The 113,387-nt window shown below is 42.8% G+C and overlaps 6 protein-coding genes and 2 non-coding genes across 15 annotated transcripts; 5 read left to right on the forward strand and 3 right to left on the reverse strand.

Moving 5' to 3' along the window:
• Positions 1-1,982: 1,982 nt before the first annotated feature.
• On the forward strand, positions 1,983-9,464 carry LOC118359909 (dnaJ homolog subfamily C member 5-like). Of its 2 annotated transcripts, none has more exons than XM_035738823.2 (6): positions 1,983-2,129; positions 3,556-3,623; positions 3,809-3,946; positions 5,494-5,707; positions 5,909-6,080; positions 6,273-9,464. In XM_035738823.2, exons 3-6 carry the CDS (start codon positions 3,831-3,833, stop codon positions 6,377-6,379), a joined length of 609 nt encoding a protein of 202 aa, XP_035594716.1. In that variant the 5' UTR covers positions 1,983-2,129; positions 3,556-3,623; positions 3,809-3,830; the 3' UTR covers positions 6,380-9,464. The 2 variants fall into 2 exon arrangements, with proteins under 2 accessions (XP_035594716.1, XP_035594715.1); XM_035738822.2 differs by having other exon boundaries at positions 3,556-3,612.
• A 166-nt stretch (positions 9,465-9,630) lies between these two features.
• Positions 9,631-23,474, forward strand: LOC118359911 (tumor protein D54-like). Of its 3 annotated transcripts, none has more exons than XR_004820775.2 (10): positions 9,631-10,124; positions 11,621-11,739; positions 11,964-12,112; positions 17,879-17,926; positions 18,537-18,638; positions 21,692-21,718; positions 22,514-22,567; positions 22,663-22,727; positions 22,836-22,885; positions 23,002-23,474. XR_004820775.2 is itself a non-coding variant. In XM_035738825.2 (9 exons), exons 1-8 carry the CDS (start codon positions 10,097-10,099, stop codon positions 22,861-22,863), a joined length of 555 nt encoding a protein of 184 aa, XP_035594718.1. In that variant the 5' UTR covers positions 9,631-10,096; the 3' UTR covers positions 22,864-22,885; positions 23,002-23,474. The 3 variants fall into 3 exon arrangements, 1 of the variants encoding a protein (XP_035594718.1); XR_004820774.2 differs by having other exon boundaries at positions 9,632-10,124; positions 22,663-22,731; XM_035738825.2 differs by lacking the exon at positions 22,663-22,727.
• A 200-nt stretch (positions 23,475-23,674) lies between these two features.
• Positions 23,675-23,746, reverse strand: trnae-cuc (transfer RNA glutamic acid (anticodon CUC)). Its single transcript has one exon. It is a non-coding gene; the product is annotated as a tRNA-Glu (tRNA).
• Positions 23,747-23,839: 93 nt separating this feature from the next.
• trnae-cuc (transfer RNA glutamic acid (anticodon CUC)) lies at positions 23,840-23,911 on the reverse strand. The gene has a single exon. It is a non-coding gene; the product is annotated as a tRNA-Glu (tRNA).
• A 1,053-nt stretch (positions 23,912-24,964) lies between these two features.
• On the forward strand, positions 24,965-27,500 carry LOC118359912 (pancreatic progenitor cell differentiation and proliferation factor). Its single transcript, XM_035738826.1, has 4 exons — positions 24,965-25,230; positions 26,678-26,840; positions 26,932-27,025; positions 27,180-27,500. Exons 2-4 carry the CDS (start codon positions 26,708-26,710, stop codon positions 27,316-27,318), a joined length of 366 nt encoding a protein of 121 aa, XP_035594719.1. The 5' UTR covers positions 24,965-25,230; positions 26,678-26,707; the 3' UTR covers positions 27,319-27,500.
• A 4,776-nt stretch (positions 27,501-32,276) lies between these two features.
• LOC118360319 (nucleolar protein 4-like) lies at positions 32,277-61,486 on the reverse strand. Its single transcript, XM_052482298.1, has 11 exons — positions 60,618-61,486; positions 50,108-50,263; positions 47,528-47,639; positions 46,625-46,734; positions 43,176-43,317; positions 39,906-40,201; positions 39,548-39,733; positions 38,637-38,825; positions 38,382-38,501; positions 37,368-37,581; positions 32,277-37,136 (listed from the first exon to the last, which is right to left on the reverse strand). Exons 1-11 carry the CDS (start codon positions 60,957-60,959, stop codon positions 36,913-36,915), a joined length of 2,091 nt encoding a protein of 696 aa, XP_052338258.1. The 5' UTR covers positions 60,960-61,486; the 3' UTR covers positions 32,277-36,912.
• Positions 61,487-70,732: 9,246 nt separating this feature from the next.
• LOC118359913 (DNA (cytosine-5)-methyltransferase 3A-like) lies at positions 70,733-102,224 on the forward strand. Of its 4 annotated transcripts, XM_035738827.1 has the most exons (25): positions 70,733-70,859; positions 75,425-75,565; positions 78,309-78,454; positions 78,617-78,830; positions 79,455-81,262; positions 81,415-81,580; positions 86,546-86,605; positions 87,852-87,919; positions 89,076-89,225; positions 89,867-89,944; positions 90,045-90,197; positions 90,292-90,399; positions 90,667-90,802; positions 91,050-91,169; positions 91,286-91,327; positions 91,451-91,530; positions 91,693-91,805; positions 91,911-92,179; positions 92,349-92,494; positions 92,701-92,791; positions 93,217-93,365; positions 98,529-98,614; positions 98,836-98,905; positions 99,119-99,237; positions 99,511-102,224. In XM_035738827.1, the coding sequence occupies exons 2-25, from the start codon at positions 75,436-75,438 to the stop codon at positions 99,650-99,652; spliced, it is 4,644 nt and encodes a 1,547-aa protein (XP_035594720.1). In that variant the 5' UTR covers positions 70,733-70,859; positions 75,425-75,435; the 3' UTR covers positions 99,653-102,224. The 4 variants fall into 4 exon arrangements, with proteins under 4 accessions (XP_035594720.1, XP_035594722.1, XP_035594721.1 ...); XM_035738829.1 differs by lacking the exon at positions 89,076-89,225; XM_035738828.1 differs by lacking the exon at positions 86,546-86,605.
• Positions 102,225-105,898: 3,674 nt separating this feature from the next.
• LOC118359914 (microtubule-associated protein RP/EB family member 1-like) lies at positions 105,899-112,717 on the forward strand. Of its 2 annotated transcripts, XM_035738831.2 has the most exons (8): positions 105,899-106,066; positions 106,538-106,661; positions 108,565-108,710; positions 108,820-109,012; positions 109,207-109,254; positions 111,325-111,437; positions 111,635-111,787; positions 111,947-112,717. In XM_035738831.2, the coding sequence occupies exons 2-8, from the start codon at positions 106,541-106,543 to the stop codon at positions 111,995-111,997; spliced, it is 825 nt and encodes a 274-aa protein (XP_035594724.1). In that variant the 5' UTR covers positions 105,899-106,066; positions 106,538-106,540; the 3' UTR covers positions 111,998-112,717. The 2 variants fall into 2 exon arrangements, with proteins under 2 accessions (XP_035594724.1, XP_035594725.1); XM_035738832.2 differs by lacking the exon at positions 109,207-109,254 and having other exon boundaries at positions 105,900-106,066.
• Positions 112,718-113,387: the final 670 nt, after the last annotated feature.

Raw genomic sequence — 113,387 nt, forward strand, 5'->3', positions numbered from 1 at the left:
TGGCCAATGAGCACCGATACATCTTATCAATAATTTATCTTCCTTATTTCTATTCATATGACAAGGATTAAAAAGGATTTGCCAGTAGATTGTTGACTTGATTCATGATGATGACTGCTAGTTAAGATTTTGAAGGAAGATGTTGACATGATCAGTCCAATCAAAGTTACTGTACATATACGGAGCATTTGACATCATTTTATCTGTGGCCAATGACCTTGAGCCTTCTTGGATGGGCACTTCTAATGTAACTCTATGGCAGTACCCAAGGGGCTAGAATTTTCTAGCTCTACCCTTTAGACTTGGCGGTGAAGTAGTGTCCCCATGAGTGACAGAACACTGAGCCAATCACGGTGCAATGCTCCGTATTTTCTGCTGGCTTGCCCCACCACCACAGAAAGCACTGAGCTTGGCTGAAACACCTGCATTTTGGAGCTATCTTACTCAAGAAACAAAAAAGACACCATGTTTGTATGTGGCTTTATTAACTCAATTATATATATTTTTTTTACATTGTTTGCAAACTGATATGTGACACTTACCAAAATAATATCCAAAACAGGCAAAAAATGCAGTTGCCACCTGCCCTAAATGACAGGTCGCCACTGGAACACACTGTCGTACATGTCGATCCAGAGCATCCCAACAAGCTCGATGGGTGACATGTCTGGCGAGTATGCAGGCCATGGAAGAACTGGGACATTTTCATCTTCCAGAAATTGTGTACAGATTCTTGCGACATGGGGCAGTGCATTATCATGCTATCACGATGAATGGCACGACAATCGCCTCAGGATCTCGTCACAGTATCTCTGTGTATTCAAATTGCCATTGATCAAATGCAATTGGGTTCATTGTCCGTAGTTTATGCCTGCACATACCATAACCCCATTGCCACCATGGGGAGCTTTGTCCACAACGTTGAAATCAGCAAATCTCTCACCCACACAACGCCATACACACTGTCTGTACAGTTGAAACTGGGATTAATCCGTGAAGAGCACAGTTCTCCAGTGTGCCAGTGACCATCGAAGGTGAGCATTTGCCCACTGAAGTCAGTTACAACGCCGAAATGTAGTCAAGCACACAGGTGAGCTTCCCTAAGACCGTTTCTGACCGTTTGTGCAGAAATTCTTCGGTTGTGCAAACCCACACTTTCATCAGCTGTCTGGGTGGCTGATCTCAGACGATCTCGCAGGTGAAGAAGCCAGATGTGGAGGTCCTGGGCTGTCTTGGTTACACGTGGTCTGCAGTTGTGAGGCCGGTTGGACATACTGCCAAATTCTTTAACATGATTTTGGAGGTGACATATGGTCGAGAAATTAACATTAAATTCTCTGTCAACAGCTCTGGTGGACATTCTTGCAGTCTGCATGCCAATTGCCCACTCCCTCAAACCATAAGAAATCTGTGGCATTGTGTTGTGTGACAAAACTGCACATTTTAGAAATGCCTTTTATTGTCCCCAGTACAAGATGCACCTCTGTAATGATCATGCTGTTTAATCAGATTCTTGATATGCCACACCTGACAGGTGGATTGATCATCTTGACAAATGAGAACTGCACACTAACAGGGATGTAAACAAATTTGTGCAAAAATGTAGAGAAATACGTTTTTTGTGTCTCTGGAACAATTCCGCTATATTTTATATCAGCTCATGAAACATGGGACCAATACTTTACATGTTCCATTTATATTTTAGTTTTTCTTCAAAATAACTTCAAGATCCAATTACTTTATAACGTTGTAGTTAGTTATGTTGATTTCCTATTACTGAACAGAAGGACGAGGGGCACCCAAATATGTCGTTCTGCCCCTGAACAAGGCAGTTAAACACACTGTTCCTAGGCCGTCATTGTAAATAATAATTTGTTCTTAACTGGCTTGGCTAGTTAAATAAAGGTTAAATAATAAAAAAAAATTAAAAAGACACTTCAGTCCCCATCAATGAGTGTGCGCACGTCGATTGGGGGTTTGGTCGGGGGGCGGGGACAATATACTGCAGCTGTCCATGGTTGGGTTTGGTGGGTGCGCACGGTTCTCTGGGATGCAACCATAATCACATACCGTTATTATATCTCTCTGGATCATTTCCCTATACAGTGCATCAAAACCAACTACAAGAGGTAAGCATTCTCATGGATGTGGATTGTTTATTTTTTTGTACCCATTTTCCCTTTGCCCTTGAAAATTACTGCTGATTTGAGCGAGTTCTAGCTTACATCTAGAGAAGGCCAGCAAGCAAACCAACATGGATGCTGCGCAGTCCTGCTGGTGATGCAGCTACAGAGATTAACTGCACCAAGCATCGCATTTACAGATTCAAAATAATCCTGAATATGTATTATATTATTTATTTGTCCTTATGGCAAACGGACATTCCATGAATGATGGTCATGTATTCAATTAATTTAACCAGCGTCAAAGCGTACGGGTTTTTACATTTTGAAAACGTCGATTTTTGTGAAAATGAGTCATTTGATCAGTCGTTGTGACATGGCCTATGAATGGTACCAGCTAGTTCGGCTGGAGGTTGAAGATGCAGTAGTTTATTTCGGTTGGGGGTTGAAGATTATTTTACGACTAGTCCGCCATCTCAATAAATCTAGTCTATGTTGCCGGCTGCTTCCTCAATAAATCTAGTCTATGTGGCCAGCTGCTTCCTCAAAAAACGTTGTCTATGTGGCGGCTGCTTCCTCAATAAATCTAGTGTATGTGGCCGGCTGCTTCCTCAATAAACCTAGTCTATGTGGCGGCTGCTTCCTCGATAAATTTAGTGTATGTGGCGGCTGCTTCCTCAATAAATCTCGTGTATGTGGCGGCTGCTTCCTCAATAAATCTCGTGTATGTGGCGGCTGCTTCCTCAATAAATCTAGTGTATGTGGCGGCTGCTTCCTCAATAAATCTAGTGTATGTGGCCGGTTGCTTCCTTGGATGTAAATAATGATTCTCACTCCCCAGGACCACCTACATTAAATCTCAACATTTCCGAAATGACTTTAAATTGAGCATCCGATTGAGTACATTATTTGTACTTTTTAATTCAGGGGTAGGCCTATGATGGAAAATGCTCAAGATGAAGCATTTTGGCCTTAACCTCAAGGGCCTTCTGCAGTGATGGTTTCTTAATGCTATAGGCCTTTGAGATTCTCTCTTTGAGATTCTCTATATGCCCTTGTGCTGTCTGAAGCTATTAGTATCTTCGTGTTTGAAACATCAGCAAGGAGATTTGTTAACTTCTTACTGATTTCCTATTGGAACAATTGACAATGACAGTAGCTAGTTTGAAAGAATACCACTAGAGTACACATTGCAATTAAAGATAGTGATTTGCGTGAGACCTCAGCTCCAAATTTGACAACAGAGTGGCTGAAAATGACAACAAGGGAATTTGTTATTGACTTAGCTACAGGATTCTGGCATTTGTAGACCTATTCTAAACACAAACCCTAGATCATTTAACAGTATGTGACTCAATTGTGTAATCTGTTGTTGGAGGGAGAGGGCATCTATGGTTACAGGCAGATGATTTACTCTGCTTTCCTTTTACAGGGTAGGCCTACTGGAGTCAGGGAACCCCTGCTGACAGTGCACCAATTTGGAGTGGCGGTAGGGATAAGGTGTCCAATAGATTTCTGGAGTGTGGGAGTATTTAGTGACTTTGGAGCAGAATTGCACATGCACTGTATTTGTGAGAATGAAAAAAAAAACACTGCTTTAGCAGGGTGCTATAGGCTGAATAATAGAATAGCCATGACTCATTTATAAATAAACGGGTGCATTGCTTCCTTTTCTCTGTGTTCAGATTGTGAAGGACGTGAGGCATCATGGCAGCTCATGAACAGGCGAGGCAGCGCTCACTCTCCACCTCTGGTGAATCACTCTACATTGTGCTTGGCATTGACAAGCTAGCCACTCCCGACGATATCAAGAAATCCTACAGGTCAGTCAGAGAGGCACAGACACTTACTGTAGTAGTCATACTAATACTCATAAGTAACAAAAAAAGACAAATTCAATTTAGAGTTGTGCCACGTATAAATATAGCCTTACAGTGCATTCGGAAAGTATTCAGACCCCTTGACTTTTTACAAATGTTCTTATATTACAGCCTTGTTTTAAAATAGATTAAATTGTTTCCCTCCTCATCAATCTACACCCAGTACCGCATAATGTCAGAGCAAAAGCAGGTTTTTAGAAATGTATGCAAATGTATATTTTAAAAAAATGAAATTTACATAAGTATTCAGACCCTTTACTTTGTACATTGTTGAAGCACCTTTGGCGGCGATTACAGCCTTGAGTCTTCTTGGGTATGATGCTACAAGGTTGGCACACCTGTATTTGGGGACTTTCTACCGTTCTTCGCTGCAGATCCTCTCAAGCTCTGTCAGGTTGGATGGGGAGCATCGCTGGCTGCGCAGCTATTTTCAGGTCTCTCCAGATATGTTCAATCAGGTTCAAGTCTGGGCTCTGGCTGGGCCACTCAAGGACATTCAGAGACTTGTCTTGAAGCCACTCCTGCATTGTCTTGGCTGTGTGTTTAGGGTCGTTGTCCTGTTGGAAGGTGAACCTTCACCCCAGTCTAAGGTCCTGAGCGCTCTGGAGTAGGTTTTCATCGAGGATCTCTCTGTACTTTGAATCTTGTTTCTCATGGTCAGAGTCCTTTAGGTGCCTCTTGGCAAACTCCAAGCGGGCTGTTGTGCCTTTTACCGAGGAGTGGCTTCCGTCTGGCCACTCTACCAGAATGGCCTGATTGTTGGAGTGCTCCAGAGATGGTTCCCCTTCTGGAAGGTTCCCCCATTTACACAGAGGAACTCTGGAGCTCTGTCAGAGTGACCATCGGGTTCTTGGTCACCTCCCTGACTAAGAACTATTCCATTGATTGCTCAGTTTGGCCGGGTGGTCTGCTCTAGGACGTGTCTTGGTGGTTCCATTTCTTCCATTTAAGAATGATGGAGGCGCTGTGTTCTTGGGGACCTTCAATGCAGCATACATTTTTTTGGTACCCTTCCCTAGATCTGTGCCTCGACACAATCCTGTCTCGGAGTTCTATGGACAATTCCTTCAACCTCATGGCTTGGTTTTTGCTCTGACATGCACTGTCAACTGTGGGACCATATCTAGACAGGTGTGTGCCGTTCCAAATCATGTCCAATCAATTGATTTTACCACAGTTGGACTCCAATCAAGTTGTAGAAACGATGATCAATGGAAACAGGATGCACTTGTGCTCAATTTCGAGTCTCATAACAAAGGGTCTGGATACTTATGTAAATATGTTTTTGTTTTGCAAAAATGTATAAAAACACGTTTTTGCTTTGTCATTATGGGGTATTGTGTGTAGATTGATGAGTTTTATTTAATACATTTTAGAAAGGGCTTTGACGTAGCAAAATTTGGAAAGAGTCAAGGGTCTGAATACTTTCCAAATGCACTGTATGTTGTCTTTATTGGTAGGTTTTAATTCTCACTCTTTTGTGTTCTTAGAAAACTTGCGTTGAAATTCCACCCTGATAAGAACCCAGATAACCCAGAAGCTTCTGACAAGTTTAAGGAGATCAACAATGCCCATGCCATTCTGAACGACCCCACAAAGCGGAACATCTATGACAAGTACGGCTCCCTGGGACTGTACGTGGCTGAGCAGTTTGGCGAGGAGAACGTGAACACCTACTTTGTTCTGTCCAGCTGGTGGGCTAAGGTGAGACTGTGAGGGGCCATGGGGAGGTGGGGACGTGAAGGGTCGACATGTAGAGTGGACTTAGGGTGAAATATAACACTATATTTTATAACACAACCCCTATGAAAAGAAAGCCTCTCTTACACTGTTGGCTATTGTTTTTTCTTCTTCTTGATATCTCTGTCTCTCTCTCACACACACCGCCTTGTTTTCCCTCTGCAGGCGTTGTTTGTGTTCTGTGGCCTTGCCACTGGCTGCTACTTCTGCTGTTGTCTGTGTTGTTGCTGTAACTGCTGCTGTGGGAAGTGTAAACCGCGGCCCCCAGAGGGCCAGGAGCCCGACTTCTATGTGTCCCCTGAGGACCTGGAGGCCCAAATGCAGTCTGACGAGAGAGGTGAGATCGACTGCTTATTGTGTAAGAAACATGTTTCTGCATGAACACAAATCACATAACTTTACCAGAAGTTTGCGACCCTATCAATAACACTTGACTTGGCTCAATTGCATTGTAATTTACTATGGAGTGCCATCATCACTGACCTTTTATATCTTACCCTGTGCGTGTGTAACACTCTCTCTCTGACAGAGGGTGGCGGCGAAGCCATCTTGGTGCAGCCATCAGCGACAGAGACCACCCAGCTGACATCAGATGGTCACCATTCCTCCTACCAAACCGACATGGGCTTCAACTAAACCCCATCCCTGTCCTGGCCTGCTACCCTGCCCCACCTTAAAAGGATGATAGGGGCAATCTGTTTTAACTTCACTAAGAGCGCCATGTCCTGGAGAGGAGATGGAGGAGCGAGCTTGGCCTACATACAAAACTCTTGAAGACCCCCCCCCCATTTCCACCCTCTCCAGAATGGTCCACTCTCGCCTCTTATGTAGGAAGAAAAGGAAAGAAATGGTTTGCTTCCTGTCCTTTTGTTCTTTTGTATTCTTTTGGCCTTTGACCTCACAATCCTCCATCCCCACAGTCCCCTTTCCATATTCAGTGTGATGGTGTAGCATGCACTGAGAAAAAAAATATTTGTTTTCATTTGTTGAATGTGACATTTGTTGTGTTTTCCGAATTCTGTTGGTGCATAGGTATGTGCAATACGTACAGACCAGTCAAAAGTTTGGACACACCTACTTATTCAAGGGCTTTCCTTTATTTTGTCTATTCTCTACATTGTAGAATAATTGTGAAGACATTAAAACTGAAATAACACATATGGAATCATGTAGTAACCAAAAAAGTGTTAAACAAATCAAAATCTATTTTATATTTGAAAATCTTCAAAGTAGCCACCCTATGCCTTTATGACAGCTTAGACCAGTGGAAATCTGTCCTTTGGTCTGATAAGTCCAAATTTGAGATTCTTTGTTCCAACCACCGTGTCTTTTTGAGATGCAGGGTAGGTGAACGAATGATCTCTGCATGTGTGGTTCCCACCGTGAGGCATGGAGAAGGAGGTGTGATGGTGCTTTTCTGGTAACACTGATTTATTTAGAATTCAAGACATACTTAACCAGCATGGCTACCACAGCATTTGGCAGTGATATGCCATCCCATTTGGTTTGCACTTAGTGGGACGATCATTTGTTTTTCAACAGGACAATGACCCAACACACTTCCTGGCTGTGTAAGATATATTTGACCAAGAAGGAGAGTGATGGAGTGCTGCATCAGATGACCTGGCCTCCACAATCACCCGACCTCAACCCAGTTGAGATGGTTTGGGATGAGATGTACCACAGAGTGAAGGAAAAGCAGCCAACAAGTGCTCGGCATATGTGGGAACTCCTTCAAGACTGTTGGAAAAGCATTAATCAGGAAGCTGGTTGAGAGAATGCCAAGAGTGTGCAAAGTTGTCATCAAGGCAAAGGGTGGCTACTTTGAAGAATCTCAAATATAACATATTTGGATATGTTTAACACTTTTCTGGTTACAACATGATTCCATATGCGTTATTTCATAGTTTTGATGTCTTCACTATTATTCTACACTGTAGAAAATAGTACAAATAAAGAAAACCCCTTGAATGAATAGGTGTGTCCAGACTTTTGACTAGTACTGTATTTGTGAGTGTGATTCCTTTGGGGTACAGATTACTTGATGTTTTTTGCTCACTGATAAGAGAGGCTCGGCTCAGGGAGTTCTGGATTGTGAGGTGTTTTGCTGTTCATTGTCTTTGCTTCATGCTGGAGTAATCATTACACATCCAAGGTTTGAGCTACACAATGCTCAGTTTGGAATTGCCATCAGCTGATGCCAGTTATAAACATACAGCTCCTTTCCTTCATCTCCTTTTAAACCCTTGGACTCCTGTTTACCTGTGTTTGTGCCCTTCCAAGTGCATTGTGGTTATGTTGCCCTGAGACCTGTGCATGTAGAAGGGGGGTGGGGATTTACGACGGCAAGGCAATATCATGAAATGCGGATGATGACATCATTGTTTTCTTAACATTTGGTGGATCTGGGCTTTTCCCGTTATCTGACTTGGCTTACTTTGGTCTCTTGATTTGTATAGGAAGTATTGTTTTGTCCAGCCCCTGAAACCTGAATTGAATGCTTGTAATCTTGCCTCTAACTTCCCTGCATTGAAGAACTGACTAACAGCAGAAGATAAATATGATATATATATACGTTTGTTTACACATGTGTATATTTTGTGTAGCTTACTTGCCACTGTGCCACCCACAGTCCCGTTGGATTGCTTGGACGCGTCTCTGAGCACGTTTTACCAGTGCTTTCTGTTCTTGTGGTTCCAAGTGGTACCCCACACGGTCTAAGCCAAGAACCTTGACCTGATCCATATTTAGAGTGTGATGTCCATTTTATTCCGAGCACTATTCATCTATGTTTAGATGTGACGAAAAAGATAATGTTTAGGAAAATATTGTGAGCATTTGAAGAATATTATCATCATTGTGTTTTTATAGTTGTGTTGAAGGGAATTCTAAAGAGTTTTGTAATTGTCCAATGCTGTTAATTTGTGTTTACCATCATTGAATTGTGAGTGTCGATATTGGTACTTTCTAAGTCATTTCATGAGCTGGCAAGCACTACTACAGGCAGCTCTTATCCTAGAACCAGAATATACTAATGTTTTTAATAGAAATATATAGAGCGGAATATACGTCCAGTGTAACTAATACATAACTTGCCATAAACAGCCATTATCTTCATTGTTTGTTTCTTTCATTAATGCCAATTACGTGTTTCAATGGTTTACAATGATGGGTTTCTGAGCTCCTCTTGCCTGCCCTCTGCTTTTGATGGTATGGTTATTTGACCTGTGTGATCCTTTTACAATGTTTGCTGTGCCCTCCTGAGAAAAAAATTCCATAGATATACCTACCTATTATCGCTTCTTCATTGACATGTTGGAAAATGCTAATTGTTAAATGAGTTGAATGCAATGTGTTAAAAAAAGCTAAAGACTACTGGATCAATGATCAGGAAATGGTGACATAACATTTTCTTGATACAGAGGACATATAGTGTAATGATAGTGATATAGTAATTTGATGCAATTTTATTTAAGGTATCTTATTTTATCATGGTTTTGATGATGAGCGGCTATAGTTATAAATGGTATGTTGTTTTGATGTGGCCATTAAATTTTGCAACGCATGGTTTAATGGTTAAGGTCTCTTGTACATACACTTAAATATGTAGTATAAATCTTGACCTTTATGTTGTAGCATGGTAATACTTGTGTGTCTGAAAGAAAACAAAGTGGGTCATTGATCTGATTTGCTGTTGGTAAAATAAATGTTCTTGAACATTTACCTTTGTTTTGTTTATCATTTCAATTCTCATGCTATGCTGCAATTACGATATTCAAGTATCATTACGTGTCGTGCTATTACAGTAGACTGAAAACATAATATTCTACATTCAATAGGCCTCTATGAAATACTGTAGGCCTACTACATATGAGGTAGATGGAGACAGAGCCCGTGCTGTGGAATCTTCTCTTCAGCTCTCATTCATTCTATTTGTGTTTCCCGCAGCAGCAGCAAAGTTCGTTCTGAATTAATTAGGATAGCCTATACTTGACAAAATAACATCGATGAACAATATGTACAATCTGTATAAAAATACATCGAATTTGTTTACTCGACAGGTGTACGCCGCCATCATCTCACACACTCACGTGCGGGATTAACTCCCATTCTTAAAACACTTAGGTGTTGAATAAACAACGCAACATAACGTTAATATTCCAATAAGACTACATTATGTTCTTGATTTCCTGTATATAGCTTTGGCATGTAAACCATAGCGTGATACTGAATGTGAGTATAGAGAAGCGTTTGAGACATCCATTATTGAACAGTAGGGATTGGACACCATTTAGCAAAAGCTAACGATAGCACGAACACGGAAAAGAAGTGCTGGGTGAAACGGAGTTGTTCATGCCTCTGCTGATCATGAATAGGCAAGGTAAGTTACTATGGCTAGATTGTTGAATTGTTCAATGAATGAATGAATGAATGAATGAATGACATCCTACTCTGTATCACACGGTGAGATAAAGAATACATGCCTAGATAGCCTTTCATGCTATGCGTGATTAGCCACACGCAATGTTATTGCTAGCGCTACAGGTAGGCATGGAATTCAGCACCATGGACTGCGAAATTGAGAACAACGAATGGGAGTCCTCTTGACAGCGGAGATAAAAACAAATATATATATATATATATACGTTTAGAGTTCAATTCTACACATTTTGCCATGGGTTGTAGAGAAAATGTTGCTGTTTTAAAACATGTTTGCTGCAGTTCTAAACAATTTGCCTTGGTGCTGAGAGAAACATTAGCAGTTCTAGAGCTAATTTCCTGCAATTCTACAGATTTTGCCATAGGGTCTAGAGAAATGTTTGCATTGCATGTTTAATATGATATCTGACTGAGTGTGACTAACAAAATCAATGGGTGCCCTCCGGTCTATACCCGTGATTACGACAAGTTTAGATTGCTGGCCGCTAGACTATCTTACCCATCTAAAAAAACTGAGCTGACATGGGCTAATTGAGTGACCGATATTACAAGAGAAAGACTGCTGTTCCACAACCAAATTTCGAAATTGCACCTTGTGCATTTTACTATTGTAACTCTCAGCAGTAAGTTGGTATTGGTATTTTGGTATTTTATGAGGGTCCCCATTAGCTAATGCAAAAGTACACGAATCAAAAAACATGATACAGAATGACATAATACAGAACATCAATAGACAAGGACAGAACCACATAATCAATTCATACACACAAACTATCAAGGTCAAATAGGGGAGAGGTGTGCCTCGAGGTGTTGCTTTATCTGTTTTTTGAAACCCTTTGCTGTTTATTTGTGCAATATGAGATGGAAGGAAGTTCTATGCAATAAGGGCTCTATGTAATACGGTACGCTTTCTTGAATTTGTTCTGGATTTCGGGACTGTGAAAAGACCCCTGGTGGCATGTCTGGTGGGATAAGTGTGTGTGTCAGAGCTGTGTGTAAGTTGACTATGCAAATAATTTGGTATTTTCAACACATTGTTTCTTATAAAAAGAAGAAGTGATGCAGTCAGTCTCTCCTCAACTATTAGCCAACAGAGACTGGCATGCACACTATTTATTTCAGCCCTCTGATTACAATCAAGAGCTAAATGTGCCACTCTGTTCTGGGCCAGCTGCAGCTTAACTAAGTCTTTCTTTCAGCACTGGACCACAAGACTGGACAATAATCAAGATTAGACAAAACTAGAGCCTGCAGAACTTGCTTTTGGATTGTGGTGTCAAAAAAGCAGAGCATCTCTTTAGTTGAGACTAGTTGACTAAATGAAGATGAACTGCCAGTAGAGCAGTAATTTATGTCAACAACTGAACATTTATGAAGTCACAGTTCGAGCATTGACATGGGTATGCATTATAGACAGTAACATATATCCTTTCAAAGGTTACAGTGGGGAAAATGTTTCACCAAGGAACATTTCCATTGGAATATCAGGAATTGGAAGTCCGACTAACGGTCTATCAGAGGAGGATGAGTTTGATTTAAAGATGGAGCTGGCAAAGGTATTACTCTCTCTGTGTCTGTCCAACTTTGCCCTTTTGTCCCATTCTTCATGTTGTCAAACATTGTCATATTCATTTATGTTGAATCTGTCTCTTAGCATAATAGTTCGTTCAGATTTTGATTTGCACCCAAATTAATGGAAAAAGACAAGTCATAGAAAATCCACAATTTATTATTTTTAGTCTGAACGCTGTAAACTTTTCTGTCATTTTTTTCTGCTCAGACGGAGGATGAAATACAGACTTTGCGGCAGGTACTCTTGGCCAAAGAGAAATATGCAATGGACATCAGGAGGCAGCTGGGTACTGGCCCCTTCAGTGAGATTAAACAAAACCTGTCCAAAGGCTGGCAGGAAGTCCAGACCTCCAATGCGTAAGTACTTCCACCTGTGAGATGCCCTCATGATGTCACACAACACTCCTGCTTCTTCAACCGCCTATACAACATAAGAAATGTATTAAAGTAACCCGAGGCATTATAAAGACTAAATTACCCATCTAAACAAAGTTAGCTGACATGGGCTGATTGAGTGACTGTCACTGAATTACGAAACAAGCTTGACAATAATACATCATAATTAGTATCAGAATAGTAGTAATAATAATAATAATTTGGTGGGTACTGGCAAAGACCAAAGCTGGCAGGAGTTCCGTTGAGGACATTGGTGTCTCTATCACACGTGAATGATCTTTTAAACAAACAAATAGAGACCTACAAGCAGTTGTTACAACAACAAGAAAATAGCTTAAAGTGTTTTGTCCAAATACTCGTGGATTCTACTAATAAAATAATGGACGACCTGACCAGAGAGGTCCAGGACCTGAAGAACATTTTGCAGTTCTCCCATGGTCAGCTCGATGAGTTGATGACAGCAATCTGTAAGTCATTGAGAGAGGACATCAGTTCAAGGCAGAATAACATGGTTGTGGACAGAATTGCAGAATCTCCACATGAGACCTGTACGGAGACTGAGGACAAAGTGAGGGAAATGATCTCTGAGAAATTGAAGCTGGACCACAGGAAGATTGAGGTGGAGCGCACCCACGGGACAGGAAAACCCGGCCCCGGCCCAGGTGATAGGCCCAGGCCGATAGTGGTCAAGTTCCTGAGGTTCAAGGACAAGGTAGCTGTTCTAGAATGAGTGAAGAACTTGAGAGGAACGTATATCTTAGGAAATAGGTAACTGAGATAACTGATCCCAGCCATGAAAGCTGCCAGAGCGCGTGGGGACATTGCTTACATCCGCTATGACAGGCTCATTGTCCACCCTCCCTCCCTCCCTCCCTCCCAGAAGCCTGGAAGGGATGAGAGAGTCGAGCCTATGGGTTCGTAGCTTCAACCCCACAACACACACACACACACCAAGTGATTAATGCACTGCTGAATGTATATTTTGTTCTCTTGCTTTGTTTGCTCTTTTCAGTATTATGTCTATCTCTGATAAGCTACCCAGGAAAGGGATGAAAATAGCCCATATTAATATATGTAGCCTTAGAAATAAGGTTCATGAAATCCATAACTTGCTAACATCAGATGACATTCATATATTAGCCATTTCTGAGACTCACTTAGATAATTCATTTGATGATACATCAGTAGCAATACAAGGATATAACATGTATAGAAGAGACAGAAATGTTTATGGGGGAGGTGTTGCTGTATATATTCAGAGCCATATCCCTGTAATTCTTAGAGAAGCTCTTATGTCAAGTGGTATTGAAGTGTTTTTGTTGCAGGTTCACTTGGCACATCGAAAGCCTTTTCTTTTGGGGTGTTGCTATAGGCTACCAAGTGCTAACAGTCAGTATCTAAATCATGTGTGAAATGCTTGATACTGTATGTGATATAAACAGAGAGGTCTACTTTCTTGGGCACCTGAATATTGACTGGTTTTCATCAAGTTGTCCGCTCAAGAGGAAGCTTCTTACTGTGACCAGTGTCTGTAATCTGGTTCAGGTTATTAATCAACCTACCAGGGTGTTTACAAACACTACAGGAACAAGATCATCCACATGTATTGATCACATTTTTACTAATACTGCAGAACTTTGTTCTAAAGCTGTATCCGTACCCATTGGATGCAGTGATCACAATATAGTGGCTATATCCAGGAAAGCCAAAGTTCCAACAGCTGGGCCTAAAATAGTGTGTAAGAGATCATACAACAATTTTGCTGTGACTCTTATGTGGATGATGTTAAAAATATTTGTTGGTCTGATGTGATTAATGAGGAGCATCCAGACGCTGCACTTGATGCATTTATGAAATTTCTTCTTCCAATTATTGATAAACATGCACCTATTAATTAAGAAACTGACTGTTAGAACTGTTAAGGCTCCATGGATTGATGAGGAATTGAAAATCTGTATGGTTGAAAGAGATGGGGCAAAAGGAGTGGCTAATAAGTCTGGTGTCACGATCTTGGAAATGAGCGGATCAAGGCGCAGTGTGAGTATAGTTCCACATATATATTTTTGTGAAACTAACAAAACAAAACAGCAAAACGTACAAAGACCGTGAGGACGTAGTGCCCAAACACACTAACCAACAATCAATATCCCACAAAACACAGGTGGGGAAATAGCTACCTAAATATGATCCCCAATCAGAGGTAACGATAAACAGCTGCCTCTGATTGGGAACCATATTAGCACCAACTAGTCACGCCCTGACCTACTACACCATAAAGAACTAAGGGCTCTCTATGGTCAGGGCGTGACATCTGGCTGCACATCTGACGGGCTTACTTACTGCAAATTGAGATATTATGTGACTAAACTCAATAAAAAGAAGAAGAAACTATTGTGAAGCCAAGATCAATGATATAAAAAATGTGGGGAAAAAAACTTTGGAGTACTTTAAATTAAATTATGGGCAGAAAGACAAAGCTCCATCTTTCATTGAATCAGATGGCTTATTCATCACAAAACCATTTGATGTTGCCAATTATTTTAATGATTATTTCATTGTCGAAGTGGGCAAACTTAGGCAGGAAATGCCAACATCAAACTAGTGAGAAATTGTATTCATGCATAAAAAAAAAAGATTATGAAAGAAAAGCATTGCACGTTTTAATTTTGTACAGTTAGTGTGGGAGAGGTGGGAAAATGATTGCTATCGATAAATAATGACAAACCTCCTGGCATTGACAACTTAGATGGAAAGCTACTGAGGATGGTAGCTGACTCTATAGCCACTCCTATCTGTCATATCTTTCATCTGAGCCTAGCGGAAAGTATTTGTCCTCAGGCCTGGAGGGAAGCCAAAGTAATTCCGCTACCCAAGAGTGGTAAAGCGCCTTTACTGGTTCTAACAGCAGACCTATGAGCTTGCTGTCAGCTCTTAGCAAACTGTTGGAAACAATGGTGTTTGACCAAATACAATGCTATTTCTCTGTAAACAAATTAACAACAGACTTTCAGCACGCTTATAGAGAAGGGCACTCAACATGTACTGCACTGACACAAATGACTCATGATTGGTTGAAATAAATTGATAATAATAAGATTGTGGGAGCTGTACTGTTAGATTTCAGTGCAACCTTTGATATTATTGACCCTAACCTGTTGTTGAAAAAAACACGTGTTATGGCTTTTTAACCTCAGCTCTGAATCCACAATATGGCAATCTATCTAATAGAACTCAGAGGGTTTTCTTCAATGGAAGCTTCTCTAATGTCAAACATGTAAAGTGTGGTGTACCACAGTGAAGCTCTCTAGGCCCTCTACTCTTTTATATTTTTACCAATGACCTGCCATTGGCATTAAACAAAGCATGTGTGTCCATGTATGCTGATGATTCAACCATATATGCATCACAGCTAATGAAGTCACTGAAACTCTTAAAAAAAGAGTTTAAGTCTGTGGAATCACTACTAAGAGCATTGTATTTGGTACAAATCATTCCTTGTGGCTGTTGAACAAGTTGAGGAGACTAAATTACCTTAGATTGTAAACTGTCACGGTAAATACATATAGATTCAATGGTTGTAAAGATGGGGAGAGGTCTGTCCGTAATAAAGAGATGCTCTGCTTTTTTGACACCACACTCCAAAAAGCAAGTTCTGCAGGCTCTAGTTTTGTCTAATCTTGATTATTGTCCAGTCGTATGGTCCAGTGCTGCAAGGAAATACCTAGTTAAGCTGCAGCTGGCCCAGAACGGAGCGGCACGCTTTGCTCTTGATTGTAATCAGAGGGCTGATATAAACACTATGCATGCCAGTCTCTCTTGGCTAAGAGTTGAGGAGAGACTGACTGCATCACTTCTTCTTTTATAAGAAACATTAATGTGTTGAAAATCCCAAATTGTTTGATAAGTCAACTAACACACAGCTCTAACAAACACACACTTATCCCACCAGACATGCCACCAGGGGTCTTTTCACAGTCCCAAAATCCTGAACAAATTCAAGAAAGAGTACCATATTATATAGAGTCCTTATTGCATGGAACTTCCTTCCATCTCATATTGCTCAAATAAACGGCAAACCTGGTTTCAAAAAGCAGATAAAGCAACACCTCACGGCACAACGCCTCTCCCCATATTTGACCTAGATAGTTTATGTGTATGCATTGATATGTAGGCTATGTGGGCCTTTAAAAAAAATGTAGTTCTGTCCTTGAGCCGTTCTTGTCTATTGATGTTCTGTATTATGTCATTCTGCATTATGTTTCATGTTTTGTGTGGACCCCAGGAAGAGTAGTTGCTGCTCTTGCAACAGCTAATGGGGATCCTAATCAAATACCATATACATATACTGTACACCGCAAAAAAAAGAAATCTGTCAATTTAAATACGTTCATTATGCCCTAATCTATAGATTTCATATGCCTGGGAATACAGATATGCATCTGTTGGTCACAGATACCTTTTAAACAAATTAGAGCCGTGGATCAGAAAACCAGTCAGTATCTGGTTGGACCACCATTTGCCTCATGGAGTGCAACAGACACAGCTTCTTCACATAGAGTTGATAAGTCTGTTGATTGTGGACTGTGAAATGTTGTTCCCACTCCTCTTCAATGGCTGTGCGAAGTTGCGGGATATTGGTGGGAACTGGAACACACTGTCGTACATGTCGATCCAGAGCATCCCAAACAGGCTCAATGGGTGACAAGTCTGGTGAGTGTGCAGGCCATGGAAGAACTGGGAAATTTTCAGCTCCCAGGAATTGTGTACAGATCCTTGCGACATGGGGCTGTGCATTATCGTGCTGAAACATGAGGTGGCACGACAATGGGCCTCTGGATCTCGTCACGGTATCTTTGCTCATTCAAATTGCCATTGATAAAATGCAGTTGTGTTAGTTGTCCATAGCTTATGCTTGGTCATACCATAACCACACCGCCACCATGGGGCACTCTGTTCACAATGTTGGCATCAGGAAACCGTTCGCCCACACGACGCCATACACTCTGTCTGCCATCTGCCCGGTACAGTTAAAACCGGGATTCATCCGTGAAGAGCGCACTTCTCCAGCGTGCCAGTGGCCATCGAAGGTGAGAATTTGCCCACTGAAGTCGAACTGCAGTCAGGTCAAGATCCTGGTGAGGATAACGAGCACCCAGATCAGCTTCCCTAAGACGGCTTATGGTAGAGAAATGAACATTCAACATTTATGAGAAATAAGCTTTTTGTGCATATGGAACATTTCTGGGATCTTTTATTTCAGCTCATGAAACATTGGACCAACACTTCACATGTTGCATTTCTTTTTCTGTTCAGTATATTTGTCATATTTCACACATGTACTTGTGTATAATTGTGTATAATATGCATTTGTGAATTGGAAATGTGTTTTATCCCAACTCCCCCTGAGACACTATCAGATTTGAAGGCATTCAAAAACTGTAGATAGACTTCAAACTAATAGAGAGCCTTTGCAAATGAAGCAGGGCAGATTTGACTCTGACTTAATGTGAGTAAAAGTTGGGCAAAGGTGAACCAAGCCTGCCAAAGCAGCTATTGCATCTATTATTATTTCTGGCAGAATGTTGTAGAAAAGCATACAATGTCAGCACCCTGTTTTTGCCTGGCATAATACCTACAGTACATAATCCTGAAATGTATGCTCATCTTCAGTACTTAATGCTTTCTCTAAGATGGAGCTCTGATGATAATGTACCTCTGTATTTACAGATATCTGACAGCCTCAGCTACTCTGGAAGACATCAGCCAATCTAACGTGTGAGTGGTCACTATCCATTATATATGTGAATTTAACCAAGACGGGCTTTGCTAAAAGGGTTCTTGTTCTATGTTATTCTAAGCTCTATGTTGGAACAGCTGATGGGATTTTAAGGTCAGCTGGATCAGAGGCCTGTTAATAGCCTGTCCAATAGCCTTTCTTAACATTGGCAGCAGCATTAACAACAGGCTGTGGCTGGCCTGGCCGGGGAGGGAGCACTTTACTTGGTGAAAACAGAGGGGGTGGGGGGAATCTGGCTATCTGCACTAGCACAGGGTGACCACGAAGGTGCTGATGGCTCATGTTTTGGGGTTTCACCTATCGTGCTTCAACCAGTCCATCCGTGCTCATAGCATGTGTCCTCCTGCTGATGCTGTGGTGGAACACAGCAAGCTCGTCACTGTGAAAAGGAGGATCCAAGAAAGTGGATGGGCCAATATGCAAATTAAGTCCTTGCGTAGGGTGTACTTTGAACAAACCTCGGTGACATAAGTTAAGTTTTGCCCTTTCCCCCTTGATATACTATACATGCCGAATGATTGGTAGTCAAAATATACACTTCCTGTCTTTTCTAGATCTCCGACTCTCTCTCTTGCTTTCTGTGACTAGGTATAAGAGGACCCAGGAGAGTATCTCTAATGCAGGACAGATGACCAGTGCTGCCCTGTCCACAGTGGGTGTGGCCATTACAAGGAGACTTGGGGACATGAGGTACCCTCACCTCAACAGTATATATATACAGAACCATTCAAAAGTTTGGACACCCCTACTCATTACAGGGTTTTTCCTCATTTTTACTATTTTCTACATTGTAGAATAATAGTGAATAACTATGAAATAGCACAAATGGAATAATCTATTAACCAAAAAAATGTTGTGACAAAGTATGGGTGGTATACAGAAGATAGCCCTATTTGGTAAAAGACCAAGTCTGACGTGGCAGCGTAGGCATAGTTTGTTGCATGAATTAATCACAACAATTGAGGATTGGCTGATAACTACGAAACAAACATTCTGGATAATATTGAGAATCTGGAACTATTTATTGATCCGTATTTTGATATGCTCGAAAAAGAAACGCATACATCGAAGTGAACAACAGAGTATATCTTTCCTCGAGTTCTACAAGCGAAACTGATGGGAAGCCGCCCGCCAAAAATTCAAAATGTCACATTGGGAGGGGGACGATTTTATAACTGTCTCCAGAAGATAGAGCCGTGCTTACAAGCATGAGCAAGCAGTTCAAAAAAATGATATATTGCCTGGGTTACTGGGGGAGTTTGAGGCCTTAAAAATAAGAATGGATTACAGTAATAAAATTAAATACAAGTGGAAAATAAGATATTGAAAACTGCCGTGGACTCCCTAGAAGACACTACAGAGAGGCTACGGTATGATAATAAAACAATGAAAGCCGAATTACTTGATCTAAAGTGCAGAAGTATGAAAAATAATATTGTTATAATGGGAATAAAAGGAGGATGAACACAAACTATTTGTCAACAGAGGAAAAATCAAGGTGTTCAGGAAAAGTAATCTCAATATGACGGACGAACAGGTGGAAACAATTGATTTTCAGAGGGCTCACCGTTTCGTTGGCAGAGCAGAGGGAAGGCCCCGTCCGATTGTAGCTATGCTGAGCCACCTCAAAAGGGAAATTGATTTGTTACAACAGGTTAGAGAATTGAAGAACACCTCATTCTCTATTGATGAACAATTTCCCCATAAAATAGTGGAGAGACGACGTGCCCTGTACCCCACTTTCAAACGGCTCCGAGAAGTGAAGCAGAATGTTCGTCTAGTGGTCAATAGATTATATGTAAACAACCAAATGTTCAAGGACTCTAAGATTACAACGTGGCTGTGAGTGATTAGCTACCTCCCCGATAGATATTTGCACCGCGTTAAATAGTACACAACTTTTTTTTTTGCATGAACAACTTTTTTTATTCATGCAGTATGGAACCGTGGACTTAAAATAAGGTTGGACTTATGGTAATGCAGAATGGGTATGATGAACTTATCCCTTTTCTATATGGACTTAATATCAGGTTTTGATTTAGGGGAAGGCAAAGATGGGTAAGGCTGACCTTTTTTCTTTATGATTTATTTACTTATTTAATTTGAAGATTGTACATTAGAAATACCAAGGTTGTTTTTTTAACTTGATATGATATGGCCTAATTGTAGAGGTCGTGTATATTATGACTTAAAATATGTTATTGTTCGCTGATGTGAATTAGAATGAATAGCTGTTAAGATAAAACGTAATAAATATGAATAGATTTATTATAGGGCAATGATAAAGGACAATATCATTAAAAACATGCCTAGGTTCTCTATTGGAATAGGCCTATATGATCCTAAAATAATTGGTGTCATTTGCCTTTTACATTTAAAAAAGAAATCTCATTATAAAAAATGTAAAGGATGATTATTGTTCTGTTACACACCAGCAAATGGATTAGGTATTGTCAACAGGGTTGTTGCTCTATTAGTGTGGTGGGCTGGTTAACACGGGGATAAACTGATTCAAGTTAACGGTAAAAACACTTCTCTAAGCGAGAGAGAGGTATATTATATATTTCTACATAAGCTATTTATGCTACCTTTTTATATTCTTGATCGTAATGATATAGGCCTAGGTATATAACAGCCGAGGTGCTAGAGCAACAACCCTGTAATAAAAAACAAAATGTTCTTGGCCATCGTGCCATGGCTGTGTCAGTCGATTGTAAATTAAACTTGGGTATTCATTTTTTTTGCTTTTTGAAAGAAAATAACATCAAATTGATTAGAAATACAGTGTTAGACATTGTTAATGTGGTAAATGACTATTGTAGCTGAAAGGCTGATTTTTTCAAATTGAATATCTATGTAGGCTTACAGAGGCCAATTATCAGCTACCATCACTCCTGTGTTCCAATGGCACATTGTATTAGCTAATCCAAGTTTATCTTATAAGTTTAATTGATCTTTAGAAACCCCTTTTGAAATGTTGTTAGCACAGCTGAAAATTGTTGTTCTGATTTAAAGAAGCAATACAACTGACATTCAAAATGTAACAAGTACTTTTGTGTGTCAGGGCAAATGTATTCATGCAGTAAAAAGGTTATAATTTTCTTTAGGAATGTAGTGAAGTAAAGTTGTCAAAAATAAATAGTCAAGTACAGATACCCCCAAAAATTCTTAAGTAGTACATTCCAGTATTTTTACTTAAGTAATATAATAATAATATATGCCATTTAGCAGACACTTTTATCCAAAGCGACTTACAGTCATGTGTGCATACATTCTACGTATGGGTGGTCCTGGGAATCGAACCCACTACCCTGGCGTTACAAGCGCCATGCTCTACCAACTGAGCTACAGAACCACGTACTTTACACCACTACCCTTCTCAGGACACATTGTTGAGGACAAAGGTTTCTTCTTGTACATTTGTTTACGCAATCACAGGGAGAAATTCAACAGCCTTAATCGAATCAGACCAGTCGGTCTTAAATGGCAACATTATCCCTTTATCTACTTTACTGTTCCTTCATAGCCTTTAAATTGAGCCTGCGTAAAGGATAGCTGTCGCTGTGATGCATTTTTGCTTGCCATTAATTGTTGAAGTATTTTTTTTATATATACACACACACACTTCTCACTCATACAGCGCACTGTCAATATTTACACCTCCATGTGGCCTCTTGATTACTTTATCTGACCATCTTTCTTTCCCCATCTCTTTCCTGGAATGCTGCCCATTACCCGGACAGGGCACTGCCTTTGCCAAGCCCACCTCGGTAAGGATAGTAGGAGTTCCCTGGCCTTGTGATAGTGAAAAACCTTGATTTCGATGTGATATATTCGATGTGATATATTAAGCTGCTACTGATCTTATCTGTTTTTCTTGCTCATGTGCTATATACTACTATACTACATACTGTACTACTACTGTATACTCATGTTGTACTGCTGTACTACATGTTGTACTGCTATACTACATGATGCACTTCTATACTACATGATGTACTCTTCTACTACATACTGTACTACTACTGTATACTACATGATGCACTCCTTTAATACATGATGCACTACTATACTACATACTGTACTACTACTGTATACTACATGTTGTACTGCTATACTACATGATGCACTTCTATACTACATGATGTACTCTTCTACTACATACTGTACTACTAGTGTATACTACATGATGCACTCCTTTAATACATGATGCACTACTATACTACATACTGTACTACTATACTGCATGTTGTACTGCTATACCAATTGTTGTACTGCTATAGTACATGATCTACTACTATATTACATGCTATACTACATGATGTATTGCTATATTACATGCTATACTACATGATGTACTACTATACTAGTCCTTTATACTACATGTTGTACTGCTATAGTACATGATCTACGACTATATTACATGCTATACTACATGATGTAGTGCTATATTACATGCTATACTACATGATGTACTACTATACTAGTCCTTTATACTACATGTTGTACTGCTAAACTACATGATGCTCTTACTAATCTCTCGTTGTCTCTGTTTCTGCTCTCAGACGCACCAGCCCCTCCTTGGGCCACTCCATCAGTGTCCCTGCTATGTCAATGAGGTAAAACACTGGGCACACTACTGCACTACTACTACTTTCTGCAGGAACTCTATAGGCGGTGAATGATGTTTGAATGATATTAACTTCGTCCCCAGGCTAATTGCGAACAGTGCTTGGGGAGGAAGAGTCTGGTGAACGACATTAGAATGACATTAATGCTGCAAGTAAATAAAGTTACATTTAAAGCTGAAAAACTTACTTTAACCTGAAGTGATACCTCAAAGTGATTTCCATTGTTTACAAGATGTGTCTTTCTGCCTCCTTGTAGACATTCCAATACATTCAAGTCCTTTTGAAGACATGGTGTGAAGCGTGAAGGTAAGTGTCTGTGAGAACAATCACAAACATAAAGAACAGAAAATACTGTATTTTCTCATCTTTAATATTACAACTAATTCCTCATGTCTCTACTGGCTTCTGTCTCTCCCACACAGAACAAGGTGTCCAGGATTCTAGGGATTGACAGAGATAACTCTGGGTCTGAAAGAAGCCAATCTCAGAACAGTGGTTCCCTCCAACATAATCTATTTTTCTCTCAACCATCTGTAATCTCACTACTCCCTTCATTACTTTAACCTGATGTCATGGTCCACACTACCCCTTCAAAGAGTAAACATTATGCAGGAGGTTGATAACTTGGGTATGGCTTTGACAGTGTTGGTTCCAAACGTTCATTCATTCTAAATATGAAGTAGTATTTCCAATATGTAGTTATGTATATTGTCCAACTGTTTGAAGGAAAATGTCATTGTCATATTCTACTATTGCATTATAAGAACATAACAATCACAAATGTACAGTAATGTATTTTTGTACTTTAAGAGAATTTACAATTAAAACAAAAGTGGTCTGTTCTGATTTTGGATACTATACCTTTCTGGAAAAATAAAGAGAGAAATAAAAGTGAGTATTGTTGTTACAGTTCACAGCTATAACCATGATACGGTAGTGAAGTGAGAGTGCCAAACCCTAGACCACCACGAAATGCAGAATTTTTCAGAAAATGATAAATACTGTTGAAAAAATTATATTGTTAACTTGGAATAGCGGACATCGGTAGTACAGTTGTTTAAAAAACAAACATAAAACACAAATAAAAAACGTTTGTTCCCTGACCGGGAATCGAACCCGGGCCGCGGCGGTGAGAGCGCCGAATCCTAACCACTAGACCACCAGGGAAATCTGAACTCTTCAGAAAATTATTTTCTTAACTTGGTATAACGTACTTCGGTAGTACAACTAGTTGTTTGAAAAACAAACATTAAAAGCATGTTCCCTGACCGGGAATCGAACCCGGGCCGCGGCGGTGAGAGCGCCGAATCCTAACCACTAGACCACCAGGGAAATCTGAACTGCTCAGAAAATTATATTGTTAAATTGGTATAACGGACTATGTACTCTGAACGGGAATCCAACTCGGGCCGCTGCGGTGGAAACGCCGAATCGTAAACACTAGACCACCAAACTTATATTGTTAACTTTGAAATGACTATTATCGTGTCTTTCTTCTTCATGATGACATTATTGAGGGAATGACATTTGATAATGTATAGGTTTTGTTACAATAGTCTGTGATTCCAATCATCTTATAATCATTGAAAAGAAAAAGTCAGATAACAATAATGTTGACATTATGTTCTGCTTTCACAGTTAGGATTCATTCCTAAATGCGAAATTCCACGCTGTGGAAGACCAAATTAAAACAGTGAATCAATCAGTAGGCTACTGGGTTAAAGTTCGGTTATTCGTGTTTGAGACAGCTGCGGATTCTGTATGACGTGTCTGTCAAGAGCATTGCAATTGATTGCAAATCATGTTTTGTGCTTGCCCAGTCTAGACTAAGACGTAACATGTTAAACGTACATACGAAAAAAGTTTTCGGTATGATTACATAGGTTGGTCGGGATGGACGGAAGGCGTGCGTGCATATAACGCGAAGTCTAACAACCCAAATGTTGTGTTTGACTTTCATCAAGGACAATTCTAGCTAATGAGCAACTTCTTACAACTTTTAGCTTTAAAAAAAACAACTACTTATCATGTTAGCTAACCCTACACCTAAACCCTTTAGCCTTTAACCCCTAACCTTAATAGCCCCTGAACCCTGACTTTAGCCCTAATCCTAACCATAACCTCTATCCTAGTTTACATTATCCATATAGGTAAAGTTAGCCACAACATACTGGAACTCATAACTTGTCATACATTTTGCAAATTCGTAACATATTGTACACATTGCAATTCGTAACATATCATAAGAATTGTGATATGTAACATATCATACGAAATGGATGATGGATATCCACAAATTAGTACACACAATTAGAAAAGTAATAATTCTAATTTCAATACATATTTACGTTTACTATGTTACGTCTACTCCTGAGTCCAGGTTGGCTTCCTTGGAAACGTAGGCCTAAACGTGCCCTAACCCCACCCATGAGCAGCTCGTCCAGGATGCGTCACAGCGCCCACTGTATAAAGTTACCTGCTTGTCCCTATTCATTATTCTACACTGAGCACACCAGAAATAATTTGAAGTTTTCTATTCGAGAACATACTACAAATGGGCAAGAGTAGTCGTTTAGCTTAATTCACCGAGTATTGCCAAAAGATCCACCGCCTTTAGTGTTTTTCAACATCATTCAACGCCAAATAAAAAGGTAAGATTGATTTGATTGCTTTTAGAAAATATTCGCCCAGCTTGAATGGCAATTGAATAAGCTGGGCTACTTGCCCAGATAATAATGGACAATGTGTGTCCAATCATATGTTTACCTACACTAAATATATTTGATGTATTGTCTTGGCGCAAATTATGTAAAAAAAGATTCCACATTGCCTTTAACAATGTAGGCTAATAGCCTTAAAATAGTGAAATCAGAATGGGGGGGATTCTCTTTCTACCAGCTTTGTATCCTATCTGATTCTGGTCATCAAAGAGGAACATCAAAGAATTCTCTAATTTGTTGAATAATTGTTGCCTTGACTGCTGATATTGTATAGTCTCTTTGCATCTACAATTTGTCGCAATGGTCTGTTTTATCATACACTTGCCACTGTTGGTCTCTTATTTTTATGCACATGAGGTGTGATTGGCAATGCTGGCATGAATGCAATGCACATTCACACATCCAATAGTGCCTGATGGTAGTAAGTATTTTTTCCCCACTGTGTAAAGGGGATTGGTTTATCCTTGATATTTTGCAACTGCCTATCTAGCACAGACATGCATTACCCTGACAATCCCTAGCCAGTAACCATCTGGACTGAACTTCTGCCCTGACTGGACCTGACAACTGATTTGGCATCAAATGTAATCCAGTTGCTTCTCAGTAAACCACTCGTTTTTGCTTATGGAAATGTAGGTTGTTTGGAGAGAAACTATTATGTTTAGCATGTTTCATTCCACTGCAGTGTTTGAGAAGAGTTGTGCATCCTGTATATTCCTGCTTTCTGATATCCTGCTTTCTGAGTGGCTTAGTCAGTACCTTTTTTTTTTAAAGAGGTACTGCAGTGCCTCACCAAGTGTTGAGCCCTGTGACTCACCTAGCCCTGTGCACTTTCCTGGCTAGGTGCCTGGAAGTTGGAACATTATACCTGCAGACTCTGGTCCCAGACAGCCCACTTATTTGCAGATCATGGTGTGGAAATCAGTTTGCACAGCTGTTGGTCTCTATCACACCCCTCAGACTGAGGGCTAAGCCAACAGTGATATCAGAGAGGCTCAAGGGGTCAGGAGCATGGGTGGAAGTGGAAATGCATGTTTGCCCATAATAGGCTAATGACGGGCTTCTGTGACTGGGTGACAATCCAGAATGTGTCACTCGGGCATGTTTCTAACTCACTTTGGATGAAGTTTAATATAGACCTGTTCTCTGCGGTGTCGCAAAATACTGTGAATGGGTTGCAGGCTGATTTTGAAATGGGTCTTACACTTTCCACAAAGACAAATCTGTACAAAAGCTTATGTTGAGGCTGTCATTACATGTGCCATAATGCATCTAGCAGTATCCATAGCAATATTATTTGGCTCATCCCAGTATCACTTGCCTCTGCTTGCATGGTTCCTGTCTCCACACTCCTAATATCCCCTTCTCTCTTCCCTAGGTTTTCCATCTTTGAGCAGAGTTAAAGAGAATGGCATCAATTCCGTCCACTGGCTCTCTCATCGCCACCCATGATTACTATAGAAGGCGCATAGGCTCCACTTCTAGCAACAGCTCCTGTGGCAGTTCTGAGTACGCTGGCGAAGTCATTCCACACCCCCCAGGTACAGACCAGTTTCTCGCACTCTGAGTTTTTCATAAGAACATTATCTCACACTCTGTCTCTAACGTTTCCTTTTGTTTTCTCTTCCTCAGGTCTGCAGAGACAGGACTCTGGTCACTGGTGGTCTTCTTTCTTCTTCCCAAACAAACAGAATCAGCCTGGCAGCATGATTGGATCTGAACAGAAGTGAGTTCCTTAATCCAAGAGTCACACAAATGGATTAAAACCATGTGTAGTTTAAATGTTGTGTTTCATTTGTCCTTTGTAAGATGTCTCACCTTAAGTAACCGGTTAATTGTTTTTCTGTACCTCTTTAGCTAAACAATCTTTCTTATTGCAGGAGTGGAACGTACACAGTGACCAACGGGCAGGTGGCGTGTATCGCCAGGGAGATGGTGTTGAAGAAGCAACTCAGTAGGCAACTCAGTGAAAGCAGTAACTCTGGGAAGGTGGAAGAAGGGAGCCCACCACCCTCCTAATTCCATCTCTTCTCCAACACCCCACACCTTGAGTTTAGTTGGAGATTGAGGCAGTAGATTTTACAACTTTTTAGTGATTGAGGCTGCTTTTCCTCCCTCTGTGTTTATATTTTTTTATTAAAGACAAAAGGATTTCTCTATCATGCTTTTTGCTGTTGAATAAATCAAAATTCTTGCAATGAGTACTTTGTCTTAATTGGATTCCCTATTCAAGTGACTAAGTCCCTAAATATTTGTTTATCTATAGATACTGTACCAGTCAAGTTTGGACACCTACTCAGTGCAAGAGGTGTCACTACAGTCCTTGGTTCTAATCCAGGCTGTATCACATCTGGCTGTGATTGGGAGTCCCATAGGGCGGTGCACAATTGGCCCAGGTTTGCCCTGGGTATGCTGTCATTGTAAATAAGAATTTGTTCTCAACTAACTTGCCCAGTTAAAGGTTCAAATTTTTTTTTTAATCCAGGGTTTTGAATTAACACATGGAAAGACTAAACCAAATAAGTGTTAAATTACATTTGAGATTTTTCAAAGTGGCCACCCTTTGCCTTGACAGCTTTTCATGCTCTTGGCATTCTTAACCAGCTTCATGCCTTAAGTTGTGGAATTTCTTTCCTCAATGCATTTGAGCCAATCAGTTGTGTTGACAAGGTAGGGGTGGTATACAGAAGAGAGCCCACTTGGGGGAAAGTTGGAAGAGCTCAAGCTGCACCAGTTCATTCTCTGAAAATTTCAAGAACTTTTGAAAGTTAAGTGCAGTTGCAAAAACTGTTCAGATGAGCCTGTGCGAATCAGGCCTTCATGGTCAAATTGCTGCAAAGAAACTACTAAAGGACACCAAGAAACTTGCTTGGGCCAAGAAACACGATCAATGGACATGAGACTGGTGGAAATCTGTTCTTTGGTCTGAGTCTATTTTAGATTTTTGGTTCCAACTGCCATGTCTTTGTGACGCAGAGTAGGTGAATGGATGATCACGTGTGCTGTGCCAGTGAACTTGTAAGGGATTTATTTAGAATTTGTAATTTCATGGTTTTGATTTCATTATTCTACAATGTAGAAATGGTAAAATAAACAAACCCTTGAGTAGGTGTCCAAATTTGACTGATACTGTTTATCATAACTGTGTATGTTTTACACGCACTTTAAAATGCAATCATATCAAGATTAGGGTAGAAGTTGAGTAGTTAAGTTAGTGATGAAAGTGTCATTTATGACTTTTATAAGGAGTCAATATTAACTCGGCCACTATACTGAACTTGAAAAGTGTCCATGGCTATGGTGGAGAGACAGATTTAAGAATGACCTATTCTGGTGTCCACACAATGTAACCAGATAACAGTAATGATAATCCCCAAAACTCCATTGTCAGTTTTGTTCATGACAAAACTGATGAGTATAGTGTCTGTTTTATAACATGCTGCCAGCCACTTAATGCAATTAAGCTGATTAGGCTGCAATATGATTAGCAACAGCTAATTGGTAAAGACGATGGCTTACGCTTATATAATACAGTACACCTGTTCTGAAATATAGGTCAACCAGCCGTGGAACATTCTGTGTTGCAGAGTCATTCACATAGTTTTTCACAGTCTCTTAGGGCATAAAAGGGAATGTACACTGTATAATTATACAGACTTTCTATGATCTCAACACATTGGTGGAGTCAGCACCTGAAAATATCAACAAGGACACAATAAAATACACTTTCAGGATTGTTAATTATAGCATGGAACAAATGTGAATACTTCACTAGTTTTACACTGACTGAGGTTTCCAACAAGGTTTACTCCAGTTACTGTAGCTAAGCATTTGATTGAACCTTTGTTTATATATTGTTATTGTCATTGAGATTCAATGTCTTTCACAAAAGAGACCTGTAGACATAAGCCTCATTTATACCTGGTTCTAACATGAATCCTTTGTCCTGATATTTTCCACATTCTGATTGTGCCCACATTTTCAGACAGGTGTAGATTATTACGAGACGCATTGTGATCTGCTTGTGATCATATCTTCCTGACGTCCTCAGGACCCATTGGATATCTTACAAGTGTAAATGGATCAGGATAGTGAAACCATTTAAAATCATAATTGGATCATTATCCCGCCTTTTAAACATCAATGACAGGTGGAACCATTGACTTATGGCATCAATATGTGTCTTAAAATAAATTAGAGGGACGAGGAAATCTGTTCACGATGCTGACACAGTGGACAGAAATTAGACACATTTTAACACCATGTGTAGACATATTTCTGAGAATATGGGCACAATCAGAATGTGGACAAGATCAAGACAAAATACCTATGTTAGTCAGCCTCCTGAGTGTCGCAGTGGTCTAAGGCACTGCATTGCATTGCTACCTGTGCCACCAGAGATTCTGGGTTCGAGTCCAAGCTCTGTCGCAGTGTTGTCTTGGTTAGGGGAAGGTTTGGCCGACAGGGATATCCTTGTCCCATCGCTCACTAGCGACTCCAGTGCCTGTCTGGGTTAGGGGAAGGTTTGGCCGACAGGGATATCCTTGTCCCGTCGCTCACTAGCGACTCCAGTGCCTGTCTGGGTTAGGGGAAGGTTTGGCCGACAGGGATATCCTTGTCCCGTCGCTCACTAGTGACTCCAGTGGCTGTCTGGGTTAGGGGAAGGTTTGGCCGACAGGGATATCCTTGTCCCGTCGCTTAGCGACTCCAGTGCCTGTCTGGGTTAGGGGAAGGTTTGGCCGACAGGGATATCCTTGTCCCGTCGCTCACTAGCGACTCCAGTGCCTGTCTGGGTTAGGGGAAGGTTTGGCCGACAGGGATATCCTTGTCCCGTCGCTCACTAGTGACTCCAGTGGCTGTCTGGGTTAGGGGAAGGTTTGGCCGACAGGGATATCCTTGTCCCGTCGTGCACTAGTGACTTCTGTGGTGTGCTGGGCGCAGTGCATGCTGACACGATCGCCAGGTGTACTGTGTTTCCTCTGGTGCGGTTGGGTTGTGTTTCAGAGAACTCACTGCTCTCAACCTTTGCCTCTCCTGAGTCATACGGTAGTTGCAGCGACAAGACTGTACCTACCAATTGGATACCACGAAATTGGGGAACTAAAAATGTTCCACTCTCTACAGACATGAGAATCTCTCATCCATCATGCTCTCAAATGGTTGGATGTGAACATGAAGTTGAGGGTTAGGGTTGAACTGGGATGTGGACATAAAGCTAGGGTTAGATTTAGGGTTGAGGCTAAAGACAAGGTCAGGATACCCCCCTTTAATAATAAACTAGTATAAGTATTAAGAGTGGGGAGGAACACAGTGTTTGTGGCCAGAGCCACCAGGTTCAGTAGGCCAGGGTTAACGTGTTAGTCTATTTCTGATCAGTAGCATGCAGGGAGAACGTGTACACACTGGGATCATGTTTGCAGACTGTGCGCTGTTCCAATAGTTCCAATAGCACATGTTCCAATAGGAACTTCCATGTTAACACAGTGTTCCCTGAAGTGTTCAGTAGTGCTCAGCACTGTTATGTGTCAACAACAACAGTCTCCAGGCAGTAAAGTACCGCTCAGGTGACCGCCACACGTTTCTGGTCAACACTGAATTAGAAAGATCAAAGGCATAAACTCCGGAGAATAAGATAGTGTTATAATACAAATAATACATTGAAATAATACGTTTGTTACTGTTATAGTACAGTTATAATGCAACCTCACTGAGCTTTAGAGGTGTGATAAATTGCCGCATGTGAAGCATGAGAGAGGGAAACCCAGCTTGTGCTCCTGGCACGGTACTCTCTTGGCATGTCAAGGTAGGACATAGCTCTCCCTCCAACTGGATGCGTATACATTTCCATAAATGTGCCCAGATTGTGAAATAGCTTTTGCCTTTTGTTCCCAGCCAGAAGCATGTAAACCTGCAACCAATCCTTCTTTAATGAAGCCATTGCTAAGGCCTGCATTCAAACCGAAGAGGCCACAAGGGAGATTGTCAGATTGAAATGGACTGCAATTGAAGGACAATTGCATTGGTATTATTTCTTCACATGATGCAGAACACTCTCAGTTCTTTGGAATGAGTGCACTATATATAATAACTTTACACTCACACACTCACTTAGTCACAGATATTGTCCAATATCTTCCATGTTAGGATTGAGTTCATACTCTCAAACACACATGCTATTAGCAGCTAAGTATGGGCATAAACAACACCTTTAACATACATTAAGACCATAGAAAATCCCACAGTTTTGCAGTCAGCTCTGTTACTGTCAGCTAGCCGAAGGTTCTATGCTGCTCCCCTGTGAATGTTATTGGTGGATTGCTGAAGTTTAACTGGCCGGCCTACTTGCAATCTCCATGCAGCTGCTTTCTGGCTCGTTGCTGATCTCTTGTGGACTTAGGCTGTCACTGCAGTCTTTTACATAGCGGTACACTGTCCGAAGACCCCCTAAGAAAAGAGACATTTACTCTGTTCCCTCGTTCTCAAGTGTTGTTCGATGGGCTTGCATCTTATGACATCATCATTCTACTAGCTGCTTGAGCACGATGAACTGAAAATGCATTCTTCTCTCTATGTCATCAGCACGACAGGTTGAGTACTGCACACTCTAGACATATTTGAGGACATGGGAGGAGTCTTTGTATAGCGTACACTAGCTCATTTAAAAAAAAGTGATTGGCAAGGCAAAGGTAAAAATGTGACAAGAGTATGGACATATCTTTATAACTGTGTTGGACGCTGTGGATATAGACACATTTAAGAGGTGCAGCAGCTCAGATAGTGACATTGAACATGATTATGTACTACTGCATCCGTATCCTGGTCATTCTGTGAATATATATTGGCACAAAGAGACTGAAGAGGCACCATGGCAACAGAGAAGAGCTTGTGGTGCACGTCTATCCACAAGGCTACTCCATCTCTCCCATACATTCTCTGCTCTCCACCCCCAATCAAAGAAAGCAATTCAAGTAGCCAAGTTTCGGGTTTGATAGCGCATCACACTGTTTTATTCAGTTACTGACATCTCAGAAGAGAGCCTTGCAATGCTGCTGTTGGTAACCAACATTTTTTACCGTAGCGTTGACGTTACACTGAAAAAAAAGCGCTATTTCAAAACAAACACAAGTCCCTCATCAATAGTGATATGTCAGAGGCAGAGAATATCCTGTCTGGGCGGCTTTGCATGAAACAAACGACAATTTTTCTGCCTTTTCTTTTGTCTTTTTAGTCGCTTCACATATATCAATAAATATTTATACCTATAAACACTTTTCAAAAAAATCTAAATATTCAGTCACAGGTACTGGAAAAAGCTCCACTTTTAGATCACAATGATTAATGTACAAAACAATGATACACGTTTCATATAAATGTCATGGTAATAGGTAGAGAGTCTCTGCTGTCATCAGCAAAGATCATAATGGATAAAAAATAAACTCAGAGATTCAGCGTTTCCTGAGGTTCCTGTGTTCCCCCTTGAGGACCAGGAGAGGGGGAATGGCTTTTACATCACATCACCGAGGAGCTGTTACGAAAGGTCAAAGTGTTCCTTATAACAACCAGGGAATGTGATCACAATAGAATCATCGTAAAATGATTGCCTGCCACTATGTTCCAACTACTGCACACATGTTCTATTATTCAATGTTTTGTGTTTCTCAGTAATTTCGTTAAATGCTAATGAATCAATTGCGCACCAGGTGCTATGGGCTGCTATCAGCATGTTAAAGAGGGCTATTCAGAAAGGGGAAACTGGTAGGTTATCTGCAATCCTTCAGTGGGGGATCCGTGTATCATTATGCTGCTGATAAATCTCAGACAGAGGTAGGCTGTTCATGGTGCACTTTGAACTGGCGTGACACTCCCTCTCACTCCAGAATCCCTATAGGGCTATCAGCCATCATCAGATATCAACCCCATCCTGGTTGTCTTAGTCTATCCTCACTTTGGCCATGTGAATGTCATCTGACCCTGACCACCATTCAAAGCAGTCACACCTGTCTGCATTTGATGCAATGCACTAAAGACATGTCTGAGTAAATATAAACGGGCGGGGTATTGTGAGAAAGTAACACGGACGAAAAGTAAAAGTCTTTTGAAAAATCTGTACATGTAAACATCACACTTTCACTGAGTCCAAAAACAAGAAGGAAAAAATACAAAGCGTCACGTTGGTATACAGGAAATGACACCCCCGCACAGAACTGCAGTCTCTGGCCAATGCAGGAGAAGTAACAAAGAAAGTAATATCAAGAACAATATACGTTTTTACAAAGCACCACCAACTGATAAGTTAAAACAGGCAAGGGATGAAACGGCGTAGATTGTTCTGGAACAGTGCTGTACCCCACAGAAAAACGATTTAGATTTCAAATGTTTCTTTTACAGCCCTTTGAACAGTTATACAAACATCTGACCACATCAGCAATGCACAAGCTACTAGGGCTTTTACGCTCAGTTTTTTTTTTTTTTTTTTTTAAATCAAACATCTATACATTACATTGTCCTGCCTATGCAAAGAGAAATCCCACTGGCCACTAAAATGTGTCTACAAATGGTTGTGTTTTCATTGGTCACAGTAGCTGCAGCACACATCAAATGTAGCTCGTAGTCTTAAGACAATTTAAGAGGAGAAAGTTATCTCTTCCTTTTTTTGAACACACAAAGCAAAGTGATGCATTAGTTAAACGTGGATATGAATAGAATTAAGATCAACCCGGCATCAGTAAAATAATGAAGTGTAGATAGTAGTTTCCCGATGGCTGTTGGAAATGATGGCTGGCCAAAAGTAGACAAGGGGCAAATGGAGGTGGAGGAGACACGGAAGACATTTATGAGTATTGGGACAGAGCCCCAGGTAGCGATCAAGTCGATTGATAAAGTCTATCCAAAGGAGTCTATCCAAATTAACCGAGTTCAAATGCGTGGACGCCTGAGCCTTCCTTGATTTTTCAAAATAACAGTTTGTAAAGCCTGAATAGTGTGTCTAAAATACAATTTCGGAAGTCTGATGTGTGCAAAATATAATGAGCTTTTAAAGCAGTACTTTACTTGTGTTGCTAGTAAAAATTCAGATTGAAGTAATTTAGTTTTTAAGACAATGAGATTGGATGAGTCTGGCTTGAGCCTTGCCATAAACTGTATAACCCAGTATTGTGCATTTTAAGAGTGCTTATGTGTTCCACATCAAATTATCCATACGATCAGGGGCGCAACTTTGGTTTTAGAAGTGGGTGGACATATCTTTTTTTATATATATATTTTTTTTTTATCCAGTTGGATAAACACTCCAAACAGTCTACCCGAACGCTCAGAGGCATCCTCATGGTCCTAAAGCACACCGTTGCCTCATTTTGTGTCACATTCCAATGATAAAACTGTGAGGGGGGCAAAAATGCCATTTCAGAATGTGTCCCCACCCCCCATCCCCAGTGAAAGTTGCACCCCTGCATACAATTATCAGTTGAGTGGACAAAAATATCTACATTTAAAACGATACAGACAACCAAAATGAAAAGCAAAACACACACTCATATCAGCTCTCATCATGTACCACCATCACCATCCCATTGTCAAGCACGTTTCGCTTAAATGTGTCAGTTGAATTTATGAATCAAGTATGATGTTCTGTAACAACGTCTGGTTACAAATATGTACCATGTTATTTCATCCTGAGCTGTAAAGTGCTTCCAAACTTGCAATAGATTATACATTTGAAATATAATAAAGCAGACCAATTATGTCATGGATGGTGATCATGAATAAATTACAGATTATTCTGTGCATGTCATTTTAAACATAGACTGACCGGTTCTTGGATTGATCATCCCAGCAGTTGAGTTAATATATTTGCTGCTGACTTCAATCGTTTATGTTAAATGACACTGAAATATATTCCTCTCTGGTATGAATTATATGACAAATCCATAAGGTGCTGACCAGGTTGATTGCGTGAAATAATTGTTTTCTTTGTTTTCGAATGTTACAGAGCAAACTGGTTTACAATGTCTTGTACAAAAGAGCGTTGAAACGGGCCACTCCACATCACTTCACACAACAAACAGAAATAAAAAAAACAACACACAGTAATGCTAACGTTCAACAACAATAACAAAAGTAGATAAATAGAATTCTTACAACACATTTCTTAGTGCTGAGTGCTCCACTGACTGGCCTGTCTGTGTATCTGTTAAGAGAAAGGATGTGCTCTGCTTATGGCTACGGTACTCTGTGCTGCCCCCCACGTACAGCGCACACACCATAGCAAGAGATTGTGAGGGTAAACTGTGACGCGATCACACATTTTCAAGATTGTCTTTTGCTACTTTTTTTTAAAACAGCGTTGTGTTTGATAGCGCAACGTCTGTCGATGAGAAATGCAAAGACTGGTAGGAAAGAGGAGTTGAGGCAGAGAGGATATGGTGGGATTTGGAGGGATATCTTTTTCTATAGCAGGCCAACAGCTGTTACAAGGAGCGCAATGCATTCCTCATACAATTCCATGTCACGACCACGTGACGTTCACGAGACAAAGTTCGTACGCAACCACGTGCTGTTCATATCTCACTGACCTTAAAACAACACAAACTCTTACAGAACTCTTACAATTGGACTAGGAAATATTCTCATGTTTCAGATCATTCCGTGTCCTATTCACATTTGTCTGATTGGTGCCATTCAATGAAAGGCTTCAGTTATATTAGAGACAAAGAAGAGCAACGTTCAAAACAAAGAACAATGAAGCTACAGTGCTGCCATGGGATATTATTTCTTCCATTTATACAGCAATTCCTGATTGACAACTAACGTTTCTGCTCCCAGTGGAGCCTCACAAAGTATGGGATGTTTGTTTTTCAGTTTAGCTCATCACACTGAGACTGAAAGCATGGGGAGGAGGTAGAGGTACCACGAGAAGACCTCCTTTTGCACAAAGTCTCACAAAAAGCCATCATGACTATGTGGATATTGGCTTGACTTGCCAAAATGGTATATCCACGCATGCACATTTACTGATTATCTTCCATATTGCACCTTGTTCCACACTTTTCCCAGAAGTAGTAACCTTTCACCTACGAGCCAAAGCCTATAGGCTTGGAAACATTACAGTGCTTTAACCTACAGGTTTAGCATCCCTGTTTGCATACCTACATCTTCAAACGTTAAAAACTACTGCTGAGATGAACAGATCAGTTACAGAAGGTCAACTCTGAAGCAGCAAAACATGTTTGACAATGACCTCCTCAGAGCTTAGAAAAGAGCATCCCACTGAAGGAGGTGACTTCGGGGTGTTTCTGGGGAATGGATGAAGTGGGTAGGGTGTAGGTTTGTTAAGGGAATGGCAGAAGTTTACTGGGCACTAAGATCAGTGTGAAATGATGGATTCTTCTTTTAATTGTTTCTGCCCCTATGATATAAACTGTGAACGTGTACCATATATCTACCATCTGCTGTATATGGCCCAATTGTGCAATGCAGTTTTACTCTTATTCTTTACTTTGACTCTGTATTCAGTTGAGTGTATAGATGTCTGACTGTGTGTGACTGAGGGTGATAGTGCAGACGGAGAGTCTGGTGGAGACGGCCCGGTTCGGCCCGGTTGGGCCTAGTTCTGTTTCAGTTATGCTGCAGGATTAGGTTTTCCAGCTCATCTGCGGAGCGGAGCAGGAAGGCGGCAGACTCTCGATACCCGGCGATGAGCTGCCGCACCGCTGTGACCTCAGGGGGGCTGAGCTGAGCCGAGGCTCCTCCCCCGCCTCCACCCTGACCACCATGACTGTTAGAACTGGAGGAAGAGGAGGAGGTGGGAGCCACAGACTTCATACTGAGATCAGTGGGACCTGGAGAGAAAAATTATGGTTTACTGTAAATTTGATTACCCCATACAGTAAAGAAAGCACAAGATTATTGATATACACAGGGTCTATAGAAAATGTAACATTATTGATATACATTATAGGCAATAATTAATCACACTAATATAGATACAGGCACATACAAGCACACATGGACAAACACATTCCCATTGACTCTAGGTCTAGGAATATAGGAATTGGGTTAAAGCTAATTACCATTGGTCTGTGTGGTGGCACCGGTGGTCGGCAGGTTGTTGCCGATTGCCCCGTAACTGTGGAAGCTGTAGTTGAGGCCTCCGTTGGTACCGTTGGTGTAGACTGGGTCCTGGGTTTGGGACTGGGAGTAGGCTGAGGCAGCCAGGGAGAAGCCTGAGGGGGCCCCTGAGGCTGGGTCCCTGGAGCCGTTCTTATCAACAGTAGCAAGTTCCTCCTAGGGGAGTAGTTGCAATAGTTATTACACTGTACTTACAGGAAGAAGAACATAGACATTTGAACATGTAAAGTATTAGCAAGATACACAGTAAATGAATATACTGTAGCTACTTACAGATGTACTATCTTCATTTGTTCACTCTGTTGTCGCAGAGAATGTGCAAATTGTAGTGTACTCGTGGTTTAAAAAGGCTTCTAAAGTTTGTAATGTCCACTTTAAAATGTCAGACTTTATGTATTCTAACAACAAAAAATGATCAACCCCGACAAAAATGTCCATTAAATTATAATCCAAATAATAATTCACATTTCCTGTTGCAGCAGGATTATATTCCTGCTGTGAGAAACTGGTCAAGTTAAGATAGAACATCTGTACTGCACATACTGCTAGTGATGTTACCAACTTTTCTGTCAATTGTAATTATTTGGCCCCTATGGCCTATTTATTGCCTTACCTCCCTAATCTTACTACATTTGCGCACACTGTATATAGGTTTTTCGATTGTGTTTTTGACTGTACGTTTGTCCATCCCATGTGAAACTCTGTGTTGTTTGTGTCACACTGCTTTGCTTTATCTTGGCCAGGTCGCAGTTGTAAATGAGATCTTGTTCTCAACTGGCCTACCTGGTTAAATAAATGTAAAATCTTTTTTTTATTATTAAAATAAAAACTTTTCTGTAAATATTCCAGAATAACACACTCTTTATCTACTGTCATGGATAAACAAACACACAAATGAATACACTCGAAAATCACATTAATGAACGAATACACACTTGCTGTGAACACACACTCACAGGGCCTTGATAGACATCTAGTCGCATCCTCTTGGCAGCATTGCGTGTCTCACTTTCACAAGCAGCAGCAAGAATGTTCTCTGCCATGGCAGAGGTGAGGTGGGGAGGTGTGGGCCGTGTCTGTCAGCACAGACAGAACAGAGACGGTGTTAAAGGTGTGCATTAGAACATTACAGTGCGAGTGAATTTAGTGAACAAATCCTGGCCGTCCAAGTCTCGAAAAACAATCAGAATGTGGAGGGGAACAGTGCCTACCTCAAAACCAACCTTCTTCAAACGGCGGCAGGACTTGAGGTAGGTGCGGATGCGCTTGCGGGAGCGCTCCTGGAACTCAGGGAACTGTCGGCTGCATGACTCGATGATGGCCTGGATCTTCTCCTTGGGCTGCTTGGAGATGGGCACCATGCGGTCCAGGTTCTCATCCACAAACAGACGAACAAACATCTGAGAAGGCAGAGATGGAGGGGGAAGGGAGGAGAGAGGGGGGGGGTTGGGGTGTAGAGGGGAGGAGACGGGGAAGAGAGAGTTTATAAGGGAGATGGGAGGATGGGGGGTGTAGAGGGGAGGAGAGAGAGAAGAGGGAGTTTATAAGGGAGATGGGAGGATGGGGGGTGTAGAGGGGAGGAGAGAGGGGAGGGGGGTTGGGGTGTAGAGGGGAGGAGACGGGGAAGAGAGAGTTTATAAGGGAGATGGGAGGATGGGGGTGTAGAGGGGAGGAGAGAGAGAAGAGGGAGTTTATAAGGGAGATGGGAGGATGGGGGGTGTAGACGGTACGAGAGAGGACGGGGGTGTAAAAGGGACGAGAGAGGAGAAGTGGGTGTAGAGTAGGGGGAAGCAGGAGAGGGAGGTGTAAACGGGGGGAAAAGAGCCAAAGCAGAAAGGGGGAGCAGCCAGGGCGGTGGAGCATGAAATAGGGTGGAAAGAAAAGGAGAAGGGATAAAGAGGGGGGAGAGAAGAAAGAAGATATACTGAATACCAAAGATTTGAAGCATGTCATTTCACATTTTAACTCTGACATTCATATTCTTTAGAAAAAGAGCAAACATGACTTCTTTGTTGATATTTGGGTTGCATAAAGACCAATTGCGTTGCATAAAGGCCAATTGCTAAGTAATACAACCATTGAAGTCTATATTTACAAGTGACAGTTGTGATGGGACTCATACATTGAAGGCTTTCAGCCTCTCTGGGTCCATTCCCTCTGCATCAGTGATCTTGTCACTGTCGTCATGGTCGTCGTGATCGTCATCATCATCATCAATGATCTGAGCACGCCCAGAGGTCAAGTCCTCAGCGCTCATGCTCAGTTCAGTCTTCACTGAGTCATAGCTTCCGGAGCTGTACTGAGGAGACTAAACACAAACACACACACACAAATACCAACACACATACACATACACACATAGACACACACACACACACACACACACACACACATCGCTATTAAAGAAACAGTTGAGGACACAAAGCAATGCTCAAGTACCCTATCAAAAGACCATATTCAAATACCTTCGCTATCCTTACCTTGTTGCCGTAGTCTGGATTCCCGGGGCACTTCCTGGTGGAGTCAGTTGGGTAGGGCGTCCCAACAGGGCTCCCCACAGGCAGCAATCTGTCGGTCAGATTGACTGGTTGCTGGTCCTCTGAGGAGGAAGAGGAGGAGGTGGTGGTGCTGAAGTCCAGGGGAACACTCACCCCGTTCTCAGTCACCTCCCTGTACGGAGCCAATCCATCTGGAGGGACAGCGCCCACAACCATTGCCTCCGGAGGGGTGAGGGCTGGCAGACCATGGCCGCTGCCACTCTCAGAGGAGTCATCATCTGTCATAGAGAGCAGGAGAGAGAGAAACGGTAAAGAGATGGAAACACTGATGGAAAATCCACTGATGGAAACACCACTGATGGAAACACCACTGATGGAAACACCACTGGTGTAAAATCCACTGATGGAAACACCACTGATGGAAACACCACTGATGGAAACACCACTGATGGAAACACCACTGATGGAAACACCACTGGTGGACACACCACTGATGTAAAATCCACTGATGGAAACACCACTGATGGAAAATCCACTGATGGAAACACCACTGATGGAAACACCACTGATGGAAAATCCACTGATGGAAACACCACTGATGGAAACACCACTGATGGAAACACCACTGATGGAAACACCACTGATGGAAAATCCACTGATGGAAACACCACTGATGTAAACACCACTGATGGAAACACCACTGGTGGACACACCACTGATGGAAACACCACTGGTGTAAAATCCACTGATGGAAACACCACTGATGGAAACACCACTGATGGAAACACCACTGATGGACACACCACTGGTGTAAAATCCACTGATTTAAAATCCACTGATGGAAACACCACTGATGGAAACACCACTAATGGAAACACCACTGGTGTAAAATCCACTGATTTAAAATCCACTGATGGAAACACCACTGATGTAAACACCACTAATGGAAACACCACTGATGGAAAATCCACTGATGGAAACACCACTGATGGAAACACCACTGATTTAAAATCCACTGATGGAAACACCACTGATGTAAACACCACTAATGGAAACACCACTGATGGAAACACCACTAATGGAAACACCACTGGTGTAAAATCCACTGATTTAAAATCCACTGATGGAAACACCACTGATGTAAACACCACTAATGGAAACACCACTGATGGAAAATCCACTGATGGAAACACCACTGATGGAAACACCACTGATTTAAAATCCACTGATGGAAACACCACTGATGTAAACACCACTGATGGAAACACCACTAATGGAAACACCACTGATTTAAAATCCACTGATGGAAACACCACTGATGGAAACACCACTGATGGAAACACCACTAATGGAAACACCACTGATGGAAACACCACTGATGGAAAATCCACTGATTTAAAATCCACTGATTTAAAATCCACTGATGGAAACACCACTGATGGAAAATCCACTGATGGAAACACCACTAATGGAAACACCACTGATGGAAACACCACTAATGGAAACACCACTGATGGAAACACCACTGATGGAAAATCCACTGATTTAAAATCCACTGATTTAAAATCCACTGATGGAAACACCACTGATGGAAAATCCACTGATGGAAAATCCACTGATGGAAACACCACTGATGGAAAATCCACTGATTTAAAATCCACTGATTTAAAATCCACTGATGTAAAATCCACTGACGGAAACACCACTGATGTAAAATCCACTGATGTAAAATCCACTGATGGAAACACCACTGATGGAAACACCACTGATGTAAAATCCACTGATGTAAAATCCACTGATGTAAAATCCACTGACGGAAACACCACTGGTGTAAAATCCACTGATGGAAACACCACTGATGGAAACACCACTGATGTAAACACCACTGATGGAAACACCACTGCACCTATTCCCAGCAACGCAAGGTAGTATAATGATATACAGATTTATGTTTAACTCAATTGAGTCTCAACAAATCCAGAGATTACCATGCATTTAAAAAAATCTCACCATTACACCATTTTGAATGAAAATAATAATAATAATAATAATAATAATGCAAACAGACAAATCCTGCCAATAGAGTTTTTGCTAATGGTCCAAGCTAGGTTGGTGTGTTGAGAGGATGCGTTGTGTGGATGTTGTTTTTGATGGAGTAAATGTGTACATGTTTTTGTTTGCTCAATCATTTCTCTCCTTAGTTGGGGGAGGGGTCGACACGCTATATGTTGTGCTGTCAGAGTGTTTGTATAGGAAGAGGGGGGTATTGGGGTCAGCTGTCAGAGTGTTTGTATAAGAAGAGGAGGGTATTGGGGTCAGCTGTCAAACTAATAGGGGGTGCTTTTGCAGTGGAGGCTTGAGTTATGATGGAGGTTTCAAACGGGGGAAGGATGGAGATGAGGAGGGAGGGAGGAAGGGAGGAAGGGAGGAGGGGGAGAACATGATGGGATTGTGGGGGAGGACGTGATGGGGAAGAGGTGAAGGGGCGGAAACAGACCCTCACAAGGCTGGCATGTGAAGTATGAGGGAACTGTATTGATGTGTGACAATAACACTGTTGGGGGTATGCTGTTAAACCACAAAGACAGCTGATTTCTACCACTCTAACCCTCGCCTTTTCCCTAAGGCAGGGGGGACCATCAAAGTCTGCCTTTCCTCCACTCAAATCTAAAAGGGCCCACTCACAGGGATTCCATTGTTGTGCTGAGTCTGTGAGGCCTCGTATGTCTTTTTACCATTGTGTTGACTACTAAGAATCCAGCCAGTGCAAAATCTGTGACTTTTTCTTGGAATACACTATTCAGTACAAACTGATAACCGGTTATCTATAGTGGATGTCCACTTTCCCTTCATGAGGTAGTCATGGATGGAGGTGGGGGTGGGGGGAGGCCCTTAGGCATTAGGGATTAAGGTTGGGTTGGGGTACTGAAACACTCTAAATGAAGGGGGAGTTGGTTTGATTAGTACATTAATAACAACACATGTTGCTGCCTATACTGTGAGTATATGCCCCCCCTTCCCCTCCCTCCCTCCCCCCCCACACACACACACACACACACACACACACACACACACACACACACACACACACACACACACACACACACACACACACACACACACACACACACACACACACACACACACACACACACCTGTTAATGTACACACCAACTCCAACTCATCCATTGCGTGTAAGCAGGAACATACTGCACACAAACACACACAAGCACAAAAAGGCCAGCAGTTTACCGTCCTCCTCTTTGAGTGTGGTCTGTGGGCTTTGTACATTCTCTCCATTGGGGGGACTGAGCTCAGGGACAGGGGGGCGCTCAGCAGAAACCCACGTGGGCTCAGTCATATCCATGTCCTCACTGCTCACCGAACTGTCATCCTGAGGAGAGCGAGAGACAGAGAAATAGGAAGATTGAGACACTTATCAAGCTACGATTTCGTCCCTGAGGAGAAGTCTAGGAAAACTGAATAGGCTGCTGAAGAGAGCAGTAGACTGAACGAGGTAAATCACTCTCACCCAGGAAGACGAAGGCTAGACCAAAACCTTCCCCTTTGCCACTTTTCATTTGAGCTAGCAGTCAGGACATGTGTTAAACACGCATAATAAGAGTACATTATCAAAAATGGAAATGGAAAGCACAGTCCACACTCAGTCCAAGTTTAGGCAATGCCATTTTCTCCTGAGGAAATCTCCTTATTAAATCATGTGTCTTGAAGCTCTGTTATTTATAACTGTGGAAAGTAGAAACCCCAAACTTGTTCAATCTAATGGAACACAGCCAGGAGTGTTCAGGAGTAGCCGAGCAGTTAATTAAGAGGGTTGGGCCAATAACCGAAAGTTTGCTGGTTTGATTCTCCTAGCAGGCAAGGTGGAAAATTCTGCTGTTCTGCCCTGACTTTGGTAAATAATCTACTTACAAATGAGGCCTGGTCTATATGCACTATAAACCCCACGGCATTTTTTAACTCAATACTTCTCGTAAGTTGTACTCAAAGTTAATGAAAAGTTATTATAACTTAAAATGTTTATGTGGTACTGACTCAAAACTAAATGACAAGTCACACCAACTAAATTTTTTAAGATATGATAACAAATTAACTTTTTTCCCAGCATGCTCTACTGCAGGTAGATTTTTGGGAATTATTTTTAATAGCTGTGTTTTTGCATGTACATTAGGTGATTGTTTGATTAAATGTTAGGCTACACAAAGATACATGTTTTTTTTTAAATAATCTAATCCAATCATTGAATTTTTGCACCCGCTACTGAAATGGTTGTTCCAGTTTAAATGGCTTAGGTATTTTTCTCCCACTGTTCTTAACCCTGGCAGTCATTATGAATGCAGGTTGTGGGTGAATACAAATTTCAAGTGTTGGATAGCCTGGCTAGATTCCAATAGGAATTACAAATCACTTCGCAAGCCAGCATAATTTGATTTACAGTTAGGGTTGTAAAATTCTGGTAAATTTCCAATGTTTTCCATAAATCCTGGATGTAAAATTACTGGAATTTTGAGGGGGAATGTTATAGTATTTCACAACCCTACTTGCAGGCCTGATGTGAGTTTCAGGCCACTGTATAAGGCCTTATTATATATGTAATGGCACAATTATAATGATAATATTTGCCTAGGAACTCACCTCGTGAAGGCCACAGGACTGAACATGAAAGAATTCAACAACCATGTCCCTGTCACTAACAAATAGTCATGGGTGGTAACTCTACAATTCAATTGAAAATGCAATGGGAAATGATTAGAGACATGGCTTACTGGGTGCCTTAAATGTAAGTATACCTTACTCAAGAAAACTGCATTTGTATGCATTTGAAGGTAGTACTGCTCACTTCAGCTATTTAAGTTTATTTTCTTACAATTTTTTTAGGTAATCGGTTTTCTCAAAATGTTTGAGTAGCCAGAACTTATCCGGTTTTACAGTGTTTATGACAAAATAACATCTACTGCTCTTGCCAGACCAGGGGTGTTGCAGATGGGATTAGCTTATTATGAATACACTGGCTAATACCTTGCATCTACCATGAACGTATGAGAACACAGTTGGCCCCACATACAGAACAGAACAGTACTGTATAGTACAGTACAGTAAGAGCCAAGAACTGATACCCTCCGGAGGAAACACGACACACTCCTCTGAGGGTTCTGTAGAGGGCTGAGGCACTTACTGAAGGCTCTATTAGGTACCAAGTGATGCATGGTGTAATAAAGAGAGAGAGGGGGGGAGAGAGAGAGAGGGGAGGAAAGAGAGAGAGGGGAGGAGAGATAGAGAAGGGAGGAGAGATAGAGAGGGGAGGAAAAATAGAGACGGGAGAGAGATAGAGAGGGGAGGAGAGATAGAGAGGGGAGGAAAGATAGAGAGGGTAGAGAGATAGAGAGTTAGAGGGTGAGAAAGGGGGAGAGAGAAGAGGAGAGAGGCAGAGACAGCTAGAAAGGGGTGAGTTGGAGAGTGATAAAGGATGAGGGAGACCTGAAGCGGCAGGCAGAAACATGGGATGTAAATAAACAGAATATCCTATTCTGTTCTATGTTAACCACCCTCCCAAACTTCCAATAGTGTTTGGAACACAATGACCAGCACATTAGAAGGGCCCTCTGCAAGAACTCTCCACCACTCTTTCTGTTGCTGTTTTTTATTCTCTCGCTCTCTTGCTCCTCTCTCTCTTACACACGCACATGCATGTCGAATTAATGTAGGCATTTATGCATGAAATAAACAACGTGCACAATCTCCGACTTGAAAGCTGTGAAAAGTGACATAATTGATGACATAGGCTACCATGTCCTGCAGCCACAATGTCAACTGGGCAAGCAAAGGTGAGATTCATTCCAAACGGAACTGACTGAGCTGTATCACGGCAATATCTTCAAAATACACTATATATACAAAGGTATGTGAACACCCCTTCAAATTAGTGGATTTGGCTATTTCAGCCGCAACTGTTGCTGACAGGTGTGAAATCAAGCACACCACCATGCAATCTCCATAGACAAACATTGTCAGTAGAATGGCCTTAATGAAGAGCTAAGTGACTTACAACGTGGCACTGTCATAGGATGCCACCTTTCCAACAACTCAGTTCGTCAAGTTTCTACCCGGCTGGAGCTGCCCCGGTCAACTGTATGTGCTGTTATTGTGAAGTGTAAACGTCTAGGATCAACAACGGAGATTTCCATACAATCCTACCGCACGGGTGTGCGTACGAAGTCCAGTGTTGGAGTAGAATGAGGCAGAGTGTTGTCTCTGGTGTCACTCTCACGATACAGTAAACTACAGTGGCCTACAGCAGCCTACAGTAGCCTACAGCAGCCTACAGTAGCCTACAGCAGCCTACAGTAACCTACAGTAACCTACAGCAGCCTACAGCAGTCTACAGCAGCCTACAGTGGCATATAATCAAATCCTGTCAGTGTCTTTAGATTCTAATTGGTGAATCTGCTGCCTCCCTTGCTATGTTTAGATAGTTGGTTGACCATAACATTGTCCTCACCCCTCCATCTTTTTTTTCATGGCACTTGATGTTATATTTCTAGTAGATCCTGCTAGGCCCTGGGCTGAATACAAAGTTCTAGACAAAGAAGATAAACTCGCATATGGAAACGTTACAAATGTTCCCCCTCCATCACCCCCCCCCCCCCCACCCCCTCACACACACACACTGTATGCCTTACCCGCTCATTGGCAGTCATGCACTGTAGTTTCATCTGTTTCAGGTAGGTGGCAGTCAGTGGCATGTTGTAGTCAATGAGGTCCGGAACCAAGGAGGTTGGTCGATCATTTTCTGTACAGAGAATACAGTAACACTCATACAGTAAGATCATTTCCAAAACAAACAATCAGGTAAAGCAAACTACGCATTAAGAGCTTTTTGAGTACTCCCACGTGCCATTTGGGCTCCGCAACACCCCTACATTTTCTATTGGTTTTCTTTGACCGGAATGTCCATTCATCTGATCTGGTTCCTCTGATCTTAATCAGAGTCAATCTCTGATTAAAAGGCAATAATGACAACCATGGTGGCCCTTGAGATCTGGAGTCATGAACTGCTGTTTTAATGTTGCAACCCAAACAATGGGAAGCCCTCTGTGTTCCCAACCATGACCACTAGAGGGACCCCATGCTCCTTCTATTGGAACATTGTATTCATTATTTAGGACCTCTTGGGTCTTTGTTCAATCATTTGGCTTAATGATGGCCTCCACCTTTAATTGCCCCTAAAAATGGCTTACGAAACATTCACAGAGACTCACGACTATATATTTAAACGACAGATTGGACACTGCGTTGAGTGTGGGAAGCCCAATGAATATGGGGCTATAAATGTACTAGTAGTCAATTCAATGGGTCAGTATATGTATAGTAGCATTGCAATTCATCATTTTGACAAAGGTAGTAGGAAGGTGATATGCGATATAACAATAACCCCCTATAAAGCTTTAGAAGAAATTGTTGCCATTCAGATAGATGTCAAATTAAAAGGAGTCTTTCTTATCAAACAAAACTTTAATAACTGAATAAATATATACAGTCAATTAATAAACAGGAGCCAGTAAACTGACTTGGGAGTTAGTAACCTTTGAACTCTGCAGTGCTGGGATTGATGTGCATCCTCTTCTGACACTCTCCACAGTTCATTAGGAAGCGTGTCACTGCCTCCCTGGGCAGGAAGGCGTACGTCTCCGCTATCTGTGCCAGGGGAAAGGTCAGAAGGCACAGGTCAGGGCAGGAGTAGAGGAGGTATAAACTGTTATTAAAGCCTGGGATCAGTGAGTATGTTAATGCTGTGTTATCTGGGGTTGGCATGGTGAGGAAGGAATCCTTCCTCAATACTCCAAAAACCTTTCTCTCTCTCACACACACACATCTGCTGCTGATATCTTGACTGTTTGAATTGACCATCTACTTATTTCTGCTTTGATATCCCATGCTGGAGCTGGGGCCTTTTCTTCACCTGCTCTCTCTCTCAGCTGCAGCTGACTCATATATATTCCTCTCTCTATCTCCCTTCTCTGTTCATCTCTGCCTCTCTGCCCCCACTGGCGTTTCCCTGCTAAACAAGGCGACCTTCATGTGACCATGGCAAGGCAGCAGGGATGCCCAGCTCACCCCCCTCTCCCCCTCCCCCAGGGCAGCATAGAGGGAAAGGCCGACCAGAGGAATCTGCACTTCCCAGAAGGCCAAGGTGACAGCTCCATATTATGCCCCTGCCCCAATGGCACTCATTGCTTCTCAAAAGGGTACGTGCTATGAGATGTGACAGGACCTCTCTACAGGGCAGGGGCGAGAGGCAAGAGAGGGAAATGGCCCTGGTCCCCAGGGGGTTTAACTGCCATGCTCCCTACAAAACTGTCTCACAACACAGACAAAGACCCCCCAGCTGCAGACACAGACTTGGCTCTTCAGACCTCACTAGATCCTAAATACACTGAGTGAATACAGTTGCAACATAGAACAATATAATCTAGGAATGTAATACACACAGGTGTAGATCTTACAGTGAAATGTTTACTTACAAGCCCTTAACCAACAAAGCAGTTTTACCAAAAATACCTAAAAAAATAAGAAATAAAGTAACAAATAATTAAAGAGCAGCAGTGAAATAGCAATAGCGAGGCTATATACAGGGGGTACCGGTACAATGTGTGGCGGCACCGGTTAGTCGAGGTAATTGAGGTAATATATACATGTGGGTAGAGTTATTAAAGTGACTTATGCATCGATAATAACAGAAAGTAGCGTAAAAGAGGGGGGGTGACAATGCAATTAGTCTGGGTAGCCATTTGATTAGATGATCAGTTGTATTATGGCTTGGGGGTAGAAGCTGTTTAGAAGCCTCTTGGACCTAGACTGGCGCTCCGGTACCACTAGCCCTGTGGTAGCAGAGAGAACAGTCTATGACTAGGGTGGCTGGAGTCTTTGACCATTTTTAGGGCCTTCCTCTGACATCACCTTTTATAGAGGTCCTGGATGACAGGAAGCTTGGCCCCAGTGATGTACTGGGCCGTATGCACTACCCTCTGTAGTGCCTTGCGGTCGGAGGCCAAGCAGTTGCATACCAGGCGTAGATGCAACCAGTCCCCATACCAGGCGTAGATGCAACCAACCATGCTCTCAATGGTGCAGTTGTAGAACCTTTTGAGGATCTGAGGAACCATGCCAAATCTTTTTAGTCTCCCGAGGGGAATAGGTTTTGTCATGCCCTCTTCACAACTGTTTTGTTGTGCTTGGATCATGTTAGTTAGTTGGTGATGTGGACATCAAGGAACTTGAAGCTCTCAACCTGCTCCACTGCAGCCCCGTCGATAAGAATAGAGGCGTGCTCATTCCTCTTTTGCCTGTAGTCCACAATGATCTTCTTTGTCTTGATCACGTTGAGGGAGAGGTTGTTGTCCTGGCACCACACAGCCAGGTCTCTGACCTCCTCCCCATAGGCTGTCTAATCGTTGTTGGTGAACAGGCCTACAACTGTTGTGTCATCGGCAAACTTAACGATGGTGTTGGAGTCGTGCCTGGCCGTGCAGTCATGAGTGAACAGGGAGAACAGGAGGGGACTGAGCACACACCCCTGAGGGGCCGCCGTGTTAAGGATCAGCGCGGCAGATGTGTTGTTACCTACCTTTACCACCTGGGGGCGGCCCATCAGAAAGTCTAGGATCCAGTTGCAGAGGGAGGTGTTTACTCCCAGGGTCCTTAGCTTAGTGATGAGCTTTGAGGGCACTATGGTGTTGAATGCTGAGCTGTAGTCAATGAATAGCATTCTCACATAGGTGTTCCTTTTGTCCAGGTGTGAAAGGGCAGTGTGGAGCACAATAGAGATTGCATCATCTGTGGATCTGTTGGGGCGGTATGCAAATTGGAGTGGGTCTAGGGTTTCTGGAATAATGGTGTTGATGTGAGTCATAACCAGCCTTTCAAAGAACTTCATGGCTACAGACGTGAGTGCTACAGGTCGGTAGTCATTTATACTTTTGTCTCCTGTTGAGGATGCTTGGTTGTCTTAGTAACTACTGATGCTATGAATAAAAAATAGCCAGTCTATAAAAGGCATATTTTATGTGGCAGTTTCTAAGAGAATAGAAAGATGCTTTAGTACAGTCTATATAGGATGCCTATTGGTGAACTGATTGTTTATGTTGGCTCAGTGCCAGTCTTACTGCTTTATAGGTCTTCTTCTGGCCAGCGTGTTTAGGTGCTCTACCAGGGTCGGCACCCATCTCCACATGCATGGCATAGATGATGTCGAAGAAGTCCTCCACCACTGCCACCCTCTTCAGGGACGAGCTGTCCTGGGCCGAGCCTGCATCTGCACACTGGAAGACAGAGAGGGAAACATTCAATACCCTGCCTGAGAAGACACTGTGTGTGTGTGTGGGGGGGGTGTACACGTGTGTGTGTTGTGCGTGCATGCATGTGTGTGTGTGTGTGTTTCAGTTCTCTATGGAAAAAGATCTCCGAAACATAACGGTCATGAAAATCTGAAAATATCTGAACCCCTGAGGCTACAGGGCTCGTAGTGTGAATGTTAACAAGATGGCTTTCTTATCCCAGCTTTGAGAACAGTGATGATGATTCAGCAGAGCAATATGGATCAGCACACAGGAGGGAAAAATATGGAGCAGCTCAGGCAGGGTCCAGGACAAATCACCACAGGGTCAGCTCTACTGAGATGTCCAGTGCTACTGTCTGTGTCTAAGTAGCTCCCTGCTCTACAGGCTAGCTGCCGGTCTGTGTCTAAGTAGCTCCCTGCTCTACAGGCTGGCTGCCTGTCTGTGTCTAAGTAGCTCCCTGCTCTACAGGCTGGCTGCCTGTCTGTGTCTAAGTAGCTCCCTGCTCTACAGGCTGGCTGCCTGTCTGTGTCTAAGTAGCTCCCTGCTCTACAGGCTAGCTGCCTGTCTGTGTCTAAGTAGCTCCCTGCTCTACAGGCTGGCTGCCTGTCTGTGTCTAAGTAGCTCCCTGCTCTACAGGCTGGCTGCCTGTCTGTGTCTAAGTAGCTCCCTGCTCTACAGGCTGGCTGCCTGTCTGTGTCTAAGTAGCTCCCTGCTCTACAGGCTGGCTGCCTGTCTGTGTCTAAGTAGCTCCCTGCTCTACAGGCTAGCTGCCGGTCTGTGTCTAAGTAGCTCCCTGCTCTACAGGCTGGCTGCCTGTCTGTGTCTAAGTAGCTCCCTGCTCTACAGGCTAGCTGCCTGTCTGTGTCTAAGTAGCTCCCTGCTCTACAGGCTAGTTGCCTGTCTGTGTCTAAGTAGCTCCCTGCTCTACAGACTGGCTGCGTCTCAGGCTAGCTGCCTGTCTGTGTCTTAGTAGCTCCCTGCTCTACAGGCTAGCTGCCTGTCTGTGTCTTAGTAGCTCCCTGCTCTACAGGCTAGCTGCCTGTCTGTGTCTTAGTAGCTCCCTGCTCTACAGACTGGCTGCGTCTCAGGCTAGCCTAACAGAGTGTTTCCTGACAGATGTCACTGGCTCAGGCTGCTGCTTCTGGCTCTGGGTATCATCACACACCCACTGGCCAGATCACTGCTGGGGCTGGGGCTAGTGTACTGCAGTGGGCCTCGATCCATCTTGTGTTCAGAGAATTAGCTGCCAGATTAGCTTCCCCTCAGCAGAGCTTCTTCATCCCTGCAGAGTCAGTCTCTCTCTCTGTTACACAGACTCTGAGATTGCTCCACTGCAGAGAGAGAGAGAGAGAGAGAGGGAGAGAGGGAGAGATAGCTGCGGCTTCATTCAATGTCCCCACCAGCACCACCTCATCCCTGCAGTCAGTGTTTAAAAATAACACCCCGTACTGTACAATGCCGACAGCTCCTCCTACAGCCAACCCCCAACATCCACCCTGCTTCCAGTGCCGCTGACCCCGTCACCATAGAAACGGCCACAATCTCTCTCTTGGGCAGGTGTGCAGGGCAGAGGGTCATGTGACACTCAGTTGGAACTCATATCGCTACGACAACGGCCTTGTTGCTTAATAGCCCACTTACCACATGGGCTTTCTTTCTTCCACCGGGGCACCACTGGGCCTTCTCTCTCTTTCTCCCTCAAGTTATTTATTTTCTTTGTTACATTTGTCTCTATTCTGTATTACGTTGTTTTTCTCTCTTGTGGTGGTGTTCATTTCATCTGGTGTATCACTTCCTCAAGAAATGACTTTTATGTAAATAAATATGTGAACTGAGGTTTATGTACATGATGTACAGCCCTGAATAGAAGCTGGGGTCAATGAAACAAAAGAACGGAATATTATATACATCTAGTTATGTCCCTGGTACACAGTACAAATGTAGATTCCAAAAGTTGTGAGATGTCAGGGGATGTGTTCTAGGTGGGACTCAGTGTTTCTCGAGGAGGAAACACATTTCAGAAAGTTATGTCCGGCATCAATGAGGAATCTCACTCTTTTTATTATACTGTATATCATTTTTCTCTCCTCTGACATTTCGAATCCTGCTCCTGCTATCTGACATTTATTTAGCTCCTCCTCTCTCCCTACCTATGTCCCATCCATTCTTTCTTCCCCATTCTCCCTGCTCCTGCTCTCCCAAGTGCAAGGTAATGATCGTTGCCATGGCAACTAAAACCAGCTCACCGAGCGGGTTTGTTTTAATCCGGCCCGTCTCCTCTCTCTCTGTAGCCACTCTCCCTCCTTGTCAGCATGTTCTTGATGTAATAGCCTAATGATAATGAAATAATAATACTAACAATCCTAATCATCATCTCTCCTGTAAGGTATCATTTTCCTGATGACATCATCATTATTCAGGACAAAAATAGTGAACAGGTCCATTATTTTCAGCATACACCAAATAGGATCCAACCCGGGACACTCTTGTACTGCACATATCCAGACATCTACCAGTGTTAGATCTGCCATTGTCCTCTCTGACACTACAACATACTGTATAATCTCACTAACCAAGATTTCTATTGCTATTATTGCCTCCTATGTCCTCTTTGTTTTTCAGTGAACTGTGGTGCAGCAGACAAGACTCCATCACCCTTGGCAGGAATCAACCCAGACTCAATCCAGCCATTAATTTGTCCAAAATATTTAGCATCCCTTAGATGCGGTCCTGGGCCCGAGGTTTTGGTTTTTGCCCTAGCATTACACAGCTTGATGATGAGTTGGTCATTTGAATCAGCTGTGTAGTACTAGGGCAAAAAACAAAACGAGCACCCAGGGGGGGCCCATGACCGAGATTGGGAAACACTGCCTTAGAAGGGTTGCAGATTGCCAGTGAAGATAAACAGAAGAACTCTTCACTTGCAACATATGCGCTCAAAGGGTAGTTTGACCATTAATTCACACAGTGTGTGTGTGTGTGTGTGTGTGTGTGTGTGTGTGTGTGTGTGTGTGTGTGTGTGTGTGTGTGTGTGTGTGTGTGTGTGTGTGTGTGTGTGTGTGTGTGTGTGTGTGTGTGTGTGTGTGTGTGTGTGTGTGTGTGTGTGTGTGTGTGTGTGTGTGTGTGCAGCACACTCATGTTTATGTGTTTAAATGTTCGATCTGTTTATTCAGCATAGTCCACAAGGTGTATGTTGCGTAGCTGGAGAAGACCAGCTGTTGAATGGTAAATATGTGGTCTCATCAGCATCACAGTGTTTTACAGGAGGGAGACATGTCAGCAGCCCTAATCACCATCACCACATAAACCTATCAACACTCCAACTGTCTCTCTTCCTGTTTCCTCTCTCTCTCCATCTTCCCCTTTCTCCTTTTCTCCATCTTTCTAATCCCATAGGACTGCTCTCCCGAGCCACAGCATACCCCCATCCCCTGCTCTCTCTCTCTCTCTCTCTCTCTCTCTCTCTCTCTCTCTCTCTCTCTCTCTCTCTCTCTCTCTCTCTCTCTCTCTCTCTCTCTCTCTCTCTCTCTCTCTCTCTCTCTCTCTCTCTCTCCCTGTCCCGCTCCAAACAGCTCTGTTGCTAGGAGACTGGAGGGGTTGATTCGGCCCGGCCACCCCCACCCCCCCTGGCAGTCACACACACTAGCAGAGAGTCGCTGAGGGGAAAGGAGAGAGTGGAGGAGAGGAGCGGTCCTGCACACAGACGGTTCGGGGGGGCTGGAGGCAGCTGGGTCACACAGACAGGCCAGTGGACAGAGGAAGGGAGAAAACCACAGCAAACATCTCAAATGGAAAGGGCAATTTATCCTCAATGGAGGAGGGAGAGCAAACACTGTAAAGCTCCACAGCCATTAAAATATATACAGGGTTTACAATCGTATGTTTTCACAAATACTGCCGGTAGCAATACTGCAGATACAATATAGCTCTGTGTAAATAAAATAGAACACATATTGTGTATGATAGACAACACTACACAAGAAGAGAGCTGTAATCATACGCAGTTGGTTATGGGTGGTGGTGGCAGATAGACGGAGCCCCAACAAAAGAGGGACGGCGGGAGAACGAAAGAGGGACAGCGGGAGAACGTAAGAGGGACATTGGGGGTAACGGATGGCTTTGTCAACAGTACTAATTACTCAGATTATCTCATTGCAGATGTAACAACAGGTCACCTTTTAAAGTCCCATCTCCCCCTTGTAAATCCATCAGCAAGATAATGGATGCATAAATGGGAAAGCCCTGGTGTCCTCATTAGGGAGGGGGGTAGGAGGGGGGAGCAGCAGTGAGGACATACAGATGTGTCCTGCAATGCAGTTTAAAAAGGCCTTTGAAGTTTGCAATTCCCACTTTGACATTTCAGACTTTTTCCTTGTAAAAAATCAACCTCAACAAAAGGTCCATTAATTATAATCCACATAATAATTCACATTTCCTGTTGCTGCAGGATTATTTTCCTGATGTAGCAAACTGGCTCAAATGAAGCTCCTACATCTGTATAAAACATAATCTCCTTGCCCCCCGTATTAAAACCTCTCCTCTTCCTGCCGGCCTCCTTCGTTTATTACCCCCTTTCTCTTTTCTTCTCCCCGTTCCTTTGCTCACTCTCCCTCAGTTCATAAAACCCCTTCATTAAATCCACATTAGGTCTGCCATGCTCTCCCCCTATGTCCCGTTCCCTGCCTTCCCCCCCCCTCCTTTTCTTTCTCTCTCTTTCTCTGTCTTTCGCACTCCCATGATGATCATTAAATGATAGAGCGTGTGACAGTCCCAATAACTCATCCAGGCCCTGACAGACCCTCTGTTGATGTTCCAGTCACCACCCCAAACAGAACATCCTGATGTACTACACATAGGTTCTGCAATCTGGGCCTTTCATCATCTTTGTGTTATTGCTACTTAATTACTACATATTTTCTATTTCTGTTACAATGTTCGGGTTGTTAAATATTTGTCCAGCTACAGCATAAAAAAAATGATAGTAGCCGAGTGTAGTAGTAAGATTTAACACCGAGGCGTAAGGCTGTGTGTGTGTGTGTGTGTGTGTGTGTGTGTGTGTGTGTGTGTGTGTGTGTGTGTGTGTGTGTGTGTGTGTGTGTGTGTGTGTGTGTGTGTGTGTGTGTGTGTGTGTGTGTGTGTGTGTGTGTGTGTGTGTGTGTGCTGAGATCTAGAGCAGAGCTCAGACTCTCCCACACAGGGGGCGCCCCCAGGCCAGTTAAAAATGGTGTTAATTTATCCTCCTATGGGAGCAAAGAACTGTCTCTCCATGGCAACAGAGAGGGTGCTGAGGGGAGGAAAAACAGAGCAGCACGATCAACGACCCCCTCTTTGTACAGACACACACACACACAGTAACATACACATTTTCACTCTCTCACACAAAAACACACACTCGCATAAGGACACACTCCAATATCAAACTCTGTGCACATCTTATTAGAGATTCATTACAAATATATTACCAAAAGGCTAGGAACACATTGGCTTCAAATATGTAGGTCTACCGAATCCTCTTGTCCTAGAAGAGGCCTCATTCACAAAAATAAGTGGTTGCATCATCTCTCTCTGTATGTAATGTGTCTATGTGTGTCATCTACATCCAAAGCAGAGGAGCCTTGCACATAATTTATTTGAAGGGGCGCTGAGGGCCAAATGCAATATCTTTCATTCTCTGTAAAATAAACTGTATAGGGATGAAGTTGAGGAGGCACTGGAGACACTCCCATATGGCCAAAGCACTGAAATAACCACAGCACGCAGTCAATCCCCCCAAAAAGTAGGTGAATTGGAGACTTGGTTTAAGAGAGGCCTTGTTGATGAAAAACCAACATTAAAACAGTACATTATATCCCGTTGTGCTTTTTATACTAAGGTAAATTCTCCCCAATCTTGCCAGGTTGAGAGTAAAGAGCAAATGTGTGGCTTTGGTTAAGGTATTTAGCATTTGTAGGTCTGATAACCTAGGTACAGTCATAACAAACACACAGAGACTGAATAGGAGGGACAGAAAGAAAGGCTAGATTATGCTGGAGTTGTGCCATGCAAAACTGTTAGCATTAATGCAAATGGTGTTGAATGAAAGGAGCACTATTCTTTTGACTCCGTGCCCTCCTAACAGAGGGGAGCTCTCAGGAGACGTGGAATAATTAATCAGATAATAATGATGGCGCTCCTGCTCCATTTTGATAGCAGAACACAAACGTTCCCTGTCTGTCTCGGACGGGACATCCTCAACCACTCCCACACCTCTCACCTGTTCCTTCCTATTGTTTTTCATCGAGTTACAATACTCCATTCACTGGGTCTACAGCTCTCCCAGGGAGAAAGGTTCATAGAGCATTGTCGACGTCAATGAACCCTTTATGCCCTTTGATGACAGCACTTCCCACAGCATCTTACACGTGGAGTCCCATTCCTGAGGCTGTGCTGTGTGTGTGTGTGGTGAGAAAGTCCTACCAAATCCAGATTGTGAATGAGGGATAGGGATATGTAAAGGTTTCCCGTTGGCATGGCAACTAAAAAGCAACCGCTCTCATCCGTTAATATTTTCCGGAGCCATATTTAGAGCAACAAGAGAGAAATGAACACAACATTCCGCTTAGAAATGGAGGGCACACCTATAGCTCAATAAATGATTATGTGTGCAAACCAGATTGGTGCTAGACTGTATTATATACGGTGGCAGAGTATCTGTCGGTGTACAATAAATCTCTGCTATTAATAATGTAAAACAAAAAAACGACAGGCAGATATGAATCAATGAATCTAGTAATGGTAACGTGTGAATGTACCACTACAGTGGGCATGTCTGCAGTAGTGTATGACTGCAGAACATCTCACCGTGCCCTGGTCTATCAATTGTTATATTCTCCTCCTCACTGTCTGGGCTCTAATCAGGACATAATGAGAGCAAAAGCAGGTTGCATCCTCACACAGAGGCCTGCTGATATTGTCTAAGCACTGCTCAGGCTCTCAGACATACAGACGGAGAGCGAGAGAAAGGACTCGGGATATAGACAGAGAGAGAGAGAGTGTGTGAAAGAGAGAGAGAAATTCCAAACAATCCCATCAGCTGTCTGAAATGTAGTTTGCACTAGGCTCGTGCTACAAAACTCTTTAAAACCCCCATTCCCTTTAGTCAGTGTCTGTCTCTTTCATTCCACTACTGGACTAACCTGTATAACTCCCTCTGTGTTTACACCAACTGAAAAAAGGTTCCTGTCTGCCCATCAACCACTAGCCATGCAACCCTTGCCCCCATCCCCAACCAACCTCCCCCTCATTTAGCCCCCCTGCCTGCGCCCTCAGTGAAACTTGGCACACCCCAGGAGCAGCTGCAGAGGGGCCTCCCAACGCCACACTCTGAAAACACGCTCTCTCCCCCCCACACAGGAGGGGCACTGAGGGTGTTGGGCGTTGTGGTTTTGTACTCTCTCTCTGTGTGTGTGTGTGTGTGTGTGTGTGTGTGTGTGTGTGTGTGTGTGTGTGTGTGTGTGTGTGTGTGTGTGTGTGTGTGTGTGTGTGTGTGTGTGTGTGTGTGTGTGTGTGTGTGTGTGTGTGTGTGTGTGCGTGTGTGTGTGTGTATGTGTACTTTTTACAGTATAAAACAATCAATCCTTACGCAGTACTTGCTTTGAAACCATATTTATATTACAGTAGGTGAACTGTAATATGAAATACAGAATTTGACTTGCCACCGAGCTGCCTGTAAATGACTGTCAAATTCATGGCAACCCCTTTACAGTGTACCCAATCTCTGTATCTTGTACACATTTATATTTGGGTGGCACAGTGGTATAGGCTTCAAGCGGACAGTGAGAGAATGAAGAAGAGAGAGAGAGAGAGATCTGAGGACTGATAGCACATGACCATTAAATCGACTGATACACTATCTACCACTCAGCAAGAGAACAGTCAAAGACGACATACTACCTACCGGCTGACAGACAAGAGAACACACACACAAATCACCTCCACGCTCACATTGATACACATTGACCATTCTTGCATCTAATTGCACCTCTACTTCACTATTTGACTTTCCACTTCCCACTTTCATTAATGATGAAATGACTCTCTTGTGTTTGCTTTCGTTGTTCTATTTGTTGTCTAGTTTTACACAAGTGGGGGTTGGACATGGGGGAGTCCCCTGCTGTGTCCCATCAATAACTAGAGGTACATACTATTCAGGAATAGTTTCCTTCCATATAGTAGAACTAGAAATGACATTAACATCATTGGCATACTATTCTCAGACATGCATGTTAGAAGTAGAAAACAGTGTCCTGCCCAGGCGCTAACCTTTTATTACTGTAGAACAAGGACATTTACAAACTTGGCCCTCACAGTGACATCAGCTATTTCTGGGTTTGTGCATAAAGCCCTGTCAAAACAAAAGGCTTTTGCCCACAAGCAATGTAGAATGGATAAAGTGTCGAAAACTGAGACATCTCAGAACTATAATATGACATAATGAAAAGTAAAGTGTAGATTAAAACCTGTGTGTAATAAATGTTGTGGTAAACACAAAAAGGCTATTTAGCGCTCCATCATCCAAGATACAAAAGAGAAAGAAAAACGAAACTAAATCTCCAACTCTAGATGCACCTGCCAAGAGTCTCAATCATGAGAAACTATCTAGCCTATAGGACCAGGTGCAGTTAGGTATTTCAGCCGAAAAAATAAAGGCTACACATTAACACAGGTAGAACACCTGAGGAAGGATCGATCAAATAATCCACCACGCCTCAATCCAATAAACCACACCTCAGCGGGTCTGATATTCAAAACTGTTCTTGTAATTTGAGTCTATTGTTCACACTAATCTTGAGGGTCCTTGGAGAGCTTGTCCCAACACCATGGTGGGGGTTGGTGTGATTCCCCGAAGGCATCATATAAAATGGTGTCCGTCTCAACTGGCACTGAACAAACACACACACAACCTCTATCCTGTGCCTATAAAGAGTGTTCTCTTCAACTTTGGTCAATCAGCCTAGATAATCAATGTATCAGATAGGATATTCATCCATCTACATTTCCAACCCCAAGTAGCCTATAGCCTACCTAAATGAATCATTTACAATTTCACCTCAGATTAACACATGGTTAACAAAAATTGTAATACATTTAAACTATATTGCACGAGATTATCATATGGTGAAATCATTCAAATGACAATTCTAAGCAGCAGTGGTTTTAACTTTGATAGAGGCAGGATGCCGCTATATACATCTGCTGGATAGTCTTCTCTTTTGTTCCCACCGGAGACCCTCACAGGGATCAAATACGCACGGTGGTTTTACGTCCAACATAGTACAAATGCAATATATCACTTTTATTTATTTATAAGCATACATCCAAATAGAAGGCTTTATGAATGTGGATACATGTATTAAGTCATGAAAATACATGCAAGTGTAGGAACTATGCAGGTATGATTGGTTACCAGAGCAACGAGTGCCTGTGGAACGATCCGCATCTATCCTGCACTGGGCAATGTAAAGTTGCGGGGTGCACACATAACTACGCGGATTGACACCGTGGATAGTTTTGCTTTCATAGCATGTGCACGTAAATTATTGTATTCTTGTCAATATAAATGACTGTTTGTCAATTAGTACAAGACATTAGAACGAAAAAATAATGTGTGGTGCTGCGCATTTACCCATCCCCTTGGAAAGGCGGATGGGATTTAGTGGATTTATGCTATAGGGCTATTATACGAGGTAAAGGGGAACATGATCAATTATTTTGTTAATCTATAAACCCTCACCTCCCCCTTCCATACAATGTCCTCCTCTAAGGGATACACCAAGCACCCCGGCATCTCCGCAATTTGGGCACGCCGCTCGCTGGCACCCAATGTATGCGCGCACACTCAATTGTCCTACATGTCAGGAGTCTGGACAAGACATACTTTTTATGTTGTGAATGGGCTATTAACTCATAAATAGTGCTTAGTAGCATAGCGTTCCGTTGACAGGACATTAAACGAGTCATTTGCCAGACGACCACAGAATGATACCCCACACTGGCGATGTTGCTTCTATAGGCACCGGCGTTGCTATGGCAGCTGGGGATGGGAGTGTGACTGCTCTGTTGAAAGGATGAGAGTCGGTCAAACCGAGCTTTCTGTGAATAGGTTGGGGTCAAGGGGGAAAGCCAAACGCTGAAAAGTTGTAATCAAATAGGTTATGACAGGTGCATGTGGTTGTGGTGAAATCTAATAGGTTTCATTGACGATAACAGGACGTCTCATGCGCGCGCACGCGGGCGCAAACACACACACACTTTACCGTTGACTTGGCACACACACATACACACACACACACTTTACCGTTGACTTGACTGGGACATATAGGACGGGCTTCCCTGACGCTCCTTTCTTGTGCTCTCCCAGAATGTTGCTCCCGACCTGAAACCCTTTCGACTTCACCCAAAATTTGAATTTGGCATTGATGTGGCTATTGTCGACATACATGCCGTCCGACTCTTCGTTTTGCAACAGTGTCTGCATGATTTTGTTGTATTTTCGCCGGGTGACGGTCTTTGTTTTACCCGAGTCCCCATATGTCCGGAGGCACCAGTCCTGAAATTCACTGAACATCTCCGCTCCTAAAACGACGGGACTCCGGCTCCTTTTCGTTACATCCGTGCATGATGATTTTTTTGTTGCCATAGCGTTCAATCTTATAACCCGTTTGGCTCTTCAAATAATAAAATAGCTATTATGCAGGTTTCCCCCTCCTCTCCCGTCCCGCGTCGAGGAGGATGGTTCCGCAACTACGATGGCTTTCTCCCCTTCCTTGTCAGCTGGAATAAAGGCGTAGGAAACTGATTCGGGCAGCCGCACACCTGTTTGCAGAGACTATTCGCCTGCTGTCCCGAACCGCAACGGCAAAATGTCACTTGCTCACATCATCCACTGAGGAACTGAGGGAGGGGGGCTGTCCTATAGAGCGGGTATCTCCCACCTGTGCGCAAACGGTCTCTTGACTGGAGGCTGAGATATGGAGAGGAAAAACACAGTGCTGCTCACCAAACAACAAAGAACACAGGGGAGGCATAGATGGAAAAATACGTTGAACTGTGGCTGTCTATTGACTTACTTTTAGACATTCGACACAATTTTTGGTCAGAGCTGATGCAGAATCAAGTGAAAACCGTGACAATTCTCAAACATTTAGGCCTAATCGGAATAGAGCCATGTAGGCTATCTGATCATCAATCACGCGCACCGCAACCTTGCGCAACCGGGATTGTTTCTCTGCTTCCCACCTGTTTGAATGGGACCTGCGCGTGCACCAGCCTGAACCGCTTCGGACGTTCCGTCGAAATATATATTCTCAAAGAAACAATAGGCTATAAAGACAACCTCGAAAACCAAGCATTTTAGGCTAATTTAAATGCGTTTTCTGAAAGGGAATGGTAGATTACAAAGCAGTAGCCTAATCGTAGAGAGAAAATGTCTGATGGCCTACACAAACGACGCCGGTGCTCGAAATGTGGATTTTCCTCAAATATGAATAAGACATATTACACCCTGTGCGTTTGGTGGTCATGAAAAAAAACAGCCTCTCCACTAGCAAAAAGAAACTGACATCAGGCCAGGTCTGGACATAATACTAAATTGTAGGCCTTAAAATATTATATCACATGTGCATCTGCCGCCCCCCATCAACTCTGTCTTTCTGTGTGCTATTCCACCTACATTGACACAAAGAAAATCCAAGGCATTCAATATACTATATTTAGGCTCTCTGGCATCTTTTTAATGTGTCACTGTGCTCTATGTAGGTCTACATTTTAGCATGCCTGTCTAGTGTCCTATAATGTTCCCCTGTGTGTTCTCTGTACCCATATGTGTGTGAGTTCTCCTGGCCTCTGTGTAGGACCATGCTGGGACTGCTGCTGGTGGTGACTGCTGCTGTTGCCATGACAGCAGCACAGCAGAGGCTCCAGCTGTGCAGAGCAGAGTGGAGGGTGAGTGGGATGCCCCATCCTCATCTCTCCATCCTCCCTCTCTGACTCACAATGGAATTCTGGACAAAAGTCCCACCCCTCTGCTCTCACTTCCTCATCCTCCCACTGAATAATGACCAGCTTCAGCTGAATCGATAGGTCCCAGGCCAAGCAAAAATGTGTTTGTGTGTGTGAATTACCCAGCCCCAAACAGACGGGGCTATTTATTTTAGTTTCATCATGTGGTATTTGATAGATATCTCTCTGGCAGGACTGGCTTGCATTAGTGATGGGTGAGTGGATTAGCTAGCCCACTGAAAGGTCCGACTCAAGGCTACATAAGTCCCGGCATCTGCTGGGGACATGATTTGAGTAGGAATGTTAGGCTGTTTTCCGTTTCACAGTTTTTCTTGTTTGCTGACTCTTGATGCCACGGGAACAGTGAGGTAAATGCTGCTCAAACGGACAAACCTCATAATCAAAGGAACATATGTGTGTGGGATTGGTTTATTTGAACCTCAAATTAATTTGGATCAAACACATAGGAACACCATCACTGAGCACCGACATGGGTGTGCATACACAACACACACACACACACACACACACACACACACACACACACACACACACACACACACACACACACACTCACACTCACTCACACACACACACTCACTCACACTCACACACACTAGGCTTTTACTCCAGACCAGCACTAACACCAACACCAACTTTAGGCAAGAGCTTGGCAGTGCAAAAGCTCTAGTTTACGGTGTCTGAGGTAGTGAGAGAGAAAGAGAGAGAGAGAGAGAGAGAGAGGGGGGAGAGAGAGGAGAGAGAGAGAGAAAGACAGAGGGAGAAAGAGAGAGAGAGAGAGGAGAGAGCGTCACTGAGATGGACAGAGACAGAGAGAGTGTGAGACTGAATGATAGAATAAGAGGCAGGCGTAATGAGTGGGAGTGATACTGAATCAGTCTCAGTCAGGATGCCAAGTTAACCCTCCACCGCACTGACCCTCTCTCCATGTAATACTCTCAGAGACGATCGGTTGACTGCTGCCACCTGGAGAACATTCCTTAGAACTCCAGCTTTCAGCTTGCGTGTGAGATTGTGTTACCTGTCCTGTGTATTCCATCCACAGTTCCATGTATCAAAACAAACCACCTCTGTTCATCAAATCATGTTTTTAAATTTCTATTTGATATATTTTATCTAAATGTCTTTTGATAAAAATGTGGAACTAAGGAACAAAGACATTTGGAACAAATAAACACATTTATATAGCAAGATGGTGTAATTTCATACTGCTAATATGGATGTATCCATGCATATGTAGAAGCTGTTGTTGAAATAGAGAGAGACAGAGAGCGAGCCTGGGTGCTTCAACACACGTTTAGCACAGTTCCTCTATGATTATTCAGGCATGGTATCATGGACCACCACAAGTTAGATTACTGATCTGGGATGGTGGCAAGCGCTGAGTTGCGACATGAACACACACTGACAGCCTTCTGGGTCTGTGAGGCAGGGAAGCATAGAGGGGTGGGTCGGGGGGGGTCGGGGGCTGGGTGGCTGGGGGCCATCGGGACAGCAAAACCAAGAGGCAGCCGGGAGACGACAGAATGGGCACAATCACCATGGAAACACAAATGGCCCAGGAAAATCATGGCAACTGGTAACTAAGGAACACGAAACGACACACCATAGTGTCCGATAGGCCTGGTTAATCATGGGAAGAGGGGTATGGGAGGGAGAGATAGAGAGAGGGAGAATGAGACAGAAAGAGATATAGACAAATATGAATATGCTTGCATATTTCTTTTCATGTTTTAGTACCTAATTAAATATTGAAATCCTTTGAGCATGGTCTGACAAATGTGTGTGTGTGTGTGTGTGTGTGTGTGTGTGTGTGTGTGTGTGTGTGTGTGTGTGTGTGTGTGTGTGTGTGTGTGTGTGTGTGTGTGTGTGCGTGCGTGTGGCAAAGACCAAGACAAAGAGCTATAGCACATATACTGAAGGCCAGTTATTTCTCAACCCCCACCCCATTCCAGCTTTTTATTAGCTGAGCTCCACTCATTTCAGAGTGTCTTATAGGCTGTTTAACTCTGGGTCTGTTTACTCAACTCTAACAGCGCTCCCAGAGAGAGGCTGATAACACAGAGAAGGGGGCTTGCGCTATAGACTACAGAGGAAGCTACAGTTGGAAACCACATGGAAATAATACTCAGGAAGCACTTAGTGGAGAGGAGAGAACAGAGTAAGCTACAGGTGTCATGGTAACAGCACTGCTGCAGTAGACCTGCCTTATAGGCTGTTGAATTGAAAGAGCTACACTTTTCAAACTCATAAAACCTCCACAAACACAAATAATTATCTCATTCTATTTATACCCATGGAGCAAACACTCAGACATTAACACCCCCACACCAGCGTAGAGATTCTCCAGAAATACAATAGCCAGCCAATGATACATTTACGATCGTCTTTCCCATTTCATCTGACAAATGTGTGATATCAACGGTTCTAAAAAAATAGCTATTTTTTTTAAAGATAGATAATAAATACATTTGGTAAAAATGATTATATATTTTATGTCACCTGTATTATATATGTAATATATTATCTATCTATAACTATGGGTATCACAATACTCTAAATGACTGTGATTATAGTTCACCATGGGGGAATAACCAAGTTTTTGAATTCAGCGAGGGAGAATGCAAGACGGTAGATGGCGCTGTTAAACAAATCTCAAATCTGAGTGAAGTCTAAAACGTGAGTACTGTGCATGTGAGTGCATGCATGTTCACTTGTGCAGGCTGTACTTTCTACTCAATTCAAATTTATTTGGGACCAGTGCGGTTCCCATATTAATTGAGGATCAGCGCCTTGGAGGTCTTTGAGGTGTGCATCAAGTTCCTCTCTAGGCTACAAAGCTACAAATGCTTATGATCTTAAAAACGGGGTGTCAGTCACAATATGTTTTCCTGCTTCTGACCCGTCTGAACCCCTATCCAGTAGACTAGAGAGAGACAGGTGTTGGCTCATGTCCAATGCTCTCCAACTCCTCACATAGCATATCCTAAACCCTTCCTGTGAAGCCAAATCCAACCCCTTGGGCTCTCTTTGCACTGCTATTGTGAAGGTTAATGTACAATTTATTTAAATGAATTCAGAGATTAATCAAATAAAACTTCAGGCTTGTATAAGAGGATTTCCCTAGGCACTTGTGACCCTATCAGTCATTTTTGTAGGCTTGACAGAGCAGTTTTAGCTGGTAGATGAACGAGGGGATGGAAGGGAGATTTGTAACACAGCTGAAGTTGAGTTTCGCTGTCAGCTAAAGGATTTAGATGGTTTCGCTTCTCTTCTTTTTCCCCTCTGTGGTAAAAACCTGAAGAGGCCCTCCACAGAGGAAGCATGTTCCTTCTACACAAAGGCAAAGTGTGTGTGTGACCCTGGTGACCCTACCTTCGCTCACATGAGCACGTTTATCTTTGACATAACATCTGTTAGAAAGGGTTGGCAAGCTCAAAATAACAAACCACAAATCCTGTTGGTCAAGAAATAGTCTTCCTGGTCAGTTAATAGGCCTACCAGAAAACACTAGTACTATACCTATATGTCCTTCTTGTGAAAAAAATATTTACCAAATAAAACGTTACAATACTGTCAGATGCGTGAAGGGTTCATTGCATTTTCCTACTACTCATTTGTTCATAATATTCTTTTTAAATTAAGATGTTATTTCTTTACTCTACCAACATGACACAAACTTGCTGCAAATGCCACAAACGTTCTCTCTTACCGAATCTCATACGAAAAGCCATTTCGATATCAACACATCTGCTTGTCTTACATGCACAGATACACATTCACCCTTTCTCGCGGCTGTCTTTTTAAAACTGTTACAGCCACCTGTGTTTGTCCCTTCTTTCCAGGCAATCCCAGCTCTGATCAGTGGCAATAACAGGTTCACTGTGAGAGACACAACCAATCCCTGCACCCCACAAACCCCTAATCTAGTGCCCTGGTTGGTTGTGACATGCTTGTAAGGACCCCCCATGGTCACACTGACATTCACTTGGGCCTGGTCGCACCTGTCAGAGCCAACCCTAAAGCATTATACCCTCCCCCATCTTCCCTCTGACCCCTATCTCTGTTTTCTCTCCTTTCAGACTCCCCCTTCTCCCTTCTTTTTTTCTCTCACTTACAAATACTACGCATTCCCGCCCACCTCCCCCTCTTTTTAAGTGAGGATTTGAAATAAGTTATTACCTAGGCCTACATACTTACTGCGAGATTCTGGCAATTATGCCATTTTTCTACATACCCAGAGTCAGATGAACCCGTAGATACCATGTTTATGTCTCTGCGTGCAGCATGAAATTAAAGGTTGTTTCGCGAGCCAATGCTAACCAGTGTTAGCACAATGAATGGAAGTCTACAGCTATGCTAGCTAGCCATAAAAATGGTATCCACGAGTTCATCTGACTCTGGGTAAGTAGCAAAATGGTTTATTACCACTTTTTGGTGGTATGCACATCTCCAACGACATTTCTAAGTTAAACCTTTCCTACAGACTATTGACCTAGTAGCCTACTATAGCCTAGCATACAAACTGAGTTTGGGCGCCATGGGATTGTCTCAAAGTCAATCATTTGCAGCAATGGGTAAACCATGTCACTCTGAGTGAATAATCCGGATCATTATGTCCTTAGAATTTCTGGGTAATCCTAAAATTATGACGAAGCACAGGTGTTACGTTTTTGGGTAGTGATAAACCACAATTAGGTTTAATCAAGTGGTCATTGTTGTGGCACAGTTTTAACTTTAGGAGAACTCTGACAAAGGCTGTTGAAGCCAAAAGACATTAGCGTTCTCCTTTATAAATGCATATAAACGGATTTGACCTTGCTTGCTCTTCATGGTGTGCTAATCTTTCTTCTTCTGTGCCACTATTTCTCCACAAGGTTGGTGGAATATATGGACGTGTGCACCCTCTTTCTGACTGATTCAACACAGACCACATATGATCCCTCACTTATCTTCCAACCCTGCAGACAAAGCGGCTCCTAAAGAGAAAATCAGACCATTTCATTGTTATTTGGTCACTCCAATTTTCAACACACATAGACAATAATTACACACACAGGAATTCAGTTGCAAAATATATATATTTTTTGCATATCCTACAAATCTCATTAATGTGTGACTCTCTCAACCTTCTATCTACCCCTAGATGTTAGCATCCCTTGACTCCCTCATGCTTGGGAAGATCGAGGATGGGATGGTGAAGAGGTTGCTAGACAAACAAAGGCTACTTTGACCTCTGCGATCCTACTTTATAAAGGGTTATAACAAGCTTCCACTGGGCTGAAACTAAAGGGGGTGTTGAGAAAGGAATGGGACCTTGCTGGAGCCCTGTCAGGGGGGCATGGTGTTATTTTGATGATCCACTTGTGCCTAAAAGGCTGTATGTCTGTATCCTCATGTCTGTATCCTCAACTTTGGAAAAACGAAATAATTCTGGAGGCTACTTTTCTGTCATATAGCTGTTGCAGATCATGTAAAGTTACCTCTGAATGTCATGTCATAAGCCTAAAACATTTAAAGAACATTTTCAGAACGACACAACTGCACTATTACAGGAGGGTTGCAAAAATGCAAAATACTGTATTTATACTGCCCTCTTGAAGAGGGACTCATGGAATAGTTTTCTATTGGGAGAATTTCTTCAACCCTTTATAAGCTCTTTCATACTGTGACTCTTGCCCTCCCTTTTGCCTAAAGAGATGATCAAATAAACATAATGTGATTGGATTAAGTATTTCAAAGATCCCTGGCCCTCACAATATTCTATTTTCCTTCTGTGAGAAGTCTATTATAGCTAATCAAAAGAGAGCCTTGACTGGTGTGTAAAACCTGCGAATTCAGACAAACAAAAGAGGTGTTATGGGTTTGCACTAAACATTTTGAGTGTGAACCCATTTACACCTCTTTTTAAGTCTATTTTAGGGTTATAATAGTTATGTTGACCAAAAATGTTTGGCTACAACAAACTGAAGTAAAACCATGAGAGATCATCAGACCAATGACATGTAAATAACCAGCTAAATGCAATACCAATTACATGTTTATTTATTGAATTAATGCCATATGCCTAAACCTAGCTCTAATTTAGTCCCCTGTAATATGGAAATCGTCCATAGGTTTACAGGGTTCTGGCGTCATGCCTCTTTTTTTTACAGGTATTATTTACAGGTATTATTATTTACAGGTATTATTTATAGTGACTTGATGTAGTGGCGTTACATTCTTCTAGAGTCTAGAAGAATGTAACGCCACTACATCAAGTCACTATAAATAATACCTGTAAAAATGTACATTCTTTAATGCTTTCCTTGTACTCATGTTTGTCCTGTGTAAATGCAGGCTTTTCCTTGTTTGCCGATGTCAATACATTTTAAAATAAAAATGTAATTTGATCTGACAAATTGCGCCTCTTAATCCACTATTTTCCAATGGAGTAGGGAGTTACGACTTCAAGTGTGCACTACCACTGATATTTTTGATAAATATCCATTATTTAAGCTTGCTGTGTACCTGTTGTTGTCCTGATTGTTATAGAGTTGTCAGTTGGATTTGGAATCCATCGTTTTTTTAATAAAAAAAAGATGATTCTGTGCACACCATAACAAAAAAAAATGTCCATGAACGACTATACCTTCTCCCTTGTCAGGGGTCGCGTAAAATAGTACTTTTAGCAAAAAGTATGGATTGATTTCATCACCCAAAGAAAAGCTCCTAGCTACACGCCACAAACATAGATAGGCCTACTACAAGAAAAGCGTTAAAGAATTGACATCGACTGATACGGACTCGCTTGATAGGGACTCAATGTAGTAATCGGAGCTACAGTCCGCCAACACTTTTTCCATATAACATATATTGTGGAGTTGAGTAAACTCAATCAGCCTAAACCTACCTAGTTCAAGATTATCCAACTAGTGAATCATTTGTTTCTACTTTCTGACAATTAGAGTCTGACAATGGTTTTTATTTATCAATAGGAAAATTGCTGCATCTGTCCCTGTGATTCATTATGATTTCATTATCCGCCCAAAAATTGTACCTCGTGACCGTATGCAGTAATGATTCACTTGTGTTTCTTTCGCGCGAATTTATAGCGGCAATCAGCACATAAAACATGAAGAAAGGTAACCTGCTACTTGTTCCGCTAAAACACTGGCTGTTTTTTTTTTACCACTCTCATAGACATAGCTATGCTTGCAAGGTCTGACCATCCATGATTTCAAAATATTCGTTTTAACCATGTTTCGAGGCTGTACAGCGTTTGTTTATATTACGTTTGTTTCAAACATTGGAGTTTATATTTTGGGTTCTGATGGGGTGCGACAGTTGATCTAAACGCATGAAGCAGTTCTGAAGTTATAGTCTTCGAGAATCAATGGGTACATATCAATCAATTAGGGGAAAATTGATGTTGAAATAGCAGATTAACCTTTTACATTTAGCGGTGAGTCTTCAATTCGGTTCTATGACCGCCCGCTTTCAACCGTCCACGTGCAAGCTCCCGGGCACGCACCGCCACCGCCATCTTCTTGACACTAATTTCCATAATTTCTCTCCCACTGTGGCCGTGTAATTGAAATTAAAGTCTGCAAGAGTATATTCGAACTTTGAAATAGTGTTGCCTCGTCGATTAACATTCACACTGACATTTGATTGGACATTAAAGGGTATACCTAGTCAATTGCGGTTGATAGGCTACATTGTAGACCTTGCTAATGATGATAGCCTACATACATTGTATCCATGTCACGATTTGTAACTTCAGCAGGTGTTACACTACAGACATTAGCTATTTTGTGGATTTGTTTTGATGGCTGAATCATTACAGCATAAGTGATTAGGCCTACATTAAAACATAATTAGGCAACGTAGGCCTAATGCCATACGAGGAATGTCTAAGAATTTTGAAGACTCAAAACTATCAAATGACAACTTTGTTGCAACAAAAGTATCAGTTAACCGGCGATCATCACTAGTTAAAGTCATAATAATCTCATGACTAGTTCAACAAACATCTCCGCCCATGCGCAATAATAATTTAGCCTATGTGTTTTAAACTTTAAAAATGCGCAAACGGCTTCAATTCAGTTAGTCTGTTTAATGTCGTGGTTGTCTGGTCTAATGTTAGGCTATATGTTGGCCTTCGGTTTGGTGATATTCATATCTTCAGGAGGTTTTTCAGTCGGCCAACTTGGTGAAGAACTCCTGGCCCAAATACTGCCCATAAAGTTCGAGGCGATTGTGTGTTTCCATAAATCGTCGAGCTATCGCCATAATCTAAATGCGAATAAAATATAATTGTATAATTTTACACAATTTCAACATCTGGGCCGTGCTATTTTTCTTACTCTAGCGCTACCATTGTATGTATAGCAATGGGACGTCCCCTTTTCGTACAGTCGGCCAATCCCGAACAAGAATAGCCCGGTTGGAGAGACGTCATTGGAGAGTATTGAGAAAGAAGCCTGTGGTTCTCAAACCGGGTGGCAGAGTCTACCCGGAGGAAGGAACAACGAAGGTAGGTGACCCTTGATTCATATTTAAAGCCACTGGTTATCATTCTCCATCGTGCACAAGGAGAAGCATGGTGAAGCTATGATTATCCGTTTATTTTGCATAGCCTACATTATGTAGTGGTCAACAACTACATGGAGCCTAATGCACAAAAGCACAAAGACTGGTTGACACAAAAGACAAGGCTACAGTTTAGGAGCCGGAATGCTTATTCCTCTGTTACGGTACTGTATTTGATCAAACAATGTCAGTAGACGTGAGGCTCCCTGTCTTTTATAATCAATCTGCAGTATTTGTTTACGTGTCAGTTTGGGGACATTAGAGACGGCAATGCTGAATAACAAGATTAAGTGAGCAATGTTGTTTGCTACTACAGTAGCCTATAGTGTCGTGATATCTTGGATTACCCACCAGTACAAAGGCAACAGCTTTATTGACAATAAAGGCTAGACAACAGAATAACCATAACCATATCTTGAACTCCGGTGTGTACGTTAAGCAATTTCTTACAATGTAGAACACCGGATAGATGCCGGCTTCAAGTCAAGATACTTTTAGTTGACTTTGTGGTTGGCCTACTACAACTGTCACACTGCCAGAACATGCAACATTTGACCTAACCTGTATCGGAGAAAAGATAGTGGAAAGACTGACTGCTCTGCTGTTCTTTGTACGGAACATTCGCGGCAAAAAATACCCCGCGAGATTTCTTCATACACTTTGGAAAAGGGGAGGAGAAAACTAGGAGAAAATAAGACCAGGGTGTCGGAACTGACGGAGAAAGGGAAAGCAATGTGGTTTGCATATTTTGCAAACGCGCATGGCAGCAATATCTTCAGCCATGGATTCGATGATTTGACTTCGCCTATGTAGTAACACGCATACAACAATTAACCCTAATGAACGACCCGTTGCATTGTCACAGCAGTTTCCCTTTTCTGAGTCCTTCAGTCTTATGATGCACCCGGTCTGTTGTATATTGTAGTACCAGTGGGCCTTTATGAAGGATAGCCTAATATTACTGAAATAAGTTGTGTAAAATCGTAGAATTGATTTGACGAAGAACTGTCCTTTGACTATTGCCACACAACAGCAAAAAGTAAATCAGTCCTTTCTCTGTAGAACAAAAGATTGAGCGACCTCGTCCATTGGTCGGTTTCTACCCCAATACCCCATGCTGCCCCCCTGAAAGGGGACCAGGGTTGGTTTAATAATGGGACGGGTAGGCTAATTCCTACACTCCGGTTCCTTATCTGTCCCCAGAAATGATTATTTAGTGTAAAATGTACATTCCAAAGGGCTTTAAATAAAAAGTTAGGTGGCATTTATCATAAAAACACAAAGATATCGATTTGTTTTTAGTGGATGTAGTCGTTTTTTTTTTCATATTCCGGGATGCTATTCATCAATACAACATTTCAAATCTTTCTTGATTATTTTATAATCCAATTGACATTTCTCTTAAAAAAGTTTTTTCATAATTATTGTATTAAGATTTTCTGTGTTTCCCTGATTTCACTTTCCACCCTGATAGGTTGTAGTAATAAATCAGCCCCTTCCTACAATGACATTACATTCAGGAAGTGTCATAATATTTGGGGTGGTAAAACAACGGAGCAAGGCTAAAGAAATATGTTCGCCTGAGACCCGAAAAGTTTGGGATTTTAATTTTTTTTTTTACAAAAGTGTTCAGGGTGAAAAAACACATTACCAAGATTATAGTTTGTTTTAAATACTGTTATTTGTCTTTTATTGTATCTGCAAAATTGTCCTCTGTAGTGGTCATTAGGACGTAAATATGAAGAGAGAAAAAACATTACAGTCAATGTGTACAGTCTCTAAAAAAACATAGTCACGGCATCCAAGTGTCCACTATAGAGGAATTTTCTTGATAAGCTCTTATTTAGCTCTTATTTACACAGTCCTGAAAACTCACTTAACTATTCCTGAGATATTCACTTGCTATAAATAATTTGAATATCATACTCACAAAAATTATAATTAGTAATTATACCCTCCTTTACATGTTCATAAAATGTGCAAATTGTATTGTCAGCCATTTTTTAAAGAACCAGGAAGATCAAGTTGTCAAAGTCACACCCCCAACATGTGATATCATTGAAATGCCCAGAATGTCCTCACAAAGGGACAACAGGACATAATACGCTTGAATGGCCTCAGAGATACGGACCAAGAACTGATGTCCAATAGAGAGGACAAAAATGAATTGCTGGGTCCCAGGAGGACAGACGTGTTTCATGATGATAGTCTGTTTGTCTCACTCATACATTTCCACCATGTTGGGCTAAATTATAGAGAAAGTTAATACCATTTCTAAATGTCTAAATAAGTTTGATATACAAGTTAAAATCCTCTTGAAGTGTTTACCATTTTGTTAGCTCAATCGCACAGAGCAAATGCTCGTTTAGGCCCCACATTTCCACCCTGTGAGGATTATGCACCTCAGAGGGTGAACATTTAGTTAGAAAAGATAGTAAATAAATGACGAATGTCAATATTTATTTATGTCTGCATAATACATTTATATTTTATGATACAACATGCTTTATTGTCTATTTACATGACAAGATAGCGCTGATAGACATGGTAGCTCTGTTTCTGGCGCCTAAGCAACTTTGCAGTATTTTGTAATGTTTTGGGGTGTTATTTCTTACATTATTAGCCCAGAACGTTTGTGTCATTACAGCCAGAAAGAACTTTTGGATATTAAAGCAGCGTTACCAGCATTCAGACCAGAAATATGACTTTGTTCGTACGCCACAAGGCAATTTAACTTATCCCCGAGGCTGCTCCAAGATGCCCCCGGAGGAGGAGAGGTATTCGGAGTGGACTTCTTCTCCGACTCAGGAGGCGTGCACACCATCCACCACTTCCGAGTATATTAGTCACTAATGTTCAGTCCCTGGACAAAAAGTAGACGAGCTCTGGGCAATTATCTTCTTCCAGAGAGACATCGGGGACTGTAACATACTCTGTTTCACGGAATCATGGCTTTCTCCAGATATACTGTCCCCGTCCATACAGCCAGCTGGGTTCTCAGTACACCGTGCAGATAGGAATAAAGAACTCTTTGGGTAGAAAGGTGGAAGTGTACTACCGGTCAAAAGTTTTAAAACACCTACTCATTCAAGGGTTTTTCTTTATTTTTGACTGTTTTTTACATTGTTGAATAATAGTGAAGACATCACAACTCTGAAATTAACACATATGGAATCATGTTATAACCAAAAGTATGTCAAACAAATCAAAATATATTTTATATTTGAGATTCTTCAAACAGCCACCCTTTGCCTTGGCATTCTCTCAAGCAGCTTCATGAGGTAGTCACCTGGAATACATTTCAATTAAGAGGTGTGCCTTTTTAAAAGTTCATTTGTGGAATTTCTTTCCTTCTTAATGCATTTGAGCCAATCAGTTGTGTTGTGACAAGGTAGGGTTTTTTTTAAAGACCAAGGCCATATTATGGCAAGAACAGCTCAAATAAGCAAAGAGAAATTACTTTAAGACATGAAGGTCAGTCAATTCGGAACAATTCAAGAAGTTTCTTCAAGTGAATCGCAAAAACCATCAAAAGTTATGATGAAATTGGCTCTCATGAGGACCGCCACAGGAAAGGAAGACCCAGAGTTACCTCTGCTGCAGAGGATAAGTTCATTAGAGTTACCAGCCTCAGAAATTGCAGCCCAAATAAATGCTTCACAGAATTCAAGTAACAGACACAGCCTTAATTTCTCAGAACAAGAATAGACTGACGAGTTCCAGAAGAAAGTTATTTGTTTCTGGCCATTTTGAACCTGTAATCGAACAAATGCTGATTCTCCAGAAACTCAACTAGTATAAAGAAGGCCAGTTTTCAGCTGTGCTAACATAATTGCAAAAGGGTTTTGTAATGATCAATTAGCCTTTTAAAATTATACACTTGGATTAGCTAACAGAATGTGCCGTTGGAACACAGGTGGGATGGTTGCTAATAATGGGCATCTGCATGCCATAGATATTCCATAGAAAATCTGCTGTTTCCAGCTACAATAGTCATTTACAACATTAAAAATGTCTACACTGTATTTCTGATCAATTTGATGTTATTTTAATAGACAAAAATGTAGGTTTTCTTTCAAGAACAAGTACATTTCTAAGTGACTCCAAACTTTTGAACGGTAGTGTATATATATATACACAGTACATATACTTTTCCTCCCAAAAGTTGAGGTCCAAAAGGTAGGAATTACTTTGATAGGCACATCAGTTGTTGTGACAACATAGAGCTGTCTCCCTTCCTATGAAATACTGGTCCCCATCTTCTTTTGACCCGATTGAGGGCTGTTAAGGCTTCAGATTACAGATTTACTATTGTCAAGAAATAAAAACGTGACACTGGTTATTACAAATTTGACACAAGGAAATATAGGATTGTTATTTAGTTGTTGGTGTATAATATCTTTTACCAGCACGTATATTTAAATGATCACACACAGGTGCAAATGTTTGATTTAAAAGAAATGCTATAATGTCCATGTGAAACTTCTCTGTGTTGTGTCATTTTCTTAGGTAAGAACAAAATGGCGACATTTGTGGACCCGGACCAGACCCCAGATGCCACTGCAGAAAAATGCAGCCGTTTTGAGGTGCTGGACTGGCTCAATAAGATCCTGGACATCAAATTCACCAGGGTAGAGCAGATATGTTCAGGTACCGTCTCACTAGTACCGCTTTTCCAAACAAGACATTTTGCCGCCAACTTTTTGTCGACCGTTCCATTATATTTGAAAGGTTTTGCCAGCAACAAAACCTGTATGTTAATTTCCGCCAACCGGCCTAGTCATGATTGCGGTAATGTATTTAAAAGTCCTGATAACTTCTCAGTATAAATGTCACTTTTCGTTGTTTTTGTCAGACATCAAACTTGTCCTCGTCAATCACAAAGCTTCACAGATATGCTTTTAATGCATTTATTCTCTCCATTTAAATGTATCTAGTTATTTCCTTGAGATGTTCTTGTCTACTGTCACATTAATGCTTTGGCATTTAGCCTGGTGAAACGCATACTGTCATTTCACACATTTGTTCTTGACTTTGATAGGTAAATATTTAAAGGCCCTTATATTTAGCTAATAAATGATGCGTTAATATCCCTAGGCTCCTAGCGATTTGTAGTTTAAGTTAGAAAGATCTTTCTATAGACAGAATAACTGGTGGGGGGGGAGTTTGAATGGAGAGAAATTGCGCAATGGTGTGATTACTTCCAAAGTGGATCAAAAAAGCTACTTTATGAAATTTCAGTTTCTTTACATCAGAAGAGAATATTCTAATTGTTCTGCAGCAAAAAAAAATAGGACAATGGCCCTGTTTTGAAATACACATTTTTGTTATATGACAGCGTTCTGTAACACTCAATTTGTGTGTGGAAGATATTATTGATATTTTATTCTGTTAAAATCTATTATATTAATTCTTACTATAAAATATATGTGGGTTGACTGTGATCAGAACAAGGGAATGAATGTAAGTGTGTCTTGTCTGTTTAATGAACAAAATAAGAACATTTGATTTAATTTGCATGGCGCGGCCATGTAGCCTATATGCTGCACAGACCAGTAAGATAATTAAACTCACAATATACTATTCTGTTATTTTGATAATAAATTGTATTTGTCTTTGTTTTTTGTGTATGCTTTGCCACACATTAAATCATGAACATTCTATTGTTGTTGTCCGACGTCAAACATGTCCTTGTCATTATGAAAAGGTATAAACACATAAATGGCACGTGACATTGCAGCAGCTGGGTCCAAATACCAACGTCACATGCCAAAAAAAAACATTTGATTAAAAATGTGTTTAGGATATGTCACTAACAAGCCAGACAGATAAAAGCTACTTTCTAGAAAATATTTTGGTTAGTTTGCTAGCTTGTTAGCTAGTTAGCTATCTAGCTGGCTAGCCAGCTCAGATATTACCAGAACATACTGTATGTATCTGACAACATTTTGTATTGAACTGTAGCCAACTTTTTATTCACCATCACAGAAAACTTAACACATGTCACGTTGGTATGAATGACTCGGGAGACAGACGCAGGAATGCGTAAGTCCATATTATGACAAGAAAAGCTCAAATAAGCAAAGAGAAATAACATACCAACATTATTTTAAGGCATGAAGGTTAGTCAATCTGGAAATGGTCAAGAACTTGGAAAGTTTCTTCAAGTGCAGTCGCAAAAAACTTCAAGTGCTATGATGAAACTGGCTCTCATGAAGACTGCCACAGGATGACCCAGAGTTACCTCTGCTGCAGAGGATAAGTTCATGAGAGTTAACTACACCTCAGATAGCAGCCCAAATAAATTCTTCACAGAGTTCAAGTAACAGACACATCTCAACATCAACTGTTCAGAGGAGACTGCATGAATCAGGCCTTCATGGTCAAATTGCTGCAAAGAAACCACTACTTAAGGACACCAATAAGAAGAAGAGACTTGCTTGGGCCAAGAAACACGAGCAATGGACATTAGACCGGTGAAAATCTGTACTTTGGTCTAACGAGTCCCAATGTGAGATTTTTGGTTCCAACCGCTGTGTCTTTGTGAGACGCAGAGTAGGTGAACGAATGATCTCCGCATGTGTGGTTCCCACCGTGAAGCATGGAGGAGGAGGTGTGATGGTGTGGGGATGCTTTGCTGGTGACACGTCAGTGATTTATTTAGAATTCAAGGCACACTTAACCAGCATGTCTACCACAGTATTCTGCAGTGATACTCCATCCCATGACCCAAAATACACCTCCACGCTGTGCAAGGCTATTTTACCAAGAAGAAGAGTGATGGAGTGCTGCATCAGATGACCTGGCCTCCACAATCACCCGACCTTAAATCAATTGAAATGGTTTTGGACGAGTTGACCCGCAGAGTCAAGAAAAAACAGCCAACAAGTGCTCAGCATATATGGGAACTCCTTCAAAGCATTCCTCATGAAGCTGGTTGAGAGAAAGCCAAGAGTATGCAAAGCTGTCATCAAGGCAAAGGGTGGCTACTTTGAAGAATCTGAAATATAAAATAAGTTTTGATTTAATCAACACTTTTTTGGTTACTACATGATTCCATATGTGTTGGTTCATGGTTTTGATGTCTTCACTATTATTCTACAATGTAGAAATTAGTAATGATAAAGAAAAACCCTTGAATGAGTAGTTGTGTCCAAACTTTTGACTGGTACTGTACAATTGTGAAATGTAGACTCCTGACACTTAGTGGGCAAGTATTTTTCTCTCTATTGACTGATGAAACACAAGCGTTTCGCTGCACCTGCAATAACATCTGCTAAACATGTGCATGTGACCAATAACATTTGAACGCATGTTTCACTATTGGCTATTCTGTCCTGCTCTCCCTTGTTACTAGATAGTCTAAAACTTATATTGTCTGTGTGGTGTGCAGGTTCCTGCTACTGCCAGCTGATGGACTGGCTCTTCCCTGGGTGCATTGACATGAGCACAGTGAAGTTCCAGGCCCAGGACACACCAGACTTCATCCACAACTACAATCTGCTTCAAGCTGGCTTCCGAAAGACCGGTGTCACCAAGGTTAGACTACACCCATACTTTCTTATCCATCACATTAACTGTAAATCAAGGATATTATTTTGATTGTACGTTAATATTTTATCGCTGGGCAGAGGGTTGATAGGGATTTGCCCTTTGCTTCCATGTGGTATTTGCTTATTGTTCTAAATCCCTCCCCTTTAGTTTGTTCCAGTGGAGGAGCTGATGAATGGAAGGTTCCAGCCCAACTTCGTATTCCTGAAGTGGTTCAAGAGGTTTTTCCAGGCTAACCTGGTGGGGCAGGTGTATAACCCTGTGGAAGCTCGCCAGGGCCAGGAGATCCAGCCTGCCAGACCCCCCCTCCGCTCCCCCCAGGGACTTGGCCGCAAGTCTGCCAGCCGCAACCCCAGTCAATCAGGTATGCATTCTCTCACTTATCCTGAGTAGTGCTCTGCTCCCCGAGCCCGACGGGCCACATAAACTATACATTGGTTAGGGCCGGGTAGGGCCTGTTTTTCAATAATACAATCACTTACATTTTAAAGCTAAGCCATTTGCTCATGCTCTGCATTCATATCTTGCTAAGAGCATAACACAGTGTCAGAAGTGCTTCAACCAGGTCAAATATAAGACCACAAGATTATTGTCAGAGTCGACAGGAGAGATTATTTCACAGAAAATAGTCATGTTCATTCAGTTTTGTCAGAGTTTAGAGTGACGAAATGTAGCTAGCTATTATCTAAAAGTCTTGTCGTGGATACACACACACGCAGACTAGCAGCAGACCGCTTGCAGCTCAGCGAGGAAGTTATCTCTAATTTGAGGCAGGGACACATGCACCTTAAATTTGGCAGAAGCACTCGAGCCTGGGTAAGGCAGGGCCTGAAAGTCGCGGGTATGGCTCGGGCTTAAAATCCATGCCCGTGCAGGGCTCTAATCCTGAGTTGAAATATTCTTTGTGCTGTTTGTGACCTTATATTCAGGATGGAATATTGTTGGTATTTTTCTGTTAATCAGTTTGTGTTTTCCTTTTTTCCGACAGGGGGGTTGGAAACCGACACGGATGAAGAAGCTTTAGGAAAGCATCAAAGGAAACGTATAGTTTATGAAGATATATGGAGGGAGACGTACTCCTGGGTAGGGCCCAGCACTCTGGGAGAGGTCCATGCCTACTGCAGTCTGTGTGACATGAATTTCAACATCTATCACTCGGGCCTTGTTGGCCTCAAGCGTCACTCACAGTGCAAGAGGCACCAGAAGCTTACCCTGGCTGCCAATGGATGCAATGTAAGAACCGAGGCGAGAAAGAGCAGGCAGGGCAGCATCAGCAGCTGTCCACCCTGTAGTGAGTTGGTCCTGTGCTTCATTCAGGTTAACTGCGTCTCTGGTCCGTCCGCGGCTGGGGACCAGGTGTCTAACAGATACGGTCAGTATGTCCTGGGACTACAGTACCCAGAAGACATAGTGTCCGCTTGCCAAAAGACTCCTTACTGCATATACATGTACGGAGGAGTGGTGCTAGGGGAGGCTGGCATAGCTTCTGTGGTTCTAGTAGGCTATTTTGATGTGAAGGCAGCCAGACACTGCATCAGGCTGTTGGATGTCCTGCAGTCTCCAGCCGAAGACAATACTGGAGAGGAAACTGCTGCGGCTTTGGTGGAGACCTTGAAGAGGTTTGGGCTTCCTGCAGCTAACCTCGCGGCTCTCTACACAGATGGTAACGGTGCTGCCTCTGAGCAGATTTGCTCACAGCTTAGGGAGCTCAACCCCAACGTGGTGGTGCTAGGTAGGCTGTATGGAGTGGCTGATGCATCCTGCCATGCTGGGATGGTAGAGCTCTCCACTCAGGCCCAGGAGCTAATTGTAGATATCTACTCCTACTACTCCTTCTGCTCCACCAAGAATGACAACCTGAAGGAACTGTTTTCTAGCATAACCAGTATCAATGGCCTTACCCTTCCCCTCACCACCTGCTGCCTTAACTTCTGCATGTTAGCCAGGAAAGTGTTGGAAATGTGGACAGATCTAATCTCCCACTTCAGCTCCTGTAACAAAGAGGGTGACGTAGATGAGAAGGCCAAACTGATCTGCACACAACTGCAGGATCCCCAAATCAAGGCTACCTTTATGTTCCTAAACCAGGCCCTGGAGCCCCTCCGTGCCTTCCAGGAGCGACTGCACCACCATGAGGGCTCGGCCCGGGCCGACCTGGTACAGATCCTACAGGAAGCCAGCAACCTCCTGCGCTCCTATGCCTCCAGTTTCCTCCGTCCTCAAGCAGTCGTGCGTTTCCTCAAGGAACGTGACGTCTCTCTCCTCAAGACCACAAAGTTCCACCTGCCAGGGCCAGAGCTGAACGTAGGTGGGGCTGCAGTGGAGGACTTCCTGTGTGAGTCATCAGAGTCAGGAAGTGAAGCACTGCAGTTTTTACAGAAACAGGCTCTGTCTTTCTACACAGCACTTACAGCCAGCGTGGCGGAGGGGCTGCCTCTGAGTGACGGCGTGTTGAGGAGCATGGCCCAGCTACTGAGCCCCCAGGGTAGGTTGACGGTCACAGGGAAGGTGGTGGGAGAGCTGGGGGCTAAACTTGGGCTCTGCAGCTCACCTGAGGAGATCAGCCAGCTGAACAAGGAGTTCCTGGAGTACCAGCTGGCAGAGGAGGGAGAGTGGGAAGAGGGAGGAAATGGATCTGATGGGGGCATCCAAAATGGCTCTGCAGCCACCTCGCTGGAGCAACATTGGTGCACTGTGTTGAAGGCTTCTGGATCAACCAGCATCTTCAGGAAACTTGTTTTGACCCTCTTAGCCATGCCTTGCCCCCCACTTGAAGCCCAGAAGGTCTTCACACAGGTAGGGGAAAGACAAAAAGCATCACACAATTGTATGTCACTGCACTCCTGCATGGAAGTTATTGTGTTGGTATTGTCCCATTTATGTTCTTATCTGCGTGTGCTTGCGTCTGTATCTGCATCTATATTATTTGTGTCTGTCTGTGTTCTCAGATTGTGGAGAATGGGGACGCTGCCCAGTTCACTGACAGTGTGACAGAAAGTGAGCTGGACTCTGTTCGGGAAGTAGACCTGACCAATGACACCGCTCTATCAGACAACAACAGTATCTACGAGTCTGGCATGAAGAAGAGAGGTCGTCCCAGAAAGATTCCATCAGGTACATTGTTTCATTAAGGGACTGGAATAGGACTAACATATTTTATTATCACTGTATGAAATGTACTGTAGTATAGTGTAGCACACACAAGAGCCCTCAAATGCTTTTTTTAGGGTACAGCTCCATTTTGAGTTAGCATTAGTTTGTGTGTGTACCGGTAAGCAGCTTATCAAGTGGATTAGCACATGAATGGGTTAGCTTAAATGGGTTGAGTTGCTCAAGATGGCGGCAGCTCTCTATTGTTGGGGTAGGTTAGTGTAGCATGAGCATGCTTCAGGTTTGTATGTCTATGGGTAGTATTATATAAGGTTGGTTGTGTTAGTGTAATAGAGGTAATAGACAGATTTATATTTTAGAGTGGGCAAGAATTATTGTTATTTACATACAGTATGTTGTTATGTAAAAGAGATGGTATTCTTATATGGGGTAGCTATGATAACGTACCATAACATTGACTGGGAATGATTGGGAAAGGGGGTACGTAGTCAGTTTCAGAACTGAATGCATTCAACCGAAATGTGTCTTCTGCATTTAATCGACATGCCTTAATCGACATCCACATCATCGCCGCCATTGGTTGACTTAGAAGAACAATTTTTGGGGCTACACTACAGACAGCTATATAGGTTGGCTAATACAGGACTAGTAAGTAACCAGTACACTACTTTAGTGAAGAAAAAATATTAAAATTATTATTATTTAAAAATATAGAGATTTTATTTTATTCCGATTTTTCAGAGGGTGCTGCAATGCCCTCAGTACCCCTATTTCCCGTAGCTCCGGGTACAGATTTCAAAAGCAGTCAAAGATCTCGAAGTCTCGGAATTTGAACTGTGTTTATTGTGTTGTAGCTTGATATTTACATTTACATACATTTACATTTAAGTCATTTAGCAGACGCTCTTATCCAGAGCGACTTACAAATTGGTGCATTCACCTTATGACATCCAGTGGAACAGCCACTTTACAATAGTGCATCTAAATCTTTTAAGGGGGGGGGGTGAGAAGGATTACTTTATCCTATCCTAGGTATTCCTTAAAGAGGTGGGGTTTCAGGTGTCTCCGGAAGGTGGTGATTGACTCCGCTGTCCTGGCGTCGTGAGGGAGTGTGTTCCACCATTGGGGAGCCAGAGCAGCGAACAGTTTTGACTGGGCTGAGCGGGAACTGTACGTCCTCAGTGGTAGGGAGGCGAGCAGGCCAGAGGTGGATGAACGCAGTGCCCTTGTTTGGGTGTAGGTCCTGATCAGAGCCTGGAGGTACTGAGGTGCCGTTCCCCTCACAGCTCCGTAGGCAAGCACCATGGTCTTGTAGCGGATGCGAGCCTCAACTGGAAGCCAGTGGAGAGAGCGGAGGAGCGGGGTGACGTGAGAGAACTTGGGAAGGTTGAACACCAGACGGGCTGCGGCGTTCTGGATGAGTTGTAGGGGTTTAATGGCACAGGCAGGGAGCCCAGCCAACAGCGAGTTGCAGTAATCCAGACGGGAGATGACAAGTGCCTGGATTAGGACCTGCGCCGCTTCCTGTGTGAGGCAGGGTCATACTCTGCGGATGTTGTAGAGCATGAACCTACAGGAACGGGCCACCGCCTTGATGTTAGTTGAGAACGACAGGGTGTTGTCCAGGATCACGCCAAGGTTCTTACCGCTCTGGGAGGAGGACACAATGGAGTTGTCAACCGTGATGGTGAGATCATGGAACGGGCAGTCCTTCCCCGGGATGAAGAGCAGCTCCGTCTTGCCGAGGTTCAGCTTGAGGTGGTGATCCGTCATCCACACTGATATGTCTGCCAGACATGCAGAGATGCGATTCGCCACCTGGTCATCAGAAGGGGGAAAGGAGAAGATTAATTGTGTGTCGTCTGCATAGCAATGATAGGAGAGACCATGTGAGGTTATGACAGAGCCAAGTGACTTGGTGTATAGCGAGAATAGGAGAGGGCCTAGAACAGAGCCCTGGGGACACCAGTGGTGAGAGCGCGTGGTGAGGAGACAGATTCTCGCCACGCCACCTGGTAGGAGCGACCTGTCAGGTAGGACGCAATCCAAGCGTGGGCCGCGCCGAGATGCCCAACTCGGTGGAGAGGAGGATCTGATGGTTCACAGTATCGAAGGCAGCCGATAGGTCTAGAAGGATGAGAGCAGAGGAGAGAGAGTTAGCTTTAGCAGTGCGGAGCGCCTCCGTGATACAGAGAAGAGCAGTCTCAGTTGAATGACTAGTCTTGAAACCTGACTGATTTGGATCAAGAAGGTCATTCTGAGAGAGATAGCGGGAGAGCTGGCCAAGGACGGCACGTTCAAGAGTTTTGGAGAGAAAAGAAAGAAGGGATACTGGTCTGTAGTTGATGACATCGGAGGGATCGAGTGTAGGTTTTTTCAGAAGGGGTGCAACTCTCGCTCTCTTGAAGACGGAAGGGACGTAGCCAGCGGTCAGGGATGAGTTGATGAGCGAGGTGAGGTAGGGAGAAGGTCTCGGAAATGGTCTGGAGAAGAGAGGAGGGGATAGGGTCAAGCGGGCAGGTTGTTGGGCGGCCGGCCGTCACAAGACGCGAGATTTCATCTGGAGAGAGAGGGAGAAAGAGGTCAGAGCACAGGGTAGGGCAGTGTGAGCAGAACCAGCGGTGTCGTTTGACTTAGCAAACGAGGATCGGATGTCGTCGACCTTCTTTTCAAAATGGTTGACGAAGTCATCTGCAGAGAGGGAGGAGGGGGGATTCAGGAGGGAGGAGAAGGTGGCAAAGAGCTTCCTAGGGTTAGAGGCAGATGCTTGGAATTTAGAGTGGTAGAAAGTGGCTTTAGCAGCAGAGACAGAGGAGGAAAATGTAGAGAGGAGGGAGTGAAAGGATGCCAGGTCCGCAGGGAGGCGAGTTTTCCTCCATTTCCGCTCGGCTGCCCGGAGCCCTGTTCTGTGAGCTCGCAATGAGTCGTCGAGCCACGGAGCGGGAGGGGAGGACCGAGCCGGCCTGGAGGATAGGGGACATAGAGAGTCAAAGGATGCAGAAAGGGAGGAGAGGAGGGTTGAGGAGGCAGAATCAGGAGATAGGTTGGAGAAGGTTTGAGCAGAGGGAAGAGATGATAGGATGGAAGAGGAGAGAGTAGCGGGGGAGAGAGAGCGAAGGTTGGGACGGCGCGATACCATCCGAGTAGGGGCAGTGTGGGAAGTGTTGGATGAGAGCGAGAGGGAAAAGGATACAAGGTAGTGGTCGGAGACTTGGAGGGGAGTTGCAATGAGGTTAGTGGAAGAACAGCATCTAGTAAAGATGAGGTCGAGCGTATTGCCTGCCTTGTGAGTAGGGGGGAAGGTGAGAGGGTGAGGTCAAAAGAGGAGAGGAGTGGAAAGAAGGAGGCAGAGAGGAATGAGTCAAAGGTAGACGTGGGGAGGTTAAAGTCGCCCAGAACTGTGAGAGGTGAGCCGTCCTCAGGAAAGGAGCTTATCAAGGCATCAAGCTCATTGATGAACTCTCCGAGGGGACCTGGAGGACGATAAATGATAAGGATGTTAAGCTTGAAAGGGCTGGTAACTGTGACAGCATGAAATTCAAAGGAGGCGATAGACAGATGGGTAAGGGTAGAAAGAGAGAATGACCACTTGGGAGAGATGAGGATCCCGGTGCCACCACCCCGCTGACCAGAAGCTCTCGGGGTGTGCGAGAACACGTGGGCGGACGAAGAGAGAGCAGTAGGAGTAGCAGTGTTATCTGTGGTGATCCATGTTTCCGTCAGTGCCAAGAAGTCGAGGGACTGGAGGGAGGCATAGGCTGAGATGAACTCTGCCTTGTTGGCCGCAGATCGGCAGTTCCAGAGGCTACCGGAGACCTGGAACTCCACGTGGGTCGTGCGCGCTGGGACCACCAGATTAGGGTGGCCGCGGCCACGCGGTGTGGAGCGTTTGTATGGTCTGTGCAGAGAGGAGAGAACAGGGATAGACAGACACATAGTTGACAGGCTACAGAAGAGGCTACGCTAATGCAAGGAGATTGGAATGACAAGTGGACTACACAGCAGCAAGAATCTTATTGACTAAAATGATTAAAATGATACAGTACTGCTGAAGTAGGCTAGCTGGCAGTGGCTGCGTTGTTGACTTTGTAGGCTAGCTGGCAGTGGCTGCGTTGTTGACACTACACTAATCAAGTCGTTCCGTTGAGTGTAATAGTTTCTACAGTGCTGCTATTGGGGGCTAGCTGGCTAGCTAGCAGTGTTGATTACGTTACGTTGCGTTAAAAGAACGACAATAGCTGGCTAGCTAACCTAGAAAATCGCTCTAGACTACACAATTATCTTTGATACACAGACGGCTATGTAGCTAGCTATGTAGCTAGCTACGATCAAACAAATCAAACCGTTGTGCTGTAATGAAATGAAATGAAAATGTGATACTACCTGTGGAGCGAAACGGAATGCGACCGGGTTGTTGAGTGCGGAAGTTCTATTCAGTAGACGTTGGCTAGCTGTTGGCTAGCTAGCAGTGTCTCCTACGTTAAGGACAACAAACAGCTGGCTAGCTAACCTCGGTAAATTAAGATAATCACTCTAAGACTACACGCTCTAAACTACACAATTATCTTGGATACGAAGACAGCAAAGACAACTATGTAGCTAGCTAACACTACACTAATCAAGTCGTTCAGTTGAGTGATTATCCATTATCCATACGGACCTTTGCCACCTAGGAAATGTCCCACTGGACACATATGTCAATTCAATGTATTTTCCATGTTGGTTTAATGTAATTTCATTGAAATGACATGGAAACAACATTGATTCAACTGTGGGTTGTGTGACCGGACCTTCCTAAATAGTAGTTGAGTACCCCTGGTATATGGGTTGGAGTCTATCTATACCTACAGTATCCCTAATGATAACCTCCATCTAATTTTACACTGTCCATTGATTCTCTCAGTGTTTCACATACTTCTATCACAGGATCCCTGTTAATAATGGAAGCATCGATGTGTTGTTTTCCAGAGGTGAATTACCTTAATGGGACAGTGAAGCCATGCACAGTGCGGCTGCAGAAGATAATCAGTAAGAAAAGATATTGACAGTTAGTGAAGATGATCATTGGTATTCATCTATATCACTTAAGGCCAGTCACCACAGGCTAAAATTATATATATATATTTTGCACCTACTTGTCAATTTGAAGAGTTTTGGGTATTTTTGTCCATTAATGTTAGTATTTTCAAAAAGTAAAAAATTCAAAAGTCAAAATGTTGATGAAAATATTTCTGTATATTTCCGTTAGTTTATCATACTACCGTCATCAACATTTCATCAATTGAACGGTCATACATCCTTCATTTCAAAGCTCACTACATTGAATCACACATCATTTAAAAGCCAATTTCATAGAGAATGTTACAAACGGGACTATTTGTAGTAACTTACGGTGATTGGGTCTAAATGAGTGTTTGGCATTTGGTAGTTTAAATGAATTGTAAGTTTGTCTTTAACTGCCATTTCCCCAAAGTCAGACTCTTCTCACACGCCAACACATTTTTCTCTGCCTCAGAAGCATCTTCATTCATCAACTTTCTTGTGGTTATCCTTAGACGTGTTCTCCAGACTTATACATGGGGAATTGTTGATATGTTGTCATGTTTTAATTCTAGATTACATTTCCTTTAAAAACATTTGCCAAAAATGCATTTTTACGTATCTTTCTATAGTATTTTAGATAGAAAGATTAAAAAAAATATTTATCCACAATCTGCTATATGTAAGTCAGCTCCTGGGAGTGTAACAAAATGAAACCAAAATACTTGGTCTGGCTTCATCCAGTGTCCAGAAAATTGGATTTTGTGATATGCAAATATGCACATATTTAATGATATTACCTCATTTGCATATTTTTGTACAATATTTCAGAAACATTTTAATATATAAAAAGTATTATATTTGTGTCCACATTCAACTGGTAAAAGTTGATTGTGATTAAGGGGAACAAAATACCCTATTAGGGTGTGGTGCCTGGCCTTAAACTCAATTGAATTGATGTACAGGTGACACATTACCAGAGATTGCTTAACAATCCACCTTCCATGGTTGGGGTCAAATCAATTCCATTTCAATTCAGTCAATGCAGGAAGTAAACTGAAATTCCAATTTCAGTTTACTTCCTGCATTGACTGAGTTTAAATGAAATTGACCCCAACCTTGTCTTTTTAGTTATCTATCCTCTGGCTTTTCACCTTTTGACAATTTCAGGCAAAATTCTTGTATTTTCTGCATCAAAACATTGATTTGGTTTCTATGAAACTTGTTTATGTAGATGGGCCAAAGAATGAGGACGATACTGTGTTCGTTGAGGACAACGTCATTTGGACAAATACTATGGAGGTAATATTTTTGATTATTTTGTTGATGTTTTTTTGTATCACATTTCTTGTCTAGTAGGATTGGGTGAATCAATTCAACAAATATGGTAACTTAAGATTTAACTAAGGGTGACGTTATTGTTTTCTTGTGACTCATAATCAACTATGCATAACAGAGCTTTAAAAGACAGACAAGGCCTCCTGAGTGGCGCAGAGGTCTAAGGCACTGCATCGCATTGTTGCGGTGTCACTATAACCTGGGGTTCGATCCCAGGCTGTGTCACAACCGGCTGTGACCGGGAGTCCCATAGGACTCACAATTGGCCCAGGGTTGTCCGGGTTAAGGGAGGGTTTGGCAGGGAATTACTTGGCTCATCGCGCTCTCTAGCGACTCCTTGTGGGGGGCCAGGCGCCTGCAGGCTGAATTCGGTCATTAGTTGAATGGTGTTTCCTCCGACACATTGGTGTAGCTGGCTTCCATGTTAAGTGGACGGGTGTTAAGAAGAGCGGCTTGGCGGGTCATGTTTCAGAGGACGCATGATTCGACCTTTGCCTCTCCCTAACCCGTTGCAGTGATGAGACGAGATCGTAATCACAAAATGTACTGAAAAAATATTAACAAAGACGGACATACTGTAGATATTGTTGCCTATGTTTGTTTTTACCTGTTCTGCTTTGACGTGTTCTTACCTTGCTATAGTGGGGGTGTGAGAGATCAAAATAAACTGCACGTGACAACACCTGACAATGGAAACTATCATTCTTTGGAATCAAACAAAGCAAAACGTGCATGGATCTTTTGCATGTCTCCAAAGCTTGACATTATGACAAACATTTCTATGCAGGTTTTATGAAGTAAGGGTCACTAGTATGCTTTGCTTTGCTGTTGCTTGTGCAATCAACAATTTTCTATGCTTTTAAATCATTTTTATTAAAACATTAAATGCTTGCGACAAGTTCATACTGGTATCTCACCCGTGTCTAACAAACTAACCTGGTTAGTAACTTTTTTACCCTCTCCTTTATCTTTCTTCTTTTTCTTTTTTCACGTGGGTCGACTTTATGCTTGGTAGTCATAGCAATTCTTGGATGTGAGTGCATGACTGGGTGTGTGTGCGCTTGTACTATGCCTGTGAGCAGTGTGCGTAATAGGTGTGTGCATGTGTGTTGTCCCTCAGGGCACCATTAGGGGCATTTATGGTTGGGAGAGCAGCTTACGCCAGAAGCCACAGGCGCGCACTGTGTTTCAGGCTGGTGCCGGCACCTGGGTCAAGCCACAGGCGCTTGACAACGACAGCAAAAAGGACCAGGAGTCCGAGGCTGCATCGGTAGGTACTCTCAAAACACCTACCAGTGATGGCTGGTGCGCTGAGATATCGGAGGACGGGCTCATTGTAATGACTAGAATTGAAACGATGTGTTTGATACCGTCCCATTCATTCCATTACAATGAGTCCATCCTCCTATATATCTGCCCACCAGCCTCCTGTGGCTCCTACGCTTGAGGGGAGCCCTTCTGACCTCTGGCGAATGGGGCAGTGAAAGGCGCAATGCAATCGAAACACAAAAAAAACATGTATTTTGCTCTAAAGGTGTGCGTGGCTGTCAACGACACGTCATTCTTTCTGTGCATGGCTCTTGTGATTTGCTTCTAACGTTCTAATTTCCTTTTTAACCCTTTATATGGACTTACGTGGTCTCCCATTTTCTTAACTCATTCTCACTACTCTGAAATTGGGTCGCTTGAATTAAGGTTGACAAAACCTGACAAACCTTACAAACACAGGGCCAATATTTGCTATTACATGTAAAGAAGGATATGTACAATTGTAGTCACCCATAGGAAAACTTTTATTTTTCCAATTTTCAGGTTCATCAGATATCAGTGGATGTGTTCGTCACTGTCTTCAGGCATGCATTGTCAACTATTTTATCTGTGTATTCAAGCATAAATATTTTTGACTTTCAGTCCCCGAAGAAGGAGAATCATACATCCAACGTGTCTACAACGAGCCCCAGGGGAGCAAAGAAGGGCATTGATTACCAGGTTCCTACTTTCACAAATATTTGCTATGCATGCCAACATGCTTCCATATCATATAAACCCATGTGAATAACCCTCCATCTCCCGGGGTCTCACCCTGTAGGATGGGAAGGGTTTCCCCACTGGAGAGCTGGTGTGGGGAAAGGTGAAGGGCTTCTCCTGGTGGCCTGGACTGGTGGTGCTCTGGAAGTCCAACAAGGCACCGCCTGTATCCAAGCGCCGGGTAGAGTGGTTCGGTGACGGAATGTTTTCCGAGGTGAGGACTTGACTTGACTCATTGTAAAGAGCAAGATTGACCTGCAGCACAGATTGGTGTTTGGACAAAATTGTTCCTTTGTTTTGTGTTGCAGATCTATACAGAGAGGCTTCTGCCTTTTGCAGCTTTTGCAAAGTGCTTTTGCAAGAATTCCTATTCCAGCTTGCCTACCTACAAAGATGCCATCTACCAGGTCCTTGAGGTGGGACATGAATGCTATTATCTATCGCTATCTTAACATTGTAATGTATGACTATGTAATATACTAGCCTGGTCCCAGATCTGTTTGTGCTGTCTTTCCAACTCAACTTGCATGGTCATTGCGTGACATTGGCAAGACAGCACACACAGATGTAGAACTATGCTAGTACTGTACTGTTACATCCCCAAATATCACAATATTCCATACGGTATAATACCACAAAGCACCACATCACTCACTCACCACTCATATTTCATGTCTATGCAGTTGGCTGGTGAACGCTGTGAGAAGTCCTTTCTTGCAGCGGGGAATAAGCAGGAGTTGCTTAAGTTGATGCTGGACTGGGCCCACAGTGGATTCCTGCCCACTGGACCAGATGGGTTCAACCCCCCACCACCTGCAAGTATGTGTGGTTTAGGGTGATGTTTTCCCTAGATGCTGATCTTGGTTCAGTTTAGCATTTTCCTGATTAAGGTTAGGATTGGGGCCGGGGAAGCTGATCCTAGATCTGTACCTATGGGACATTTCACCCTGGCGCGTTATTTGTTGCTTCCATTATATTTCCACAACAGGGTAACACTTATACCTGTGTAGTACACTAGTAACAACAGGTGTTCTCATGTTCCTTTTATTTTGTTTTATTCCCAAAGATGCCAAATACTCAAAGGCAGAATCTTCAGACTCGTCTCTGGCAGACTATCAGCCCCCAGCTAAGAGGAAGTATGTGAACAAGAACAGACCATCCTATGGGAATCAGAGCTACAGCAGAGGTAAGCCCTACACCCACAGCAATCCATATTCATTAATATGGGCCGTTTTTCTAGTTCCTCTGTCACTATAGAATTATATTTGCATAAATTAAATTCCTTTATTTTGTGGTTCACAGAGGCAATGGTACGAGAGGTTAGGAAAGGCAAACATGTTAAAGGTATTTAACATTCTTTGAGCTGTAATTGTACTTTTTTGCTCTCTATTTGTCTGCACTTTAGAAAAATATTATAGAATTGAATCAGTCATTTTACTAATGTATACAATTCATTATTCACCTCAGAATTCTGTTTATCATGTGGAACCCCCCACATCCACACCTTCCACCCACTGTTTGAGGGGAGTCTTTGCCTGAAGTGCAAGGTAAACTAACTACATCTTCTCATAAATTGAATGACTGTTCAGTTTATTTATGCAAGTGTATCCACGTAGACATGTTAAATCATGTCTGCTTATCATCTGAAAGATTGTTGACATGAATGACCTTCGTCCCCATGGTAAAGCTGTCCCTCTTAACCTTTGCAGGAGAACTTTATTGAGACTTTGTACAGATACGACGAAGATGGCTACCAGTCCTACTGCACGATTTGTTGCGCTGGCCAAGAGGTCATTCTGTGTGGCAATGCCAGCTGCTGCAGGTTAGCACTGCTCAAGAGTACACTTTCCTCTCTCTCTTCTTTCACTCCCATTTCCTCTTTCACTCGCTTATCCTCTCTGTCGTTCTCGCTCTCTCCCTCTCTCAGGTGTTTCTGTAAGGACTGCCTGAACATTTTGGTTGGCGATGGAACCTTTGACAAGCTGAAGGATGTTGACCCATGGAGCTGCTTCATGTGCTTACCATCCCAGTGCAACGGATCACTCAAGCTGCGAACTGACTGGAGCGTGCGAGTCCAAGAGTTTTTTGTCAACAACAGTGCTCTGGAGTTTGAACCCCACAGGGTGTATCCCTCCATTACTGCCCATCAACGCAGACCTATCAGGGTGTTGTCTCTCTTTGATGGGATTGCCACAGGTTTGTACATTCTCAATATGGGCTTTCATTTATCTTTGGGAGATGGTTGCAGATAAGTGATTGTGATGTGTTATATGAGGATGCAATGGCTTGTGTTTCTTCTGTCTTCACGAATTTTGGTTTGTGTGTCAGTGACTGATAATCTTCTATGCCCATTGTGCTCTTGCAGGGTACCTTGTGCTCAAAGACCTGGGCTTCATCGTAGAACGCTACATCGCCTCTGAGATCTGTGGGGACTCGATCACTGTGGGTATGATCAAACACGAGGGCAAGATAGAGCACATCAATGACGTACGCACCATCACCAGGAAACATGTGAGTTCAGCATACACACACGTTCAAACAAATTACAACACACACACGTCATTTTCAATGACGACCTAGGAACAGTGGGTTAACTGCCTGTTCAGGGGCAGAACGACAGATTTGTACCTTGTAAGCTCGGGGATATGAACTTGCAACCTTTCGTTTACTAGTCCACTGCCCCTAACCTGTGTGTGTCTGTGTTTGCTGTAATTCAGCTGGCTGAATGGGGTCCCTTTGACCTCCTGATTGGAGGAAGCCCCTGCAATGACCTGGCCTGCGTCAACCCTGCTCGGAAGGGCTTATTTGGTAAGGAACCTCCTGACTTCAAAGTATATGGAGTGTTTCCACTTGACCAGTGGTTCTCCGACCTCTCCTGGAGAACCCCTAGCTGTCCATGTATTTGATCAATTCCAGAACCAGCGCACCTTATTCAACTTGTTAACTAATTATCAAGTCCTTGGATAGTTGAATCGGGTGAGTTAGTTCAGGGCTACAACAGAATTGTGAATTTTCTGAGGTAAGTAGGAGAGGTTTTATGAACCACTGTGCTAGACAATGTAGAGAGCTAATGTCTGGAGAACTTTATCAAGTATGTTATCACATCGTTTTATTAGCAGTTAACATGGTAGCCTACTGTTAGATGCACGTGTCTGTACACGCTAACCTATCCATTGGCCTAGTAAATGGGTTTTTAATGGTGTTTCATTGGTTTTCTCGGTCTCTGTTTCCAGAGGGCACAGGCAGGCTGTTCTTTGAATATTACAGGATGCTGACCATGATGAGGCCAAAGGATGATGACAACCGTCCATTCTTCTGGCTCTTTGAAAATGTGGTGGCTATGCGCGGTCATGACCTGGCTGACATCTGTCGCTTTCTTGAGGTAAAGGCACTAGCAGCTATTTCATGGTCAATGAGGCCTCTCCTTCTTCCTTTCTCTCTCTCTTTCTTTAACTCTCTTGCTCATTCTCCCTCTCTCTCCCTGTTCAATGGCATTTGGGCGGTGTGTTTCATTATTACTAATACAGTTGAAGTCGGAAGTTTACGTACACCTTATACCCTGACTACACAGCTCGCGTCGCGTGCCCGAGTGTTGCAAAAATAAATGTAGAAATCTATATTATTCAATCATTGCATCCACACTGCTCGCGCCCGTCAACGAGCGTCTGCGTTGCCAAGGGCTAAAATAGAAGTCAGTTCTATTTGTGACGCAGATCGCGGTGCAAGTCTTGCCTCTCCCATCTCCTCATTGGTTAATAGTAGCAGATACCCACATGCCATCTCCTCATTGGTTATACAGTGGGGCAAATAAGTATTTAGTCAGCCACCAATTGTGCAAGTTCTCCAACTTAAAAAGATAAGAGGCCTGTAATTATCATCATAGGTACACTTCAACTATGACAGACAAAATGAGGGGGAAAAAATACAGAAAATCACATTGTAGGATTTTTTATTAATTAATTTGCAAATTATGGTGGAAAATAAGTATTTGGTCACCTACAAACAAGCAAGATTTCTGGCTCTCACAGACCTGCAACTTCTTCTTTAAGAGGCTCCTCTGTCCTCCACTCGTTACCTGTAATAATGGCACCTGTTTGAACTTGTTATCAGTATAAAAGACACCTGTCCACAACCTCAAACAGTCACACTCCAAACTCCACTATGGCCAAGACCAAAGAGCTGTCAAAGGACAAATGGAAGACATGCCCCACTGTACCCATGTGGGCGATTGAAAGACGAACTGTGTTGTCGGTCGTCGTGGTAATACTATGAAAGTTTGGATGCCAATCACCAAGTTCAAAGAAGAAAAAGCCTGGAATGAGGAGAGATGACTAGAAACGATTTGGTTGACCGTTTTATGTGTGGATTAATTGTCAGCGTAGAGGACCTTGTGCATTTCTGGTAAAATAACATCTCCATTTTTATATCCCAGGACAAATTAGCTAGCAACAGCAAGCTAGCTAAATAGGACAAATTAGCTATCAAGTGCAAGTTAGCTAGCTAAATTGCCATAAATGTTTAATGGTTTTCGTCCTTTCCCCAAATGAATGTAATTGGTTCAGAGTTTGTTTTGATATTTTAACCTGCGTGTTGTGATCGCGTTTGGTGTGGGGGGACAAAATAAATGTATGCATGATGGCGCACGCGCGCAGCCGGTTTGGGTTCCGTATTAGCCAAATACATTTACTCAGTTTTCACAATTCCTGACATTTAATCAGTTAGATCACCACTTTATTTTAAGAATGTGAAATGTCAGAAAAATTGTAATGTTCGTCTGTGGGAGAAAGAGAGGAGGACGAAGGTTCAGTGTGGTAAGTATTCATTATGCCTTATAATGAAAACGAATACTCGAACAAAACAATAAACGAGAATGACAAAAAAACGAAAGAGTCCTGTCTGGTAACATACACAAAGACAGAAGATAATCACCCACGAAACACAATAGAAAACAGGCTACCTAAATATGGTTCTCAATCAGGGACAACGATTGACAGCTGCCTCTGATTGAGAACCATACCAGGCCAAACACAGAAATAGCAAATCATAGAAAAACTAACATAGACAACCCACCTAACTCACGCCCTGACCATACTAAAACAAAGACATAACAAAAGAACTATGGTCAGAACGTGACAATACTACCCCCCGCCCCCCCAAAGGTGCGGACTCCGGCCGCCAAAACCTGAACCTATAGGGGAGGGTCTGGGTGGGTGTCTGTCCGCGGTGGGGGCTCTGGTGCGGGACGTGGACCCCACTCTACCATAGTCTTTGTCCGCCTCCTCAACCGCCTCCGTTGCCTCTTTCAAGCGGCGACCCTCGCCGCCGACCTCGGACTGGGGACCCTAGCATTGGGTCCCAAATGGACGGGAGATTCCAACAGCACCGGACGAACGGGAGATTCCGGCAGCACTGGACAGGCGGGAGACTCCGGCAGCTCCGGAGTGAAGGGCGATTCCGGCAGCTCAGGACAGACGGGCGACTCTGGCAGCTCAGGACAGACGGGCGACTCTGGCAGCTCAGGACAGACGGGAGACTCTGGCAGCTCAGGGCAGGAGGGAGACTCTGGCAGCTCAGGGCAGGAGGGAGACTCTGGCAGCTTAGGGCAGGAGGGAGACTCTGCCAGGGCAGGAGGGAGCCTGGCAGCTCAGGGCAGGAGGTAGACTCTGGCAGCTCAGGGCAGGAGGTAGACTCTGGCAGCTCAGGGCAGGAGGGAGACTCTGGCAGCTCAGGGCAGGAGGGAGACTCTGGCAGCTCAGGGCAGGAGGAGACTCTGGCAGCTCAGGACAGGAGGGAGACTCTGGCAGCTCAGGGCAGGAGGGAGACTGGCAGCTCAGGGCAGGAGGGAGACTCCGGCAGCTCACGGCAGGAGGGAGACTCTGGCAGCGCTGGGCAGGAGGGAGACTCTGGCAGCTCAAGACAGACGGGAGACTCCGGCAGTGCTGGACAGGCGGGAGCACCTTTAGGGAGGAGACAGAGAGACAGTCTGGTGTGGGGGGCTGCCACCGGAGGGCTGGTGCGTGGAGGTGGCACTGGATAGACCGGACCGTGAAGGCGCACTGGAGGTCTCGAGCACCGAGCCTGTCCAACCCTACCTGGCTGAATGCTCTCCGTAGCCAGGCCAGTGCGGTGAGGTGGAATAGCCCGCACTGGGCTGTGCTGGCGAACCGGGGACACCATACGTAGTGCTGGTGCTATGTACCCCGGCCCGAGGAGATGCACTGGAGACCAGATGCGCTGAGCCGGCTACATGGCACCTGGCTCGATGCCCAACCTAGCCCGGCCAATACGAGGCGCTGCTATGTACCGCACCAGGCTATGCCTGTGCACCGGCGACACCGTGCGCCTCACAGCATAACACGGTGCCTGCCCGGTCCCTCTCTCTCCACGGTAAGCACGGGGAGTTGGCGCAGGTCTCCTACCTGACGTCGCCACACTCCACGTGTGCCCCCCCCAATACATTTTTGGGGCTGCCTCTCGGGCTTCCAGCCGCGCTGCCTCCTCATACCACCGCCTCTCGGCTTTCGCTGCCTCCAGCTCAGCCTTGGGGCGGCGATATTCTCAAGCATGTGCCCAGGGTCCCTTGCCGTCCAGAATCTCCTCCCATGTCCAGGAGTCCTGAGATCGCTGCCGCTGCCACGCTGCTTGTTCCTTTAGTGCTGGGTGATTCTGTAACGGCCGTTGTTGGTGGAAGAGGGTGAGGACCAAGGTGCAGCGTGGTAAGTATTCATTATGCCTTTTAATGAAAACGAATACTCGAACAAAACAACAAAACGATAAACGAGAGTGACACGAAACGAAACAGTCCTGTCTGGTAACATACACAAAGACAGAAAATAATCACCCACGAAACAAAATAGAAATCAGGCTACCTAAATATGGTTCTCAATCAGGGACAACAATTGACAGCTGCCTCTGATTGAGAACCATACCAGGCCAAACACAGAAATAGAAAATCATAGAAAAACTAACATAGACAACCCACCCAACTCACGTCCTGATCATACTAAAACAAAGACATAACAAAAGAACTAAGGTCAGAACGTGACAAAAATAGTAGAGAGAATGATATATTTCAGCTTTTATTTCTTTCATCACATTACGAGTGGGTCAGAAGTTTACATTTACTCAATTAGTATTTGGTAGCATTGCCTTTAAATTGTTTAACTTGGGTCAAACGTTTTGGGTAGCCTTCCACAAGCTTCCCACAATAAGTTGGGTGAATTTTGCCCATTCCTCCTGACAGCTGGTGTAACTGAGTCAGGTTTGTAGGCCTCCTTGCTCGCTCACGCTTTTTCAGTTCTGCCTACAAATGTTCTATAGGATTGAGGCCAGGGCTTTGTGATGGCCACTTCAATACCTTGACTTTGTTGTCCTTAAGCCATTTTGCCACAATTTAGGAAGTATGCTTGGGGTAATTGTCCATTTGGAAGACCCATTTGCGACCAAGCTTTAACTTCCTGACTGATGTCTTGAGATTTTGCTTCAATATATCCACATCATTTTCCTGCCTCATGAAGCCATCTATTTTGTGAAGTGCCCCAGTCCCTCATGCAGCAAAGCACCCCCACAACATGATGCTGCCACCCCCGTGCTTCACGGTTGGTATGGTGTTCTTCGGCTTGCAAGCCTCGCCCTTTTTCCTGACGATGGTCATTATGGCCAAACAGTTCTATTTTTGTTTCATCAGACCAGAGAACTTTTCTCCAAAAAGTACGATCTTTGTCCCTATGTGCAGTTGCAAACCGTAGTCTGGCTTTTTTATGGCGGTTTTGGAGCAGTGGCGTCTTCCTTGCTGAGCGGCCTTTCAGGTTATGTCGATATAGGATTAATTTTACTGTGGATATAGATACTTTTGTACCTGTTTCCTCCAGAATCTTCACAGGGTCTTTTGCTGTTGTTCTGGGATTGATTTGCACTTTCACACCAAAGTATGTTCATCTCTAGGAGACAGAACGCGTCTCGTTCCTGAGAGGTATGACGTCTGCGTGGTCCCATGGTGTTTATACTTGCGTACTATTGTTTGTAGAGATGAACGTGGTACCTTCAGGCATTTGGAAATTGCTCCCAAGGATGAACCAGACTTGTGGAGGTCTACAATTTTTTTTCTGAGATCTTGGCTGATTTATTTTGATTTTCCAATGATGTCAAGCAAAGAGGCACTGAGATTGAAGGTAGGCCTTGAAATACATCCACAGGTACACCTCCAATTGACTCAAATGATGTAAATCAGAATCTTCTAATGCAATGACATCATTTTCCGGTATTTTCCAAACTGTTTAAAGTCACAGTCAACTTAGTGTATGTAAACTTCTGACCCACTGGAATTGTGATACAGTAAATTATAAATGAAATAATCTGTCTATAAACAATTGTTGGAAAAATTACCTGTGTCATGCACAAAGTAGATGTCCTAACCAACTTGCCAAAACGATAGTGTGTTAACAAGAAATTTGTGGAGGGGTTGAAAAAAGAGTTTTAATGACTCCAACGTAAGTGTATGTAAACTTCCGACTTCAACTGTAAATCTCATCTCATCTATTTCCAGTGTAATCCCATCCTGATCGATGCGGTAAAAGTGAGCCCAGCTCACAGAGCTCGCTACTTCTGGGGAAACCTCCCTGGCATGAACAGGTAAACATAAATACGACTAACACATAGACACATCCCCATATCCCTTCACATACTCCTACTGATGAACACTAACACATGCACTATCAATATCATGTTGTTTTTCTTATCATTTACATTACATTTAAGTCATTTAGCAGACGCTCTTATCCAGAGCGACTTACATTATGTTCAACCCACCTACATGAGAGAGTTCACTTGTCTGTATGTTTTTTTCTCCTTAGACCTCTAGCTACCTCTCTGGATGATAAGGTGAACCTGCAGGATTGTCTGGAGCCTGGACGCACGGCCAAGGTAAGACTGACAAGCTCTTGCTTCTAGATTTTCTTATAATTCAGTACTTTACTGACAAGCGAGGTTGAAGTTAAAAGGCTGTTTAGGTTAATTCTAATGGCTATTTTCTTATTTCTGAATGAGTTTCTAGCATCAGGTGTGACTGGTGAGTACGTCCATATTTGAAATATGGTTAAAGCTGTGATTGTTATCTGTCGGTTCTTTCCCTTACAGTATAACAAAGTTCGTACCATCACCACCAAGTCCAACTCCATCAGACAAGGGAAGATGGGATCACTACCTGTCGACTTTAATGGCAAGGAGGACTACCTTTGGTGCACAGAGATGGAGAAGTAAGTCTTTATTATTGAGTAAAAGGGTAGAGGTTGGAACAGCATAGAATATAGAAGTGATCACAGTGTAATTACATTGTTTTAAAGTTTTGTAGTCAGCATTATTCCTATACCGTGACTGATCATGGATACTGCACTCTCTAGTAAAAGTCAATGTACTTACGGTAGTTAAGTGAATGTAATCTGTCATTTCTAAAAACAAATACACTTACACTCGGATTGTTTTGAAATGGCTCTAACATTTTCCATGTTATGTGATTGACCTTTCTGCAGGATCTTCGGCTTTCCCAAGCATTACACTGATGTCAACAACATGGGTCGGAGCCAGCGGCAGAAAGTACTGGGCCGATCATGGAGTGTACCAGTTATCCGGCACCTCTTCGCTCCACTCAAGGACTACTTTGCCTGTGAGTAGGAACCTCACGTTCCTGTGTGCTGCACACTGTCGTCAACAACAACAGCAACATGAAATGGCTGATTGTTGGAGAGAGGAGGGTAAAAAAAAGATCATTATCCTGCCCTGCTTTTCAGTGAAAGGAACTGTCCTGTGTTTCTCAGACTGACCTCACGGAATCATCTTAGTCTTTTTATCATTGGCTGTATCAAGTGTTTTATTAGGTTTAGATAATGAGCATCTGTTTCAATGCAGTGTGGTCATATGATCATAATATTACCAGAATGCACTGACACTTTTTGGTTCTTTCCGTTTGTCTGGAATAGTTCACGTTTGTCTATCATTTATTTGATGTTCGGTTTTGTCAACTTTTGGTCAATGATGGTGAGATCAGACCTCAAACCCTGCCCACTATCTACCTCAATACTAATCTATGATCGGTCTGACATCTGCAGAAACACAGTTTTATCTCTATTTAATTGAATGATTCTGTATCATTTATTTTATATTTGAATGTTATAAATAGTCAGATAAATCATGTTCACGTGTAATTAGGTGAATAAACCTAATGTTTTTTTTTACTTGTTTGGAAAAATAGATCTTCCAAAATAATTAAAAATCCAAAACTCAGATTCAAACCAAGGCAAAAAAAAATGTGCCTTGAGTGTTTGATTGTATTTTACCTTGGACAATATTCATCAGGGTTACAGTCTTTGTGGTGCTATGTTAGGGTTTTTAATGATATTCTTGTCAAAGAGGTGTTCACAGGACACACATTTTCACTAACTATAGGCAGGTTTCCATTGACACAGGTTAATTAGACTAAAGCAATGTCACACAAAAAAGAATTGCCACATGTGTAATGGAAACGGCAGAGACATTTTCTAAAGATCTAATACATTTTTATACATTCGACATGGGTGGATTTTTCTTTTGTCTTACGAATAAATTATGATTGACGAATAATTTTGAAGGTAGGCCTACGTGGGGCATTTGATGTTATCGCGTAACTATAAATGTCCACTCCAGATTTAATTCTAAATGCCTACTGATGGCAAAATCCATTTATTCATCTCGGGGGGAAAAAAATTTTTCTTTGCATGATGTCCCATTTGAAGAAACCCTTTTGGTTCCAGGTAGAACTCTTTTGGGTTCCATGTAGAACCCTTTCCACAGAGGGTTCTATCTGGAAACAAAATTGTATTTTTTTTGCTAAATATTGCTAATTTTACCACATTTTTATTCGACATTCTAGGTTTTTGCGAAAAGTGTTATTTTAAGGGGAGACGTCATTACGTCCAGCTGTTTTCATCGACACACGACAGTTGAATAGAAACGCAGCATTTTTAAATGTCGACAAAAAAAAGAAATGACTAAATGTTAATGGAGGCATAACTATTGTCTCACTTGTTAGAGCATGCCACTTATAGGCTTTAATTTAGGGGATATAGTCAAGCATGTGAAAGAAAAAGTTGCTGAAACCAGTCCTTACATGTTTGATTTGAATAGTAAGATGTGTGCCTTCTCCCTGTCTTGGAACAATGGGGAGAAGAACGGTTGTAATCGCAAGTGCCTACTAAACAACTGTTAAAACCTAGATAACAATATACGTAGAACTATTTTTCTTCTGTAATTATTCATTCTTAAATATTGTAAAGGGAGTTGGACAAAGTTCTGAGGAAAGGAGTACATCATCAATGTCTTCACGTAATTGTTTCAGTAAAACAGACAGGCAGCGTGTAAGTTTGTCTTTAAAGTGGGCACTTTTTTTCTGAAAGCAACTGTTTTAAACTGACGTTGTATGTTCATGGAGTGTTGATGAAGGTCACATGGAGGGCCTAATCATAACAAACCCACTTCAGTTTCATGCATGTGACGTGTGTTGTTATGACAGGTCATCTGTGTGTTAAATTGAAGTGATGGCTTTAACTGCAGCGTTCTGTTCATCTCGCTCTCAACAAGTTTGTTGATGATATCACAACACAACCAGCTTTCATCAAAAACTTGAAGTTACGCTACATTCTAAAATGAGTACTGTTTGTCATTTGGGGTTACTGAGATTTGTAACTCATCAGTTTTGAACCCTTGTTCCCCTCTACCATCCATACCTACCTGCTGTACTGTATGAAGTGTGTCAGTGTGGTGACTGATCTCAACTCTGAGGCAGAACAGATACTGTATACCAAATGTGTTTTTCTTTCTATTTTTCATAAGCACAACCAGGTGAACACAGTCTGGACAGTGATTTACATAGGATACTGGCCTTATGAATAGTTTTTTTGAAATGAAACAAAAGGAACAAACAATTGTTTTGTGTACTGTATGTTTCTATAACACTTTAATAACAATGCCTTTAAAATGAGGTTATTCGGGTCATCACTAGACTCCTATTGGTGCTATATTATTGTTCAATTGTTTTCTTATATTTCATATTTTCTTGCATGGTATGTTAATATTGAGTCAAGCTGTATATAACATGGTTAGCTGTTCCCCAGCTTGTTTAGTGTATAGCTGTCATAGTCTCATAACCCCATGTAAAGCTTTTGATCATGTTAGAGATGAGAAATAAACTGCCCTAATTGTATTATTTGTACATTGTCTGTGTTGTCAGTCTGTTAATTGATGTATATATTATACTGTGAATACTGTGTGCCCGGTGTGAGTGAGTTTGTGGGCGCTCTGGCAGGCTTTTGACAAAACAATATTTATTTGATTGAACCTTTATTTAACTAGGCAAGTCAGTTAAGAACAAATTCTTATTTACAATGACGGCCTACACCGGCCGAAGCTGGGCCAATTGTGCGATGCCCTATGGGACTCCCAATCGCGGCCGGTTATGATACAACCTGGATTCAAACCAGGGTGTCTGTAGTGACGCCTCTTGCACTGAGATGCAGTGCCTTAGACCACTGTGCCACTCGGGAGGCCGAGTGATGCATACTATTGCTGAGATTGTGGAAGTGTCTGTAAATTCAACAGGTCATAGTTCAGGTGGTAAAAAATGAACTCCTATTTCTCCTAGTGGGCCCATAAGTGGGAACCATGAGTGGTCGTGCAGAGGTACCTTGGAGGGAGAAAATGAAGTGGATGTTCAGTTTGAACCAAATTGTGTGTCGAGTGGAGATGAGAAGAATTGTATTACAGTGGCAAATGCAAAAGGAAATAAGAGAAGTAAAGTCGTAGTGTAATCTAGTAAATCCAACCTAGTTCTGATTCTTTTTTGGTTAGAGTAAGGGTTTTCAATCTATGTAGTTACCTGGGAGATCTATAAATCTATAAATATAGTGGATGCGTTAGATAAGGTGGCGTCCATGAGAGTAACGAGAAGTGGGCTTATTTCATTTTTTTTGTGTATCTATGGAACAGAAGGAGAGTGCTCTGCACTTCAGGAAAATATCGGATTGGAATGTGTCGTGTGTGGATCTTCGAAGCAGGGCGCCTATCAAGGCTGTTATCTCTGGGGTGGCGCTAGAAGTAAAAGGAATCAAGTGTTAGGTGCACACCGACTGACTCATATGCTTTTTTTTGATGAAGAGTCTCTCCCTTCTCACGTGTATTTGGGTTTTACGACATATCCTGTGAGAGCCTTCGTGCCCAAACCAATGCAGTGTGATAGATGCAAAATATTTAGTCACGTGTCAAGTGTATGTAGACGGGAGAGCTTAAATGCGGCAAGTGTGGTGTGCATGCACCACATGCACCCAAATGACTGAAGTGTCCTGTCTGGGTGAATGAGTCAGAGGTGGTAAGAATAAGGGGTGAAAAGCAGGGCCCATCTAGCTTGCCTGGAGTTGAGACGCTTGGCGGAGATATTCCAGATTCTTGTGGTCTGTCCACACGAAGAACGGATGTTCCGCCCCCTCGAGGGCATCCACTGTTCCAGCGCCATCTTCACCTCGATAAGCTCACGATTCCCCACATCGTAGTTCCTCTCTGTGGTGTTGAAGCAACGGGAGACGAAGGCGCGGGGATGTAACTTGAGGTCCAGTGCAGAACGCTGGGACAGGGCAGCCCCTACTCCGACATTTGAAGCATCGACCTCCACCACAAACTGGCGGGACGGGTCAGGATGAACCAAGATGGGAGCTGTTGTGAAACTGTGTTTAAGATCCCACAGCTAAGGACCACGTGAACGGATAGGGGGGAAGCTAGGGTGCTGTAACCCCGGATAAAGCGGTGATAGAAGTTGGCGAATCCCAGGAAACGTTGCACTTTCACTCGACGTAGGCTGGGGCCAGTCCACCACCACTCTCACCTTCCCGGGATCCCATCTGTACTCTCCCTGCAGCAATGGTGTAACCCAGGAAGGGGATGGTGGAGCGATGGCATTCGCACTTCTCTGCTTTCACAAAAAGTTGGTTCTCCAGGAGGTGTTGGAGAACCTGGCGGACATGGAGCAGGTATTCTTGGGAGGAGAGGGAGAAAACGAGGATGCCGTCTAGGTAGACGAAGGCAAACTGGTTCAACATGTCACAGAGAACATCATTCACCAGAGCCTGGAACACAACAGAGGCGTTGGTAAGGCCAAATGGCATGACCAGATACTCGCAGTGACCGCTGGTTATGTTGAAGGCAGTCTTCCACTCTTCCCCTTTCCATATCCGCACCAGGTGTTAGGGCAGCTTGGAGAACACGATGGCCCGCTGGAGTGTCTCCCCTGGAACGCTTCAATGGTAGTGTCGGGCACCTGTCGGGTGTTTCTCGCTTAGTGTTCCCTCGTCATCGAGCTGCAGCCCTCCTCCTTCACCTTGGATCGCTCTAAGATAGCGTACCTCATCTGGGATGCCCAGCTCGGACGCCAGGGTAGCGTCCTTAAAGCTCTCATCGGCCCCAGAGACGATGAGTACCCGGAGAGATTTCGACTGGTTCCCCCAGAGCAAGATTGTATGAAAAGGGGTGTGGGTAAGGGGAGAGGAAAAGTTCTCTGTATGGCCCACCAGACTACTCGATCCTACCAGTGAGCCTGGTCTTTTCGTGGACAGGTGGCCACGAAATGACTAGTAGTCCCGCAATACAGGCAACTCTTTGTGTGAAGGCTGTATAGCCATTTGGCTGGGGACAGCCTAGGTCTGCCTAGTTGCATTGGCTCGGGAAGTCGGGTAGCCTTGGGTTCTCTCGGCAAAGGGACCGTCAGGGACTTCAGGGATGTCTCGGAGGCGAGGTGGAAGCCTTGGTCGGGCGAGAGGAATCAAACCTCCTTTCCTTCCTTCACTCCCGTAGTCTCCCATCGATCCGAATGGTCAAGGCAATGGGCGAGTCGAGATCCGTCGGTAGTTCCTGGGCTGCAAGCTCGTTCATTACTTCCTCTGATACTCCGTGCAGAAACATGTCAAACAGCGCTTCCAGGTTCCAGGCACTCTCAGATGCCAACGTGCGGAAATCCACTGCATAGTCTGCCACACTGCGGGAGTCTGGGAAGTTACCCTCGTGGTAGGCTGCCTAACAGACAACCCGTGGAATTGCTCCGGCAATGTGTTCACCGCTCGGTCTTGGCGTTCGGCCAAGGTCTGGACCCTTTCCATAAGGTCATGAAGCTACTCCCCGTGCCTTCCAATGGTGGCTCCTTGGGAGGAGATGGTGTTGCGGAGCTGGTCCGAGTCTGCTGGGTCAGTCATGGCAAGTTCGTACTATCACGTTTCAGGGAAAACCCAGATGCAGACAATGTCAAAGTAACAAAAGTTTATTACTAGAACAAGGGGCAGGCAAAACGACAGGTCAAGGGCAGGCAGAGGCCAGTAATACAGATCAGAGTCCAAAAGGTACAGAACGGCAGGCAGACTAAGGGTCAGGCCAGACAGAGGTTAATTAATAATCCAGGGTGGTGTGACAAGGTACAGAAACGGCAGGCAGGCTCAGGGACAGGGCAGGCAGAGGTCAATAATCCAGGCAGAAGGTGGATTTTGTAGCGTTTATTACATTGCTTATCAACTGCACAGCACACACAGAGTGGAAATCTGAGAAAATAGGTATCATTGTGAGTGCGGTTGATTGTTTTTTGGGACTCAGGGATTTTACAGCAGAGGCATTACAAATAATTCTGTGGATGAATGCTCCGTCCTCACAGGCAGCTAAGCCTGTTTAGGGATGTGATTTGAACTGTTACTGAAGAAGTGAGATGTTTCCCCCTCCCCCTCAGTGGGATATTTTTGGGTTCAATAGACCGAACAATAGGTGGCGGCAATAGACCAATAGGTGTAATCTGCCATAAAACCTTAAAGAAGAAGAAGTGGGAGCCATAGCCTGTTGTGTATACTCCAAGCCTGTAGGTGGCAGCAACGTTAATGTTCAGCTACCTTCTAACCGTACAACAAGAGCCAAGGGGAAGGAGCAAGGCACGTAAGAATTAAAACGCCGGTGAACGGCGAGAAAGTTTGGTGTTTCCACAAGTTTTAACCTTTTTGTACTTTGATTCAACCAGTGGAAGATTAAGAAAATGTAAGTTCAAAAGCGTGTTTCACGGAAATGGATAATGCATAGTAGAACTACCCAGCTAAAATGAATAGTGTATCTAGTGTTAGCGATGATGTCGTTGAAGGATAGGTGTGTTTGATAGCTAACAGCTAGCTCTCGTATTGTTAGGTTAGCTGTTCCGGATTAGCTCAATATTAGCTAAACTGGTCAACTCTGTATAACGTGATGCTAACATTATATGACTAACGTTAGCTGGCAACGATCACTGTCAACTACGTCAAAGTTTATGATGGTTAACACGGCAATTTAGCTAATAGGGCGTAAAGTTAGCAAACGTTAGCTAAAACGTTGACTAGCTACTAGTAGCTGTCTAGCCATAAAGAACATTGGTCGTGCCTGTCTTAGCTAGCTAACTAAGATGTAAATGAGCTAGATGTTTCTTTGTTTGTCCCTTCTTCCCTAAAACTTTTATATTATTCTCATGTACCAAACTAGAAGATGGCTGTGAACGTTTACTCCACATCTGTGACCGGCGACAACCTTAGTCGTCATGATATGCTTTCTTGGATCAACGAGTCTGTACAGATGAACTACGCCAAGATTGAGCAGTTGTGCTCAGGTCAGTAAGAAATCACGTTAGCTAGCTAATTTAGCTGATCTAGATCAAACCAGAAATATGTCCATCGGCATAGCTAACTAGGTTGTGATGGCCGTTCCGATGGTTCATTCAAAGCGTGGTAACGTTATTTTCGACAAACCTTTATTTGGAGATGCATACCTTGTCTTTTAAACTCCTGTTTCCAGTTGCAGGTGGAACTAAAAAAATAATAAAAATAAAAATAATTTGACTCAATACAGAAAGTGCATTTAATATTTTTCAGAATATTAAATTGCAAGTTCCACCTGCAACTGCAAAATAACGTTTATAAGACACCTGTGGCATCAGAATGGAGAACCAAGAAAGTATCACCAGGAAAAGGTTGGATGGAAGTTTATTAAATCGTATTGTCAATGCATCCTTTGCTTGATTATTATTACATATCTATAACCAGTCTGGACTATGCTCAATTAATACATAACTATGAGTCTGTTCTACTTTTGCTATGTGCAGAAGGTTCAAGCCCGCTCGGCAACTAAGTACAACACCATCAGCCTGTATGTGTAGCCCTATACCATGCATTCGAAAGTATTCAGACCCCTTGACCTTTTCCACATTTTTTTTTTTTACGTTACAGCCTTATTCTAAAAGGCATTAACATCTCATCAAAATACCCAGAATGACAAAGCAGAAACGTGTTTAGAAATTTTTGCTAATTCATATTAAAAAATGAAATTACATTTACACAAGAACTCAGACCAATTACTCAGTACTTTGTTGAAGCACCTTTGGCAGCGATTTAAAGGGGGCCTCTAGGGGTTCTGAGCTTTCTGATTGTTCTGGAACATATAAGGGGATAATGTATTATAATGTGTTGGGTGTGACGCTACAAGCTTGGCACAGCTTTATTTGGGTAGTTTATCCCATTCTTCTCTGCAGATTCTCTCAAGTTCTGTCAGGTTGGATGGAGAATGTTGCTGCACAGTTATTTTCAGGTCTCTCCAGCGAGGTTAGATAGGGTTCAAGTCTGGGCTCTGGTTGGGCCCCTCAAGGATATTCAGAGACGTGTCCCAAAGCCACTCCTGCGTTTGCTTGGCTGTGTGCTTAGGGTCATTGTCCAGTCGGAAGGGGAACCTTCGTCCAGGTTTCCTCCAGATGTGACGCTTGGCATTCAGGCCGAAGAGTTCAATCTTGGTTTCAGAGTCCTTTAGGTGCCCTTTGGCAAACTCCAAGTGGGCTGTCATTTGCCTTTTACTGTACCATAAAGGCCTGATTGGTGGAGTGCTGCAGAGATGGTTGTCCTTCTGGAAGGTTCTCCCATCTCCACAGAGGAACTGGAGCTCTGTCAGAGTGACCATCTGGTTCTTGGTCACCTCTGTGACCAGTAATGGGGTATTGTGTGTAGATTGAGAAGGCTGTAACGTAAGAAAATGTGGGAAAAGTCAAGGGGTCTGAATACTTTCCGAATGCATTGTATATTTATCTACCGCCATCTTAGAAACTACTCCCCGTTCATGGAAATTGTACTTCCCACAGATAAGTGGCTTTGGCTGTCATAGGACGTTTAGGCAAGAGGTAATATCAGGAGCAGAGGAGCAAGTACCCCATTTCTATACTTGAGTAAAAATAAAGATGCCTTAATATAAAATTATTAAAATAAATGTCACCCAGTAAATTACTACTTGAGTAAGTTATTAATTATTTGGTATTAAGTATAGTTAAGTATGAATTGTGATTGCTAAAATATACTTATGTATCAAAAGTATGGATCATTTCAAATTCCTTATTAAGCAAACCCCCCAAAAAATGACCAAAGTAGTACTTTAAAGTAGTTTTACTTAAGTACTTTACACTGATTATAGCCTATAAAAGTTGAGACATGATTAGCTGGTCATTTAATAAATGATTTATGACATTCACACAGGTGCCGCTTACTGTCAGTTCATGGACATGCTTTTCCCTGGATGCATCCCTTTGAAGAAGGTAAAATTTCAGGCAAAACTAGAGACTGAGTTCCTCCACAACTTCAAACTTCTGCAGACCAGTTTTAAGAAGATTGGGGTTGACAAGGTGAGTGTTTCCGAGTGTCTAACTCAGTGTGTACCTTCGGCTATTGCTGTAAAGATCACATTACTGCCATTTTTGCCACTGAGATTGACACTTTTTAAACAATTTCCAGATCATTCCTGTGGATAAATTGATAAAAGGCAAGTTCCAGGACAACTTTGAGTTTGTGCAATGGTTCAAGAAATTATTTGATGCCAACTACGATGGAAAGGAGTATGACCCACTCGGTGCTCGCCAGGGCCAGGACACTGCTCCTACGCCCAACCCAGGGCAGGTCGCATCCAAGCCAAGAAAGCCCACCACTGGTGAGGAAGAAAAATTTATAATTTCTAACATGTTGATGACTATAACATAAATACCTAATTGAAAATGTAGCTACACGCAAAAACAGGGGGGGCTGTCTAATCCAAGTTACTCCCAGTCAGCCGCTGGAACATAAATTGTTCCTGTCTTTGATGCTTGATCCCTTCAATGCATACTGTATGCATCTCTATTTCAGTACAGTTCCACAGCTCCCCACCTCTTATCAGACCAGCGGCGAGAGTCGGTAAGGTGGTTTAATGGTCAAACCGGGATCTCCAATGGGCACATATGGTGGGCTTTCACAGTCATGGTAACACTGTGGAAATGACTCTTTTTTTTTTGTAAGGCTAGGTCATAGATAGCCTCTCTTAATTTAGTAGGGTATGTCATAAACATCAAAGTTCCAGAATGGGCTGAAAATGGCAGCCATGTTGGTCAGGGAGAAATCCAAACAAGTCTAATGGGAATAATGTACAGGCATAATCCTGATTATACTTATGCAGGAAAATAAAAGGAGTGATGCATGCCAATTGCACTTTCCCTCAACTTGAGACATCTGTGGTGTTGTGACAAAACTGCACATTTTTAGTGGCCTTTTGATAGGTGCACCAGGTGCAACTGTAATGATCATGCTGTTTAATCTGCTTCTTGATATGCCACACCTGTTAGGTAGATGGATTATCTTGGCAAAAGAGAAATGCTCACTAACAGGGATGTAAACAAATTTGTACATAACATTTGAGAGAAATAAGCTTTTTGTGTGTATGGAACATTTCTGGGATGTTTTATTTCAGCTCAGGAAACATGGGACCAACACTATCCGTGTTGCGTTTTATTTTTTTATTCAGTGTATATGTGACACAGTATCAATAGTTGTTGCATTTCCAACTATGTCTAAGTCCTATCATCAACTGATTTCAACCAGTGTAGGGTCCTATAAAATCAGTGTTAAATCCACGCTGCGGAGAAAGTGGACAGAATCCAGACATTAAAACGGAATTCAATATTCCAAAATGTATTGAACTTAGTAGGAAATCAAGTAAATGTATTGCATTTATTAGAAAAATGCATTAATTTGCCCAAGATTATCATAAGACATGAATAAAATGCATTAGTGATTTCGTATTTTGCCGTTTGTCTACCACTTTGTGTAGCCGTTAGCGATGGTGCTAATGTAATGTCAACCATGTTCTGGTAGATGGAAAGGCTCTCCCCAAACATTTCTTGATGAACTGTTAACTACAAAGTGGCCTATGCCTACCTGGCAGAATATAATTATTTGCACCAACCCAGTGGCCATTTGTTTAGCAAACTCGAATCACATGAGCGCTACAGAAACATTGCTAACCAAACAATGATCTCTGGCTGTTGCACAGTTGAATTAAAGGGCATCTACACTAAATTCCTTTTTTTTAAATCCCATATGCACACCTCAAGTGGTCTCCTGATGTGGTTTAAGCATTGCTGTTAACTTAGGAAAAACTACATTGGATGGTTTATTAAAAAAGCAATGTTGAGAGCTCAAACTAGGAAAAATGGAAACCTGTTAAAAAAAAACTAAACGGAATCAGGCAAATGAAACAGATTTTAATGGGCTCTAGCTGTGCATTGATTGCATTTGTTTGAATGGCATATTGACAGTTAATTAGAAAAAATATATGGAATCATTCCTCTAAAACTGTCTGGCTAGCTAACAGACAGAGTGCAGATGCATTGTTCAAATTCATTATTTTACTCTTATCACAGCACTGGAAAACCATTTAAGTCATGATGAGACAGTGGATTGTCCAGTCAGATGGAACAGAGTAACTAGGCATTTTAAGGTCGGCAGCGTAGCCTAGTGGTTAGAGCATTGGACTAGTAACCGGAAGGTTGCGAGTTCAAACCCCCGAGCTGACAAGGTACAAATCTGTCGTTCTGCCCCTGAACAGGCAGTTAACCCGCTGTTCCCAGGCCGTCATTGAAAATAAGAATATGTTCTTAACTGACTTGCCTGGTTAAATAAAGGTAAAATAAAATAAAAATAAAAATTTAGCCGGTGGTAATTTGTGGAATAGATACCAGCTGGAATGCGGTTTTAACCAATCATCAGGATTAGACCCACCCGTGGTATAAAGTTGACTGACCCCCTGACAAATGGCTGACCTTTATCCTATCATACGTAGGTTCATGTCCATTCCAGTATTCTATAGGCTAGGAACTGGAGTCAGTGGGTATAAATGTGCAATTGTGTATCTAAGGTTGAGTGCATGGACACAGTCCACTGTTATTATTCTGTCGTAGTTTGCCAACTTGTGATTTGTGTTGGATCCAGCTCCCACGAGGTCTACAACGGCAGTAACCAAACCCCCGCCCAGGTCAGCAGGGAGTGCCTTGCGGAGGCCCGGAGGGGCAGAGGACGTGGAGAGGGTGGAGCTAGCCCAGGAGGTATGTTCTTTCGGAGGGTCACTGCTAAAATTAGTTGTTGTGATGAGACACAATGAGATTTCCCCTCAATCTCCTGTCCGGCTTTTGTGTGCTCGGTCAACAGTTTATTGAAATTGAAGCTTGTTTAGTTGTAACATGAGTCATGACAGCCCCGCCCAGTCGTTCTCCTGTCACTTTTATGTATTCTCTCGCCTCAGGTCAGTTCCCTGAAGGCCACTGTCCAGGACATGGAGAAAGAGAGAGACTTTTATTTTGGAAAGCTGAGGTCCATTGAGGTCATCTGCCAAGAAGTGGATGGAGAGGCAGATACGACGATGCAGAAGATTATGGATGTTCTATACGCCACTGATGTGAGTGAAACTTCACAGGAATACTCTGACCGACACATCTGAGAAATTCCGTCTTCTGCATTTCTATACATGTTTCATAACCGATCATTATCTGTAGTAGGAAACCAATGTAGCGTTGTATTTGAATATTGAAATCCAAATTTTGTTTCCTGCTAACAGGAGGGGTTTGTTATTCCTGATGCTGAAGGAGAAGAACCAGAAGAGTTCTGAAGAAAATGGACACAACTGCAGTTCATACCTTAATCACACACTTTTCAATACACACACACACACACAAGTTTGCATGTGCAACGTTCATACGCACTCTTTGGGTCTAATGAACATGCACTTACTCACACTGTGGATTAAGTTGCCTCTGGATTATACGCTGCCTGCCACCTTGGTCCAACTGTTTATTGGACCAAGTGTTTTTTTTGTTTTTTTTGGACCATAAAATACATTTCAGAGACCCTGCTGATCCAGCCGCCAGAGAAGAAGAACCCCGGATAAAATTCCAATGGGTCCTTATTTTCTGGGGGTTTTCTGCCTTGTTCTTATTCTGGCCTTTTCTGTGCCTTTAAATTTAGGCCTGTTACGTTTGAAATATGTTCAGGTTGTCTTTTTATTCCTTATATATTTCCAATTGACCTAAACAGTACTGTACTAGATTATTTTGATATGATATTTGCAAATATGAGTCATTCTTAAATATATATATGAATGTTTACTCTGCCAATTGAAATGATTGTAATTTTTCTGGTATGTTTACACACATTCATTATATACTTAAGAGTTAAAATTTGTGGTTTAGGCGATCAGCATTTGTATTTAGTTTGTTTTTATCTCCGCAGGTATTCATCACATTACTTATTTGATTTTTTTCAATGAAATTAAGTGTTTTTATTGAGCACCTTAAATAAAAAAGAATGTACTTCTTACTTAAAAGCAAAATTATAAGACTAATTCTGCCATTTGTGTATTGTATGTGTTTGTGTATTGTAGGCTAGAGTTGCACTCCACTTACCTATGTTCTGATTTACTTCCTAATGTAAGCCACAGACAGGATGAATGGTTGCCAGTCTACACAGTGAAGAAATACATCCCTCGAGTCTACAGTTAGAGCAGAACTATACACTCTTAGTAGAGGAACTGAGAGCTCTATTCGTAGGAAGTCTGCTTGTGAACTTAGTAGCAATATATGGCTTCTACAGGCATTACTTTTCTTTAAAAATGAAGGTTTGATTGGAAAAACTAGATGTGTTTATAGGTTGAAGAAATAGCTTGTTTTAACTTCTATGTGATGTTATTCACTGAAATTGAATTAGAATGTGTATATTTATGTGCTCGTTAAAATGTCCTGACGTACATTTGCATTGCTATTGGCAGTTGGTTCTAACTGCAGTTACCCAAGGCCCGGTGGGCCTTATTCACCTGCAGTAAACTCAAATCAGAACAGTGACATAAATGTAAACCTGCCCAGAGTAAAGGGCCATAAACAAAAACAAATGTCTAGAAACCCACTGCGCCATAGACGTGGGTGGCAGGGTGTACTTGTCATACTGGGTGGTGTCAATTCTGCCACCGTTCGGCAACATGGCAGGCCTTTGTGTGGGCCGGATGC

Source organism: Oncorhynchus keta, chromosome 27, assembly GCF_023373465.1.
Source record: "Oncorhynchus keta strain PuntledgeMale-10-30-2019 chromosome 27, Oket_V2, whole genome shotgun sequence".
NCBI classification, from domain to species: Eukaryota; Metazoa; Chordata; class Actinopteri; order Salmoniformes; family Salmonidae; genus Oncorhynchus; species Oncorhynchus keta.

What these genes read in the sequence shown, in the direction of transcription:
- LOC118359909 (XM_035738823.2), top strand. Translation starts at nt 3,831, where the DNA reads ATGGCAGCTCATGAACAGGCGAGGCAGCGCTCACTCTCCACCTCTGGT. An exon ending in GATATCAAGAAATCCTACAG is followed by an intron (nt 3,947 to 5,493) that starts GTCAGTCAGAGA and finishes TTGTGTTCTTAG; the next exon opens with AAAACTTGCGTTGAAATTCC. An exon ending in TGTCCAGCTGGTGGGCTAAG is followed by an intron (nt 5,708 to 5,908) that starts GTGAGACTGTGA and finishes TTCCCTCTGCAG; the next exon opens with GCGTTGTTTGTGTTCTGTGG.
- LOC118359911 (XM_035738825.2), top strand. Translation starts at nt 10,097, where the DNA reads ATGCCTCTGCTGATCATGAATAGGCAAG. An exon ending in GCTGATCATGAATAGGCAAG is followed by an intron (nt 10,125 to 11,620) that starts GTAAGTTACTAT and finishes ATCCTTTCAAAG; the next exon opens with GTTACAGTGGGGAAAATGTT. An exon ending in GACATCAGCCAATCTAACGT is followed by an intron (nt 17,927 to 18,536) that starts GTGAGTGGTCAC and finishes TTCTGTGACTAG; the next exon opens with GTATAAGAGGACCCAGGAGA.
- LOC118359912 (XM_035738826.1), top strand. Translation starts at nt 26,708, where the DNA reads ATGGCATCAATTCCGTCCACTGGCTCTCTCATCGCCACCCATGATTAC. An exon ending in AGTCATTCCACACCCCCCAG is followed by an intron (nt 26,841 to 26,931) that starts GTACAGACCAGT and finishes TCTCTTCCTCAG; the next exon opens with GTCTGCAGAGACAGGACTCT. An exon ending in ATGATTGGATCTGAACAGAA is followed by an intron (nt 27,026 to 27,179) that starts GTGAGTTCCTTA and finishes TTCTTATTGCAG; the next exon opens with GAGTGGAACGTACACAGTGA.
- LOC118360319 (XM_052482298.1), bottom strand. Translation starts at nt 60,959, where the DNA reads ATGGCAACAAAAAAATCATCATGCACGGATGTAACGAAAAGGAGCCGG. An exon ending in ATGTCCCAGTCAAGTCAACG is followed by an intron (nt 50,264 to 60,617) that starts GTAAAGTGTGTG and finishes TCTGTCTTCCAG; the next exon opens with TGTGCAGATGCAGGCTCGGC. An exon ending in TAGATGTCTATCAAGGCCCT is followed by an intron (nt 37,582 to 38,381) that starts GTGAGTGTGTGT and finishes CTACTCCCCTAG; the next exon opens with GAGGAACTTGCTACTGTTGA.
- LOC118359913 (XM_035738827.1), top strand. Translation starts at nt 75,436, where the DNA reads ATGGCGACATTTGTGGACCCGGACCAGACCCCAGATGCCACTGCAGAA. An exon ending in AGGAGTCCGAGGCTGCATCG is followed by an intron (nt 89,226 to 89,866) that starts GTAGGTACTCTC and finishes TTTGACTTTCAG; the next exon opens with TCCCCGAAGAAGGAGAATCA. An exon ending in TGCTCGGAAGGGCTTATTTG is followed by an intron (nt 92,792 to 93,216) that starts GTAAGGAACCTC and finishes CTCTGTTTCCAG; the next exon opens with AGGGCACAGGCAGGCTGTTC.
- LOC118359914 (XM_035738831.2), top strand. Translation starts at nt 106,541, where the DNA reads ATGGCTGTGAACGTTTACTCCACATCTGTGACCGGCGACAACCTTAGT. An exon ending in AGAAGATTGGGGTTGACAAG is followed by an intron (nt 108,711 to 108,819) that starts GTGAGTGTTTCC and finishes AACAATTTCCAG; the next exon opens with ATCATTCCTGTGGATAAATT. An exon ending in GGGTGGAGCTAGCCCAGGAG is followed by an intron (nt 111,438 to 111,634) that starts GTATGTTCTTTC and finishes CTCTCGCCTCAG; the next exon opens with GTCAGTTCCCTGAAGGCCAC.